General features: G+C 42.4%; 1 protein-coding gene and 2 long non-coding RNA genes across 4 annotated transcripts; all 3 read left to right on the forward strand.

The window, feature by feature from the left end:
• The first annotated feature begins 6,116 nt into the window (after positions 1-6,116).
• On the forward strand, positions 6,117-68,646 carry LOC138624486 (uncharacterized). Of its 2 annotated transcripts, XR_011311157.1 has the most exons (4): positions 6,117-6,548; positions 38,628-38,940; positions 45,206-45,302; positions 68,632-68,646. It is a non-coding gene; the product is annotated as an uncharacterized lncRNA (long non-coding RNA). The 2 variants fall into 2 exon arrangements; XR_011311158.1 differs by lacking the exon at positions 45,206-45,302.
• On the forward strand, positions 42,219-44,074 carry sox2 (SRY-box transcription factor 2). Its single transcript, XM_069704717.1, has one exon. It carries the CDS (start codon positions 43,043-43,045, stop codon positions 44,009-44,011), a length of 969 nt encoding a protein of 322 aa, XP_069560818.1. The 5' UTR covers positions 42,219-43,042; the 3' UTR covers positions 44,012-44,074.
• LOC138624485 (uncharacterized) lies at positions 68,640-86,263 on the forward strand. The gene is made up of 4 exons (XR_011311156.1): positions 68,640-68,684; positions 76,090-76,247; positions 82,143-82,228; positions 85,483-86,263. It is a non-coding gene; the product is annotated as an uncharacterized lncRNA (long non-coding RNA).
• Positions 86,264-144,179: the final 57,916 nt, after the last annotated feature.

The raw sequence follows: 144,179 nt of genomic DNA on the forward strand, positions 1-144,179 counted from the left end.
TCATAAATCTTTACACGAGTCTGTAAGCGCCCTGAGATGACTTATGATATAATTTAGTGCTATTAAATGAAATAGTTTTGAATAAGACACACGTCGGCATGCACAGGCATGGAGTAAGGCCATCTTTACTTCAGAACATGTTCGCCACTACATTCGTTGAGCTCTACAAGCTTCCCTCACTGCTAATCTAACAAACTGCAGGTTGAATTGTGCCGATGCAAACTGAAACGAAGGGAACATTTAATCGTGTACAACTCAAAGTCACAGCAAATATCTGATCATGTATTTAAAAACAACACGAGGCTGAGAGGCTGCGTGCGTTCGTGGGCTGAACCGTCGTATCACTCCTCCGCTGATTAACATCCATCTTTCTCTGGCGAGAAATATTATGGCCGCTGGTCTCCTGGAGTTCACTGCTTTTTACTGACAGAGACACACGCACACGCACACACACACACACACACACACACACACACACACACACACACACACACACACACACACACACACACACACACACACACACACACCTCTCAGTGGGTGCCAGCAGCAGACCAGGTAATGATGGCTATTTCAGTTTCTCTAATCCTGATGTTCACCGGCAACCTCACACTGAGTCAGATTATCTCCTAACATCTCTCCTCTCCTCTCCTCTCCTCTCCTCTCCTCTCCTCTCCTCTCCTCTCCTCTCCTCTCCTCTCCTCTCCTCTCCTCTCCTCTCCTCTCCTCTCCTCTCCTCTCCTCTCCTCTCCTCTCCTCTCCTCTCCTCTCCTCTCCTCTCCTCTGTTCCTCCCGCCGTGTTGCCTTGTTTGGGAGGGAGGCTGATAGGGAGTGTGCCGACCCCCCTCTCCTGTTGGGTATCAGTGGTGTGCCACTCACACTCACCCCTGGGATCATCACGTGCGGATGAGCGAGCGCACACAGTTACACAAACACACCTGCACAGAGTTGCGTGTTGAGCAACAGAAGAGACGACGATGAAGAGGAACAAACGAGAGAGTCTCGGCAAACAGGGCGACAAAGAAATGTACACGGAAACAGACAAAATAGCGCAAAAAGACACGAGTTGTTCAAAAGTTCGCATCATGTACGGGGGGAAAAAAAAAACCCGAAATAAACATCAGTCAGCTGCAACAAATCCCCACAGACACCTTCAGATCTAGTTGCGCTTCTTCAGAACGAAGAAGTAAATCCTCAACGTAGGATCACACACTGTGACAAAGGTTGTCATAGAAACTCTTGGTAAGAAAGAAGCGTCTGAAGGGTCTGTTACAGCAAACAGAGCGAATTTGAAGGTGAAACTGATCTTTATTTAAAGCCACAAATATCTCCTCATCTGACGGGCTGAAAAAAGTCATCTCGCTCCACACGCGTGTGCACGCGGTCGACTTTTTTTTTTATGCTTTTCTAACTAATTGTCATTAATTCTTCGAGACAGCCTGAGCCTGACCCGACTCTGAAGGTGCGCCGCGGCAGGAAACGAAAGAGAGGTTGTCCGCGTTTCCCGCCGAACTGCAAAGCGTCTCGGTGTGTACAAGACCCGAGACTAATCACTCTCATTGTGGCCTATCTCCATGGTAACTCTGCAGCCAGCGGTAATTTAGCCTCGCTAGCTAACGACACAGAGCGAGTCATTATCTTAGCGCCAGGCCAGGGCCCCCGTTTAAAGATTCACACCATGAATGAACAATTAGAGAACAGATTGCCGGCCTAAGTGGGCGGAGAGACAGGAAAAGACAGAGGCAGAGAGCAGACGAGGCCAGTATGTGGTCAGCGTTGTGTTTGCCCGTCCATCCGTCCCAACGGGGATGTATTGCTTTTGATATAACATCATTATTAACCCTTCAAACATTTTAATTCGAAGACGGTTCATCATCTTTGTTTTCAGGATTCTGTCCCGAGATCTTAAAAGACGAGTGCAAAATGCAAGTAAAATATCATCCAACACAATAATAATGACGATAAAGCGGCGACATTCAATGCGGTTTTAATGCAGACTCATTTAGTCGCCTAAATGTAGGATAAAATATAAACGTCTCAAGACGGTTCATGTTCTCCGACTGACCGATGCTATGAACCCAACCCTGCATTTTTGTTTGTTGTTGTTCATGCAATGCCCTCATTGTAATCAATTAAGCAGCGTCGTTGTTTTGTTCAGCGGTTAAGTGGTTGTACTCTTAAAAAAAAAATGCAGTGGATGGCTTCAAAAAAACAACAACAACACGTGACTTAAAAGGAAGACGATGGTTTGCATGTTGTTTCCTTCTTCTCGTGATGAGGAACTTTTCCTCACTTTGACCAAGGCGTTGTTGCGCCTGGAAGTTTGGGGTGTGCTCGAACCGAACGTCTGAGGGGAAACACTTTCTTTCGCTGGAGAGCGTAAACCAAAGTTTCACTGGAGTTTTAAATCGGCTCTCGAAAGGCTTTTACGGTGTTGCAGGTTTCGATCTGACGCGCTGCGCGTTTGAAGCATCTTTCTCGTATCTACACATTTTCATGTGAATATGCGGGCGTTGCATCTGTGGAAAAGTGGGTGTGGCTTATTAACTCCTCCCCCGACTGTGCTGTCAGAAAAGCGAGGCAACATATCGATATTATACTGATATCGAGACAGATGTTGGATTTTGGATATTGTAATATCATGACATGGCGTAAGTGGTTTCTGCTCCTGGTTCAAAAGGCCGCATTCCAGTAAAGTGACGTCATTTTCTGAACTTACCGGCCCGTTGACTAAATGACCTATTTTATTGTACGAAAGGCGCCGTACAAATATAGTTTATTATAATTTACCGAACCTAAACGTGCGGAGGTCGCCGACCTGAGAAAACGCGTTCGAGGGAGGAAAGAAACGAATGAAAGGGGGGGGGATCTATCTCGTCGTGTGATTTCGTTTCGGAGGGTGAGGCGACGGATAAAGAACAAGGATGCGGTCCGGATCCACGCTTCACCGACAATATTCTCTCTGTTTACAGCTCGCGCCCCTGGCGGGTCACACGCAGACGCGTCCCAAACAACAGCCCGGCAACCGTCCCGCTCAAGGTCAGTGTCTTATTCAAATTGTACTGTACGCTGTGCGCGTGTGTGCGTGTGTGCGCGTGTGTGTGTGTGTGTGTGTGTGTGTGTGTGTGTGTGTGTGGTTGTGTTTCCTCTCTCTCTCTCCCTCCCCGTCAGGCCTTTTGTGTGTCTCCCTCTAAAGGAGCTGTCAAGCCGTACGGTTTAAGGGCTCCCAGGAGGGACACAAAAAAAAAAAAAGAAGCATACTTTGTTTTGTTTTGTTTGTCTGCCGTGGTGTCTGGGCTGAATGAGTGGGAGGGAGGGAAAGGTAAAGAGGGGCGAGTGTGGAGCGGAGCGAGGGGGTGGGGTGGGTGGGGGGGGGGGTAACATGTAATTTACTGTTTGCCCCACTCTACTGTACATCCCTTTAGTTATGCTAATGCTGCTCTTTGTGGGGCTGAAGAGATAGCCATCAATCACCTGTCAATTGGTCAATTGGAAGAAAAAGGGAGAGAGAGAGAGAGAGAGAGAGAGAGAGAGAGAGAGAGGGCCTCTGTTCCCTCCCTCCTCTTCCTCCTCTTCTTTTTTTTTTTTTTTTTTCCTCTTCTTCTTCTCCTCCTCCTCTGCTACCTCAGTGGACTTGGGGGTCCCGGGAAAGCCCGGCAGCCGGACTCCGGATCCGGAGTCCAGGTGGGGGAGGGCAGGAGGAGGGCGATCAGGGAGCGAAGCACCGAGAGCCACAATCAGCGCGACAGTCTTGTTTTGTTGACGTCGTCCCGATCGGCTGTCTGCGTGACACACACACAAAAAATAAAATAAATAAATAAAAGTCCTCGGAGGCTTTGTTTTCTTGTTGTCGTCGGTGTCAGGAAGATTTTTTAAAAACAGGCATCTAATTGTTATATGACACTTCCGGGAAAAAAAAAAAACCCCGTCCGCGCCACTCACGGTTGTCGGCCGCCGTCAGCCGAAGGCAAACCCTTTTATTATGCTGGCTAATGTTAGCGCTAAGATAAGCTAACAGGCCCATTAGTGCCAGTTCGTTTAGCTCGTTAGCCGAAGCCTTCGGGGCTGATGACATTCATTACATGTCATTAGTGCACAATTAACACGTCTCGCTCTGACACCGTTGCTCCCAATGTTACGCGACACTTTTAATCATGTTTTGTGAAATGTTTCCGCCGGCGTGACGTGATTTATGAGTTTCACGTGACGCGCCGTTCGTTGCGTCGACCGGCCGTGATCACAAAACGCTGCAGCGGACGGATCCAAAGTCCGAAGTCCAACTCCTGCGCCGTCCTTGGGAAACCGGGCGGTATTCAAAATATTTTCTCCCTCCCGCTGTTTTGGTTCCTTGCTGTTACTTTTCCAGAAATGCAATTTGCATTTTTGCACGACCTTTGTGTCGAGGTAAACTTCCTGAAGCCGATCCACTTCTTATTCTCAGAAGATTACAGAGAAGTCTCTTGTTTGAAAAATCCTCCGGTCGAGACGAGGTGCGCCAGATTTACCTTGTTTTTTTTTTATTTGCTGGACTGAACACTGACTTTTTATTCAGATATGTTATGTCAGAAATTCCTGCAGATGTTTTGATGGCGGGTTTTAATTATCTTGTTATTTAATGGGCTGCTTCACCAATTTTATACGCTTCAGCTTACTTTGCAGTGGAAGCACAACTTTGCCTTGGAAGAGCTGCTTTCAAGTTCAAATATCATCAGGTATGTGCTGTTGCATCATGGGAAATGTAGGATCCAGTCCTGGACTAAAACTTGACATATTATATCTTGAAGTCTTGCATCGGTTTTGATCGTCTTGTTTTCAGTCATTCTCGTGTGATTCCCTCAACTTTATAAAAGTGCAGTATTAAACTGCTGAAGTACAACTTTAATTACGTCAAACTTACCTTTTAGCCTCCTTTTTTTTTTTGGTCGGGTATGATGTGCTTGTTTCCAAAAAGGTTCATGTTACACATACAAGTTCATTTCTTTAATAAACTTTGAAACCTACATTAAAATGAAGGCTGCTTAGTTAAAAAAAAGATCTACATTTGATAGTTAATTCATATTTAATTGAACATAATGATTACATACTGTGGATTTTCAATGAAAATTCAAATGCTCAAAACAATAGGATCCTAATGTCAGACTGAGAGTCAACAGCAGTTCGTTATCAAATGTTCTACAGTCTTAATTTTGATAGTTGCTTAAAGAACATAATCTCTGATCCAGCAGACCTCATTAATGTCTGATTTCACCAGAAGGATCCTCCTCCTCCTCATTTCTTTGAAGTTAAGTCGTCGTCATGTTCCTTCAGTTGGTTCCTGTTCAGGAGAACCTTGAGAAATCCTCTGCACAAAGATCTAACACACACACACACACACACACACACACACACACACACACACACACACACACACACACACACACGCACACACACACGTAGGTACAAACAGTACTATTTTCTTTTTTTCTCCCTATCACACTCATCCACCCACTGATCCACACACAGACAGAGACAGAGCGAGCAGTATTGATTTTGCTGTCTCCAGGCTGTTGAGAGTGTGTATACTTGTGTGTGTGTGTGTGTGTGTGTGTGTGTGTGTGTGTGTGTGTGTGTGTGTGTGTGTGTGTGTGTGTGTGTGTGTGTGTGTGTGTGTGTGTGTATACTTGTGTGTGTGCGTGTATATAAAAGGGATTAAGGCCTCGCTCGGCTGAGATACCATCAGCCATCAACCCTGCGAGTCCGCTTCGGGCTTTCCCGGCTGCCACATTGTCTATTCTGCTCCGCTATGTGAAAAATGTTGAATATCAACAATGGCTTTCAGTGGTGTATTGTTGAGTTTTTGTATGAACTAATCTTGCCTCAGTGAAAGAGACCTAGGGCTTGGACAAAACGTCTAGAGCCACAGCATTCCTAGCTGGCTCTCCCCTTGAACACTGAGCAGAAGGCTGGGGCTGAGGGAGGCAGGAGTGGAGGGGAAGGCAGGCTGGAGGAGAGGCAGGGCGAGGGAGAGCCGAGGCCGGGGTAGGAGCTCCGAGGCTGGGCCGGGTTTGAGGGGATGACGGGCCAGGGGAGGAAGGGGTGGAGGTGTGAGTGAAGGTGGGAGGGCGGGGTGGGAGAAAGGTGAGGGAGAAGGAGGCCGCGATGAAGAAGAGGAATGCTAGGCTAAAGGAAGGATGAAGATGATGGAGGCCAAGTGGGGAAGATAAAGTGATGACAGTCAGCTGATGGCAGACTGAAATATGTTACTTTTCCCGCACAGGAAGTTGGAGAAAAACGTTTAGGCAGAATAAGTCTGTTAGGATGTAGGATCTAGGCTAGGCCAGGACTGGAGAGAGAAGGAGTAACTTAAGGCATCCAAGAAGACCACCAGAGACCCAGAACAGAGGCAGAGAAGACAGACTGCAGTTCAGCATGACAGCTTTATGAGCATGAAGTCCTTTTCCTTCCTTTTCCTGGTTTGGATGTAACTCTGGTTTGGACCGCGGCTGACGTCCAATCAGACAACAGGACCGTGGCCCTTGTCATAATGACAAGCATGACATCATGGCAAGGTAAGCTGACTGACAGATTGGGCGAATGATTGACTGACTACACACAGACAGACTGAGTGAGACAGAACGGTTCGATTAGCTGTCTTCTTCCTTCTCCATTTCCCCCCCTCCCCCTCGCTCTTATTAAAGCGAGCTGTGCTAAAAAAAAATTTTTAAAAAAAGAAAAGAAAAAAGCATCCGGGTGTGGTTGCAGATGTAGAGCGAGTGAGGAGTAACCGTCTCCTCGCAGGCCTTCCTTGCTGTGCCGGTGTTTTCACGCGGGTTTATCTTAAATGCCTGCGGTTCTGCAGCGTGTTGTCTCTGCATGTGTTGCCATCTCTGTCGTCTCTCTCAGCGTGTCTCCTTCCTGTCCTGCTGTGTCTGATGGGTCTCCTGCAGAGAGGGGAGAGACACGGCGATGGAGAGCAGAAGGGGACACATCCTATATGTTCACAGCGTCACGGCAGAGTAACATCGTGCCAAATTAACAGTTTTTGGCAAAAAAAAAAAAAAATTGCTTTTGCAAAATATTTATTGACATTGCATTTTAAACTTGACTCCTCCATTAGAGGAACTCGGCATAGCAGCAGCTTCACACACTATAAGACCCGCAGACATTCACACAAGAAGCTGAACAGTGCCGCCACATTTGTCTGCAGATGCCTTGCTGAAGGGCACAGCAGCGGTGATTGCTGAGTCATTTACTGTGTCTCAGTCCCACACTACATCATTACAGTATTTCTACAGCTACTTCTAATCATTTTATACTAATAGGAGATGATACAATACCTGCCCCCATCATGTGTTAATCAAACCGTGACTTTAGACTCACTCTGCTCATTATACATAATGAATGTTTCTGCATAAAGGTTTTGCAGGATTGTTTTGGTTTCATTTGGTTGATCCTGGTAGGCTATTTTGACATGATGTATGATGAGCTTTTCATTTTCCCTCCATTTTTCCTTTGTATGTTCCAAAATTGCTGAATAGTGTATATCAACAGTATGAGTGCAATAATATCATTATTTTACCGCCTTTCTGGTGTTAACACGTTGCAAATTCAAAACCTTCTCAAATTCGATGCAGTTTGGATTTTAGGACAGTTATGTAGTTTTTATCAGCTGCTCCCAGGTCAAAGTGACCTGGTGTTTGACCTGCAGACTGCAGTTTTATGGGATGTGCATTGAGCTGATGGAAGGTTTGGGAAGTTACACATTCATCAGTCTTTCATATTTCTTTGCAGATTTTAGAAGACGAGATCTTAAATGATCTTTTTTAATTTTAATTTTTAATTATTTTTTTTTGCATTCATGGTTTTCCACATATGTTTTATTTTCCTTCAGAGAGATAAAAGCATTCAGCTGTTACAGTTTTGTCTCTTGTAAGTGAGTGTAACACAAGTGGTTTCTACCGTTGTTCTCGCTTGGCTTGTGTGTGGCACCGTGGGGTCTACAGGGGTCAACGTGGTGACTGTGGCAGTTTGGGGTCAGTGCCACGGAAACCTGGAACTGAGAGATGGTTGGCTTAACCCCTCACCCCCAACACACACACACACACACACACACACACACACACACACACACACACACACACACACACACACACACACACACACACACACACACACACACACACACACACACACACACACACACACACACACACACACACACGTGAACATCAGTGCAGTCTAATCGGCGGCCCTTGGTGATTTGTCCTCTCAGCTTGAAGTCCTGTCATTCCTCCCAGCTCTCCTCACAATTACAGCCCTGAACTGAACTAGAAAATCTGCTCCAATCTAGCAATTAGTCCTGAGGCCACTGGCTGTGTGTGTGTGTGTGTGTGTGTGTGTGTGTGTGTGTGTGTGTGTGTGTGTGTGTGTGTGTGTGTGTGTGTGTGTGTGTGTGTGTGTGTGTGTGTGTGACATGCACTGTGTATTCTTGTGAGGACCAAACAGGAAGACTGAAGTTTATTTTTTTGTTTTTGTTCTTTTGTGTTTCTCAGACATCGATGTGTCATTGGCAAATTAATATTTCTATGTTTTTGTAATTATTGTAAACAGTTGAGTCCAGAATGGTCTTTACCCTCGCAGCAATGATAGTGTTCCTCAAAATGAAGACTGCATTTATCCTCAGCTCATTTAGAGGATGCTGCAAGTTATTGCTCTTTGTTTATGTCTTCAGCTGTTCTGAAATGACTGAAGATGACATTTTGGAAGAGATTTTTTTTTTCCAATCGTCAGAACCTTTAACTTTAGTTCTGTATATACCCAACAAACCACAAACATTTTTATAAGTTGTTCTTTGAGGCAGTCCAGAAGATTTTTGTTGTTGTTGTTGTTTAATTGAGAAAGACCGAGGCTGAGGTTGTGTTCTTTAGTCTTGTCCATCAATATATCTGTTAAGTTACAATTATTAACTTGGTGCAATTATTGCAAACAAATTTGTCCTCGTTAGCAATTACAGTCGAGGATGTTAAAAGATTCGTCTCTCCTGACCTTTTGTATTGTGAAAGAAAAAAAAGAGTTGCAGCTCAACTCAGTTTAAGATTTTGGAAGTTAGTTTTCTACATTTGAGTCTGTTTTATCTTCATTTACACCTGAATAAAAGTGCCCTGATTTCGAGTATTTGCTGCAAAGCAATTGAAATAATGTTTGTTTGCAGTTGCTTTTTTTATGAGGACTCACATTTTGTGTTAATGGTAAGATGTTTATATACAATGTAACATCCTAAAACTAGAAATTTAAATGGGACACTTTCAACCCTCTTGACGCAAACTACCAAAAAAAAAACGTCCATAAATCCGTGATATTTTTTTTAATATAAAAAGTCATTTAACTTTTACATGATATCACCATGAAATGTACCCTAGCACACGTTACCACTAGCATGCCAGGTTATGGCATTCCTAATTGTCCTCTTTATAAGAACATATGACTTTTCTCACTAATAGAAGCTGTGATCATGTAATGAGCCTTTAAATAAAGAGTGCACGGCAGCCTGGGGTTCATGGGTTTATAGTAATCCAATGAAACGTCCTTACAAGAGTAGCAAATCCTAATGAAAAGTGGGAGTGTGTGAGGTGGGATGAGAGGACGAAGTGGACAGGGGAGGAAAAAGGAGAACACTGTGGTCAAAGCGGGATGTAGAGCAGTGGAGGTGGGAGGGGGGAGGTTTTCATGGCCGGGAGGGGAAGGGCGGGGGGCGGCAGGCCTGACTGGGCAGCAACAGAGACGCTTAGTGCCGCCTGGCTTGCTCCTAAAGACTTGGCCTCATCCTCCCCCCCCCCCACCCCCCCACCCCCGTGCATCTCGCTCCTGCGTCTCCCCTATCTCCTCCGCCACCACTCTCTCCATCACTTTCCTCTCTCCTCCTTTTGTCCCTTCCCTCCTTCACCCTCCACTTCCTCCCGCTCCGTCTCTTTTTCTTGCCCCATTCCTCCATTTCTCTCACTTCCTTAGTTTCTTCTCCCCCCCCCCCCCACCCCACTTCTGCACGCCTGGGCCATTACAGACACTCAGCAGCGGGTTGAGAGGCGAGGGGGTGGGTGGGCGGCCGCGCCGGTAGGATGGGGTGGGGGGGTTGAGGAGGCACAAAAGGCCTGAGATGCAGCGCTCCAACAAGAGTGGCTGGCTTTGAAAAGAGGCCTGGACGGCTTCTTAATGCGGCGAGTGGACGGACGGACTCGCGAAGACGGACAGAGCAGACTCGGCCCTTTATCCTCGTCCTTTAGCTGATGCCTGTTTTGGCCCCAGAAAAAAAAAAAAAAGCACATCATCTGCAGTGTGCCCTTCCCGCTACGCCTGAGGTTTTATCAAACACATTAAGATGTGATGGAGGGATAGGTGGAGGAAAAGAAGGGGACTGTAGCTGAAGGCCAGACACTTAGGAGGCGGACAGACAAAACTTTTCTGCTCCCTAAGAGGACGTGGACGGGATGGAAGAGTGTGCGAGTTCATCTCTCTCAGAGGTTGCCTCTCTTTATTTTACATTAAGACATTAGTGTATTACCTTCCCTGCAGTGCATCTGTTTTCAGGGTTAACGCTGGGGGAGAAAATATTGACTGTGAAGTTGGATGCAGCACATTAAGAGAGCTGAAAGCTTACAAAGCTGCTTTTAAAGCTCAGCTAATAAACCCACTACGGTAAAAAAAAAAAAATGCAAACACAAGCAGGCTGCTTTCTTGCTGTAAAAAACTGTGACATTTTTAGTCAGAAACCTGAAGCTTTTTACTTTGTTGACTTTTATTCATGCAGTTAAGGGATCAATAAAAGAATAAAATAATTTTACGAATCCATAACTCTTTGTGGCACACAAACAGCACTTGTCTCCAAAAGCTTCGCTGGTAAACAGATGAGCTGAATGGATTTACTGTCCAGCTCGCATCTTTTATCAACCTAATTCTGACCAATTATGGCAGTTTGTATGCGGCAGTATTATTTCACTCAGATGGGAGGGGCTCTTAAATGATATTTTCTACGTTTATGTGCTTGTGTTGGCTGTCTCTTTGTTGTGGGTGGTGTAGAAGTATTATTACGGATTTGGCTCAGAGAGCTTAGCTGGTGTGCGATTCTGATATCCGCTGGACTTTGATCAAATGCAACAAGCTGTAAATCCACTTTAATCAGCGCTGTGTTAGTTCACCAGCGAGGAGACTTCAGACCAGCCGCTGCTCAGGGGCATCGCGGAGAATCTGGAGAATAAATGCAAACTGACTGACTCTTTTGTTTCTGCAAATAAACTTTAATGAACCTAAAGTTGCACTAAAGACAGCTTGTAATCTGCATGGAAGGATTTCAATGAGAAATTGATTGAACGAGCCGTAATGGTGACTGAATTACTTGTCTTGCCGTTTTGTTTAATGGCATAGTACAGCTCAAACTATGTAAGATGATAAGTATTTTAATTTGATTTTTTTTTTTTAAATTGGTTTATTGCTTTTATTGTCAAATTAAATCTGTTAATTAAATCAAAGTTCCGATACAGTTTGGCTACCATTTCAAATTAATTTACTGCAATATTATTTAATACATATCACAACAGCACTTTTTAAATCTGTCGCAGCCTAATCATGGCATTCAACCAATCATCGATGGAGACGGGTGGGACGGTGGTTAGGACTGTTGCCTCACAAATGGGTTTGGAGGTTATAAATTGGCTGTAGTAGCTGTGAATGGTTGTGTCTTTCTGTGTGCGTGTCCTGTGATGGACTGGCGTCGTGGTCACGGCGTATCTTGCCTTCAACCAAAAGTCAGCTGAGGTGGGCTCCAGCCCCCTGCGACCCTGTTCAGGATAAAGTAGATAATAGATAGAGGGACGGATGGAGACCGGAAGGTTTATATCTTTATGTAAATGTTAATGATTGTGCTCTATCTTTAAAAGGACAGAAAACTCGCATCAAAATGTGGAAGAGCTAAGTTGGTCCACAATGCAAACGGTATTAGTTTAACAATAATGATTCACAAATTCTCCAATGCGTTTGTTTTTCTCGGCCTAATCTTTTCAATAGGCCTGTGTCCACGTCACATGACTGTTCGGGGAAACAACAAGTTTCCAAGGGGAAACAAACAGCGCTTTCCTAATGTTTTTCTGACCCATCCATCCACCCCGACCTCCTCCTTTGCTCCAGATGGTAAAGATTCAATATTCTTACAGCCTGTGAAGGGCTTTTTGGCTTCATGTAAGTGTATCTCATTTTGAAGCACTTGCTCAAAGTCTCCTGTTTGTCTTGGTCATGTACCACATTTTGTTGTTTGTGGTTTAAGATTTTCAGTTTAATGATGACCAACAGTTTAATGTCTCTGTATCTCGAAAACCAAAGTAAAACCGAAATCAAACATAGAAAGATGTAAATTTAGTTTTCTGTTTTAATTTGACTGATTCATGGAGGTATAGCATTGTCCTGCCTGCAGCCGTGTATTATAGAGTATTAGACCTCAGTGTGTGTGCATATTAGCAGAAGCATGGATAGACTCTCGAACAAAGAGGTTATAGAAGATGAGAGAGGATGGGTTTATTGCACAACAATAGGTTTATATGGCTTAAACCGATCTGCTGCATACCTACAACAACGGCCAAGCGCACACACACACACACACACACACACACACACACACACACACACACACACACACACACACACACACACACACACACACACACACACACACACACACACACACACACGGATGCAGGCATGCACATGTATGCATACAGAAACCCCATTCAACCTGAGCAAGTGCCAACAAGTTACACACACACAGTCAGAACGGCCAAATCCGGCTTGGCCTCCCCCAAGTCCGGCCAAGTCCATCTACAGTAGACACACACACACACACACACACACACACACACACACACACACACACACACACACACACACACACACACACACACACACACACACACACACACACACACACACACACACACACACACACACACACACACACACAAAACAGCCAAAATCCAGTGACACCCAAGCCAACTTCCTGTTTAACACAGACACACACACACATGTAAAATGTGACCACACAGTTTAGCCCCCCAGTAAGACCCACAGAGCTGGCCGTGTGTGTGTGTGTGTGTGTGTGTGTGTGTGTGTGTGTGTGTGTGTGTGTGTGTGTGTGTGTGTGTGTGTGTGTGTGTGTGTGTGTGTGTGTGTGTGTGTGTGTGTGTGTGTGTGTGTGTTCACAGCGGTCAGTACTGAGGCCGGTCCCGGTAGTTGGGGAGTGCGGATGGAGAGGCAGAGAGAGAAAGAGGATTAGAGTGATATGGAGACAAAGAACAACAATAGTTTGTCACATTTTGTCAGAGAGGATTTTATGGTAAAGCTGATTTGGAGTCTGCCACCAACAAACAACGATCGGAAATATGGGATTTATTACTAAATCAGTTTGAGAATTTGCATGAAGTTTAACAACGCCGAAGTGTGTGCGATACTTTCCAAATATGTGTGTTCATGCGAACATGACCAACATCTGAACAAGTACATTTCAACACTAAAACATTATTTAAAGGTTATTGTAGTTTGAGTTTAAGTGTTGGTATGAATTCATATTGGATACCTGATGGTTTTCGACTAACATCTGGTGCATCAACATGTGTTGTCCTTCACACTAGTCCTGATTGTCTTCTGTTAAACAGTATACTCTCAATGATTTGATTATGATAAAGCACATTAAAACAGACAGCTTCAAAAATTGAAAGGAAGAAAGGAAGTTTAAGACATGCATCTCATCTGAATTCTCAAAGGCAAAGATTTCCGAAGTGTGACGGCATTTGTTCAGTTGAGTGAGTTTCTTTCTGTGTGTGCGCTTTGGGCTAAATTCTGTAATATTAATTTTACTTAGCAAAACTAGTTCTTAAGATATAACTTTTTTTTTCCGAGGGTGTCATGTGCCTAAGTTGACAACACACAGGTGAAGGGAGGTGCCTAGCTGCTGTATTTAAAATGGGTTTTTGCTACCGAGAGATGTGTTTAAGATTAACTGGTGCTAGATTTAACCTCCACTGCATCCGCCGCCGTCTTTTTGAATTAAGCAAATAAACACCCCGAAAGTTAATCCAATATAGCCGATTAGAAAAAACATTTATTTCGGGATCCTTTGCTCTTTTACCTCTCTGCCTTTTGAATGAGGCGGTATTATAGACTCGGAGGTCCGAGCCACTCTCATCCAATCCACCATCCAGTTTAGTGAAAATGTCACCAGAGCAGCAGGCAGCGGGAGATTTCAGCCACGGGCAGCGAGAGGGGGGAAACAGCAGGATCGGTTTGAAGTGAATGAAATGATTTAATGTTTCGGAGTCGGCCTCGCCCCCGGGGACTGGAACGATATGGGCTCCTAATTGACACCGGGTCAACTGCCTCCCTCTCTCACACTGCTTTCTGTTTCACACTGTTTCTATTTCAGCTGTCTTTCTCTCTCTCTCTCTCTCTCTCTCTCACACACACACACACACACACACACACACACACACACACACACACACACACACACACACACACACACACACACACACACACACACACACACACACACACACACACACACAGTACAGTCTCTCTCCAGTAGCCAGACCAGTCCAGTGCCGGCCGGTGCTGGACAAACAAAGGCCTGTCCTGTCCGACGATGATGATGGATGACCGCCGGTCTCATATTTTATAGGGATTTCACAGGAGTCAGTCCGTTCCCAGGCCGAGCTACAAGTCAATAGTCTTCTATCAGGCTTCCCAAAATCTCCACAACGATGTTTCCAAATTCAAAAAAAAAAAAAAAAAAAAAGTGAAATGTTGTGTGATTTTATTAGGCCTGAATCAGCCATTGACGGAGCAGCAGTTAATAATGGCAGAATGTGATTAGCAGGGAGAGGAATGTTTTATTAGTGTCACTATCAGCTGATTGACAGAACCCCGGTGGTCATTATTGTTCACTTTTGGACAGCGTGGACATATTGTTCACAGCAGTCGTCGAGTGAGAGCACGGGTTGAGTTGCTTTTAGTGCGACTGAATTGCTCCGATACCTTTTTACGGAGTAAATCTGTCTTAAGACGACATTTAGCCTTTTATTAATTCCTGAAGTCTTGTTTTTTTTTTTTTTAAATAAGCTACAAATAAGATGCAAATGAGGTGGAATTACTGCACTTAAAGCATTTTCTAAAGTTAAAAGGAATTTTACTTGATACTAATTGATCACTCTGCCTTCTTTTAATGTCCTAAAAACTACGAGAAAAAAATAAAAACTGTATTTGGAAATGTTTTCTTGTTCTGATAAATATATATCAAGTCTTTCAGGCCAGACAAATTGTACGATGAACCAGACCAAAGATATTAAAACCGTTATTAATTCTATAAAAAAAAAATCTTGCAAAACAGTCAAAGAAAGTTTACGATTGTTAATAAAAACAGCGCTAATTGCACATTTGTAGTAGGATGCAAACGTACTTCACGCTCATCCGACCGCCCCGACCTTCACGTTGCAGAGCAGATTTCCTGCGATGGCACCGAGTTTTGGCTTTCTGACACCACAGATGCTGAAAATCTGGGTGCTGTTTCTGACCGTCATTGGAATTTATAAAGCCGGAGATACAGAACTCGTGTTTGCAGTTGGAATTTTTTTGAAAAGGGATCAAGAGCTGGAGAGTGTGCAGCCCGGTGTTGGCCAACTGTTGCCGTGATAACATTGGCTCGAGGTTCAGACTGCTGGTCCAGCCCGATCTCGAGCCAAAGCGGCTCATAGAGCCGTCATTCCACTGAAAGACACCGTGTCAGTGTCACATTTTTCCTCTCCGAGGCGTGAAAAGCACACGCGTGTACGACCGGGATCGGAGAAGGACATCATGTGACGAAGCGCAAGCAGTGATAAAGTCTGAGTAGAGGAGAGGGTTGGGTTGATTGGATGGAACAAATTGAGGACTTTCACCCAGAGGACAGAAGTTCGAGTCCACGGTGGAAAAAGTCAACATGGATTCTTTTAAGTGCCGTTACTTCCATAAAATGTACTTCTTTTAACCCTAAACATGGTCTTTTTCTAAACCTAACCACGTGGTTTTTGCTGCCAAAACTATTTTCAAAACGTGACACTGACACAGTATCCTCTTGTGAACCGACTCTTACTTTGAAAGTATTATTCTGAACACATGAAGAGAGCATTTAACAGCTGCAGGTCTTCACGGGTCCACTCGGTTCTTGGTATTCGAGGTGCGACCCGAATCTGTCTGAATGACATTTACCTGAATTGGGTCAGACATTGTATTGCTGCAGGTCTCGGGTGTTCATGTCAGTGATAATACCTGAGTGGATCTGTGTGAACCAGCTATCTGCTCTGATCTAGTGGAAAATGATAATGATTAAGGGAGAAAACGGTGTTCTTTGACTTGACATGAAGGAACAAGAAAAATGACATGTAGTGCTGCTTTATTTTGACAGCTGCAGCGTAGTGCTCTCTCTGTCGGGCTCTGTTTGGGTTGGTGTGTGGCTGTAATTATCCTTTTGTCTATTAGGACAGGGTCTGACTGGCCTCAGGGTCCTTTTACAGTATTTAAACTGGGAGCTGACCAGTACAGCCAGCAGCTCCACCTGCAGTTTGAGTGAGTTTTTAATCTATATAACTACATTTCGACCCCATGCATTTAAAACTATAGTTTCAACTCAACACATACAGTAAGTGACCATGTAAACATTTGTAGACACACAAAAAAAAAACATCCTTTGTGTCCTGAAAACAAAATAAAGTCTGCGGAAGTTTAGAGACTCGCCAGATGGAAGAAGAGAAAGGAGCGCAGGTGTCAGAGGCTCCCTCCGTGACATTTTCTAACCTCCGATTTAAAATCGGCAAGAAAACACGTCTCGCAACATCTGAACAGCACCGCGATGACATCTAATCAGATGCCAGAGGAGACTATGGTGTCGGAGCTTGGAGAAAACACACTGATTCCCCACCGGCTGTATTGTCACTAAACGCCGCTTCTCTCTATGGACTGTAAATGATTTAATTTGAGCGCCAGATGTGGCGTTTAGATTCTGTTAGAGGGAGAGAGAGAAAGAGAGAGAGAAAGAGAGGGAGAGGAGAGAGAGAGAGAAAGAGGGAGAGAGAGAGAGAATGAGGAAATGACAGGAAGGAGAGGAACAGCTTGGCAGACCGACAGCCAACAGCAGCCCAGGCACTTGACAGAGCTCTCAAACCCCTGTGTGTGTGTGTGTGTGTGTGTGTGTGTGTGTGTGTGTGTGTGTGTGTGTGTGTGTGTGTGTGTGTGTGTGTGTGTGTGTGTGTGTGTGTGTGTGTGTGTGTGTGTGTGTGTGTGTGTGCGCGTGTGTGTGCGTGCGCTCGCGTGTGTGTTTTTTTTTTTTCCACTTGTGTATCATGACAGCTGAATGAAAATCAATCTGCTTCTACATCTGCCATCTTGAGTGTTGGGGAGCGCAGATGGGCCTTCCCTGTCACACTGAGCTAGCTGGCAGTCGACCAACTCAGGTCTCTCCACCTCTTCTCCTCCTCTCCAATCTCAACCCTCTTCTTCTCTCCTCTCCTCCTTCCTCTCCTCTCCTCCTTCCTCTCCTCCTCTCCTCTCCTCCTTCCTCTTCCTCTCCTCACTAATCAGACGCCAGGCTCTCTGAAGAGGAGTTTTTTTTTTTTTTTTCCTGCGTTGACATCTCCAAGTCACTCTGACAGCAGCTGTTTGGGGCCTTTTTTCGAAGCTGCAATCTGGGGCTCTAATCACCCTCATTGACGGCTCCGAGGGCCCCTGTTGCAACTCTGAATGGCAAATTAAAGCGTTTTTAGATAACGTTGGTAATTGGCTAAATCGTTTATAAGCCCGGAGATCACACTTTTAATCTTCAGCCTAACATGACGGATCACGAAACCGAGACAGATCTCGTCCGTGCGTGTTCTGCGGGCGCGTTTCCTCGCCCCTCCGTCCCAGTTTTTGGTCTCTTTCCTGATGTGCCACAGTATGTTTGATGCTTTAATGATTTGCCCATCAGATTAACAAACACTAATCGTTCTCTCTGCTGCAGTTTGTGTCAGGCTTCCCCGCTATCCTCTCTCCTCTCTCATCTCCCGAGCCCATCTCATCTCTGGCATTAACTCCATTAGCCTGGTAATTGGCTCTTAAAGCAGTGGCCACGGACTCCGAAGGCCACTTAATGTCCATCTCTTTCCCTCCCTTCTCCTCTCTGCTCCCCAGTCGATCATCTACCTTCCTCAGTAAATAGCATTAACTAGTCCTGCATAGAAATCTGAGGCCATATTAGTGTTATCCTCCCCTCTCAGCCTATTGCCAGGCTTATGAGTCCCGATCGCTGGAGATGATACGGCTAAGTGGATATTTTTTTTTTCTCACATCACTCCCAAATGGGGCTCCAAATAACCCCCAACTGTCACAGATGAATATGTAAATTCTGCATATGGAGATCTCCCTTCATTTTCTAACCGAGCCCAAGAAACTAAATCTTATTTAAAAGATGTGGATGTGGAAACTCGACTCATAATCACAGTCTGCCCCACTCCGACCTACCCCCCCCCCTACCCACCCCTCTGCTCCTCAACGTGGGCCTTGCTTTTCATTTCCGCACAGAAGATAAAATAAAATGTGACGGTATTTCTCTCTCGTGTGACGATTCAGACTGTTGAGGCAACAGCAAATCGTTTTTATTGGAGTTTATTCGGTCTTTATTGGTTCAGTGTTCTTTTCTGAGGCTCAAGAGGTTAAATGCAGACACTTGTTTGTTTTTACGTATCTGGCACCGAGGACGGAGGTCAGTCGTTTCTTGGTTACTGTCATTGTGTTGAATTTCACTAAAGCTTTAACTTGCCAACTATTTCTGTTTATCTCCATAGAATAAATAAGTAGACAACAATCGTTCGCAGTCTGACTTTGAAACTATTTCTGAACCGTTTAAGAGGTTGGCAAGAGAGGGATTTTGAAACCTATAGGGTCCAAAAGTTTTGCAGCTCCTGATGTTTGTATTCAATCATATCAACTTTATGGACTTGATCAGCAGCAAACATCGTGCGCAGCAGGATCCTTTCGATTAATTGGATACGAAAGGAGAGGAAAACATCATCAATTTATTCATGTATTTGTCTTTTTTTCTCCGATCTTCGCCTTTGTTTTGAGAAATCCAGTCTAGCTTTTACCTTTCCTAGTCAGTAAAAATTCTCCAGCGAAACATCCAAGAAGGTTAGTGCAGACAACCACGATGTCATACACAGGCAAAACTTTGCGATCGCAAATATCAAAACCTCTATAGGATTCTGAAATAAAAGGAAATGACCAAAGAAACTGCCCCTTGTAGAAGTACATTAACTCAATGTGAAAGTTCGACCTTGAACAGAGTTCAACTTTTCGCCCACTCACTGGCTTTGCAGTTTTCTCAGTTTTTATAGGATATTAAATGACATTTTACAACTAAATAACACAAAGTGTTCTTTATTTTCTCTTTCTCCGATGTAACTTTGTGACGGTCTCTGTTTTTTGTGTTCGTGCATGTGTTCCGCCTGCAGCTCTGCGGCCTGTAAGTTTATCAATTATAATCAAATTCCCGTTGTATTTAGACGTTTATCTGCGACGTGTGGAGACGGAAACTTTGGACTACCACCCTGCAGCTCGGCTGATTATCGTTTGTTTAGGCGAATGACTTTCAGACTGCTTCAGGATTTCTACGACGACGTCGGGCCCGACAACAAACGGCCCTGCAGCTTCCCGCGGGTTGACTACCCGGCAGAAACCGTCCTCTTGTTGTCGACTGTCTCTCTCCGATGATTCTCTTAATCCTTCAGATCTGCCCGTCTCCCTTCGGGTCCCCCGTGTTTGTGTGTGTTGTGTGTTTTTTTTTTTTTTGTGAGGCTCTTCTATCAGTCGTGTGAAACCTCGGTGGCTCTTCGGAGGGATTTAAGAAACGGAGTAATTAGTTGGGCGATAGAGAAGCCGTTGGTGTGAAATGATAGCTGCCACCGCCCTCCACCCCCCAAGAGAGAGACGAATCAATCAATAACCTGCTGATTTATTTCACGTCCTTATCGTCTAATTTAATTGCTAGGTCTTTTGTATCTGTGGATTGGCGGGGGAGGTGGTGGTGGTGGGCGGTGCTGAGGAGGGAGATAAATATAGTGAGGGTGGAGGGATGTTTCAGAGTTGAACAGGAAAAGGAGCGGGCTTTTTTTTTTCCTCCCTGTGTTGTTGTTTTGTGTTCGTGTTGTTTTCTTTGCCCATGCGTGGCAGGTTTTTTTTTTTTTTTGGCCTCTGCTGTATATATTTACTGCTGCAACACACTGCCTCCGTTGGTTCACAACTCCGTAAGAAGCAAACACACACACACACACACAGACGAGAAAAGAGAAGGAGAGGGAAGAGCAATCCTTCCACAAATTATCTGAAAGAAAAAATTTAATTAGCAATATAAATGCCAGGCAGAGTACATTATGTGCAATTGTCTTGCTATCTTTCCAGAAATTAGTCTTTTAAAATGAATTTGCTGTATTAATCATCTCCTGAAATATTTTTGATCACTGAATTAATAGTTTTGCGTTGGGGGGCTGTGTTTTTTTTAGGTATTCATTGACATAGGTGATTGCCTCTTAATTATGACAGCGTCCTCCTCCTATCCGCGCCTATTAATTCCTGTGTTGTGGCGTCGCCGCAGCCGGCTGCCTGGCCCTGTATCTACTAATTACTTCTCTAATTGAATTTGCTCTCTGTTGCCAGGCTGTTTTTTAAGTGGCTGTTTGTTGCCGGGCCTCATTGTGTCTTTGTGTGACAGCTAGCTGCTCGCTGCCTTGCTGACGGGGAACAGGATGCACCCCCCCCCCTACCCCGTCACCCCTCTCTCTGTATTCATGTCTCTCCTTCTGTATCATTACCTATACCTCCCAGACCTATGTAGTGTTTCCAGTATAAATGAAGGAGGGAAATTAATTAATGAGAGCCGGTGAAACAATTACACGCCCCTCCCCACCCGTGTGCCGCCCGCCGCCCTCCTGTCATTGGTTCAAGCCTCCGTAGGATTGTTGTGACTGAGAGCCCGCCGCTCTTCAACCTCCAATTCAAGATGGCACGGTATTTGGCAGGATGATAAATAGCGCACAGGCGAGTTATTCAGCGCCTTCGCCATCAAAACTCGGCTCGTCGGGCCTCAGCTGCTCGTCTGCTTCATTCTCAACTGAAACTGTTTGAATTCAATGCGTTTATTTCATCCAAATGGGAGAAAAAAAATAAAACATTTGAAAGCTTGAATATCACAATAATTTACATACTGTGGCCTTTTTTTTGTTGTTGTTGTTTTTTTGCGGTGTTGTTGTTGTTGAATTACAAAGTGTTTGTTTTCTTCCACTCTGTGTCTTTAGTTTCATAATCCACAGTTACATTTTCAGAAATTAGTGCCAATAAAATACTCAGTTTCTTTTTATGTTGCTCTAAAAACAACCTGCAGTCATGAACTCTCAACGAAACTTAACTTTTTAATCAACTATACAGCACAGAGAGAGAAACCTAACATGCCTAAATGTTTTTCTCGGCGAAGAAACACAAATTTGTGCTTACAGCCTTATTACTATTAACCCTTCAATCCCTTTGGGGCAACACAGATTAATTGTCTGTTGTGTCTGTAAATTCCTTGATTACGTATTCATAATTTCACATTTAAAGGATGACTTTGAAAAGCAGAAGAGACTGCTGTTAAATGGAGGATTTTATAGACCTTGATTTAAACATCCACTTCTTTGATTTTCATGGTGAACACGCATTCACAATGGTGTGTGTGTGTGTGTGTGTGTGTGTGTGTGTGTGTGTGTGTGTGTGTGTGCGCGCGTGCGTGCGTGCGCGCGCCTCCTTTAATATGCGGCACTGAAGGCTGCTTCTCTGTGTTTTTCTTGAAGGAGGTTTGGTGAGTTGATGGAGAGACAATCAGCGTTTTCACTGCACATAAAGTTTTGTTCGTGTGGATGTTTTGTTTTGCTCATTCTGACGTAACACGCGGTGGAGATGAAGAGGTTTATTAGTTTTAGTATCAGGTGTCCTGCGTTGAGTTTATAGAGACATGAGTACTTTTTCTAATCGAAGGCGAACCTGTGTGAAATATGTTCTCCGGATTTGTGTTTGACCAGTGACGGACTGATTCCTCCTTGACCATTGAAAAGTGTCACCTCCGGGACACACTACGACTTATTGTCTAATAAATGACGGGATTATTTTCAGATTAACCGCCAATAAGAAGGAGCGACGTTGGCCAGCAAAACTGAAATAAGTCGTGGAAAAAAATGTATTGACTTGCAATTTTAAGAGTGAAGTTTAATGGGAGTCTATGGAGCCGGAGGCTTTTTGGAGCCAACCTCTAGTGGCCCTCGGTGGTATTGCAGTTTTGCATCGGCCTCATTTTTCAGACCCGGAAGCTGCATCTAAACACTAAACAGCAACTAGTTGCTATTTACGCCGTTATTTTTCTGGAAATGTGTCTCGTCTTTCTCTCGTCAATTAAAATACTCAGAATAGCTTCTGCAGCAGGATGTAACACAACATTACTGCTATCATTATCGACCCATCTCGATCAATCCCTGCTTCTTACCTCCATCCCAACTCTCAGCATCCTGTCCTTCATCCTTCACTCCATTATCTGCCTCCTCGCCCAGCCTCCCCCCTTCCAATGGTCTTTGTGAAAACTTTCTCCTTCCGCCTCTCCTGATATTGATCCTCTCCCTCTCTCTCCCCCCTTCATCCGTCCATCTCCCTCTCACCCCGTTCTCTCTTCCTCTATTGATCCTCCCTCTCTCCCTGCTTGCTGCTATCTGGCTCGGCCTTTGTCTTCTTATCGAGGTTTCAGGGTTTACTCTGACTGCTGTTATTGACAGGCCTCTCGCTCCACGGCCAACTAATGCATCCCTAATCCCACCTTTGTTACTCTGGAATGTTCTCTCTCTACTCGCGCACACACCTCTACGTTACACGTTACGTGCGCGTAAGGTAAAATAAGTAAATAAATAAAGGGGGGTGGTGGGGGGCCGCAAGGATGTTGATCCCAGCTTTCTATTTCTTGGGAAAGCCATCTATCAATCAAAAACAGGGGCTCGGCCGTCTGTGTGGTTTTTTTTTGGGGGGGGGGGGGGTTTGTATACACGTGTGTGCGTGATGGTACGAGCGTGCGCGCGGGTCCTTGAGTGACAGGCCGAATCGTGGCTGAGGACGTTTGATAAGCTTGTATTGTCGGTCGTCGTCGTCCCCTCCACCCCTTCCTCCCCCCTCCCTCCACACCTTCACCTCGATAAGAAATACATTCGACTAGAGCTGATAACGGTGTCAGGAGCAGCAAAGCCCCACTCTAAAGAGACACACACACACACACACACACACACACACACACACACACACACGCGCCACGGGAGAGGTGTCTTTCTTCAAACACCTTGGCTGTAAATGATACTCTCAACAAACAGCGACGACAACACCACTCAGGAAAAAAAAGAAAAAGATTCAGATATCGTTTGTGTGTGTGTGTGTGTGTGTGTGTGTGTGTGTGTGTGTGTGTGTGTGTGTGTGTGAGAGAGACGGGGTGTGTTTGCACGGAGAACGATGTGCGATATGGCTGGAGGATATGCTAGGCTTATTGAATAAGGTCTTAGTGATAGCACCGCCGTGTGTGTATGTTTGTGTATGTGTTGTGAACAGCAGAGAAAGAATACAGTAATAGGCTTAGAGCGGCTGAGGCAGAGTGTCTGACTTAACAAACAACACACTGTTCTCAAAGACTGACTGACAGCTGTCCGTGTGTGTGTGTGTGTGTGTGTGTGTGTGTGTGTGTGTGTGTGTGTGTGTGTGTGTGTGTGTGTGTGTGTGTGTGTGTGTGTGTGTTGTGTTGTGTTGTGTGTTCAACAAGCTCCTTAGATGCAGGTCTAAGTTGAACGTGTGTTGTTGTGTGTCTGTCCCGTGTTTTACAATCAGATCGAGACCTTTCCGACCGTCGGCGCTGCTGTTTAAAATGTCCCTCGCTAAAACTTCCAGACGTCGTCACAAGACGGGCACAAGTCGCCACAAAATGCGTCTTACACCAGCGTCAGGTAGAAACATCAGCAAGTGAAGGAATGTCATGGTGGTGGTCGGTCACATCATCATCATCATCATCATCATCAGGTTTGGAAAAGTCATCACCGGGACCGAAATGTCACCCTGATTGGAAACATCTTGAGACCTGAAGTGTTGCAGGAAGTCGGCAGGTTTCAGCGCGACGCATAAACGACACGAAAGTCCGAAACCCCCGCCTGCGAATGTTTTCCTTCAAAACTATTCAGATGGAAAATGTGCTTGTACTAAATGACAGATTCGACATGATGAGTGATGAAGATCGTGTCCTGCTCCTCGCTTGATAAAATAAGAGGCTTTCGGTGCGTTTACGAAACTCGCAGTTACACTTTTGTCTGCTAGTACATCAAGAAGTGAACTCCATAAACGACATAATATCTTGCAGCCCGGTTACTCAGTGATGCTGCTCCGTACGTTGTCCTCAAGATCGTTGTCTTTGTCACACAACTCTGGGTGGCAGAAGACAAACAGTCGACATAGGATCGGCGATGCGTTGTCGGTTCTACTTCCGCTCAATGTAAAGGTTGATGCTTTTACTCGCAAACATTGATCTCCTTTGCACAGAAAAATGCCCCCGATGTATGAAGACCTTTAGAAAAAAAGCACCGCATCAATAAAAATGACTGAGCAACTATTTTTACAATTGATTAATCAGGTGTGTAGGATTTATGCGGGGAGTGGGGGGTCTAGTGGCAGGGATGGAATATCATATTCACAGTTCTGTTTATTTGTGTACAATCAACTGAAACGAAGTTTTTATTAACTAAGAATAAGCCCGTCATATCTTCATAGGGGGCGGAGCCTCATCACAGAGCGCTTCTGTTGTGCGTTGAAATTAGTACTTCCTAGAAGTTACGCAATCTTAGTTGTCATAGCAATAGAAAATGTGGTTTTAGAAACCGTCCCGACTTGTGATTGGAAACGGGAAGCGAACACCCAAAGCTGCTGTTGATACGAACCGTCAACTAATCCCTTCTCCTGACAAAAAACAACCCCCCTCTCGAATATTATGTAGACGTCATCTCAAATTCATCACTTTTCTGGCTCACATTCGAGTAGCGACCGCAACAAAAGGATCCTAATTGGCTTTTTATTGACATTATTTCTGTTGTACCAGCACGTGATTGATTGCCACCACCACATAACGTGGTGTTAAGAGCTCGTGGTCATTTCACCCAAAGGTCATTTAACGACGAGACGCCAGATTGTTAATCCTCATTTCCACAATTACTAAAAGTCACTCAAATTTAAATGGTGGTTCGTAATAAGCGATGGTGGGGTTGTTTTTTGTAGAAGCAGTCTGGCAATAAACTTGCTGATTGGCTTTATTATTTTAGTGAAATGAGTCCATTTCAAAAGATTGTAGTTGTTGTAATTTTCACATTTTTATAATTTAATTAGTTACAATTTGCCACATTGATTGTGGCATTTGGTTTGTGATCCAACAATGTAATTAATCAGTAAGTATAAAGAGATTACAACATGAGTGCAAATCATCAGTCATAAATAATTTGTTTTCATTATTATTTAACAAACCTAAAGGTTTCCAGATAAAAAAAAAAAAAAAGAATAGTTTGTTTTGTGGTGATTTCAACTCTATGATGAATTCAGATTAAGAGATCTGAGATCAAGATTTAAAATAAATGTAAACATCTATATGTTTTGAACCTTGATAAAAGTTGATGATAAACAACACTGATGAAATATAAATGTGCTCAGAAATGGCTGATGACAAACAATATGAGGGATATTGACAAAAGATGGCCGCAGAAGAGCTGAAAAATAAAAATAGTAAAAATGAAAAATAGGTTGGACACACACACACACACACACACACACACACACACACACACACACACACACACACACACACACACACACACACAACATTTGCACAAGTCGTCCATTACTGCAGTGAAAGAACAGTGACCTGTGAAGAGATTTCAGGAATAGGGCCGGAGCACGGAGTCAGGGGGACGGCCAAGAAGATAAAGGAGGAGAGAGAGAGAAAGTGAAGAAGATAATGAAAGAGTCAAATTACCAGAGGGCAGGAAGAAAAGAGGGTTATTGTGCATGTGCATTAACAGAATGTATGATGAAGTTAGTTTTTGTGTGTGTGTGTGTGTGTGTGTGTGTGTGTGTGTGTGTGTGTGTGTGTGTGTGTGTGTGTGTGTGTGTGTGTGTGTGTGTGTGTTGTGTGCAGTGACTAGGGGCGAAGGAGTCGGGTGGAGTGAAGGGGGGCAGGAGAGGAAGACGGGTGGGGGGGGGGGGAGCGAATCAATGGCAAATTACACGCGCCCTGCTGGCCCATTGTACAGTATGGCTGCTATATTCTAAAGAAGGCACTTCCAAGATGATGCAGCCAAATGGTGGATGGACTCCAAGATCATTTTTATTGATTTTGAGGAGCCATCAATAGAGGAGAGGGAGTGGAGGGGAGGGGGGAGGAGGGTGTGTGTGTGTGTGTGTGTGTGTGTGTGTGTGTGTGTGTGTGTGTGTGTGTGTGTGTGTGTGTGTGTGTTGAGGTTGGCATGTGTGTCACAGGGCCAATACAATACCCTCGGACCCCGTGCTTTTTGTCCCTGTCCACACATTAGCAACACACCCCGTCCCAGTGCTTTTCATTTACATTAGTGCCTGGATGGGCGAGCGAAGGACGCAATCACGGAGGAGGAGAGAGTGAGGCTTTCCATTAAAAGAATTGGTCTGGGAGCAGATGCCGGCATTGTTTGGGTTCGGGAGCCCAGAAATATTTGGGACCGATGATGTGAACATCAGTGGAGTCATCTCGTCTTCCACATCAGAGCTAATAGGTGTAAAGCTATTAAGATGATTGGTTGTCTGCAGAAGAAAGAGAAGAGCAGTGATTTTTAGGTGCTTTTTGAAATTATTGAAGTTTATCCAGCCCAAAAGAGTCCAGCTGTGTTTCAGTCTTTAAAAAAAAACTTTTAAATTGTTCAAAAAAGAAGAAAAAGTCCATTCAAAAAAAGCTGTTTCACAGTTTATGGAGCCTTTTTTTTTTTTTTTTTTTGTATCTGTTTGTGATCAGAGTCAGAATAAATGGATTTGCTGTGTGTTTATAGAGATGTTGGAGAACGAGTTTCAAACACAGACGTACAATGCCCACCCAAAAAAAAAGGGAACAAATTTAAAGCGAAACACGTGCAGCCGGCAGTGGACAATCTCTGGAATTCAACGTCAATATTCTGTCATGTTTTTAAAAGAATTCAAATATGTAAACACTTGATTTTACTGAAGTTTCTAAGCTGATGAATATACATTCCTTAAGTATTAAAAACATGTATTTCATTGTGGACAACAGGTTTCTGTCATGAGAATGAAAATCAGCAACTGGTTGATGCCCTGGCTGACAGAATAATGAGCATATGTGTGTGTGTGTGTGTTACGTGATGAACCATGGCAGTGTTAATGTTAGTGTTATTCTACCCGTGTGTGTGTGTGTGTGTGTGTGTGTGTGTGTGTGTGTGTGTGTGTGTGTGTGTGTGTGTGTGTGTGTGTGTGTGTGTGTGTGTGTGTGTGTGTGTGTGTGTGTGTGTGTGTGTGAGAGACATGGCAGCGCTACATGCAGCAGATGTTAACTGTAGGAAGCCAAAACATGACAGCTTGGAGCTCTTTGGTGGAAAGCAAACACACACACGCACACAAACACTTGACATACATACATGATGATAATTAGTGGCGTGCTCTCACGGATTAATACAAGTAAACATACCAGCGGTGACGTATCTGCTGGTGAACTCGCACGCAGGCGTGCACGCTCAAATACACGGCAGACAGATGTTGCCATCTGTTGCATGTTGCACCGCAGGCTGTTTTCCACCATCGACAATTTAGTCACCTTTAGAAATGTGTGAGGGAGCTGAGGCCAGAATTTCTGAGATTATTGACTGTGCGTACAGAAACTGATTTTATTTTGATGGTTTAATGCAAAATTATAATGTGAAGAGTACTTAAGTAAGTGTGCTAAAGCTCAACTCTCCATCTAAATATGTCACTTTCAATTCCCTGAAAAGTCAAATTAATGAACAATGAGCTCCCCACCGACATCAGGACAGCGGAAACTCTGTACATCTTCCGCCGCAAACTAAAACCACACCTCTTCAGACTTTACCTTGAACAGTAGAACTTTAGTAGCGCTTAAAATGACACTTACTGATGGCACTTTGTAGTTTGGCTTTCTTGAAGAAATTGTATTTTCTTGATTCTTGTTGTTCTGGGTTTTGTACCCTCATGGTTGAAATGCACTTATTGTAAGTCACTTTGGATAAAAGCGTCAGCTAAATGTAATGTAATAATGTAAACTAATAACGTTTAAAAACAAAGAGGAATGTTTTAATTTGATGAATTCAAATTAAAAAAAAAAAAAATCCATAATCAAACCTCTCCATGATAAGGCAATTACAAACAACTTTATTTGAGGAATTTTGGGGATTTCTGTTTGCATATTTTATTTGAATGCACAAATTCTCAAAGCACTTAAAAACAGGTGGTTGGAAACGTTTTTACTTTTGACTCACGGTGCTGGTTTCTTGATATTTAAAGCTAAAAGGCATGTGTGAAGATTCTTGTTATGCAGCCGTGACATGATTAGCGTGAATGCTCTCATGAGGTCTCCGACATATCAACACACTTTACCTCTCACACACACACGTACGCACACACACACGTACACACACACACGCACACACGTACACACACACACGTACGCACACACACACACACACACGTACGCACACACACAGTTAGTCAAACAGTCTTGATTTATTTTCCCATAGACCTCAACACATTTCTGCGTCCTTTATGAGCTGGTTGTGAAATTCAACAGGGACTGTTTAAATAGGATGGACACGTGTGTGTGTGTGTGTGTGTGTGTGTGTGTGTGTGTGTGTGTGTGTGTGTGTGTGTGTGTGTGTGTGTGTGTGTGTGTGTGTGTGTGTGTGTGTGTGTGTGTGTGTGTGTGTGTGTGTTCATGGAGCATTAAGTCATGACTTGGTCTGACCACAGTGTTTGAATCCTTCCTCCGACACACACACAAACACACATTATCAACGAGGTGCGAGGTTTCTCAGCCTGAAGATAAACACTGAACATTTATGACTTTTTCACTTCATGGCTTGTTGACTCTGTGATTGGGACTCAGACTGTCTGCCGGCCCGCCGGAGACCCTGCAGGATGAAATGTCTGTGTGACTGAGCGCATGCAGCCGGCCGGGTGTTGCAAAAAAGGCAAATACTCCCGTTCAATCAGTAACTCTGTGTGTGGTCAAATTTGACTTTATAGAGAAATATTAGCCGTTAAAGTAAAAATGTCTTCTATATTTTATTACTGCCTGGGTGTTAGTGTCTTTGACAGCGAAGCCAAAGATGTAACAAAACATAATTCCCATTAATAAAACACAAAGCTGTGTTTGTTGGACCCAGTTTTAAAACGGTGTCCCTTTGACAGTTTAAGGTTTTTTTTTTTTAGGTTGTTTATTAAAAGCAGGTTTGAAGGCCTGAATGAAGGCGAATGTTTAAAGTTATTTTAAAGGAATAGCTCATTATAACTGCATCAGATTAAACATAACTAAAAAAAAATGTAACATTAAGAAATGAAAATAGTTTCTAGACAAACTAGTACAGTAACTCGGTTGTACGGTTTTGCGTATAATGACATTATTTAGTGAGTAATATCTGTGTTTTTCTGGTTCTATCTAGACAGGCCGCGAAGTCTTTTGGTGAAATCACAGAGGAATTTCCTTTTCTACCCTGTTTAACTTGTTTTGTAACCAGCTGCTAAATAGACGTTGGACAAAAGGTGGAACAGAGCGAACGGCAAATATTGACCTGCTTGTAAGGAGTGTTGGTTTCTCAAGCTGATGTCCTGCAGTAAATATGACACCCTGCTGTGACAGTAAACAGACCTGCAGACCAGATTTTAGATGATGGGCAGAAGATTCTGTCGTTTTTTTTTGTTTTTTTAGCAAACAGTGCAGTAAATTCAATATATCCTTCTTTGCTGACTTTCCTTCTGAATTGAGGACATTATCATTATTTTTTTCACCGTTTCTTTATTTTTTTTTTTACGCATTTTCTCTACTTTTATGATTTGATAAAGAAAAGCAACAGAAAATGAATCCCATATGAGTCACAGTCCCAGTGCAGAATATTACTTCTGTTCAAGGGTGTAATGTGAGGATGAAGAATACCATTGTGATGGTGAGAGTTAGTTTACATTAGAAGCAAGAAAATGCCTGAGCGCGACCACGTAGTGAAATCTTTCCCTCTTGCCTGTGTTACCCTCTGTGTAACCTTGCCGTGTGCACCTGTATGTGTCATCAGTGTGTGTAAAAGCCAGGGGAATGTCCTGGTATGTAACCAACACAGAGCCTTTTTACCTCAATAACCTTCCAAGTCCATCATAGAGGTCTGATCCTGCCATGCTCATCCTCAAACCTGGACAAACATCAAAACTCTTCTTCTTCTACTACCCTCCTCTTCCTCTCCTTGTGTCTTTCTCTCCTCTTCCTCTTCCTCTTCCTCTCCCTTTCCTAATCAGATGCCAGGTTCAGTCACTTTGTCAGAAGACTCGCCAACATACTCTCAATGTGGACCGCTGCTATCTCTGTGTGTTTATGCCAAGCTTAAATATTCCTGCCTCTCCTGTTGCCTTGGCGCCTCTCTACCCTGGTGACCAGGGCTTACCCCCTCCCACCACCACACACACACACACACACACACACACACACACACACACACACACACACACACACACACACACACACACACACACACACAAACCAATAATTATGACCATCAGCATCACACTCTGTATGCTTGAAAGTATGTTTCCAGGAGTGCTGTACTTCCACTCAGGTTTCCAAATGTCTCGGGTTATAAGGTCCCGGGAGGAGGTGAAATGCGATTCGGGAAGTGCAGATTGACTTATACATCCACGAGTTGGAGGGCTTATCGGACACGTGTAGCAGTTTAATGTACGTAGGTGGTCTCGGAGAGACGGATGAAGGGTCGTTTTTGTGAGGCTGCCCGACCTGCAGCGGCCGAAGCGGGCTCCGTCTTGAACTAAGAGCAGCCACTTGTAGAGAACACACAACCTACATATGACCTAATGCGCTGAGTCGAAAGGCAAATACACAGATTTAGAAGCAGAAGTAAAGATGAGTTCAATTTTGCATTTGGACTTTGACTTAAGCTTACTACCAGAGTCAGGTTAAACACTCTGCCCGATGTGCTCTCGTAAAAACATGTTCAAATGTGCAGAACTGTATTTAAAGTGCAGTAACGAGTCTGCAGCTTCAGCACGACTGAACCTACTGACCAGAATGATGCACGAACAATACGTACGTTTCCATCTGAGGGAACGGGCGTCGCCACCTGGGGTTTGAATTTTAATCACTGCACCCGTGACAGTTTCAAGCTTTTACACAAACGTACGATAAGGACTTTGAATGGATTTTCATAAAAGCTGCCGTCTCCAACTTTTTCGAACTTTGAAGCTGCTTCAGAGTAAATTTAAGGTCAACCGCTTCCGATCAAGTGGTTCAGTGTGGAACTGCGAGGGATCAAATGTTTCAGAAATAAATGCCATCAGTCAGTGTCCTCACTTGTATAGGAATACAACATGTGTATGGGTATCTGCGCGTGTGCGTGTGTGCAGGCGTGTGTGAAGGTATCATCCCGGCTCGGTAGCAGCTAGCTAGCGGCTAAATGACTCTCCACACTTCATTAGCGGCGACGAGGTGAGCTGCTCATCTCCTCATTGTCAGCTAGCGCTAAGCTGCAGTAATCCCAAACAAAGGGCCGGGGCCTCGCAGCAGCCGGCGTGGATTAGAGCGCTTTCTAGAAACATCCGAGAGAGATTCATTCTCATTCAAATTGGCCTGTAAACAAAACCAGCGGTGGCTGGGAGAGAGATGAGAGAGGAGAGAGACGAGTGTGCGACGGAGGGAGTGTGGCACATCTTACAGTATATGTGTACATGTGTACATGTGCAATGTCGCTGCAGTTTGCGTGTGCGCGTCTCACATCCGCGTACAGAAGGAGGTGTATATGACCGAGTCTGTGTTTTAACGTCGGGGAATCAAACGGTGCGCGTAAGAGAGGCAGAGGCACCGTTAACGGGTTTGAATTCAAGCCCACGCGCGTTATGAACATGCACACGTTACACGTCACGCATACCGGTGCACTCAGCTCTGATAATCTCACTTTATAGTTCTGGCCCCGCTGCTGCAGGCGGGACCGAAAATATCCTATTTGTGTTATTTGCCTCATTTCTGAGCGGCCGTTTCTTTCCAGCTCAGCGTGAGATTCTCTGCTGCATTTTTACAGGCAAAGGCGCGGGTCGCGTTCCCGTCCTCTGACCTCTGCGCGTCTCGTTCAGGGCGGAGCTCAACCTCTGATGCCCCGGCAACGGTGACAAACACAAGCTGACGATAGCGAGCGGAGATCGTAGAAGTACAAATCTCAGACGTGAATATTTCAAAACTTGAGCAAGTAAAACTAAAGTTAAACGCGCCGATTGTTCGGCAGCAGCTCCTTTCAGCAGACTTTTTTTTTTTGTGCGCGCTGCACCTGGTTCGGTGTGTTTTCGAGCGACTGGCGATGTGTCGTATCATCTGGGTCTTCTGCTCCTGTGACAGATGGGTCTGTACCAGATTCAGATGATTTGGTTTTCTGCTCTTTTCAGCCTGCCGGACGCGGCCGCTTGTAACAGGCTCTGCAGCACACTTCTAACTGTCACTCAAATGACGACAGTCGTCCTTTCAGCCGGCCTGTTAATCTGACTTGATCACTAATAACCATCAATCAGCTCAGTGAATACGTGATTTTAGAGGAGCGGGCTGATCTGATGTTTCGATTTGATTTTTTTTTAAGCTTTATTCTGCACTCAAATGCCTCCAGATGCTGAAATATTAACCATCAGTCACGTTTTCTGATGCGCATCAATTTTTTAAAGTTTCCAATTCTTACTGGGTTTGATCATTATTAGCTGTCAATCAAACAAACTGAGTTAACCATTGTATAAATCATCATTTTAATATGATGTCAGTGCATGTATGTCGCTGATCTGATGATCAGGCTTCAGTATTTTCATCAAGTATTTAATCAATGTAATGATTGTAATGTGCTGGTTTATAATATCAGTCATGTAGTCCTGCAGTACAAAAATACTGACTTGAACATTAGCAACCATCAGTCAGCGATTACGGTTTGTTTGTCATGGAGGAGTCGTTAAATTGTGAAAGTTAGCAATCATGTATTTATATAAATACTACATCAGCTGAAATGACATTTTAATCATCAGCCAGATAATGTAAGTGTGCAGTGGTGACTGCATTCACTTATCCATCCCGCCTAATGTCATATTTAATCTTAAATCTAACCCTGTTCTCTATAAATGTTTTTGGATTTGTGATTCTCTGCAGAATGACATTTAACTGCTTCTTTAATTGGTGTTTTGGTTTGATCTCCGTATGTCTTCTCGTTAGCGCAGAGCAGTGTTTGAACGTACAGATGCGCGTCAGTCCGCACCTCCTCTACACATCTGGGGATGCTTCGCTGTAAAAGACTCCCGCCGACCGTCATTGAGACACATTATTATCAGGGGGCCACGAATGTCTGCGAGGCCGGCTGACAGACAAACAGCAGCCATCTCCATCCCTGGAGTGGAGCCACTGCAGGGGCTAAAAAAAAAAAAAGTCTATACAAAGTTAATGGTAAGATTTAATCCTTTGGTAGAAACCACAATGAAAGAAGCATGGTGGCCTGGAAGAGGTAACCGACGGAAACTCTCCGTGCTGCTCTCTGAACTCTCTTCAAACTGTTTGTGTTGCATTCTTCGTTAATGAGATGCCGGCACAGTGTGTTGTTCAGCAAATACCCGACAGCTGTGTCCGTGTGTCTTCCTGCCTGCCTCCTTGAACAAACAGCTGCAGGACTGACCGGCCACCTCCCCTCCAGCGGCGGTCAGCACTTTAGTATCTTCACAGCTTTAATCCTCAACTTCACCGCTTCTGTCCGGCACTTCTCAAAGTCCAACCATGTCCATATTGTGGCAGATAAATTTGAAAATGATGTTTACATATGGAAATTTATGTCCACACTAGCATTTTTACATTTTTTTATTTTTTATTTTTTTTATTTCTTTTTTAAGTTGTCCGTCTATACTTGAAACTTGAAAGCTGTCATTACCTCATCTGGATAAACAGGCACAGTCACACTCTGTTACTCTGCTGAGCAAGTGCAACTTGCAACTCAAGGCTTCAAAAATAGGAGATAATTAATCAGGCGAGCAGGACGGCGATTCTTGGACTGCTGCTCAAAGAAATAACTTTTTTCTACTGCAGAGTTTTCTGACATCATAAATAAATGTGTAGTTTTTGACTTTGTGTCTGTCGACCTCATCAGTGCAGGAATATGTTAACATTTAACCTTATTGCAATGAAACACGAGACCATCTTTAGCAGATTTCATTTGTCAAAAACCTCTGTTCTTTGTAGAAATATAAGGGCTTAATTTTGTAGATAAAAAGATGAATATTAACATCTCGTTGGTTTAGTTGATGAATAACTTTATTGAGGTTTTAAACAGACTTTAATGAACCGGTCTTGTTAAATATAGCTTAGTACTGTATAGACTTGTGTTCTAAGATCCATTATAAATACATGTGTTAACATAAATCTTTTACATAGTCCTGTTATTTGTTCAGGGAAATTAAATATTAGATTGATGCTGTGGTAATAAAATGTTGTTTTTTGGCATTTTAATATTGTCAAGGCCCACAGCTCTTAGGAGAAGTCAATTAGTCCGTGGTGGAAAATAAATCAAGACAAAGATGATGACGAATGGATGTTATAACTTTTTATTTTTCGCATAAAAAAATGTCTTACCAACTTTTAAAAGTTTTATTCACATCAGACTCGGTGGAAACTACCACAATTACTACACGATATCAATAGAGGGATGATTTGATCACTTTTCAGTGCAATGTAAATTCAAGCTGATTAATGCTCAGTGTCTGCTGACGCCTTGTTTGCGGATACTTCCAGCCATGACAGGAAATGTATCATCTCAAAGGTGGGAGGAAAGCAGACTTGAAAAGCAGACCTGAACTCATCGTATTGGACATGCTTCTTTTAGGTTCAGTCAAGAACCTCACAAATGACCCGGCATGATCCTCCAAACAGCAATGATATGTTTTCTGCTGAAGGATGAGCGTATCAGTGTTAGTGTGTGTGTGTGTGTGTGTGTGTGTGTGTGTGTGTGTGTGTGTGTGTGTGTGTGTGTGTGTGTGTGTGTGTGTGTGTGTGTGTGTGTGTGTGTGTGTGTGTGTGTGTGTGTGTCAATATCTGTGCGCGTGAGATGATTGACAGTTGGCCGGCCACATCTCCTTTTCACTGATTACCGTGTCAATGTGTCTGTATCACACACACACACACACACACACACACACACACACACACACACACACACACACACACACACACACACACACACACACACACACACACACACACACACACACACACACATGCACACAAAGCTATGCAGACACACACAAAAGGAGAGAAGCCCACCGTGGTTCTCACATCAGGCCGAGCTGCAGAGAACACACACAAAACAGACGCAGTAAATGTGTCTGCTCTCATGCATATGGAAACGCTAGCGTGTATGTACGGCATGCGTTTGTGTGACTGTCTTTGAGAGGACGTGTGTGTGTGTGTGTGTGTGTGTGTGTGTGTGTGTGTGTGTGTGTGTGTGTGTGTGTGTGTGTGTGTGTGTGTGTGTGTGTGTGTGTGTGTGTGTGTGTGTGTGTGTGTGTGTGTGTGTGTGTGTGTGTGTGTGGACAGCTTCAATGTAAAACACATTAGCATTCAGTGATGATGCCGGTCTTTCTAAAAGCTCTCATGATGCCAGTGGACTCCCTCCTTCCCTCCTTCCCTCCCTCCCTTCCTCCCTCCCTCCCTCCATCCCTCTCTCCCTCTCTCCCGCTGCAGTTTTTCAAACATGCTATCACATTCGCCGGCCTCTGTGGATGGGTTTATAATTAAAAGGGCTCCCGCTCTCTAATATGAGTGGTGTGACTGTGATTTAGACTATATGGCACAGATTGATCAGATAAAGCCAAAGACTGGTATTTCGTTACAGCTAAGCCTATTCACACTGAGAGCGCTGATCCTCTCTGTCTGTCTGTCTGTCTGTCTCTCTCTCTCTGTCGTCCTCTGCCTCCTTCTCCTCTTTAAATCTTCCTCTCTTTTTTATTACATTTTTTACTCCTCTGACCTTTGCCCCTACTCTGTCATTTGTGTGTTCCTGCAGCCCATAGTTCACCTGTTAACAACACTGTGTTTCTGGATGGTTTATTGTAGTTATAATTCACTTATGAGCTCAGTTAGGATTAACAGTGTGGCGCAGTGTCTTCCTCATTTCCTGTTGTTTAAATTTTTGCAGGTGGCAAACAAAACAACTAAATTCTGTAAATGTTAAATACTTTGATTAGTTCGTGTGCAGGTGGATTTTAGGCGGAAAAATGCTGCTGGGGAAAAAAAAAAAATGTCAAGACCTCATTGAAATTGAGCAACGTAGGCTTTTAATTCCAAAAAGAAATGCACATTATATCTTCAAAAATCTGTTTTAAAACCACCCGTCGCTGTCGATTGTGTCATGAAGCTGAAGAGCTGCATCAACCATGCCGTGTATATTGTATTTCATCTCTGGAGAGGAACCGATTCAGTTCAAACGGCTGTGAAAAGGGTTTGTGCTCCCGAGTCGAGGCGTCTTAAAAGAGGGTGCTTGTATCAAACAGTCACATATCGCAGGAGAAAAACACCTGCAGACTGACAAAAAGTTAAGCTTGTGTTCGTGCTATAACCAAAACCATTCACTTTCGTTTGTCACATTTTGCTCATGGCAGAAAAATCATTCTTTTTTTTCTTTTTTTTTATGCTTTTAAAAAGTGTTGTGTCGTAAACAGTCCTGCTGCATATCTGCGTGCCTCCATACGAGACAGATGCTGTCTTATGCGTGTTGATTAGTACATATGTTTTCTGTGAGGTTGTCACATGAGGTATAATGGTAACTAAGGGAACCGATTCTCCCGTTTGCAGCTCTATGAACTATGAGACGAGTTTGAAATGGGATTCTTCTCTCTCCTCACCTTTTTCTGTCCTCCATTATCCCCCCCCCCCATCCCCTCTCTCCTCCCTCCCCTCTCTCCTCTCTGCCCTTTTTCTCCTTCCTGTCATTCGTCTCTCCCCTCATCTCCTGCCCCTATCTCCTCCTGCTGCCCTACCCCACCCTCTAGCCCCGTGACAGACAGGGTGTCCTCACCTTGTAACGATCACTGACATCCAATATGTTTGGCTTGGGATCATCCCCTGTGTGTCCATTGTGCGTCCTGTTAAATGCTTTATTGATTAGCCATGAGTTAATTACGAATTACATCAACCGTGGGCAGACTGAGGTGGCTCGTACACGGCTGCAGGATCTGTCCTGGAGGAGCTCATACATGTTGACTGCACACACTTTACAGGCATGCATCTCAACCTCAGCAGGTTACATTAGTCATCCTCATCCCCCCCCCCCCCGCCCCCCACCCTCATTTAACACCCGTGCATTTATGACATTTCACAGTGCCTTATCAACGCTTTAAGGGCATGCAATATTTTCCGGGCGATTGTAGTGAGAAGGGTAGAATTAGAAACAGGAGGTTTCTGCAAGACTCCCTGGATATGCACCCTGAATACTTAATTCTATGGGGCACAACTTGACACACCCTATGCAAAATTATGAGACTGTGCTAAATCCACAGCAGACCTTTTGGAGGAGGCTAATGTATTCTGGATTTAAGCTCCATTGTAAAAATCCATAACATGCCTGCACCTGACCTGCTCTGCTGCAGCCCCCCAAAAAAACAACCATCACAGCTGACTTCTGCACAAAGTTAGGAAATGCAAATAACAATAACAATAAAATAACGATAATAGTAATAATCTGTGCAACCTACAACAGCAAGCACTTTTTCCAGCCTGTTTCCTTTTCATCCCGTGTCAGTTTCTCTTTGACATTGCCGTGTACTTTGCAAAAAGAAAAAAGGAGCGAAAAAAAAATCTTTATCAAATCCCCATTCTGAGGCTTTCAATAAGGCAGGCCATTACCTCACTGGCGCTTTTGTTCGGCCTATACAAGAGAGAACAAAATGGTTATTCAGGAGGACGCTTTAGATTTTTATTGTGGGCTCGCTATTCACAAAGAGCACCGTTATTGTATTAAAAAGAACCATCTGTGGCAGAAACAATGGCTTCAAATTATCTGTGAATACCCAGTGAACAAAATATAAAGCTTTTTCCTGCTCATTATGTGGGCTAAGCTAGGGGGTGGAAGATAGGAGAGGAGAGGCATAGACTTTGCTATAACTGACTTTTGTTGTTCTTGCTTGCATTCTTCTCCTTTTTAAATCGGCCCCCTTTTCACATTGTGTGTCGCCATAAACGGCTTTTCTTGTTGCAGGACTGGCGGAGAGAAGACAGCGGAGCTCCAGACAGACAGCGGGGGCTGCGCGGGGCTGCACGCCGACCGAAACGCACCGGCTGCCGGATCCGAAACGCACGGACATACCGGGGTATGGAGGGGGAAGACATGCGGAAAGTGCGTGAGGACGGATGCCGGGGACTGGAGCTCTGTCCCGGACTGACTGAGGCTCCCTCATCGGGGGTGGGGGGGTAGCGCGAGAGGGAAAAAGATATGGAGGAGGTTGAACGAAATGGCATCTTGTTTAATTTCTGCCAATCAAGACGAGAGGAAGACAACTCCCAAACTGGCGGTAAGTTGGAGTGCGGTGGAGAGGAGAAGCCCTGTGTGTGTTGTGTGCGTGTCGGTGTGTATGTTAGTGTGTGTTCGAGGCTGTGTGTGTGTGTGTGTGTGTGTGTGTGTGTGTGTGTGTGTGTGTGTGTGTGTGTGTGTGTGTGTGTGTGTGTGTGTGTGTGTGTGTGTGTAAAAAAACATGCAGTGTTGTGGAATGACACCGCATGGCATCACAAGCTCGGCTGTCTAAGTTGTTGGACGGTTTGCTTTTCTACTAAACACACAGAGCATTTACGGGAACAGAATTTATACAATCATCCAATTTAAGGATTGTTTATTGATGTACTTTAATTCTATTTAGGCCTACTTATTTCCCTCTTCTTCTAGTATTTTATCTTCAATCATCATAAATAACACAAGGTTTGATTTAAGCATTCAAATCCAAAGTCTGAGTTATTATTAATCCACTTATATTTATGCACCTTTATATTTTTATTTTATTGTAATTCATAGCGACTAAATTAATGTTAAAATTGTATTCTCACTTTAGATTTTGACGTCTTTACTCTACATAATCCATTATAGCTTTTTATGCTGAACGATATCAATTCTACTATATTTTACTGTATTACCCCTCGCCCTATAAAATTGTATTAATTTCAGGGTTTTTTCGTACATATTTGGCTAAATCTATTACATAACCAAAATAAAAAAAAATAACACAATAATAAATTATAACTGCAGCATGTATCTTTTTTTCTATATATATATATATATATATGTATATGTACATATATATATATATATATATATATGTATATGTATATATATATATATATATATATATATATATATATATATAGGCTACTAAACAATTATACCGTTATATTAATCTAAAAACAAAATCGCCTTGTGTTTGTTTTCCACATTAATCATCATTAGGTACTTATTTCATGTTTTGATAGGCTGCAGTATTTTTCTTGGCTGCGCCTCCAGCCCTTGGTACGGCCCCTAGTGGCAAGAAAAAACACGTTTATTTCCATTTCACCTGAAATCTGTCTCTTACGCACTGTTTCACTTTAACAGGATTAGTGCCTTTACATATTCTGGCATGTGTATGGGATATTTACATTTTTATCTGGATTAATTGGCACCGATTTCAGCGCAATAGGCTCATATTTTATATTTTAGACACTTTGAGAACTTCACATATCCTTTATGCGCAGCTGCTGTTGGAATCATTTTGAGGTGTTGCATGTTATTGTTTTGCTTGCTTGGTTTGTTTTTAAATTTAATTTTATTGTATTTTATATTTATTTTAGAGATCATATCACCTGAATTTGCGCAACCACAAAAACAGTATTTTGGCATCACAGCGTGCTGCTCGCTGTATTTGCTGTATCCATCCCAACTTGGTGTAGCAGGGGGCTTACAAGTGGTCCGAGGGAGCCGTCCCACTAGTTTCTCCTGTTTTTTGTCAAACAACGTCTTTAATTCAGGATGATTGTGGATGCAGGGCCATTCCCGGCTGGCTGGGGCCTGCTTTCAGAGAGCTGCAGGGCCCCGCTGTTCCTTTATTATCATAAGCAGATTAGAGGTAGCGGGGAACACACTCAGATGCAGATAGCAGCCGAGCGGCCCATTTCAACCTTGCATTATAATGGACCGAGCTGCATGTGTCGCCTCTCGCAGCCTATTAAGCACAAGATGAATCTTATGTAAGGTTGCCGGGGCTGGCATAATGAGAGCGCGGGGGCTCCGCTCCTCCATTTATTATCAAATGACTAAAACAAAATAATAAGGCTTGATCTATTCACTTTCAATTATGATTTAATCTAGAGACACGCATTTATATTAAATTATTTCAGGTGTGTGTACTTGATCTATCTTTAATTATTGGGATTGTCTGGCTCGCAGATCCAGATAGGCACGTGTGTGGCCTCCTTAGGTTTTTTTTTTGGTTTTAAAAAAAAGATCTTTTAGGCTGTGGTGGTGGAGTAAATATGTTTTTTGATTTATTAAAAATTTTTTTTTAGCATTTATTGTGTGTTAAAATGAATGTCTAAAAACAGACACCCTCTATTCCTTTGAGAAAAACACTTTTTTTTTTAATTAATTAATTAATTTTTGGAGTTGATTGTAGTTCCCCTTCTGTCCAGTAGGCGGCACTGGTGTCACGCAGCACGACGCTGAGCCCTCAGATGGAGATTCAGGAATAAACAAGTGGCACCAACAAACCCCAAAGAAACTTTAGTCTTTCTGGACATTAAAATCACATGGGAGAACGATTTGGCTTTTTTTTTTTTTGTTAGTGTGTGTGTGATCCCGGTTTTAACGTCGTAGTAATCTGGTGTGTTTGATCCAGGAGAAAGTGAAGCAGGTGGAGGCCGCTTTTCCTTCCCACTAATTGGCTGACACGCTTGTTCGGGCTTTATATGAATGAGCTGCGTCTTTTGTGCAAACACACTTTATCTTAAAATATTCCTCACCTTTATTTCTCCTCCTTTCGTGTCCCCGGTAGGCCTGTGTGTGTGTGTGTGTGTGTGCGCGCCCCCCCAACCCCCAACCCCCTTTACTACGACCACTACAAAGCCCCTAACAACAACAGCAGCACTGGCAGTGGAAGTGGAGTGGAGTTGGGTCTTTGTCCGGACAGATGTAGCGACAACATCCCAAACAAAACCCGCTTATTTGTGCTGAGATGAGCCCGTCTGCCTTCTGTGTGTTGGCATTCAACTTCACTAAACAAAAGGAACCGGGGGGAAACATCTTGGATTACCTTTCCTCTTTTCAACGCTAAAAACCAGCCGTGCCACCCCCCCACCCCCCACCCCACACACACACACACACCTCCCCATCCACCCCCCCCCTTTCCTCTCGCCCTCACATTCACTCACACCACGGCCATTCAGCGCTTTGAGTTAACTACCAAAGTTTATTTAAGTGTTGTTATGTTATTGGGACTGTGTGTGTGTGTGTGTGTGTGGGGGGGGGGGGGTGGAATTAGTGTCTTTTTGATTTTGAACGGCGGCAGTGTCTCGGCCGGTGACTTATCTCAGAATAATGCTGTTACCACCTTGAGGAGCAGCTGACACTGACACCATTAAAGTCATGATTAGGTCATTTTATTGAACACCTTTTAATCACGCCACCCTTATCTTATGATATTCATGTGATCCTTTTTACTTTTAGAATTGAGGCTACACATTTAATTAAATTTTACAACAACAACAAAAAATGCTCATTTACAGGCAATGATTTGACATTTTTTTTATTTTTTAAGAAACTTTTTTTTTTTCCGTCCTATTTAGGTGTAGAGTTTGCAAGAAAACACTTTCTAATTTCCATAAACTTCCAGGGAGTTTCTGATTCACCTTTTTCCTTCAGTTTAATCATGAGGAATAATCATGGCGCTTCTTTATATCTATATATTCCCAGAGAAAAATCTCCATAGGCCTGGAAATAGTAAATATACTTTGTAGTGGCTCATATGGGCAGCCTGAGTGAGAGTTTATGCCTGTGTGTGTGTGTGTGTGTGTGTGTGTGTGTGTGCCGGGGCAGGCAGACCCCGCCCCTTTATGCTAATTAGGTCCATTGCCGTGTCAGTGGAGAAGGCCGGCTCTGATTGGCCAGGTCGAAGCCATTTATTCGCTGAGCCCCGTCACATGAATGTTTTTCTATTAACTTGTTCAAAAACTATCTGGAGTTGTCAAGGCTCAGGCGGACAGAGGCGAAAAAGTACAGTTTGTTGATGGTTTTTCGGAGAAGCGACGGGAGAAGTTTTGTGGACACAACATAGCAGGGACCTATTGGGAGAAGGCTCTCTGTCACACACACTCACACACACACACACACACAGCGAGAGAGAGAGAGAGAGAGGGAGAGGGAGAGTGTGCGGAGACGCGGCTTGATGCTTGTTATTTTTGTCCAGAGAAAAAAGTTGAAGAGAAAATCGACAGGTAACTTTTAGCAGCAGCTCTGCGCTCCTCACTGTCTGAATCCGGCTTGTGGAGTTTCTCTCTGGTTTTTTTTTTTTTTTTTTTTTTTTTTTTTTTTTTACTACTTCTTCTTCTTCTTCTTCTTCCGTCTGCTCGGGAAGCTCCAACGAAAAGCTGTTCCTGATGTATAACATGATGGAGACTGAACTGAAGCCCCCTGCTCCCCAGACCAACACTGGGGGCTCGGGCAACACCAACACGTCCGGCACCGGCCCCAACCAGAAAAACAGTCCGGAGCGGGTCAAGAGACCCATGAACGCGTTCATGGTGTGGTCCCGGGGCCAGAGGAGGAAGATGGCGCAAGAGAATCCCAAAATGCACAACTCGGAGATAAGCAAGAGGCTGGGTGCTGAGTGGAAACTTCTGTCGGAGACCGAGAAGAGACCTTTCATCGACGAAGCCAAGAGGCTGCGGGCCCTGCACATGAAGGAGCATCCGGATTACAAATACCGGCCCCGGCGGAAAACCAAGACCCTCATGAAGAAGGACAAGTACACCTTGCCCGGCGGGCTGCTGGCTCCGGGCGGAAACGGGATGGGAAGTGGGGTCGGTGTTGGGGTGGGAGCCGGTCTTGGCGGCGGGGTGAACCAGCGGATGGACAGCTACGCGGCGCACATGAACGGCTGGACCAACGGGGGTTACGGCATGATGCAGGACCAGCTGAGCTACCAGCACCCGGGGCTGAACGCGCACAACCCGAGCCAGATGCAGTCCATGCACCGCTACGACATGAGCGCCCTGCAGTATAACTCCATGACCAGCTCCCAGAGCTACATGAACGGCTCCCCGACCTACTCCATGTCCTACTCCCAGCAAACCACGCCGGGTATGACCGCCCTGGGCTCCATGGGGCCCTCCTCGGTGGTGAAGTCCGAGTCCAGCAGCTCCAGCCCGCCCGTCGTCACCTCGTCGTCCCACCGGGGCGCCCCGGGCTGCCAAAGCGGAGATCTGAGGGACATGATCAGCATGTACCTGCCCGGGGCGGAGGTCAGCGAGCAGACCGCCCAGACCAGGCTACACATGTCCGGGCACTACCAGAGCACCGTGCCCGGGACGACGATCAACGGCACGCTGCCGTTAACACACATGTAAGAGACACAGAGCAGAGAGAGAGAGAGAGAGAGAGAGAGAGAGAGAGAGAGAGAGAGAGAGAGAGAGAGAGAAAAAAAGAACTTTTATAAGAGAAACTGTGGACTACTTAACGTTGGACTATTTTTGTACAGAAAAATTTCGGGGTGGGAAAAGTTGTATAGAAGTCTCCAGGAAAAAGAACAACACGACTCTTTTTTTTTCTTTCATTTTATTCTAAGGAAGCTCTAGAGGAACGGTAGGAGATCCCCTCTTCACTGGCGGATGAAGTTTTTGGAAGACTAGAAAGTGGGAGTCGCAATCAAATGTTTTATTATTGCAATCACCTTTTGTACAGTATTTATCAAAGAAACATTACAATCAGATGAAATTGTTTGTTAAACTGCAAGAGGTTGCATTTTTTTCTTTTCTTTTTTTTTTTTTTTTTATATATATATATATATATATATATATATATATATATATATATATATAAAAAGCAGCTCCAGTTCTGCAGAAAATATTAAAAGTGAAAAATGTCAGAACTGGAATTATATGGGGGCGATCAGTTATGCTCCTTAATTACTGCAAACATTGGAAAGAAAAGGGACATGAAACGAAGCAGGTAATACTGTTTGTTTGTTTTTTTCATTTAAGGTCAATATTACTAAACACTTTAATTTCTTGGAAAAAAAAAAAAAGACCTTTTTTTTTCTCATACAGCTTAAAATATAGGTTGTTAATTTATATTTCCGTCTCCCACTTTTCATCTGTTAGAGGTATGACGCTTGTGCTCTTTATTTTCTAATTGATTTGTACAATTTCTGTATATTTACTGTGATATTTTAAGTTTTTATTTCAAAAATTCATTCCCGTAGTTGTATTTTAAAAATTGTGGCCTGTTCGCAGAAGCCAACCACTCCATGTATATATTACCGGAACTAATACCATCCTTATAACAGTTACAATTTCAGCTGAGTATATTTTTTTTTCAATATGCAGTTTGAAATGAATAAATTTTGGAAATTTGGATACTTGAAATTGTATGAGTTTTGATTTTATTTCATGCTGTGTGTGCAGGCAGTCATTGCATGTTGAGTTGTCATCTGTCTGTTGTGTCTCTTTATTCTCATGTTAATTCTTCAAGACTGACTTTTCTTTGTTTTACATATAAAGTATTTTACCTCAGCTTACAAAAATGACTTTTCTATTTTCTAGTGCCTGCGGATACATGGGCCCCATCAAGCCACAGTTTGTTGCCTGTTTCCTAAAAAGGGGGGGAAGATTATTCCACCAAAATACCCAACATCCCCAGGTATAGATCATTTCTCCTCTTCTATAATCAGTCAGTATTGCTGCTGAGCTGAGGCCCACCTTATCTTTTAAATTAATTCAACAGTGCATCTTTATTTGTAGCTTTCTTGAGCCTTTTTCTTTTGACACACGACTGGTGGAGGAACAATCAAAGTGCACAACTCAGATTTATTTTAGATTCGTGTGTGTCATAGGTGGGTTTTTATTTTTCTGACGACACCTTGCAGCAGCCTGCTATTTAGGAGTATTTACAGCAGCCTATTTGAGCTCAGGCCTTGTTTCATGCTGTAACCTTTTCTCTTCACGCTGTTTTAAAAAAAAAAATAATAATTTTTTTTATCTCTTAGTGATCTGTGCTGGTTTTTGGAAGCTTTCTCTGGTCTTCTCTTTTTTTTTGCACCATAAATCACGGAAGTGGCTTATCATCAGGCTAAAAATATCCAATTAGGTGTGAATTGAAGGTGAGGCTGTGTTGAAAGGAGCGAGGCGAGGCGAGGACCAGCCGGGGATGCTTTATTTATCTGTTCCCCCTCTCCTCTGCGCGTTGTAATAGCTCCACACAGATTCTCGAGTGTGGCCATTTTAATTTCATGTTTAATCAAACGGGCCCTGCTGTTTCCCCGTTAACCCCGCTCCTCATGGTTCAAGCTCTCCGGTGACTCTCGCTGCACACCCACACCCACCACTACACCCAACACCTCCTGCCTTACAAAAAAAAAAAAAAATACACAGCAACGCTTCCAAAAAAAACACCAATCTTCCCATGCATCTTTGTGCCAGCCAGCCTGATTTCCCCCTCTCGTAATAATAATCCTTATGATGAGCTAACAGCTCGCCCTGAATTTAACTAACGGTTTTAAATCTGGGGGGGAGTGTGTCTGCCTCTGTGTGTGTGTGTGTGTGTGTGTGTGCGTGCGTGTGTGTGTGCGTGCGCGCAGCGAGGTAGATTAGGGCCGTTGTGTCTTGCAGACTGGGTCCCGGGGGAGCGGCAGATGAATATTTGAAGAGGCCCCTCGGTATTTATCCGTCCACTTCTCCCTCTCTCTCCCTCTCTCTCCCCCCCCCCCCCAGTCGCACCTCCGAGAGGTCAGGGGATCGTTGGTTGCCCCATTAATTATTGATCCGAGCAGCTGAATTGGTTGTAATAGCCGAGAACGCCGGTGATAAACAATTTGTTTTGAAAAGGTCGAACGAGAAGACGCATTAAATTCTCCTTTTTATTTTTTTTATTTATTTTTTTGTGTTACTGCCATGAAACACCCGGGCCCCCTGCAGGCCCGCAGGCCCCGCGAAATTAGTATTTTTTTTTCCCCCGGCTGAGCGCTGCACCTTTGATGTGATGAAAAAGCTTTTTGAACGGAAAGAGCACTTGATGTGTTTGATGATCAATTTATTATTTTCTGTGGCGTATCAGACCTGTGGCTTATTGGTAACGGCTGTAAAGATGGTTCACACAGTCCGGATGCTCCGCTGGAGGCCCAGGCAGCTTTTAAAACGGAAAACAAAAACACGCACACTTTTATTATCAATGCTATCTCAGAATGTCAAATTTCGATTATTTTTTTTTTTTAATTATTTTTTTAAGAGGAGGTTTTTGGCCATTCGAGCCATATGAATACTCGTTCAAGCTTTTATTTAATTCTATATTCGTGTTTATCGTAAAATTTAGAAGAAAAAAAAAAAAAACCCGTTTCTATGTGAGTGAGGCCAAATAGTCAGACGGCAAATGTTCCCACTGGAAACACAGATATCGTGCTATCTCAGTAGAAAAATATTAGCCCGCATTTATCCCCTGTGCTCTCCAAAATCTGATTTAATCAGAGACGCTTGAAGCTCAGTGGCGCTCCTGTTCAAACATTGAATAAAGGCGCTGAGGAGACGGAGGTGATACCGGGAATCAAGTGTCTAACGTGTTACACCTCCCGTGGCGTGAGCGCGACGACGTGGACGGAATCCGCCATTATTCAGTAAACCTCGTCGGGTTTGAATAAAAGTGCTCTAATATTTCCAATTTGTATCAACCTAAAATAAGAAATAAAAAAAAAAGATGGAGGCAGAGCGGGCCTTTCAGGTGTTTGCTGTGTGATAGGAGGCGCGAGGCCTGGTCAAGGTGTCCCCCTTCATCCTTTCATCCATCCATCCATCCTTTCATCCATCCATCCATCCTTTCATCCATCCATCCATCCATCCATCCATCTCTCCTTCTGTTCCTCGCGTGCAGAGTCTGGCTGTCGCAGCTCGAGGATATTTGGCCTGCAACAGGTGGTAAGCGCGCGCCTCATCTTTTTTTTTTTTTTGCCCCCCGGTTAAAAAAAAAAAAAAAAAAAAAAAAACAGAAAAACTCCCAGATGTTATCTACGATAACCTGTAATGTGAGCGTGCCTTTAGCACAACACTGACGTGTTTCATTACAAAGATGTTTATCTTTGTAATCTTAGTAACTCTAGGCAACAAAAAGTGTCTTCAATATAGCTTTTTAATTTAGCATAAAATTCCCGTTTATTTTGGTTCGTCTCGGTCGCAGCAGGTCGTGAAACCGTTTTCTCCAACAGACAAGGCCGTGAAGCCTCCGGGCCTCCCGTGACAACTTTACTCAGCCACGATAAAATGAATATCGTTTTCTAAAATAAGATTATTATGAGGAATCAGACGTGTTCACGCGGTTTATCACTTTCCAAATCCCGCATCTTGTTGTTGAGATTATATCATTTAAAAAAAAAAAAAAAAAAAAAATTAGGTCAAATGACCCTCCTGCACACGCGCGCGCGCACACACGCAAACAAAACGGGCTTAGTGGCCCTGTAATCCCACGAGAGCCACTTTCCTTTTTCACCACGTTGCGGATAATAAGGAGGAGGGTGCATGACGTCACCCACACACACACGAAGCGGTCCACTGGTCCTCAGTTGAATGTGTTTCTTACAACGCCAAATTAAAATCTGGCATTTTATTGAGCCGTTTATCACCATTATCATCACGTTATTTATTATATTTTTACAAACATAAATTGTAGAAGACATAAATGTAACATGCTGCGTGAGGCTGTTAAAGAGTAAATCCTATTTTTCAGACACACTAAGGAGTTTTTTTTTTTTTTTTTTAAAGAATATATAAACACAACACTAAGTCAGACATGTATTTTATTAATAATGAGAAGCTTAAAAAAAAGTATCATGTATATTTCCAGTAATTATTCCTTTATTAAAATAATGCAACTTTGAATTAATATGGTCCAAAAAAAGGGCCGATTGGGCCTTTTAAATATCCAACATTGATTTAAGTTGCTCTCTGATTGATCAACACAGACTCTTGCCTCGTGTCAGGATGCTTCTGCAAGCCAGAGTGAGTGAATTTAGCCTTCCTTCAGGATTAGTTGAGTAAAATAAATCAAAAACTTGATCAAAAGTTGCATCGTTTATATTCTTCTCTTCCTGTCGTGTCATTACTCTGCAACCCTGAGGAGGAGGTTTTTTTTTTTAAATTTTAGGCTGCCCAACATCGCAGCCTTCATCGCAGGGAAAGACAGCAAGAATGGTTGAATAGCAAAACTGTCAGAGCAGAGAGCTGTCGTGTGTTTCAGCTGCGTGTGTGTGTGTGTGTGTGTGTGTGTGTGTGTGTGTGTGTGTGTGTGTGTGTGTGTGTGTGTGTGTGTGTGTGTGTGTATATATATGTGTGTATTTGGAGCATAGAGGGACTGAATGGCAGCCAGTAGCCTGCTGATCTAGCGCAGGTGCAGGGAAGGGAAGCGGGCGGTGTGTGTGTGTGTGTGTGTGTGTGTGTGTGTGTGTGTGTGTGTGTGTGTGTGTGTGTGTGTGTGTGTGTGTGTGTGGAGGGGCTCTCTGTCTCTCTCTCTCTCTCTCTCTCTCTCTCTTTCCTTCCCTCTCTCTCCCTCTCTCTCCCTCCCTCGCTCTCCCCTACGCTCTACACACACACACACACACACACACACACACACACACACACACACACACACACACACACACACACACACACACACACACACATTCACTCCCATTGAATAGGACCACACACTGACACAGACCAGCATGCCATCAGCCTCGCACTGCTCTCGGCCTGCATTCTCAGAGGCTCGAGGCCTCACCACCACCACCACCACCACCACCACCACCACCACCACCTCCTCCTCCCCTTCCTTCTCCCCCCCCCCTTTCCTCCCCCACCACTTCACCAGTGGCTCGAGCTCCGTTTATCATTTCTGCTCATTGATCCTGACAGCTTTATAGAGCGCCATCATTAGAGGAATGCACAGTTTTCAGCGGATCGCGACTCTAGAAGATAAAACAAAACCATTTTTGGACTCCTCTGTTTTTACTGTAACTGGATCTTACTGCCTGACAGAACATATCAAAGTACATGTAGCCTGCTCAGGTGTCGCTCGATTTTTAATTGTAGCCTGCTCCATCAGAACTTCAAGGTGGCTGTCACGTTACAGATCTAAACATTTTTAAGTCAAACTCTGAGATTCAGCACCACCTGCTTTATCTACAACTTTAAAATGATGGCATGATTATCTCAAAATACTTTTTAGCCTCTACACTTTTCATTCAGCTACTTCCAAACTTTTCCTTTGTTGTTTTTTTGAGCATTGATTTTGGTAGCCGTCACTTACTTTCGTTACTAAATCTGTGTCACACCTGACGATTTTGGTGCTTCGCCCCGTTTGTAAAATGCACAAGAAGCTTGTGTTGCACACCCGTGTGGCTGCATGAAACTTCAACTGGTCCTGCACTTTGTCGAACTTGTTTTACTGCCTTGGTTCTCTGTCTCGAAAATGTTCGAGGATTGAGACATAAAGGCCTCTCCTGAAATCAAGTGAAACATGACTTGTCTTCGTCTCATTTAAGTCCTGACGTTCTAATGGAGGCTATTGATGAAGGCTGTTTTTTTTTGTGTGTTTTTTTTCACTCTTCCAAGAACATATTCATATTTTGCTTCATGATGAGATTAGTATATAGGCGAGGAGAAAGGAGAGAGGTGGGGAGATGGAGGGGGGGGGGGGTGGGGTGAGAGGACGAGGGTTTTCCTCCGAGGAGAGCCGACAAACTACAATATGAGGCCTGTTGTACTGTAGCCAGTCGGGGGGGGGGGGAATCCTTTCGCTCTGAGCTCAAACTGACCTGAGGTCGGCTGTTAAAAAGAACACTGTCAATAAATCAGTTCAGCTCATTACAGAAAAACTATCATAACAATTTTCAAGTAACATTATTTCTCTTTTATGCCATTTTAATATTTTTCTGACTGAATTATAAAGTTCATAACTTGTGCTTCATGTATTATAGAAATCAATTTGAATGAGTTGCCCTTTTTCTCCCTTTATTCCTTTAATCTTTTTTTTTTAAATTTAATTTGAAGGTCACTTTTATTGAGTGTATTACTCAGCACTGACTTCCACGTGCTCTTATTTTAATGTACAGACTAATTTTAATGTACAAATTAATTGTCCCTATAGTAAAAAAAAAAACTGCAAAAAATGAAAGTGTCATTATGCACATTGTCTTATAACTAATTCGAGTTAATACAGTCATAATGACAGTATAACGACAAGCTAATTGGCCTTTTTCCTTCACAACAATGCTACCAGATCAGCATCTCTTTATTATTTAATAACGTCAAACGCTTGGCTGGCTGTGCTGGCTGCTGAGCCTGCTGGCTGCTGTTGGGAAGAGGACAATGCAGCTCCAATTCAGGAGTTTCACTCAAGCTATATGGTTGCTGGGAAAAAAAGAAAAAAAAAAAATCCAGAGCGAGGGGAGGACACAGGCTTTTAAGCAGTTGCCAGACATTTGAACAGAGAGAGCGAAGAGACACGGTTCCTACAAAATGAAATCAAAATAATAATAATTTTAAAAAGTATTTATTTTTTTATTATTTCGTTTGCTGCTTTCTTGCAAGATATTTTCGTCTCTTTAGCTCTTTTAGAAAAGCTTGAAGCAACAGGTGACTGTGCAGCAGCGGCCCGGCCGTCTTGCAGCCACACGTGAAAGTGGTGCATGGTCTGCTGGTCTTTTGTTGTCCGGAAATTTGGACACTGTGTTTACTGAAGGGGAAGGGGGAGGGGGGTGGTTTGCACCTTCACTGTTAATCTAACGCCAGCAACCTCTCTATGTAGTTTGTCAGGAAAATATATGCAATTTCTGGATTAAAAAAAAGAAAAGTAAAGCAGAGAATAACTGTAAACTTTGTGGATAGCCAAACAGACCCAGGAAACATTTCTGGTCTTGTTTTGTTTTCTTTCGAGTTTTGAAGCAGAACAACAATTTCCCTGTTGCCGTAGCACGTCGCTCGTCTGGAACAATATCAGCGGGTTTCCAGGAGGCCGGCTCACGCAGCTCATGGAGACCCGGAGGGGAGGGGAGCGGAGCGGGGAGGAAAAGTGGACGGGTCGGGACGTCTCGTGGAGACGCACACAATAAAATAGAGACGATCACTGCTGCAGTGGCTTTTTCTTCACCAAAACACTCCCCGTTGCAGATTTCGATCCAGGTGGCCGAGGTGTTGCAGCTGTGCCATCATCCAGCCCGCTGCTCTGATTTTTTTTTTCTTTCTTTCTTTCTTCCACTTGTTGAATCAGGGGCGATTAGAAAACCGAGCTCTCGATTTCTGTGTTTCTGGATTCAGTCTGTAGATAAATAACGATGATGTTTGTTCGTTACACAACCGAAGACATTTAGACAGCCTGGACTCAGAAACTGTGAGCCTTTATTATATCTGACATGTCTAGAAAATCTGATTTTTGTTCCCTTACTGTGAACTTTGAACCCTCTTCGATACTGATAAAGGAAAAATAATATAGATTTTGTTTTCTAAATTGCTGGAAAACAAACTTTTTATATCTGCATCTCCACCGTAGTTTTACTTCAGTGAGTATTTTGTGTCGACTATAGCTGGCGTTAGAAAAAAAAAACAAAAAAAACATATTTAATGGATCATTTTCCTGCTACAAATCTGTTTTCTGTGCTGACACCGTTGAGCTGGAGGTTTGTTCTGTAGGCATGCGGAGATTCTTTGATAGAGAAGGCTGTTGAGCTGATGGGACTGAATCATCATTAACAAGCCAACAGACACAGGAACCCCCCTCCTCTGGTCTCATTTCCCAGCATAGACACTAACCTCTTTCACTCTGTCATCAGCCCGACTCTCGCTCTCTCTCCCTCTCTCCCTCCACCGACTCTCGCATACAACAGCACAGTCCATTGTTCCCCGTCCCTCCCTCCGCCTGGCCCCCCGACCCAACTGTTGACCAACAACTCCACTGGCACATTAAACGGGGAGAGGGGGGGAGGGAGGGTGTCCTATTTTAGAATATGACACATCCACAAATGCATGCTGAGAAAAAGTGGGTCCGACTGGCTGAGAAAGGTGTGGCTTTCAGTTTGGTTTTTTGTGTTTTTGTCAAACATATACACATTGTCGGAGCATAAAAACGTGTTTAAAGACATTAGAATAAAGTAAATAACTTGAAACCAAATAATACGCCACTTAAAAAGAAAATACACGTCAGCAAAAATGTCCTGAGAGAATATATACTTCCAATTTTAAACCTGTTATTCCAGCAGTCCTGTGTTGTGCAGGATATAGACATTAACCACAGTTTGCTCACCTGCGCTGCTTTACAAAATAAAAGCTTTAGAAATGGTGTAAAGCAGTGATATGGGGGGAGGGGACGGGGTCCTCCCATGGGACATGAGTGAGGCCTCTGAATGGATGCTGGAGACAGTAAATGTGGTTGTTAGTGAGTCTCTGCCTATCTGACAGCGACAATGAATTAACTTGAAACTACTGAATGACATTTAATTTACTGCAAATAGAAACCAAGTGACACCACTAACTGTGGGATTCAGCAAAATCTGTGTGGTGGTAAAACAAAAAAATCAGTTGAAATCAACCTAATATTTGTTAAATGGTTGTTGTTTTGTTCGTTTGACTTTATTAAAACCCCAACATTAATAGTAATGAAGTGCAGCCTCAAACTGAGCTTTCACCGTCAATTCAATGAAGGGGACAAAAATTCATAACCAGACATAGTGATCAAAAATATCACGTGTATGAGCAAATCGCATACATTTATTAAAAAAAAAAAAATAAAAAAAAAAGCCGTGAAGCACCCAGGTGAGAAATAGCGTTGGAAAACAACGTTAAGTCCAATTTTAGAGCTCTTAGAGAGTCTTTGGTTTCCTTGATCCAAACACAACATCAGGGTTAAGTGTTTGGGGTTTTACAAAAAAAAAACAACCTAGTCTGTTTTAGTGCATAACCTGGACAGCATCAAAACGTGCAGCACTCAAGTCACTACTCACAAAATCAACCAAATTAAATTAGTTTTTCAACACGTCAGAGTTTTACTGAGACGCTTCATGTGTTTTTATACTCCCCAGTTTTCAAGATCACTTCATAAACTTAGAAACGACTTTTAGTAATGCATCTACACTTTTAACACGCTTTTTTTCTTCTCTTGTGTGTGTGTATGTGTGTGTGGGTGTGGGTGAGTGTGAGTGTGAGTGTGTGAGACACCCACAGGACAGGTGTTAATGTGTTTTCAAGGCTAGTCTTGCATGACAACATGTCAGACATAGTTGTTCAGACACTCCCCGCTTGTGTTTCCCCTCACTTCACACTCATTTTCTCCTCTCTTCAAGATAAAAGCATCCTCTAAATGTCATTTGCCAAATGTTGTTGTGTCACCAGTAAACAAACACATGCTGATGTATTCAGACTCTTCAGGGCCGTCAGACCGAATCACGTCGACACCTCAGGTTGCGCTCCTCCACGTGGAAATGCCGTGTCTCTTTCAGCCGTGAATTATCCTGCTGACCCCCGACCCCCGGCCGGTTTACAGACATTACAAAACCGCGACTGAGTTTTTGACAGTACGGATCATAAGTCAAACACGATGTATTCTTCATCCAAACAAGACGAGCTACAGCTGGGACTGAATCCTGGTTGTTGTTTTAACCTTTTAGATAAAAAAAGTGACTGAACTCCCGTCATGAAACATGTTTTCCTGCTTACTTGAACACAACACTGATATCAATATCAAAGCATTCCCCTCATTATTACCAACCATTTAACATCTCACAAAAAGCTGTTGCGTGATCCGTTTACGTGCGTCATTAATCTTTAAGATAATAACGCATTTAATGTAATCAGACATGTTGTCGTCCTACAGATTATACGCCACGTAACATCTCTGATCTATGACGGAGCTGCGTATTTAGACAGTGTATGTCTGTGCATCAGTTTGTTTTGACTGCGTCACGCTGGATGTTTGTCAAACTGTTGTGTTATTCATGTGGTGGAGCATTAACAGTGCGCGAACATACAAACCTCTCCCACCGCTGCTTTCCTGTGAAATACCCAAGGAAATACGTTTCTGCGTTTGCTCAGCTCCTACGAAGGGCACATTTATTTTTTATTATGCATAAAATCCGGCTTCCAGTCGACGGCGTTGACCGTACAGTGTAGATTTCGATTGATTGCATCAGTCACTATCGGGCTATTCTGGAGCTGGTGACTCTGAGGTCTCCCTCTCCCTCCATCTCTCTGACAGAAGCTGTTGTTGAATGGAAGAGTGGCCTCTTTCAGTGTGGGTGTCCCCTCGGGGCCAACTGGCAGAGATAATCAGAGAGGACAGTTACAGACAGACAGACAGACAGACAGGCAGGCAGATGCAGCAGACTGAGGTTGTTTCTCTCAGACTCCGAGGCACATTCTTGGTGTTTGTCCTGTTCTACAAGTTGTGAAATCCCCTTTGTACGATAAGGACACTTATATTTTTGATTTTTGTGTTATTTCAAGATTGCCCCCCCTCTCCCCCTCTTTATTTGTTCACCTTAAAATATGCAACTGTGTTTCTAAATCCTTTCTGCAGGAAGTGTAATTGTCTGTAAATACTGCAAGTGTCACAAAATCGTCGGTGTTATCTTAAGAGTGGAAACAAAACACTGATTATATTAGATTGTATTCAATTAGATTAGATTAGATTAGATTATATTATATTAGATTATATTATATTATATTATATTATATTAGATTAAATTAGAATAGATTAGACTCTGTTTTACAGGTCTTTGTAGCACAGTATATAAAAGAAAAGAAAACTAAGATTATTAAACTAGAAATAGTTTAAAAGAAATAAGAAAGATCAGAGAAAAAATAGAATATGAAAATTTTTACAATCATTGAGACTCTCAGACTTTAAATCGCAAGAAATGGCCTTTTTCTAGATGTATACTTTGCACTTTTTTTGTTGTTATTTATTGTGTCAATCACATGAATTTAAAAGATTCCTCTGTTGTAGGTGTGAGACATTAGTTTTTCTTCTATCCCTTGCTGTAAAGAGCCAAAAGGTTGTTACTAAAACACAGCCCTGACTGTTTTTGGTAATTAATCGTCTTTTCTCCTCAGAGAAACCATCAAACGTTTTTAGTTCTCCAGCTGATAGAAGTGTGAACCTTCCTGTAACGCTGCACACCGATACATAAAGCTTCATCTGCTGTTACACATCATTTTATTCTTGTTGTCGTCACGCTCCTCTACTTGTTCTTAATTTATTGTGAACAAAGTTGCTTGTGTTAATGTCATATTCATGATTTCCTGAGAGATTTCTCTGGAGACGCTGCAGCATTGAATCTCTGATTAAGCGTCTGGACAATAAATCAGTGTTATGCATTATAAAATGCTGATAAACAGTTTGATAACATATTTATTCATGTGTGCAACTTGATCTTTACATGAGGCTCATATTTCAAAAGATTGCATGATGGTCACAAGGAGCTGCAACGCTGGACGTTTCCATCGCTTTTCTGACTACACCTGTGTGTGTGTGTGTGTGTGTGTGTGTGTGTGTGTGTGTGTGTGTGTGTGTGTGTGTGTGTGTGTGTGTGTGTGTGTGTGTGTGTGTGTGTGTGTGAGGAAGGTGGAGAAAGAGAGAGAGAGAGAGAGAGAGAGAGAGAGAGAGAGAGGTGGAGAATATAGGGCAGAAAGAGAGAGGGGGGGGGAGGGAGAGAGGGTCTGGCCTGAGTTGGGTTGGGTTGGGCAGGTCAGTGCAGCAGCATTTGATTGTAAATAAGAGAGGAGTCAGTTCACACGCCGATCAAGTGACTGCCGGGAACAAGCGATCCATTTGAATCAGGTGGCTATCTCCCTATCTGAGAGATCAGAGCCCTGTCACCCCCCCACCTGCCTCCTCCCTTTGCTCTCGTCATTGTGTGTCGCGCAGTAAGGGACACACACACACACACACACACACACACACACACACACACACACACACACACACACACACACACACACACACACACACACACACACACACACGAACACACAAGTGAAATGACATGTCCCTCCCTGCTGGCTATAAGGGCAGAGAGAGTGGCTGGATGAGATTTCACTGTCTCACGTTAGAATAGGAGAGGAGAGGAGAGGAGAGGAGAGGAGAGGAGAGGAGAGGAGAGGAGAGGAGAGGAGAGGAGAGGAGAGGAGAGGAGAGGAGAGGAGAGGAGGAGCCCTCCGAGCATAATATCCTGGAACCTTTCCTGTCATTGCTAGAAAATAATGTGTAGAAATCAGTGATTTATAGAAAAATGTTTTTTTTTCTCTGAGCAGAAAAGTCAAAGGTTTATGTTTAAACTGTGCTGTGAATACCATCCGAAGCTATATTGTAGTCTATATTTAATCATTTATAAACTCACAAGCTCTGATTTATCTTAATGTTATCCTCACAAGCAGGTAAAGTGGTCTGAGATCTTATTTTGACCATAAATAAATCTGTAAATAAATTTTCTGTTAATTATTTAGTCTATAAAATGGTAAAAATTGAACATCACAATTTCAAAGAACCCTTCATATTTCTTTTTTTTTTTTCATTCAACAATTGAAAACCCCAAAATATTATATTTCCAGATACAAAATAGAACAAATATTTACATTTGAGAAGGTGAAATCAGCTAATTCAAGATTTCCTTTTCAAAACTAGTGACAATTAGTTTCAGTCAATCAACGAATCGACAAATTATTTCAGGGTTAATTCTATTAAGTGCTCTTTTAAATATGTAAATAATACTCTCCTTTGCTTTGATTATAAGAGACCAAAAAGCTCTTCAATTAGTCTGGTTGTCACAATAAAGACGTGTGAAAAATGGTTCAGATAAAACGTGGTCGGCAACACGCCCACTTTCACACACTCACATATGTTTTTTTTATTATTTTTTTTTATGCTGCATCTTGACAACGACCCCCAGGGGAGACGACGATGTGTGACAGCTGCTGCTTGTTCATATTGATTAAATGACAGCCAGGATCATTTACCGATTTACCGACTGACGGAGCTCAAAGGTGCGACGCTGCCCTGAGGGAGCTTTCAGGCCTGTTAGCCCGGACAGCCCGCAGTTTATGATCTCAGCCGCTGCTTTAATGTGAACATCATCCTCTGTCCCACTGTGATCCCACAAGGCGCTCATTAGATCACACTGTTCATTTCTGATGTTAACACGATCAGTTCAAGAGCTTCCATTCAGGTGCAGATTGAATCACGATGACACCTCTGAGAAATACAAGATTAGTAATAGAAATTGATTTAAAAGAGGTTTAGAAACCAAGTTTGTCTTTTAATAAATGAAAAGTAACATCGACTTTGGGTTTTTGTAGTTTTCCATCCATTTTCCCATCAGTAATAACAACATTTACCACAATAAAACATACAAAATGTTACCACTTTATTTATAAAAATGTATTTTGAATTGATGTAATGTTGACCAATAAGATCCAGTTTATTAAACAGCGTTTACCTTCAAAATATGTTCAAGTAGAAATGGAAACAGCAGGTTTTATTTGTTTTTGGCAGGCTACCAATATAACAGCAAACAAATAGAGATTGTTTGGCTGAACATAAGAGAGGGAAATATCAGGACATGGATAAGATGAGGCAAGAGAGGGACGGTTAGGATGGGAATGAGCTGTAAAAGACGACACACAGAAGGACAGGAAAGGACATGGCAGGAGAATAATAAGTTGAGGTAGGACGTAACTTTTAGGACACTGTATAGTATGATAAGACAAGACTATATGCAGGATAAATCAGGACAGGACAAGACGAGGCAAGAAAGGGACGGTTACGATAATGAGACAAGATAAAACTAGACCTACCTGGACAGAAAGAGACACGGCAAGAACAGAAGCAGCAGGACAAGATAGGACAGGACTGTGTTAAATGTGACTGATTAAGAGAGGACATTAGAGGACGAGAAAAGGGTGGTTATGATTGGACAAGACAGGACATAGTTGGACATGAGAGGGACGTGCAGAACATGGAAGTCCTGAAAGAGTCGGCACAGAAAAGGACAGGGTCGTGCGGCTGTCTCTCTTTTCATTTTTCAGTTTTATGTCTCCCGTGTGTGTGGTAAGTCCACAGCGCTGGCAGTGCCGGGACAGGCGGGACATTTGGCAACATCAGCCGCTGCCAACTGTCCCAGTCCAGCGAGCTTTGGCTCTTTGTGCTGTACGTTTGAGCGTGTGGCCTTGGGAACGAGCCAGGTGAGGCTGCGGAGACTAAAGCAGAGACGGATCAATCACTTGGTTCTCTGGGCCGCTGAGTGACAGTCGGCCCGGGGACACAAACATTGAGGATATTGATTTTGAGTGGCCTTTCCATTAGATCTGTCTGAATCGCTCTTTTTAAGGCGTCCACACGCAGTCAAACATTTACAATTTGCATACACACAGAGACAATCCTGACGATCCTTGATTCTTTAACTCTGTCTTTATTTCTTCCTCTTTGTGTTTTCTGTCGTCTCGTTGACGGGACTCTAGCTGTGTGTGAGTCTCTGGAAGCAGGAATGACCCTCTGGCCATGCTTTCTAACAGGCCTCGAGGATATTTAACAGCATGGAGGGCGGTCTCTATGGCACTTAAAGGAAGCTATTAACCATAAAATGTCATATAGTGAGATGTTTACAGCTTGTGAAGAAGCGCAGCCTTAAAAAGTTCAAACATTTGGGTGGGTATGAAAATAAGAGACTGTAAAAGAGCCGCAAATTATCCCATAAACATGCAAAAGTGGGAGGAGGTGCAGGTAGCATACATATTTTTCACCCCTGTAAAGTCACTCAAATTTTCAGTGTTATTCAACGAAGAAACATGGAAATCTCCTGGATAGTTTAACAGTATTGTTGATTTATGTAACAGCTACCAGATTTAATTTATTCAACTTTCTTCCTGTCATATTGGTAAAGCGCTAAAGATTGCAATATCCATTAGCCTTGGTTGCTATGGAGAAAAAGCAGAGGCCCGATTTTGAGCTGTAGAAAATACAAAAAATTGAAACGATGGCGTTTTATTTTAATTAGTGACAAAAACTGGCATACAAATCACCTAAAAGTCAACAGATGATGGTCGGGTTGGTTGTTTGGATGGACTTTCCTCCTTCTTTTAACCAGAAGTTAATGTTTTAACCATGAAGGTTCCTCTCGTTAAACAAGTGTTACTTTAGCCAACCATATTGTTGACCAAAATCTGACACCAAACTTCATAAACTTCCGCCAGCCGATAGCCGTAACCTGACTGCACCACAGGCCTGTCAATCAAACAGACACGCCCCCAAAGACACGGCTTTTTGAGGCCTTTTTTCCGAATGAATGATGAAATGCCAGAAAACTAATAAGGAGTGACTTTAGCTAACAGACTAAAATAACTTGTGATAATAATTTATTGACTTTGTATTAAATGAGAGAATTTTAATGGAAGTCTATGGAGTCGGAGGCTTTTCGTAGCCAACCTCTAGTGGCGTTCGGTGGTATTGCAGCTTCCACATTGGCCTAATTTTTCAGACCCGGAAGCTACGTCCACTTTTATATACAGTCTATAGTTAAAGCATAAGTTTGTAGTAGTTCCCTGCATTAAGTGATCGACTGTATCGTACCAAGCTGCTTTTTGGAAGTTTCTCCCTCCTTGTGCATCTTTTATACCGATGAGGAAACGTTTGTGTCCATCCGAGCTTTAAAAGGGCTCCAACTGTTAAGTCACCAAACATTATGCATCACAAAAATGACCCGGACTTTTATTTCTGGATCCCTGAACACCCAAAATTAATTTCCTCACTTTACACACCCACACATTGTACAGTTAAAACCAGTTTAATGTGAACTGAGTGAAGATAAGGAAAATGTGAAGAGGAAAATCGACAAACAAGCAAATAAACAGAAAAACGCTTCAATGTGGCCGTGGATGATGGGAGGGGAAGTCTGCGTTGGGAGCAGCGGCCTAATAAGGCTAAATACCAGACTGTGAATAATCTCCCAGTAAACTGTCTACTCATGAAAAACACAGAGATGCAACAGCAGCAACTCTCGCTTTCTGCCTGGCTGCCCTCCCCCTCCCTCCCCCTGCTCTCTCTACCAGCCTCTCTCTCTGTCTCTGTCCACACCGGTTTCTCCCCCCCCCAACCCCCGCCCCCCTCCCTCCCTCCCTCCTTCCCCTCGCTCTTTCTTTACTTTCTCGCTCCTGCTCTCCTTCCTCCCACCTCCTCTTCCTCGCTGCTCGTCTCGTCTCAGTAAGTAGGATAAGGCTTGGAGAGCTCTGTCGTCGTGGTAACTGCCAGAAGTATTCAGTTTGAAGTTTGAGGAGGTCAGTTTGCGGGTCAGAGTAACCCCCCTAACCAACCGTGCACACACACACACACGCACACACACACACACACACACACACACACACACACACACACACACACACACACACACACACACACACACACACTCTCACAGGGCCCAGGACAGGAGTAGGGGTGTTGAGAGGACCCCCATATGGGCCCGGGCCCTTATACATGAGGGGATCAGGAGGGGGAATTGATGTTTTTTGGAGGGGCAAGGGCCACTGAAAAGCTCTGCTTCTAAAACAGTTGTGGTGCCAGAACTTTTTTAATTTCTGGGACTGAAATTAAGCTGATTACGAGCGATATCGCACGATGTTGTAGGTGTATTTTTTTTTTTTTTTTTGCAGTTCAGTAACTCCGAACATTTCCATTCCTTTAGTGTGATGATCAGCAATCTCACACCTCAGTGACTGCTGATTTATGCTAATATGTGTTTCACAGTATCCATCTTTGAGAAATGGAGGAAAATTGTAGCATCCTGAGGAAAGTAAAATACTCAAAGTAAGAGCAGGTTAGTTTTTAATTTGATTTAATTTTCTTTACTTTTTTGAAGATTTTACTTTTCAAAAAAGTACTTTGAGTTGGTTTTACTCTTCCAAGAAAGTAGTATTATCTTTTACTTCCATAAAAGTTGCAATAAAAAAATTTAAAAAAAATCCAAAACATTCATTCTGGCCAAGCCAAGCTCCAACGGTCACCAAACTTTTTGTGCGGTCGTCAATAAAACTTTGTTGTTGCCTTGACTGTAGGCCAACCCCCCCCCCCCCCCCCCTCCACACACAGACACACACACACAGACACACACAGCTCGGGCTGTGTGTAGACACACACCTTAAATACTGTGGGCATCGGGCAGCAGTTTCAGACAACTGGTGCACTCCGAGCGAACACAGAAGACCTCCACTGCCACCACACTGCCGCAGCAGGTGTAGCCCCCTCGGGCAGGTTGTAAAACTGAACTCATGTCTGTGAAACAACTGGAAGCTTCTGCTGTTTTACAAAAAAACAACAAAAAAACAACAAATTAGACCGATTTCTGGCATTTTCCCGAGCGGCGGATGGTTAGTGCAGTAGAGCAGAAGTGAAGTTTCTACTGTGCTGCTACTGCGGTGATTTAGATTCATCAGTGCTGCTTCAAATGAAAGTCAGCTGATCTGAGCTGTTTACAGCAAAAATGTGTCGTACAAACTTCCTGTGTGACAGGTTTTTTTTTCTTTTTTCTTTCCTGGCTCTCGTTTTCTGTCTCTATCCTGGGTGGTTTCTGATGTAAATGTTTTCAGTCAGTTGGCGGCTGAGGCACAGCAGGTGGTCCACCAAATCCACCGTAACCCCCGGCAACCCCTGTCCAGCCAATCCAAACGCTGCCCTGTCCGCTACTGCGCTTAGTTAGCCCTGACAGGAGCCTGTGTGTGTGTGTGTGTGTGTGTGTGTGTGTGTGTGTGTGTGTGTGTGTGTGTGTGTGTGTGTGTGTGTGTGTGTGTGTGAGAGAGAGAGAGAGAGAGAGAGAGAGAGAGAGAGAGAGAGAGAGACAGAGAGGAGCAGGACTTTGAGTGTCATTAAAAGTTTATTAAAAAGTTTTCAACTGTTGGAGACGTGGGTTGAAGTGTCCGTGAGCGCCTGTGCACGTTGTGTGTGTACGTGTGAATAAGCCTCCAGCTGCAGGTGCTTTCTTACCATACAAAGATAATCTGTCTGTCACTTCCATCCATCTGTTCGTGCTGGAACAAAACAAAAAAAACTCACTTTATCACTGTTCCCACATTATTAATGGGACCTGTTGCTGCTGTTTTTGCTGCGTTACACTTTGTGGTCCATACCCTGCAGGTTCTTGTGAAGCATTCTGGGAAATGTAGTCAGTGACTCTCGAGGGTTACAGGAAAGACTTTGACGTAAAGAAGGTTAGCAAAAAAAAAAAAAGAATTAAACTTGATCACAAAACAAATTAATTCTGTTTAGACTAAACAAAATACGACAATTATAACGCAACAAACCAACACTGATAACTGTTCAAAGGGACGGAGATTACTAGACGGAGCTAAAATTAGCAATAATAAATTCAGGGCAGTGACATCCTTATTGAAGATCATGGATTTGAATAATTTTGCATTTTTACCAATGTTTTCTGATTATGAAGAGATATTCAGTCAACTTGTTTTTCTTCCAGTCCAACAAAAATACAAAAAAAAAGGGTTTAGATATAAAAAGTAGACTTTAAAAAGTAAAACTGTCAGCATCACATCCTAACAATGGCCATACAGATGGTTTCCATTTGTTTAAATTTGAATGAGTAACTAAACCAGTAGCTTTTCAGATGGTATCTGGGATCCCACCAAAAAAGTTCTGATTTTAAAATAATAATGTCATAAAACACAAATGTTTTTGCTTTATTCTTTATATAAATAAACTTATTTCAAGATGATTGAAATCAACTCTAATCAGCCATTAAAACTGCCAAAGAAAATCATATCTAAATTTCTATAAATGTACTGCATCTTTTATAAATAGTACTAAATATATATATAAAAAAAATTGAATTAGAGTCACTTTAACTTCACAGAAAGACTGTAGAGACACTAGACTACAGCAGGGTCAAAACCCTGTAAATAATAGTCGAGTTATTTCAAATTTAAATAAATATTTGAGTACATTGTATTTCCCCTGCAAGTCAGCCGAAAGTTTAGTCTGTTAGACTGTTTCCTAAATGCTTTGTGTGTTATTTCACTTCTTTCGTCGTACAAATGTTCCATCAGTGTGTTTAAATCCCTGCAGAGCTCTGCGTTCACATTTCCCTTGTGTCTTTTTATTTCCCTCCTGGTGTGAGTGATATTGTAACGAAGATTGTGATCACCTGAGAGAAATTTCGAGGAAAAAAAAAAATGTTTGCGTGAGTGTGCGAGGGAAAAGAGAGGCGATGGAAGGATGGTGTGAATGTCTGAGCTATCATCAGCTTTGATTGGCTTTGAGTGGCTCTGAGTGCTCGGTCCATCCCAACCGCTCTCCGGGGTCCTCAGGAGCAGCGGGTTTTGTGTGTGTGTGGGTGTGTGTGTGTGTGTGTGTGTGTGCATGCGTGTGTGTGTGTGTGTGCACGTTGCCCATGCTTTTTTGTGTACCTCTATGTTTCTCTGGATTTCCTGTGAACACATATGTGTCTATGTGGCCACACTGAGCCCCTTTATGCCCTCCAAAAGTACAAAAGCGTACAAGGGTATCAAGGAGGATGAGTGTTTTTTGGAGACTGCAGTTCAGCCAGAGGATGTAGGTTGAAACTGCGTCAGCGAGCAGCTGCTCCGCTGAAGTGTCTTTGAGCAAGACACTCTATCGCTATTTCCCAAAATAAAAATAAAAAGATTATTACCGCCAGGGAATGATTGACTTATTATAACACAGATTCACTATCTGCATAAAATGTTATAATGCTGTACATGGTGGCCACGTTTCTCACATTTCTGAGAGGAAAAGTCGAACTCAAGCTGCAGACTGAGCTTTAAGCAAAACCTGAGACATGCCGGTGAGTGTCCTTATTCACCCCTTTGAAAAAGCTCCGGCTGGCAGGCTGAAAGTGCAACAGTTTTTAAGTAGAAAACGATCCAGCCTTCCTTCCTCTCAACGAATAAACCCAACATATCAACATTTTAGATTTGGGTGAGGAAAAAAAAGACGACCCATTTCCTGTAGCGTGAGAGGAAGTGTCGTCGACCGGATTGCCCCGAATCCTCCCGCTCTGAGCCACATACATACCAAAGACAGCACCGAAGGGGCGAGAAAGCCTCTCAGTTAATATTTAACCAGGCTATGTAAAGACTCGGCCAGATAGCTGAGCTTATGAGCAAATACACTCGTATGTGTGGGACAACAGTCCAATCGCCGACACTTGTGGAGATACAGCAGCTCTGAGGAGGCACAGAAATATTCAACATGGACGAAAAAACACCCTGAATATTTAGAAAATCTAATCAGGCCCTTTTTAAGGTATCAATTACATAATATTGTATGAAGTGAATATGGAAAAGTTCAGGAATGATCGCAGTCAGTCTCAAAACTGGAACGTTTTCAGTTGATTTAGTGATTAATTGATGTTCTAGTCATTGAAGTTGATACGATGAAGCGTCATTTGGGTCATAACGTCTATTTCAAAAAGTACATATGACAGCTGAAGTTCCTGCAGGAGGCCACATAAAACGAGAAGCATGACGACCTCGCTGCGGCCCTGTTAGCTGTGTGCACACATGCTTTCATGGATGTCTGCATGTGTGTTAAAAAAGAGAAAGCACTTTTTCTTTTTTTTTTTGGCCAAGTTGGCATTACTTGCACCGTGTGTGTGTGTGTGTGTGTGTGTGTGTGTGTGTGTGTGTGTGTGTGTGTGTGTGTGTTAGTTAGTGTTTTGTATAGAAAGTGCTGTGTGCAGTAGAACAGGGATTTGGTGCCATCAGCACAGTGATGTCAGCACACAGAGACAAACAAAGCCACAATCCAAAACCCTTTCCCAACTACCCACAATCCTGCTGGAAACTGTGGGGGGCCCTGCACCGGGGGCCCGCTGCCATTAACACACACACACACACACACACACACACACACACACACACACACACACACACACACACACACACACACACACACACACACACACACACACACACACACACATTAATGCAAGCTTTCACACACAGATTCACAAAAAATGTAACATGCATGCACTTGTATTGACAGGTCAGTGGAGACACACGCAGTGATCACATGTGCATGTATAAGTGACATGAACTCAAACTCACTTATATGCTCATTTATTCATAAACATCGATATTATCATCATATTCAGATGGCAGAAACACACCGTATGACTGGTCATGATCAATCTTTCTTCCTGTTCATTTACTCGGGATTCATCCAGGATTATTGGGATTATACACGTGCTCCTATTTGGAAAGTAAAACCAACAGACGAGCAAAGAAAGAAATCTTGAACCAGTTTGAAATGCTTTTAGGAAACTAAAACTAATGCAACTTGTATAAAAGACGACTGTTGGCTTGTTTTGAAGCAAAGAAAAGTACAGACCAGTATTTTTTTTTTTTAACAGTAAAACCAGTTGTTGAGTCCTTTAAAGCCAACTGTTAAGTACTTTTTTTTAAGTGAGTGAAAGCTAACAACAACCTTTGTGATAAGTTATCGACACAGTGGACGTGAGTTGTTACACGTTGAAAACCTGCGTGTCCGTATGAACTCTGCAACAGCGGCGAGCGAGCAGTCAAATCAGAAACACACCTCTGTTTGCTCGGGCCCGGCTCTCCGTCACGCAGCGCCGACCGCAGCCCTATGACTTGCAAATGGGGAATGACATTACTGTTTTTGAGGTTTAGCTAGTTCATATGAATATAATGTGACCGCACTGAGGCAGGACGTGGATACCATAACGTGTTTCGGTGACACAACACAGGCCGTTTTGATTGATGTGTTTTTCTGGAGGGCCGAGGGAGGCAGAACTGAGAGAAGCTGAAAAACAACTGTGAAATATTGGCGGCTTCACTTCAGAAATACAAATATTTGATTTATTAGCACATGTGAGACTGTTGTTCCTCAAGGTTGTTTGGGTATAAATGTCTCATACATTTTCAATCTAATGGCTTGAGGAAGAGGTTGTAAATTGGGGAGATTATGGGAGACTGTTTACTAGTCTCTCAGGGTTTTATGATTAGTATGATATTTGTTATTGAACATTAGTCAGATTTCAATCCAAACAACTTTTGGCTGAATTCGTTAGAAAGTCAGCAAAATAAATTCCACGTTGATGCATGTTTTCTACTGTACAGATATTAAGCACAACAGGACGAACACGTTTTGGTGCTGACGCTCCACTGCAGACGAAGAGCTCACAAAGGGATTTAAGCACCAGTCAAACCTCAAATTCCAGAAAACCAGATTGAAAATGTGATGAAAATACAGCTTTTAAAAAAAAATAAAAAATTAATTTGAGGAACATTACAGCCTCAACCGATCTGAAGTCACCTCCTCAGTTTAACAGAAGATGTATTAATTTCATGCGCATCATCATTTCAACACAAAGCATTGACATATTTCGCTCTATTTTGTAGAACTGTTAAATGTCAAGTATCTGTGTGCTTAGATACAAATTTCATGTTAATCATTTTAATTCCATTTGATCGGTGACTTGATTCCTGTGTAACGATTGTTTTAACAAAACAAATAAACGCAGCACAGTGTGTCTCCCGGAGAGGATCACGAGAAATGAAAGTCAAACAACTCTCTTCATACGCTCGTCTGCATTGTCCTCAGAGGTCGAGGTCAAACAGTGTCTCGGGGTCGGATCCCTCCATGTCAGCTGGACGCCGCGGCAAAGTAAAGGAACTGTGAGGCTTTCTGTTTTTAACGCCGCTGTTTCCTCGTCGAACTGTTACACAACAATTAGCAACTGTTGCTGTTTGTCTCTGCTCTTTAAATGCCCCTCTGTCCAAAACAGTAAGAGCCAGATTGGAGCTGGTAGTGTGTGTGTGTGTGTGTGTGTGTGTGTGTGTGTGTGTGTGTGTGTGTGTGTGTGTGTGTGTGTGTGTGTGTGTGTGTGTGTGTGTGTGTGTGTGTGTGTGTGTGTGTGTTTTTTCTTATTTGGGCAGTGGGATCGGGGTAACTGGGCATACTGGACCCAAACAGGACCTCATTGTGTTGGAGTAGGAAGAGGCCGCTCGTACTGCACCCTATTCAGCCAAGTTTGGAATTGAGGAGGGTGGTGGGGGATGAGGGATTGTGGTGGTGGGGGGGGGGGGGGACTGTGTGTGCTTGTATACATGCTTTTGTTTGTGTGTGTGTGTGTGTGTGTGTGTGTGTGTGTGTGTGTGTGTGTGTGTGTGTGTGTGTGTGTGTGTGTGTGTGTGCTGGAGTGACTTCTGGATGCGTATATCAAGATGTGTGTAGTAGAGAGGTAGGTTTTTATCTACCCTCATCCCTCCTCCACATACTCTGAGAGTGTGTGTTTGTGTGTGTTTGTGTGTGTGTGTGTGTGTGTGTGTGTGTGTGTGTGTGCGTGTGTGCGTGCGCGTGCGTATAATGAGCGACTTCTTCATATTCAGACGCCTGCTTGTAGATTTACCGTAACATTGGTTTTGGCCAAAGTCTCCCACAATCACACAACAGCGAAGACTCACCTTTAACTTTCTGCAGCTTAACTTTATGGCGGTGAACGAAGGGTAAAAGAGTCTGAGAGTTACTAGCCCTGAACAGTACTTGTTGCCTGGTAACACAACCTTGTATCAGGAAACAGTGGGAACTATTGTGGGTGTACAAGGATTCACTGTGAACTCTGACCTTTTAGTCTCAGCAGCTTTTCACCAAAGCTGAGTGGGTTTTTTTTTTTTTTTTTTTTTTTTTTTATAAATCTGTCTCCTATGAATTCACTAACATCTGTTCTACTAAACACAACGAGTACATTATTTCATGGTGTTTCTATACTGTGCCAATAACCCATCGAATACGTTTGAGATATCTATAGGTGGCAATCTTCCCTTTCCACTGCTTATTCCCAGATCTGCAGCTGAATAATGCAAATGACCGGCAACACTCAGCGGCTTAGAGAAACAGATTGATGTAAAATCATGTCAATCACAAATAGAATCTCAGATTTGAGTTGAATTATTTTATTTTTGTCTTCTTTTTCCAGGGATGCAACAAGAGACCCGGACAAAGCGTGAACCGGAAGGCAAATGGGAACTGGTAGGTTGAGGGAACCCACCCAAAGACGCACACACACACACACACACACACACACACACACACACACACACACACACACACACACACACACACACACACACACACACACACACACACACACACACACACACACACACACACACACACACACACACACACACACACACACACACACACACACACAGGGAGTCCCATAGAGAAACAGCAATGCCTTGGAGGGTGCCAGTCATGCCCAGCTTCCGCTGCGCTCCAAATTGAGCGTGGCACAGAGTGTATGAAGTCAGCCGTCTGGAAGAGAGCCAAGCATTGTTCCTCCAAGCAGCTGGATGGTAATTACTAGAGAGAGGGAGAGAGAGAGAGAGGAGGAAAGAGATGGAGAGAGAGAGAGAGAGAGGGTGAGCGAGAGAGCGAGGGGCTCTGCCACCTCACTACTGTTGCTTCCTGTGATGCATCATATAGGAAAAGACTTACATGGGAGAATACTAGTGCACATACACTGGACAGTGAGCTACAGTTTCACTGAGTAAATGTCTGACTTTTATGGGAATTTATTTATTAGCATAATCCCATAAGTCCTAACATATAAGATAGTGAGCAGAAAGAGGGGAAATAAAACAAGAATGGTCAGTTGGTGACTTAATAATGAAGCAATATGATAATATTATGAATAATCTTTATTAATGTAGCAGTTTTTCTGAACTTACCTGACAAAGCCATCAAATAAAAACACCTTAAAATGAGCTTTAAAATCCAGCGGCACAGTGATCGCGTAAAACAACCATAAAACATATAAATACAGTTTCGGTGTGAAAGACATAAAAGTGTGTCACTAAAATCAACTCAGTGCAGCGACGGAGATTTGAAAGAGGTCACTAACTCTGCTGATCAGAGACGGATAAAAAACAACTTCCTGGCTTTCAAACACTTCTCCTGATCTTCATCGGTAGACATTCGATCATGCACTCTTCCTCTGGAGATACCACAGTCGTCTTCATGTGACTTAAAGTCATCAAACTTCATCTGTTAATGGGGCGCGGATGAAAGCGACGGATACACCGAGTGGAAATACTTTGAGAGGATTTCTTTTTTTGTTTCGTTATCACTTGTTTTGTTTTTCTTGGTCAAACTGTGTTACCCAGTTCAGGAATGAGTTTAACTTACGAATCAAACATGAAGACCGTTGCTAGATTGCCAGCACCACGGGCCTGTCAATCAAACAGACACCCCCTCCCCTCCCCCAACAACATGTATATTTCAGGCTTATTTTATAATTAATGGCGGGAATATTTTCAGGTGGACCTCCAGAAAACCAATAAGAAGGAGTGACGTTAGCTAACAAAACCGAGATAACTCTTGGTTAATAATTTTATTATTGAGGGGGAGTGTGTGTGTAGGTGGGGGAGGGAGGGGAGGGGGGGGGGGGGAAACGTCCAGCTATGAGGAATGTGTCAACTGGCTGTCAACTATGCGCTGCTTTGTCATGAGACGGAAGAGAGCTGGAAACACGTAAAGTTGCCTTTTTCACACCTTGGACTCCTACCGCCCTCCTTCCTTCTCCTTCCTTCTCCTTCCTCCTCCTCCTCCTCCTCCCTCCCCACACACACAACCACAGTGGCATCAGCAGCATCAGCAGCAGCAGCAGCAGCCAGGCCAGTGCTAGTGCAGCTGTGACCAGAACAATGGCATTCCTCAGGTTTTAAACGCCTGGCACTTAGATTCCTAACAGTCAAAATTCCTGGTGGGGAGAAGCTGGGGGTTGCTATAGGACGCCGAGAGCTGTAAGGAACCTTGTAAGGAGACGTCCAGCTGTAAAGCACTGTGTGATATGGGTTGTTGTTGTTGTTGTTTTTTTATGAGAGGGATGGATGGAGAGGGTGAAGCTCCCTTGTCCCACCTCACCTCACCTCACCTCACCTCACCTCACCTTCTTCTTTTATTTTCTCTCAGATGTGACATTTTCAACCCTCCAGTTTCGTACAGTTTAGGTCGAGAGGCGTCCCGCTGCTCTGCCGGGGGCTTCGTGTGTTCGTAGAGGCACCTGTTAAGTCAACATGTGTGTCTTGTAATGCGCTTTTGGCACATGTGGTGCTGAAAACTGCGCAGACGTGCCGAAAGTCACGCGTTAGTTTAAAGAGTGTTAAATTAGGTGTTAACAAAGGGAGCTAACAAGGGTCGCTTGTGTTTATGCTTTTAGCGGGGAGATGCTACTTAGCCTTTTTTTTAACCCCCCCCCCCCAAAAAAAAAAAAAACTAAAAAAACTAAATCTTTTTCAAATTAGACTTAGAAAAACTTCACATATTTTGTTTTTTTTTCTTTAAGAAAACATTTTAAAGGTCTATATCCCCAAAAATGTTTTTTTTTTTTATCATTCCCACATGTTGTTCAAAAGCAGTGCTTGTGCTGCTCAGATTTGACAATTTAAATTACAATTAATCCTTCCTTTTCATTAAAAACACATCCAAACTGCATAATTTTGAAACCCTATTGATGTGTGTGGTTTTTTTTTTTTTTAATATCAGAGAAAATGAAAAGGCCGAACCCTGCGGTCCCTGCCCATCATGCGTGCCTCCTCTTGGTGGTTTTAGTTTGCGCAGCAGCACTGAGCTGCCCAACTATCAGCCAATCTGAAATAACCCCAAAAATAACGATTCTCTCATTAACCACGCCTGTTTCACAATTTAAATATAAATGAATCTAATTTGGAAAACCTCGGCCGCGATGAAGGAGACTCATTTAGAGGCAATCTAAAATTAATGAGGGCATCTGGAGAGGGAGCGCGAGTGGAGAGGGGCCCTGTGTGGCTGAACAGATACCGGAGTTAACAAGCTACTGTACTTTAAACACTGGAAAATCCCCATTAATTTTAAAGTTAACGCAGTACTGTACTCTGAATGATGGAAAAGAGCTTTAATGTGGAGTTCAAACACATTACGGTGACATCTTCAGTGTGACTCTTGGCCTCTCGCTGTCTAACCTCCTTTATGTCGTCATACGTCAGCATTTATCAGCCTCGTCGTGGTCACAGGGAATTACAATTTTCTAGACATTTTTTGATATATTGGCACGTGAAAATGTTCGTGCGTGTGCGTGCGCGGGATTCAACACTGACACTTTCATCCTGTCGGATCTACATTTAAAAATGAAAGTCCTAAATAAAATTACTTACAGCGGCGTAGAAGTAGAAGATTTTAAATCTCTTCTGCAAAAATTTTCAAACAATTAGCTTCCCATTTGCAATGCAGGCGCCATGAGCGAGCAGATTTTAAACCGTACCGATGCTCAAGCTTTAGGGGAAAATCGATAAATGTCTTGCTCTGTCTGCTGCCTACTTGACATCAGTGCAGGTTTGGATAAAAATCCACCCAGGTCTTTGAATTTTATCGTCTTTGAACAACAGATTTTCACCGACACACCCAGTTGGTACCGTCCTTCCCCTCGGCGGGCCGATCAAGTGGCTCCGGCAGATGCCAGCCAGCTCCCACAGTGACTGTTTGGTTTTGCAGGTTTAATTCCCAATGGGTTCGGGTCTAGAGTGATTAGGCTGAGCCCTAAAGGCCAGCGGGCTTGTCAGGTGTCTCCACACATTAACGTTGTTCTGCTCACACCCTGAGCCGACAGCACAGCGAGGCAGAGGGGGGAAGAGAAACGCTGATCTGGCATGGTGGGAGGCACAGAAGGATGAGGAGAAACTCCACGTTTAATTGTATTGTTCATACATTAAATAAGCTTTGAAAAGAAGTTTTATTTTCATTTCTGTTACGACTGAGGGGATTTTCCTGACATTTAAGAGGGGGTACCCTAAATTTAGGAGATTATCAGTGATGTTGAAAAGTTTAAAATACTGTTGATAGTGTTGCATCTTTTTTGTTGTTGTTTTTGTCCTTGGTACTTATTTTGAGTTATTTTGAATTGTTCATAGTTAAAATAGGATTTACTCGCAACCCAGACTAGTCGCAAAAATAAATTAAACTATGAAGTCTCACTCAGATTAAAAACATTTTTTTTCAAAAGGAAACTTTATTTTCAGTCTTTTCAATTCATAACTTGAGATGTTACTGCATATATATATATATATATAAAAATCTGTCGTGGCATTGTTGCTTTGAATTGTTGTTAACTAATAAAACTTCACCGTCGTCCACAAAGTAAAAAGACTTTTAAATACAAAACACAAGCTTGTGCAAATCCTTATGACCTGATTCTCCTTTGTGATGACTTCTACTTTCTGATCTTTTCTGCCAGTGAACGCAGCACACCGGCGGACGCTCGCATCATCGACATTTTATTTAGCCTTTAACCCCAAAACCAGGCGAATGACAACATGGCCGACTCTTCCCTGCTGGATTCAAATAAACTTGCATTGTGTCTGTACACAAACAACTTCCTGCATGCAGACGTGCTGCTTGTTAATGGAGGGGGGAGAGGGGGTGCAACCCCTACCAAAAAAAAACAAAAAAACTCTTCCTGCTTCTGACCTCCAACCCCAACCTACCCCACCCACACCCACCACAGACACAGCATGGTGCAGCTATAGGAAGGGGAGGGGGGGGGTTGGAGGGCAGGGGAGGGGGTGGGGTGGCATTAGGCTGTAGTGTGTGTGTGTGTGTGTGTGTGTGTGTGTGTGTGTGTGTGTGTGTGTGTGTGTGTGTGTGTGTGTATGATGTTAGGTTATAGAGGGGGGGATAAAAGTGTAGGAGGTGGAGGGAGACTAGGAGACCTGCTGAGAGGGCAGCCTATATACACTCCTCCTCCTTCCTGCTATACCCCCCCCACCCCCTCTCCTCCATCTCCACCATGGGGGTAAAGTACATTACATGCTTGCTAATCAAACCTCCATTACAAGTTTGGAGGGAGTGAAGCAGGAATCTCGAGTCTGTCCACTTCGGTAGGTCTCCTCCACCTCCACTCTCCCAACTCGCCCTTTAACAATCTGCATCAGAGGGTCACAGCATGCAGGAGGTTTACCAGTGATGAGGTAGCACCATGAATATTCTGGATGATTATGAAAGTAGATCACGACTAGTCGAAGTCGAGCTCGATTTGAAGACACGAACAAACGTTGTGCCTTTTTGCAGTGATCCCAGTTTGCAGCAACAAGTTTGCCAGTTGCGTGGCATGACAACTTTTTCTAGCAACGTGAACTTAGATAGTTGAGAACCAGAGATCTCTTCAAAGTGAAATGCTTGTGTCAGCACATTTGAAAATGCTTTTAAAATGTCCGTGACCATCAGGACGTCTAAATCCCTCGGATGGTCACCAGCTCCAGGCCAAACTAGAGAAATCGTCAAAGTCAGGATTCCTCATTTGTTTTGTTTCTCTTCATTGTCTCATCTTCAGGTTTTCCTCACATTCGGTTACATAATGCTAAAATGGACGTGTCAAACATGTAAATGCTGCTTTTAACAAGCTGAGAAACTCCTGAAGGAGACAGTTTAAAGCTCCGCTGGCAGCCTCCTCGTATCCGCAGAGTTTATTACATCCCACAACATGTACAGCAGAGGTCAGAAAATGTACATGAACAGAAAATACACCTCCTCCTCCGCCTCCTCTTCCTCCTCCTCCTCCTCCTCCTCCTCCTCCCTTCAATTGAAAACGTAAACTAATGCATAGAGAAAAAAAAGCATACACATGCTAATTTGAGCTGTTGTTCACATAAAAGAAGCTCATTCAGCTGGTTCGGGTGGAGCTCAGCTGTAAATGTTACCAAACATGAGAAGCCTTAGGACACTTTCATTATGTCAAAGTAACTCTGAGGAAAAACAAAAGGTTGGAGCCCCCTGATGTACAGTCAGTGTCGAACAGAGCACATAACGAACTGGTGGAGTTTAGATGTTATTATGTGTTTAATTTGCCCCAGGATCTCGTTTCGGGAGCAACTCGGCAACATTTCTGTTATTATTAGTCGTCTTGTACTCAAAGTTCGAATGAGGCGAACCCTAGATTATCATTTATCATCTGAAAAGCATCCACGTTCTCTGTCCAAAATGAAAGTCTGGCCAGAGAAAAGATCAGGCAACCGTCTCTGAACCGAAATGACCTTACATCCGTTTGGTTAGAAAGTGATGAGTCATCTGGCTCTGGACCAAAAAGCCTTGGATGAAACCAGGCGGACATCACCATCTTCAGCTGCTGGTGGAGCAAAAATAAACTAAAAAAATGTGGAAATATATGATCTCAGATGAGGCAAAGCAATAGATTTTAAAATCCATTTCATTTTATACTAACTACAAACATGAACCTGGAATGACTCCCTTTGTTTCTGCTCTGGTTTAGTTTCAGTCTGGCTCTTCAGTTATAAGCAACCATAAGCTAAGCTAATAGAAGCTCGCACACAGTAGTGCGCTGATTTGAATAAAGCCTATTCAGAGCTCTGTGGTCTGCTAACCATACAGGAGATCAGAGGAGATGAGGTGACACATACTTGATCTACTGTACACAATAACTGGACTCGCACATTAAAACCGACACGCACAGGAGTACACAAAAGACCGAGCAGGGACGGTCTTACGGGGGCAATTATGCATGCAGCGACTGAACCAAAGCTCCATTAACATTTCTAAGAGCACCAGCTCTCCTGGCATAAACAGGCAGCTTTTGAAATATGATGCCGTGTTGTTGTTGTTGTGCTTCGTAAACACGCAGACAAACATACGAGCCCACCGTATTACCAGTTATTGTTATGGATGAGATACATTTAGGTAGTGCTATTGGCATTATTTAAGTATATATAAACCAGTCGTGTAACACTACAAACTGAAGTCTGACTCTTGTGTAGATGATGCTCATACTTTCATGCAGGCAGCAACTGTGTTATTTACCAACCAGAAAAGAACAAAGAAGAGTATTAACTGTTATTTCATACTAATGATAAGAATAATTGAGTCCTTTCGTCTCGTCTCCTCCTCGGTTGGTAATTGGATTTACTGAACACCTGTATGAGTGTAGATTGTTCTGAGGATTATGGTCAGGGAAGCCTTGAGTCACCACTAATTATCATCTCCTTCTCTCTCTCTCTCACACACACACACACACACACACACACACACACACACACACACACACACACACACACACACACACACACACACACACACACACACACACACACACACACACACACACACACACACACACACACACACACACACACAGTATTTCCCTTTACTTGATATTTAAGGTCGTAGTGGATTCAGTAAATCCTTCATAGCTGCAGTTTTTTTTTTTAGGACATTTATTTATTTTTTTGTGATATTGCTTTCTTCTGACTCATGTTTTGTTTTAGTTTTGAGGAAGTTAAATTTACACCCAGTTGTTGCTGCAGTGTTTTTGTCATCGCACTGTTTTGCCGTGTTAGCAGTCCAACTTAATCAAATTAAATTTCATCTCTGTTTCTCTTTGAAACAGGTGAAGTTCCTGAGGTCATCAGCAGTTCCTGCAGAGATAATGAGCCTACAACCACGTCCCCTGGTGGTGTCCTCTTGAGGACATGGGAATATGGGATGCCAGGACCGCTGTTCTGAGCCATTTAGTCCATGACAGGCAAAAAGTCTAGTATGTTCAAGGTCGGTATTCAGGGAAGGCTTTTACCCGTTTTAATCATGAGGTTTTTATGCGTTTTGCAGATGATGTAGTTCTGTCTGTTTCATTATGTGGTGACAGATTTTACTTTCCAGTAAATCTTTGTTCCAGCGTTTTTACTTATATTTATTAATTATGGGTCATGACGTCATCTGTGAGATCATCGATGCAACCTTTTGCAAGAAGTTTGATTTTAAATATGGTCTGAGCTCAACCTCCAGGAGAGTTTGAGGAAAATATACCTCAGGTCAAACTCTTCATATTCAAACTTGGTTGCCGTGGGCAACTGCAGATTCACTCAAAAGCCCTTCAACAGTAACTACTGATGTTTTGATAAAGTTTTACTCCACTTAAATTACAGTAACTGGTATAATGAGTTAAATTTACACTCTTAAACAACTGAATTTGACTCTACATAATTTCTTATAGAGTGACTGTCTTCCCATTAAAAATGACCCCCTTTGCAAGCGACCCATAGTTACATATTTTTGTTAACTGATCCTTAGCAGCCACGTGACAGACCATCATTTCATAAAATTTCCTAAATGACACAGACTATGAAAACTATGTACATGACGAAGATGAATTTATAAAAGTAATTGCAAAGTTTTGTTTAATGTCACATCACCCTGCTCTAGTTAGTGTGACCTAAATTAACCTCGAAGTAACTCATTTTTGCGCTGAGCAAGTAGATCTCTTCCTTTCACCACAAACGTTGAATCCAAACCAGGATATTTCACCAAACCGAACCAAACCTACCACAAAGTTCAAACAAAAGCAGCTGATTGTGGCATATTTCCTGACGCTTGTACGCTCTTATAAGTGCGACCAGGGGACAGGGACCGAATAACAGCATGCTCGGTGAGGTTGGAAGACATGTTGAGTGACACATGACTGACAGTAGGTGGGCAGAGAAAGTGAAGAAGATAATCTCCCCTCTCGAGTAGTTTCTCAAGCTCTATCGACCTGTCTTTGAAAGAGGAAATGGAAACAAGCGCACGGACTCATTATGTGCTGTAACATGAATATGGGTCAGTAAGTTGGTGACCTAGAGCCAAGCTGCTGGAGAGGAGGGGAAGGGAGAGGGGGAGAGAGGGGAGGACTCGGGATGGGGGAAAAGAGTGTGATAAGTCAGGTGGAGGAAGGAGTGAGCTGAGGGGAGAGAGAGAGATGTTCTCAGTCCCACACTGAAACCTGAGATCGCAGTGTAGCTGTTGACTGAAGAGAGAGACAGAGAGGGTGTGTGTGTGTGTGTGTGTGTGTGTGTGTGTGTGTGTGTGTGTGTGTGTGTGTGTGTGTGTGTGTGTGTGTGTGTGTGTGTGTGTGTGTGTGTGTTTAGATGAGCAGTGAACAGACTATGCTTGTCCTCAAGTCAAAGAGCTCCAGTGGCTTAAACTCCATCGGGCATCAAGACAGACACACACACACACACACACACACACACACACACACACACACACACACACACACACACACACACACACACACACACACACACACACACACACACACACACACACACACACACACACACACACACACGGACAGGTGATACATCATGGCTGTGAGGAGGAGGAGGGAAGAGAGAGAGTGAAAAGAAGGGATGGACAGATGAGAAGGAGGTGAAGCGGAGGAGGAGGGGGTGGGGGGCATTAGGGTAAAGGGGCTCCCAGCGGGTGACAGAGGGGAGTAATAAAGAGCAACGGACAGTTCACTTAGTCCAGATTATTCATGTATTTAACTAACGGTGGAATTGATTAAATTATTCAAGAGATAATCTTTCAGCCTTTTTCTTTACTTTACATTTTCCCATTCATCTTTCATTACTGTTAAATCACCTTTGTGTTGTGTAAAGTAATATTGTTTCCTTGGACTACAGTATGTGCTGATACTGAGCCCAGTATATGACAAGAAACCATTTTCATTTTATATCTAGTGCAAGTTTATTGTCCTCGAGAGGAAATTGGTCTCGCAGCCACTGAAACAGAAAACACACTCACAGACTTGAACATAAAAAAATGAAATAAAATACACTAATCGGACTGTAAAAAATATATAAATTATCCTAAACGAACGACTTTTAGAGGGAGCGCTTGTCATCATCTGTTGACTCGTAAATAAAGTTTGATCGCGAAAAAGATAAACAAAAAAGTTCAATCTTTGGTGCAGCGATTTTCTTCCTGAGGGGTAAAGATCAAACTGACACTCTAAAATGATTTAATTCAATAAAACACTTTGATAAATGAAATTACTTATCAGCCCATCAAATTACTAATTGTTCCTCTCAGTACAATACTTCAGCTATTTATTGCCCTGAGCATACTTGCTCCACCACATCAAATTATTATGTCCCAGCGATAAATGTAACGATTCACAGTTTTGGATGTAATAATGTCACAGTATGTGATTAATTTTTTTTTTTATAACATTAGGTCACCACAATGTTGATGTTAGGGCAGCTATTATTAAAGAGTGATTATTTGAGTTTAAAGGTTCATTTCGCACTTTGGGAATGGTAGCTTTCATTAATGGTTTGTAGCACGAGGTTAACACTAGAAGTTTTCCAGAGTTTTCAGTCACATGCGTCGCCTTCATCAGCTGATCAAATCTGCTTAGTAAACTATATATTCGTGTACAGAGTGTAAGAAGATTCATGTAAAGTTTGCCCTCACGGTCTTTGTCAGAGATACAAGATATAAGAGATACAAGATATATTGTATAAAACATAACTTTAAAACTTGAGTACAGTTTTAAATCATTCAATTTATCCAGTTTACATTAAAACAGGTAATAGTGTATGATAGAAACTGCACCTGAATAACAACTAAATTAGTTATCAGGGTAAAATATATGTAAAAAAAAACAAAAAAATCTGCTGACCACGAACCCATCGGGTGTCCCCGAAAGGCAGTAAGAAGTTTAACTAACACTTTTACTTTCGAGAACTTCATTACCCTTAAATCCTGTGAGGTTGTTGCCTTCTTACTGTGCGTGTTTGGGTGGAGGAGTCCTGCTTTGTTCTCACTAAATTCAGAAATTCTGAAGAGAATCAGTCCCTATGATAAAAATCACACGACTCTTAACACCAAAATAATGACGGCAATAATTTCAGCAAATATCTGTTCCCATTAAAAACTTGAAGGATTTTTTTTCTCCTTTGCAGCATCAGTTTATAATTTCAGCACAAAACAGGTGTAGTTTCACTAAAAAAAACTGTGGCCAGTGCAGCTTTAAGTCTCGGGGTGGTGAGATGAGAGGGGGAGGAAGTGAGTGATGGACAGCTAGAGGGAGGGAAAAAGAGAAGGGGCGGAGGAGATGGGGGAGGGAGAGGGGGGATGGAGGGATGGTTTGATGGAGGGAGGTGTATAGTGCAGCAGAAACTTCCCATGCTGGCCTCCCAGTGTGGCTACGTAATGAGGGCAAGGGACACACACACACACACACACACACACACACACACACACACACACACACACACACACACACACACACACACACACACACACACACACACACACACACACACACACACACACACACTCGCAGACACACACTCGGGGCTGAGCATGGCCCCACGGCTGATTAGCGGCACACAAAGGCCCCAAACAGAAGTAGCAGAGGACACACAATGGGAGCAGGGCCTCAAGGCGTGGTTTACTTCTGCCCCGAGGGAGGGGGCGAGTGAGGTAGAGAGACACAGAGAGACCGAGAGGAGAGAGAGGAGAGAGAGAGAGAGAGAGAGAGAGAGAGAGAGGGTCCCACTGAGCTGGACAGGCAACCGGAGGGGGGGAGGAGGAGGATGAGGAGGGGTTGGGAGGGGGGGGGTTCAGCGGGGTTAGAAAAGTGACAGCAGCAGAGAGGAGTTTTGTTTTTGTCCTGATAAAGACGTGCTGCGTTTCTACTGTGGTTCTATTTGCAGTGATTTCAGCGAAAGGAAACCAGATGAGCCGCTTGGTCATCAGCATCCCAAACTATCCCCCCCTAACTATGTCACTTCACCGTGACATCCACCAAAACAAATCCATAAATAAAAAGCGTCGCAGACATCAATGTAACACGGCTTAAAAATAAAATGTAATGCCAGAGGCGTCAATCAAACGTCACAGTTACGCAACAGTTACTTCTGTTAATTATGTAATCTCGCTAGAAAAACTCCTCCCCTTAAAATATGATGAGTTTTGCAGAATGACTGTGAAAAAAAAAGTATTGGTCCCCCATCAACATTTTAACAAATAAACAGTTAATCATTTTACTGAACGTGTGTGTCGGGAGGGTTCTCGGACTCATTTTGGCGTCTTAAGTTTGAGAACTATTATCATGTATTACAATATGAGAACAACTCTATTGACGGCTTATTTCAAAAGCTTCAAAATCCCGACTGTGTCGAAATGACTGCTGCTATGACTCAAAGTTAAACACCAAAAAAACAGCATGTTGATTTTACAGCAGTTTTAAAACATAAAAGCGGCTCAGATTGATGACACAAGACGATGATGTGTTCCCGCTTCCGTAAAAGTTGTTTCTGAACGCAACCAAGAGCTCCAGCTCAACTGGGATTCATTTACACGCCTCAAAAATGTCAAAACAATATGGCACGTGATGAAATTGTTCTCACTGGCTGTGTAGGTGCCGTTCCTCGTTGAAGCCAGTTGTTTCTGCCACTGAGGATATATTGAAATATTATCTATATTATATTATATTATATATTATATTTATATAAAATAAATTGATTCGTACAATAATAATGACGAGTTTCCTTGGTGTGATTCATACTAGATCTAAATATCTTTTCACACATGGATCCCGTAACATTACTGCGGTTTCTGTCGGAAATATAGTATGTATTTTTTTTTATGTTAAACATTAAATAATGTTATGCAAATAACTAGAAGGGCAGTGTGAGAGCGCAGACCATCACCAAGGTCAATGGTCTGACTATAGATTGTGGTATGGAGCCATCATGTCTTTGAATTGCTATATGTTTTGTCAATAATTAAAATTTTTCTACCATCTGCTGGATCTTATGGATCTAATGTTAATGAACGTGAAGAATAGTTTGTGGAACATCTAATGGGTTCCTTCTTGGAGAATTCTACACCCAAGTTTCCAACTCATGCTAACACGTGTAATACACCCGCCAGTCCACTAGAGGGCAGCGTGCCAGTGTCACGGTATAAAAAAAAACGTGGTTTAAGAAAACAAAAAGCACGTGGAATACACTGTGGTTTAGGAGTAGGGAAAACAAATGATGTGGTTGGGTTTAAGGGAACGAGGATTAGGCTTGGACACCAAAACAACTTAGTTAGGTAAAGATTTGTTAAAATAAATCCACATTATCAGCTCGTTGACTCCTGGCAGAAATTTTGCTTTTTTTTACGCATCCGAACCCGTTGACCTGCCTCCAAAGATCAACTTGAGCATGTTTATACTTCACTGAATGATCTCGCATGTGACGTGCATCTACGTTTCACGCCGAGGCGAGGCCGACCGTCGCTCCGACACGCTGCCCTCTAGAGGACGGGAGGTTCTACTACACGCTGTGGCCAGTTACGGTTTCATGTAAATTGGCCTGTTAGATTTTCCGTATTCCTGCTGACAAATAACAAACAAACCAAATGAAAACATCACCTCCTCGGTGGAGATATACTATCACTATAAGTGACGATGTCACGTAAAGTCAAACATGAGCGCGGGCCTGAACACCGGCAATATTTCAAAGTAGTTTTGAAAGAGTACTGTTTGAGTTATTGCAACCGCGGAACATGTAGAGAGCTTTAAAATCATCCCAGAAGCTCTTTGCATAGATTGCTATCTACATATTTCTGCAGAGAATTAATATTGTATGGAAACGACTAATGAACACGGCCTTCTTTTCACAGAGGAGCGGCGGCTGCTGTAATCTCCGCTGTTCAATTAGCTGCGCTGACCGGGACGCCACCTACACTTCATTAACGGGAAGGAGAAGGTATGGAATTAACCTCCCTCCCTGTCGGACTCCTTCCTCTCTCTATCTCTCTCTCTATCCCCACTCTCCTCTTTCCTCGAGAAAGATTGTCGCGGGAGAAAAATGTAACTTTCAAATTAGTTTTTCTGTATCTGTTCATTTTTTTTTTACCTTTAAAATAAAAGCTTTCGTAATATTTACTAAGAGGCGACAGAGAGAAAGACAAGCGGTGAGGGGGAGGGGACGGGGGACGGGGGACGGGGGGTTGGAGGTACAAATCCACAAAGACAATTTAGCTTTTCCAGCTTCTCTTCCTGTTTTTCCAATTACTTAATGCTATTTAAATACACGAGAGCTGAGACACACACACACATTAATGGTCCTCAGCGATGGAGAGGCTCCTGAAATAAGTCACGCGGTAATTGTATTTGATAAATCATAAAGGGAGCCCATCAGAGGAAAAGCTAGCTGTAATAAAATGATAAACTAGACAATTATGAAAAAAATCCCTGGCCTTTAATTTTCCTAAACACGCTCCGGAGAGAGGCCGTTTAAGCCGGAGCGATTTGACGAGATGCTCCGCGCTTTATTTCTCACTGAATTACAACACGGGTCTCGGAAATGTCTGTAACATTAGCGGGACACCGCCGATCCACTCGCACGTCTCCTCGGTCCAGTGACTTCCAGGTTCGTGGGACATTTGTCCCGCGGGCCGACTCGGTGTTGCAGGAGAGGAAGACAAAATGATACCCGGATGCTACACGCTGTTCACGTGCTTCAAAAGCCTCCGGACTACTTCACAACTTTCAGACCAGATTGAACTGTGTTTAAAGGATGATAATGGTTGTCGGTTCTGTCTCTTTTGGTTGTTTCTCTTCGCCGGCTGTATTTCATTTGTTTTATTTGGAAATCACTTCCCTTCGTGTATGCGTCGAACCCGTTTTGCTTTGTAATAATTCAGCTGTTGCTTCCATGTGCTTTCTTGTATTTCATTTGCTTTCATTTGAAACACCTTTGTGTCCTGTTTTATTTTGTAGTAATTCACCTGCTGCCTTTATCTGCTCCCCGCTTCCTTCAGCTTCTACCTCCTGTGTCGACCATCTGGGTCACTGTTCTTGTGAAAATTTTTTACAAATATTTGAAATATTTGTTATTATTGAGAACAAATCCAATGCAGTGACCAGAACCCACCATTTTTAATCTGCCTCTCAACGGCCGCTTCTCTCTGTATGAGCCACTCAGCCCCAAATCCACCAGTTCTTAGCGAAGGTGTAAAATTTGTTCTCTTTCATTTTGTAAAATGATTAAATTATTTGCTAAAACAGCTGGACGCTGTAGTTTCCAGCAAACGTTACTCAGACAGGAAGTGAGAGCTCGATTTGTTGTGGACTCCTTTCAGATGCGGATTAACACACACTAAGTGTGTTTTTTAGTATTTACAGCAGTAGGACTGTGTAAGTAGGTCTCACTCAAAATAAACTACGGTGCCGATATTATATTTTATCATCTGATGTGATGCTGAAAGTCAATAATGTGTTTTATCTAATTGTTTTGGACAACAATGGGACTCTCTAGCGCAGGAAATAATCTCTACCAGGTCTACTGTCTACTTCTTAATCTGTAATCTTGTAATCTGATTTGTTTTGTGTGTCTTTGGAACGAAGAGATAAATGTGTGACTAGTTTATTAACTGACATAACAAAAGAAAGATAAATAATCAATCAACCATGCATGTATACATTACAATGCAGGAAAGTGTTGATTAACACTTAAAGTAACTGTCTGTCATCGACCCTGAAAAAACACTCAGTCTTTATTTTTCATGATTTAGTTCATTAAGAAATGGCCATAAAGAAGTGAGTATATCTGTAATGCATTTAATTAAAAGTAAAGTGCTCGATACCGTGAAATTAAACTGCCCGTCGCGGCGACTCCAACCCGAAGGTCCACGGGTCCCTAACCAAACTCTAACCCGAACCTTAACCCTCTCAAGGCGTGGCGCTTTACGACGATGGAGCTGGACCGGTGGTCCGTCTTCACCTGCCGGGACTTGAGTATATTTGTCTCACGCAGTGAGCTCCACCTGCAGTCGTACTCACCTTCTCCTCGAGCGTCTTCTCTCTTTCCTGCGTCGCAGTAATTTCAGTAAAAGTAGCCGTTGTTACACATTTATTCACTCCGACTCCACCGTGACCTGCTCAGTTTAAGTCGCCCCTGTCTGAAGCGCATAAAGAAAGCGTTTAGTCGAACGACGCGTCCGCGCCATCTCCCGCCAGTACGGAGGCTTCGTACGACTGTAAATCAGTTGGCGGCCACGTCGGGTTATCGTGTTTACACAAACTCTACTAAGCGTGCTCGCAGCGCCGAGCACCGCCATTGTCACCTGATCACATTAACTCTTTGAGGTTCAGATCTTTTCCTTCACGGCTGCGTAAAAATCTCATTCCTCGCTGACTCTTCTGGCGGAGACAGCCATGACGGTGGGGGATCTGCACCACAAAGAGTTAAAAAAAAATTAAATAAATCAGATCTCTTGGTTCCTCGTGTAAATGCAGTCAGACTGTGTGTGTGTGTGTGTGCATGTGTGTGTGTGTGTGTGTGTGCATGTGTGTGTGTACTGTAGGTGCTGCTGTGTAAAATAACATGGAAAAGGTGATTTTCCACCATAGTGAGGTTTCCACAGTGTGTTCCCCCGGGCAGCAGCAGAGACATGATTGAATTTTGTGAGTGTGTGTGTGTGTGTGTGTGTGAGAGGACACTGGTTTGACTTGACTGAGACACCTCATCCCTCTGCTGCACCTCCACCAGTGTGTAATGGCATTTTATTTTTCCCGTCATTGGTTGAATTACGAATTCATTCATCAAAAATCCGCCCGATATTTCTACTCGTGTTTTGTTGTTCAACAGGAAATTTGGCAGAAATGCAACGTTTGGGTTTTTTTGCCACTCGTTGTTCCTCAAAAGCAGACTTCCTGAAGATGTGAGGTTTTCATATTTCATCAGTCTGATTACACGAGTGGAGAGAGAGAGAGAGAGAGAGAGAGAGAGAGAGAGAGAGGGAGACAGAGTAATTACTTTTTACATAGACCTGAGTCGTATCTGTTTCTGCGTCTCTCTCAAAAACACACACACACACACACACACACACACACACACACACACACACACACACACACACACACACACACACACACACACACACACACACACACACACACACACACACACACACACACACACACACTGACCCTGTTTCTCTCTCTGTCTCCCTGCAGGTGATGCTGCTGCTGATGGTGTAACATCAACCGAGCACAAGAGATGGAGAAGACATTCACATTTCACGCACACGCACACGCACACACACACACACACACACACACGCACACACAGGCACACACAGGCACACACACAGGACAGTAAATGGGAGTCTACTGTCAGGAGTGAGAGCCATTTCCAGGTGAAGAAAACCGAATCAAAGTGAATCAAGCTGAACCGATCTGAACTGGAATGACCTGCACTGAACTGAAAAGGAAGGATTTCAGCCGGACAGCTCTCTGAGGTTTGAGGGGGTGAAGAAATTTTGACAGAGAAACACCTTGAAATAAAGCAGATGAAAACCTGCCGTCTGTGAGGGCGTCCTTGCTGTTTTCTCTTCGCTCCATGTTCAGTTTTTTGTGTTTATTCACATTCGCTTTCAATTTCAGGACATCAATCAACTAAACTCTCATCCTTGAACTTGTATATTGTATAAATTGAGCTTTTCCTTGTGTGCGTATCATCCTATTTTATCATGTATATCATATCCATCGATATAAAGTTTACTTAGAAACATGTTGTGTTGCTGGACACTTCAGTCTGTTTCAGTTATTTCTCTTCTCGAGGGGTCATTGTGGAATAAAACAGGAATACAAAATAAAAGTCTGAAGCTATTTTAAGCTGTTTAATGTTGTCCAGCATAAAAACTATTCCAATTTGACCATATAATTTTTTAATAAAAGTTTATGGAAATCAAACATTGCATATATTCATCTTCTAATAAAGGTACATTTTAATTTCCTCCTCGAGTTCCACATTTTTTGTACATATGAAAATGCATCTATTACTGAGTATCAAGACAACTATATTACACTATATTGTAAGTATCTTGTGGTTTGGTGACTTTTTTCTGTTCAATTTAAGGATTACAAGCAAATATTTATTTTAAGGGAATCTCAAAAATGCTTCACAAGTGAAGACACCAATCTGTTCATCTCTGGTCATAGGAAGGTTTTATTTTGGGGATATTGTGAGAATAATATTCACACATATTTAGGGTGTTTGCAGCAAATGTTTCCAAGTAATTAAATATTAATTGAAGAAAATTAATAAATGACACTTTGGCTTTTGTAACTGTTCTGGTGTTTTCTGTTCATTTATTTCCTATAATGTACTGGACAGTAAGTATGAAGCCCGTTTATCGTACACGTTTAAAACAGACGACGTGCATGAAGTCAAAGCCTCCTCAATTGTCTTTCCTTTCTGTTTATCTGGAGGGTAAAATCTTTCAGAAGTTTTTCTGATACGCTAATAATACACTAAAGTAAGTGCAGTGAATTTGAACATAAAATCTCCCCACAGACGGCGAACCGTCGCCCCCGGCGACCTGCAGCAGTGAGTGAAAATGATCGCATGGCTGTGGTCATAACTCACAGTCATACAGGCCGCTGATGGAAGCTGACACCCACTGTCTGTTTCTCTCTCTCTCTGTGTGTGTGTGTGTGTGTGTGTGTGTGTGTGTGTGTGTGTGTGTGTGTGTGTGTGTGTGTGTGTGTGTGTGTGTGTGTGTGTGTGTGTGTGTGAGAGAGAGAGAGAGAGAGAGAGTGTGAGTCATTTTAGACTCTTCATGTCGCTTCCTTTCCCTTCTGTCTCTTCCCACCTTCCTCCTCATCCTCATCCTCGATGCCTCGGGTGATGAAACTGACTCTGTTACATCAGACCGGCAACCCCTGCCTCCACCCTTCGACACACACACACACACACACACACACACACACACACACACACACACACACACACACACACACACACACACACACACACACACACACACACACACACACACACACACACACACACACTCATACATTTGTTTGCCCACACTCTAAATCCACATCAGTGTGTTTAACCTTATTGATTAGCTGCTGTCTATTGATACTAATCAGGATGATCCATCACTGATGTCTCTGTTTGAGGGGCGGAGATGTGTTGATAGTGACGGACGACAGATTAATCAGTAAACATGGTGAACTGAGGAGCACTGACACACACATACACCCACCCACACACCCACCCACCCACACACGCACACACACACACACACACACACACACACACACACACACACACACACACACACACACACACACACACACACACACACACACACACACACACACACACACACACACACACACACACAGTGACAATGGTTTTAGTTTCAGTGCAAACTAATTAAACAAAAACCTAAAACTTTTCTTTCACAACTTGGTTTCTCTTTATTATTACAATGCATCAAGGTTAAGAAACAACAATTTGACTGTAGAATATTATAAAATAACATGAATTATGCAGATGAATTGTCTTTCAGATAAACAATGTTGATATACAGGCATCGAAAGGAAGGAGCAAAATGGCTGGAAAAAACACAATTACATCCCAATGATAACACTTATTATTTGTATTGTTTTATTATGAATTATTTATAGAGTCTGCATTAGCATTTACTTTGTAAATACACATTATGTGTGACAATATCTCAATATTATCTGTTAGAGATGAGAAAAAAGGAGAATATTAACACAGCACAAATACCGCAATTCAAGTAATAGACAGTCATTTATTCATCAATCATTGGTTCGTTTTTGGTTTCATTAATTTCAATCGTAATATCTTGCAAAAATACATATCAAATATTTAAAAAGAAAATAAATATGCCGTCTAATTTTGTGTGATTTTGACTTGTGAAGAAATAACAGGACCAAATTTAGGCACTGCTCACCTTCAGCACACTAAAAGAGAAGGATTAATCCGTTTACAGAGGACTCTCCTGTAACTACTATATGTTTGTACAGTAAACTGACACTGCAGCCTGACAACCAGGAAAATGAGAGTGAGCCAGGTGGATTTATTGTGCTAATAGTTTGGTCAATAAAACGAGACGCAGCCTAATCTCTTCTAAAAACATATATTATAGTGTCACCATACATTAGTGGACAATCATTACCCCAATGAGAGAACTCTCGTTCACATGATATTTTATGCGACAGCAAATAGCAAATAGTTTGACTTTAATGTGAACGCGCTTGTCATAAGTGTCTACAAACGAAAACCTGAACCGACTCTAAATGGATTTTGGTAAAGTTTGTTGTATTAGTGAGAGGATGAAGTTTAATTCATCTATTTAATTAGTGACTGGAGCGGTGGAAGGATGGGACGATCCTGTGTGTGTGTGCGTGTGTGTGTGTGTGTGTGTGTGTGTGTGTGTGTGTGTGTGTGTGTGTGTGTGTATGCATGCGTGCGTGTTGGAGAGTGTGTATGCTGGCGCCCAGAGCACCCTTTGTGTTGCTGGAATTAACCATGACTTGTCACGTGTAACGGGCTGCTAACCTCCAACCCCATTCAGGAACCATCCCCGGAGTGTGTGTGTGTGTGTGTGTGTGTGTGTGTGTGTGTGTGTGTGTGTGTGTGTGTGTGTGTGTGTGTGTGTGTGTGTGTGTGTGAGAGAGAGAGAGAGAGAGAGAGAGAGAGAGAGAGAGAAGCTGTCACAAACACAAGCAAAATCATTGTTCTCGATGGAAAAACACAAATGCACCCAACCAACACAAACACACGTACCAACTAGAGTTCACTCTGGATCCCACCTGCTGCTTCAGATGGCTGACTCTGATAAACCTGCAATTATTCCCCCCAAAAAACCTGTAAAATAGCAGCTGAATTTCATTTGTGTTTTGATCTGTGCAAAAAAAATAAAAAATCAGGACATTTCGGTGGCAAACAAAATAAAATGTTTTGGATAAACATTGAAATAAAACGTTTGAATGACTTTTGCCCAACAAGCATTCAAATTCAGTAGAAAACAATGAAAATGTCCTTCAACTTCATCTCAGAAGTCAGACAGCATCAAACAAAATGACTATCACCTCAGAGGAACGCTGTTGTGCTGAGTTCAAGAACTTGAACATAACTTTCTGAATTCTTGCATATGAGCTGCATCAGTCTCTTTACTCAATTTACTGAAGTACTGTACTTATGTACAATATTGAGGTCCCTCGATTTGCTTGAGTGTTTCCCTTTGATGCTCCAACCCACTGCATTTGTACAATTATAACCTTTGACCTCCCCCGACCGTAACTTACATATTTCTAGCTTTAGCTTGTTGCTTTATTATTTCTTTTCTTCTTAAAATTCTGACTGTTATTGAATTTATGCTGATTGTTTTTTTTCCACCACATTTGGTGTACGGTCTTCTTCTCAGATTTGTCCTCGATATTTATACTTTATAAAGGTGTTTTTTCTTGTATGTGAAGAGTATTGGGACATGGTGCTACTACACTTTAATTACTTTTCAGATGAAGATTTGACATAATGAATAATATAAGAAGCTTTACAATACCTAAAAAGCTTAGTTGTTTTGTTCTTCCTTCACGACTCAGATTAATCTGCTGTAAATATTACTGGATATAAAATAGCTCAACCAGTACCTTTACTATAATAATTTAACTACATTTGCTGCCAAAACTTCTGTACTTTTACATAAGTAGGATTTTCATGCAGGACTTTTACTTGTACTGGAGTATTTACTGGTACTTTTACTCAAGTAAAGGATCTGAGGAGCACTTCTCTTGTGAAACATTTCAAAATGAATGTGATTTTGTGTCCACAAGTGAATCTTGTACAACACTGGAAGGTAAATTTTATGCGCAACGCCCAGTACACATGACTGCAGCCGCACAAAATCGCGTTGATATAATTTACTGTGGCCGTGTTTGCTTCCTTGAATCTGTCGCTCTTTCCCTGAACCAATTACTGCATTTGGAAAAAAATACGAACGCTAAAACGTTTCCTGTTTACAATCAACAATGGAGGAGAGGAATTTCACCCGCACCCAACGCACAACACAACAATTTCCTTACCGTGTTCTTTTCTTCTGATCTTCCGCGAGGCGTCCGCCAATTTCTCGGGTGAAGATGCCAGTCCCGAGGAATGTGACTTTGCGAGCTTTGTAGTCTCGCTAAAGGAGATGCTGAAGGTTGATGCGTATGAAAGATTTACACCCGTCCAAATTCTTCAACATGCATTTCTCACAATGAACCATTTTCAATTCAGTTCAGTTCATTGAAACTTTCAGGATTTCTGTGGGGACAAGTGTGTGCAGCAGCAGATCAATGACACACACAGCTGACAGTTCAAATAGTGAAGGATGCAGTGAATAAATGCATGAAGCGCTAATAGCTTTTAAAAAGTTACATGTGGAATTTTACAATAAATAAATAAATTTCTAAACAGCCACCTAACAGATGAAATACTCTTATCTTCTCTGAAGTTTGTAAAATCGCTATTGATTAGACTGTAGTTTCCTCAACCGACTCAGATAGCAATGCTTTTGTTGCTAAATAAACACAACAGCTTTAGTAGATAAAAAGCTGTCAGTCACTCTGGAGTCAGCGATTTTCATGTCTCTTTAGCTTCAAGAGAGAAATTTAGCAGCATTTAGCTTGACATGAGTTCCCCTGTGGCTGTTCGGCCCAGATTGCATTGTGAGACCCGACTGAGCAAATAGCGGGTGACACGTGAAGCTCAGTCACAGCCTATGCTGCCGTTAAAACACACGGGGTTTCCCCGATCGCCCCATTGCTACCCTGTCGCCAAGGTTACCCATATACCATAGATTGTCTATGACTCAAGATGCACACTCTTTCTTGCGTACATCCCTATAGGTCAGGGGTTTAACCTCTTGCAGGCCATAGAAATATCCCAAAGGGCCGTATCTGGCCCGCGGGCCGACGGTTGAATAGGCCTGTCCAAAGCTGAACCTTTAAATTGAAAACACCAAATTCAGTTTTATACTATAAAGCTGACCAACCAAACGTCAAAACATCTCGCTTTATTTATCTGAGCTTCTACTGACCCAAAACTCTATTAAACACACGTTTGATTTAATACATGACTGTAACTAAAAGATTGGTATGACAGCTGATTGGTTCGGTTGGTTATGTTTAAACACTCGACTGGTAAATATTGGGGAATGACTGAGTCCACGTTTGCAAGACAAAACAAGTCATGTTGACTGTTAGCAGGAAACCGGATGTGAACTTCAATGTCTCATGTCAAAATCAAACACTTTGAATGCTTTGTGTTGCATCGCCTCCTGTGTGTGAGAGGCTCTGCAGCATTATCACATCCTGACCCTGAATCTGCCTCAGCGACGGACATTTATATACATTCAAAACAACGTTGTCATTTTTCCGAGGAGGACAAAGCGTCGGATTTCTGCCACATCCGACCTGCCAATGTTAACTAGGGAGCAGAAGGTAGCCGCCCGGTGAGCTCCTGTATTTACTGTAATCACTCCGACGTCTCAGACCTCTCACAGCTCCTGTAGCACTTAAAGGAAAAACAAACAGTGCAGCATATTATCCTGTCAGTTGTGGTGTCATAAGTGTGTGTGTGTGTGTGTGTGTGCGTGTGCGTGTGCGTGTGCGTGTGCGTGTGCGTGCGGGCGGGCGGCAGCTACTGGCAGAGAGACGTAGGTGGCTCCGAAGGTTTGTCGTGTGAACACGCACACACAAAAAAACCACACTGTAATTGAAAACCTACCCCTTTAACATTGCGAAATGCCCTTAAGCCCTCTGGAATACACTCCTCATCTCATCCCCCTCACCTCTCACACACACACACACACACACACACACACACACACACACACACACACACACACACACACACACACACACACACACACACACACACACACACACACACACACACACACAGAGAGAGAGAGAGAGAGAGTAGAACGAACAGAGAGAAATGGTTTAACATTATTACAGCTCAGCCATAAGGTCAGTGAGAAGGCATCTGTCTTCCTCACTCCTCACTGCTCTCTCTCTCTCTCTCTCTCTCTCTCTCTCTCTCTCTCTCTCTCTCTCTCTCTCTCTCTCTCGCTGCCGTAAAATCAAAAAAATTGATTTCACCCCTGAAGGAGACTTCTGCTAATTATCTGTTCGGAGGTAGGAGGACGACAGGAAGAGAGACAGGTTGCAGTTATCCAGAGAAACGCCTGCATTGTAATTACAGTCTCACAGTGTCTTCATGTGTCCTTTGTTTCAACTCTGATTTGAAGATGTAACAAAAAGATTATCAATCGAATAATCGCCTCTCGCCGTTGTTTGCGTCCAACATCAAACTCACTTCGTCTGCCCTTTTGATTATTGGTCTGAGGATGGATCTTCTGCTCGGTGCTTCGCTCTGATGTCGCTGCTCTGCTTGTATGGTAGCTTCAGTTTTGGCATCTAATCTCCAAAGCGCCGCGCAGGTTTACCTCCGGAGACTGGGAGCAAACAAATGTGGGTTAAATAGTATGTTTTTCACCTGAGTAACATTACGTACATAAGTTACGTTACCTACGCCATGTACAAATATCTACAGTATAGAGTTAATATTGGCCTTTAGGCTTTGAACTTGTTTCTCATCATCAAGATAAATGAAGCAGGAAGAGATTAGAGAGATGATATAACTTCAAACGTGTTGTTCAATGGTAATGTTTAGTATTTCAGAAACAGACAAACACAGTTGTGCGTCCTCTCACTTGACTGTTAGATGTGCGAGATTGTAAATCGTCAGTTTCTCCTTTGATAAAGAAACTGAATGGTCACATGACTGCATCTACAGACAATGCTGACATGCATCGTTTTAATTTGAACTCTTCTAATATGCAAACAAACTTTTATTTGGTTCAAACATCACCACCGTGCTGTCAAAATGTTAAAACACTACAGGATTTATTATTCTTGGTTTAATATACTGTGGAATGGGAAATCTTTTAAGTAGGATTGAGGTCAAATGAATTGAAGAAATAAAGATAAATTCATCTTGTGAGAAGCAAACTGTCTCATTGAAGCTGAGGTTAGATAAAAAAAATAGTCATTTTCAATGCAGCCACAAACCAGAAATGATTCTTTAAAACAAAACCTAAGATTACGACTGTACTTGTAATATTCCTTATATGTTGTATCATGCTATCCTCTGATTCGTTAACCTCCTTCCACCTCATCTCACTCGGTTTTCATTCCTTTTCATCAGTCGTTCCATCTCATTTTAATCTTTTCATCTCTTCCCATCTCCTCCGTGTAACCTCTTGTTTCATGTTCTTATAATGAAGTGTAAACTTAATGCGGTTCCACATCACATATCCGAATCCTCGCTGGACGAGCGACAGAACGGAGTCCTGATGAAGTGCGGGCGGCGACGGGAGTCGACGCTCTCGATCGCCGCAAACACAAAACACAAAAACACAATTCAGTCTCAGTGTGAGAGACAAACAGCAGACGAGACTCTTTTCTCCACGTCTGACTCTTTCCGCTTCTCCTCCCATCTCCCGCCATCTCCAACCTCTGGCCTTTTTCCTCAGATGTCTTTGGTCACAGTCATCATCTCCTCTTTTGATGCAGGGACATACAGTATGTAGGTTTATTACTTTCAGTCTGTTTTAGATCCACGTGAAAATCAGATCAGAAGGACTGGATTGTTTTTACTATTTTTATTAGTTTTACTTCATTGGCTCTGCTGCATTGTAAACTGACACCTTGCAGCAGAAGAACATGCAACACATGTTTGGGCCTTCATTAGCTTTACCTGAAGCTCTTTGCACTTTTACCGCAGTTTGCATTACTGTCCCTTTAATATGCATTTTGCTTTCTTCCTAATTTTTTACTTTTATTTTATGAATGTTTTGTCCTCAGTTCTTAAGCATTTTATCTGTTTTGCTGCACTTGCAGCACTTCAAGCTGCATTCCATGCGTGGAAGCTGCAAGACAAAACCGTTTATCAATATTATTATTATCATCTGCTGCTTTAAGAAAATCACTATATTTTAAGTCAAATTGTATTAAACTGAAGCTGTATCTACCAAGAAGACGTTTAAGAAGCAGGAGAAACACAGGAAGTTATTTAAATCTAAAACTATTAGACCAGGAAGTAAAGTCAGTTTGGTCTTACAATACAATCATAACACGAGAGGAGGACAGGAGGAAAAAAAGAGGGAAGAAGATAAAATAATAAGATGGTAGAGTGCCACTCATTCAGTGTCCAGCTCTCAAATCATACAGCCCTTGCTTGTCTAACCCGTGCAGCACCAGGACGGCCCACACTGGGAGCACAGCCAAGTGCTCGAGTGCTGCTACACACACACACACAAAAAGGGGAATTTTTCATGAATTGAATTTGTGCCAGCTGAGAGGAATTTATTGTAATTTAAAAGCACATTTGTCCATTAGAAAATATTAAGCTGAAGTGTGAAAACACGGTAATGGGCATAATACCTGTGCTTGAGTGCTGGAATCACATGACTCCCCTCAACAGCAAAGGTGTGTGTGTCGCGGTGTCATCAAAAGCGCTTCGCCGCAAATACTCGTGTGCGCGTTTGCGCTTTATTTTTGTCTAAATGAATGTTAGGTGCCGCCAAAAACATCTAAAAGATCATTTTGATGGGTGCTGTGTCGCCTTGGCAACAGACGCCGCATTAACCAATTAGAAACGGGCCAAAAGGCCTTTCACAGGAGGACGCCGGGCACCTTGGCAGCACTCAGAGCTAAGTGTTGTCGGTCCTGACTGCATCCTCCACATCATCGGTGAGGTGGCACAAACATCAGCCGGCAGTTTGTTTCGGGCTCACGGGGATGAAAAGCCAAACGTTGTTGTTTTATTCGCACGGAAAAACTTCCCGCCTGCTCCGATAAAAACAATGACACGAAAAACGGCAACGGAAGATAAACTTGCAGCGTTTCGAGGCGTTCTCATTTTGTGCAAAGCTCACAAACACTGATAGGAAGATAAATGTTAATAACCCTTCGGTGAAAGCATGGAGGTTAAACAGCGGCCCCGAAGATATTACCGTCGGTGTTCTGGCTTACTTCTTTGTTTCCCCGAAGACAAGGCTTAATCACCTTGAACAGGATCTCCTCTACAGCGTTGACCACTGAGCAGCTCAGGACTGTGGAGGCGGGTGTTTGAGGACATGCGTGTTGCCCAGTCATTTGGAGCATGAAGAACAGAAAGAGTTTGCAGATTAGAGGAAGCTCAGGGGATTAAGGTCATTTCCTGTGTGTAAGCTGTAAATTAGCCCCGAAGTACCACAAGGGAAAAACATAGCCAGCACCAGAGTCCTGCTGAACGCAACTCACAGAACTATCGGGTCAAGTGTCGCTTCAGACCCAAGATGGCTCATCACCTGCAGTCCTAAGTGCACCTACGAGGGCCGGACTTTGTCAGCGGTCACATCTAGAATATAAGGAGCCTGCCCTTAAAAAGTACGTACCGTTGCGTGCAGTGAATGCAGACAATTCGGACCTACTGCTTCATCATAAACACGTGTCTTGACCCTCTCGCTCATCTCAGTTGCGATCCAAAGCGCGACACCCGGAATTAAAAGGAGAAAGTATGAGATTTGGCGTCGTGGGTGTTAGATTTCCGAACCCCAACCGTGTGTTTTTGTTCCACTTTCCCGTAAATCACGCGTCTGTACGCCTGCAGTAGGTTTGGTCTTCGTCCACCGCAGGAAAATGTTGCAACTTCAACGCCCAGAGAGGCCAAAGTGTGGCTAACGCTTATTAGTGGACGGGCGTGTCTATTTCACGCTTTGCCGTGATACCGGGTTGCATGATGCTGCACCATGAAAAGACTACATAGGATTGTATTTTGAATATTTTGAACCAGTCATATTCCAGTTATTTGGTTCCTACAACCACACATGAAAGAAGTCGGGATTCAGTCGCGGTGACATTTATTCTGCCTCGTCATGACTCTCTTCAGCTCCGCGCTCTTATCTGTTCATTTATCTTCCGTCTCCCTTTGCCCTTTCCGTGGAGCATTTTTATCTCCTCTCGTCTTTCTCGCACTTTGTTTTCTCCTCTTCTCCACCAGCTCTTTGTTGCTTGATTAGTGGCCTCTTTCACTTGCGTACACACACACACACACACACACACACACACACACACACACACGCACGCACACATGCACGTACGCACGCACGCACACGCACACACACACTAGACAGACTTTGTTGTTTGCTCTGAGTACTTTTAGTGAAGCACGGACGGGCAACATTGTGCTAAAGAATAGGTTTTGACAACAGTGGTATTATTTAGTGTGTGTAAGTGAGAGTAAAACACAGAGTATCCACTACGTGTGTGTGTGTGTGTGTGTGTGTGTGTGTGTGTGTGTGTGTGTGTGTGTGTGTGTGTGTGTGTGTGTGTGTGTGTGTGTGTGTGTGTGCGTGTGTGTATTATTGTTGAATATGTGTGTTGAGGATTTCCATTCACCACTGTTTGCCAAAACCAGAATAGTGTTCAGTGTATTTCAGAGAGTTCCTTTCTGTGGTCTGTTACTGACTATCTCCACCACTCTGTGACCTCCTCCGACATCAACACACAACCCAGTGTAAAAGAAACAACCCAGCTTCCTGTCCAATTATGAAAACTGAATATTGGAGGAATAAACTCGGATTTATTGGCAGAGTTGGGCCTTCAGTACACCGCACATGCTAGAGACATGATTCTGACACTGCAAAAGGCCGAGACTTCGTTTTCTTTTACCTCCCAGACACCGAAGTCTTCTCTCATATTTGGCCACAGATGCACTGAGGCTGCACGTTTGTGCTGCACCTAAACAAGAGGACTTTTCTTGAGTGAAAAATTCCAAGTGACAGCTCATGTCCCATTGGTTTAAGTTTGACCATCTTTGCTGACCTTCGTGTTCTTTGCTTTTTTTTTAGACCAAGAAACAGACGACTGCAAGAAGTCAACGTCAAGAGGTCGTTCTCCTTTGAGAGGTAATCCTTACGATCACATCCTCCTCAAAAGTTTACCTTTTTTTTTTTTTTAAATTTTTGTATCTCGTCATCCATGAAAATAGATTTTTGTTTTGTGGTTTATTTTGTGCTTGGCAAGTTACTCGTTTTACACACAACTGGGCTGCACATCATTAGCGTGTAGCATCTTAGCTAAATAAAATGTTTGTCTCTGTTGTTTCACTTTAAAAAAGCAACTTGAGCCAGATGGGAAAGTGAAAGTAATCACACTACAGACTGATTTTTCCGCCTTTCCAAATGTTCCTTCGTAGAGTTTGTGGAAGAGAGAGCACCAGCTACTAATGGTCCTCTGATAACAAGAAACACCAGGTTTTAAATCCGGCTCATGTTCGCCACATTTGTTCTATTGATTTACTTTTCATTGATGGACAAGTATTTTTTCAAATGGAGCACATATAATTGGTATTGATTCTCTTTCTGTATTGTTGTGTTTTCAATTGGCAGCAAGTACTGCTGTGTTTCATGCCAATAAAGCTCATTTAATTTGAGAATTGGCAGTTAAGATGTAAAAGCTTTCATCATCAGGAAAGACATTTATTTATATGGAAATGTTGCAGATTATACTTCACAGTGAGCCCCGGTTGAAGCCACCGCCCTGCTGGTGTTTGTAGTATTTCAGTTGTCTGCTATCAGCCACGACGGGGAGACGTAATGTTGGCTTTTACTTATTCTATGTCACTCTGGATAAGAGCCTTGGCTAAATGCCCGAAATGGAAAGTGTGAGTATAAGGGAATTAAGCATGGTGCCGCAATGCTAACAGTAAAGCCAGTGACCTCTCTGTGCCACCCACCCACACACACACACACACACACACACACACACACACACACACACACACACACACACACACACACACACACACACACACACACACACACACACACACACACACACACACACACACACACACACACATACAAAAGTGTTTTCAGTGTCCCTCTCTTCACCACAGTCATCTCTCTGTTCTTCTGGTGATGCTCGGAGCTGGGCTGTTGGTTTAATTAAGACAAAAGTGGCCCTGAAAATCCTCCAAATGTGAGAGCTGCAAACCCCCTGCGGAGCAGAGAGGAAATGGAACGACAGAGATAGAAGAAGAAGAGAGGGAGTGTGATAACGAATCGCCAAATCCTGGATTTAAAAAGCGATGGACCCGTCAAAATGAGAGTAAAAGAGGGTGGGAGTGGATATATTAACCTCCCCATGACTTCAGAGTCTGTGATTATATATACTATATATATGTAGCAGGGATTTAAAAATGTTGTCTGAGTGTTTCAGATGACCTGCAGGTCAAAAATATGTCACAGAGAAAGAAGAAAGTAATCAATACTAAACTTCAGAGGCCCAGTTTATAACTCAGGTTTACTGCTGATAATCTGTAGTGTGTGTGTGTGTGTGTGTGTGTGTGTGTGTGTGTGTGTGTGTGTGTGTGTGTGTGTGTGTGTGTGTGTGTGTGTGTGTGTGTGTGTGTCCCAGTGGCCTTCTTGATAAGATGCACGTCACAATATTTGTGGTTTAAATCAAGCAGGAACTTCCAGGGCTGAAAAATAAAGCCAATGCAGAAGTGCCAAAAAAACTGCAGCTTCCCCGAATGGCCACTAGCAGCTGACTTCCAAAGCGAGTCAATCCCCACAGACCCTCATGTTAAAACTTTACACTAGAAATAAACATGATCACAGCCTGGTGCAGAAAACAGTTTTGGTCTCTATGGCTAATTTATCCGTTCATGACAACCGTACGGGGAGGTACATTTTTAGATAACCAAAGTTTAAAGTTACACGTAATTTGGGGCGGGGCTGCTTTGAGTGACAGCTGTGTGCTGTCGCAGGTAGCTAGCTGCTTTTCTCAGCTCCACCCGCGTACCACCTCTTTACCCATTTTTTGGATTACCTGTAAGTTAGTCTGAATCGGGCACTGCCAAGAGGGCGATGGTTGGCAAAATGCCGAAAATGTTATGAGTATAATAGTAGTCTTCAAGCCTAAACCAAGATTACGTTGATGACACCATTATGCTTATTTTCTCACAGCTTTTCCAAAAACCACAAAAACAGCTTGCAAACGTTTTCACGGCTGTGTTGCCGTCCTCGTGACGAGGAAATGTCGAAAATTGGTCATTAAATCATCCAGTCTTCCAATTAGAGTACAAACACAATACAAGGAGAATATTATACTGCATTACATCAATCATAGGAGATCAAAAAACTTTTCTTTTTTTTTTAAAAACAACCCCAAATCCACATCATTAAGGAGTTTATTCACAGCTACACTGTAAATATATCATGAGAAAATTACAGCAAACTTATGTAAGATGAAAACACAGATGAGGTCATTAAGTGCCTTTGTTGAGCAGCATTCTACACACACACACACACACACACACACACACACACACACACACACACACACACACACACACACACACACACACACACACACACACACACACACACACACACACACACACACACACACACACACACACACACACACAAACAAACATGCACAGACTGAAGGGCAGAGTTTTTGAAGCAGAGCAGGCAGACACACCTGAGAACCTGCATGCTCTGTTTGAGGAGGGAGACCTGTTGTTACCTGCCTCTAGGCTGGGTTCACACACACACACACACACACACACACACACACACACACACACACACACACACACACACACACACACACACACACACACACACACACACACACACACACACACGTAGCTACACACACACCAACTACACAGGTGTGTGTGTGTGTGTGTGTGTGTGTGTGTGTGTGTGTGTGTGTGTGTGTGTGTGTGTGTGTGTGTGGGCAGGCGGACCCTCCATCAGCATCCTGTCACACACAAGATGTTTATCCAATTTGTCAAGATAATCTTTCCTCAAACTGGCTGCCAGGGAGGGAGCCTCAGCTCCGTCTCCCTCACACACACACACACACACACCTGGGGGAAGGTTCACCGATACCCACCTCAAATGGAGGCCTTCTCCTCCATCTTGCTGGCAGGGAGCTTTTGTGTGTTTGTGTGTGCCATCGCAACACACAAAAAAAAAACAACCGGCTTAGTTCTGTTTTGAGTACCACACATTAAATATGTCATTAAAAACATTTACTCCTTATAATTAGAGCAACGTCCTGTTGTGAAGCAGTGGACGCCCTGAAATGTGAAATGTAAAACTTCCTGTTGGACAAGCAAGTGAAAATGAAAACTTCACACCCTTAAATAATTTCTTTCTATACTCAGTTAGGCTAAAATTATATTTTACAGTAATATGCTGCTGCTTTAAATGTAATTACATTACAGTGCAGATTTTAAGGAGCCTTCAAATTTTAGAAAATTCAAATATGTTGTTGCATAATATTTAGTTTAATGAATAAAAGGGCATTATATAAACTTTAACTAGAACCCAGGATATGTAATCACAAAATAATCACAAATAATTAACACTACACAACTTAGAAATTGAAAAAAAAAAGCATTAAGCTTAGTGTTATTCAAAGATAGTATTTCATTTCTTCCTTGAACAGTTTCAGTTCCCTCTCCAAAAACAAAATGGCTGTCCGACGGCCATGTAAAGCTGTGAAAATATTCTAAAAGTAGTTTTTCACTGATGTTGATTGTTTTGTGTGGGCCTTTTCTTGAGGTGGCTAAAACACGTTTTGTTTCTGATTCTGTCCACAGCAGTTCATCGCTCAGCTTCTGTACCGGTTCGGCTGCCTGCTTCTCCAAACTGAGGACGTGACGACCTCCAAATACTGCAGGTAATAAAGTGACTATGAGAACCCCACTTCAAAACATGAGAATTATCCTTTCTGTTCCACCTATGTCTTTACTAAGCCTATAACCACCAGATAAATCTCCTTGTTGTTTTTAAATCTGGTGTCTTGGGAGACGTTGCCGTGCTAGCAGCGGTAGTGATGCACTTTTTGTCCCCCAGTAATGATTGTTTTCTCAACTAAAGAGTCAAGGAGGAAACCGAAAAGTGTCCAAACACGAAATGGTGTTGCTTTTCCTCGCTGCAAAGACAAGAAGGGGCAGAAGGGCAGACACCGATGTTGTTTTTTTCTTTGCTTATTTGTTAAATATCTGAAGCAGATGTTGCTGTTACATGTTTTTGTGACAAAAGCTCCACACTGCAGGTTTAACCCTGAAGTGACTGAAGGATAATAATTATTTTATGTATAAAGCAATTTTCAAAGTGTTGTTACAAAGTGCTTTACATGGGGAAATCCAGATAGGATGATTCAACACGATAAAATAAATAGAAAAGCGATTTAAAAGTTTCAGATCGTTAAGCAGGGAGTTCCAGAAGTCCCCGATTGGAAAAAGTCTGGTGATCTTTAACCTTGATTCAGGTCTTAGGAAAAGTCCTGCCTGAGGATCTGAATCTGCGAGACAACAGCCACGACATGAAGCGCTTTAAATGCGATCAGTAAAACCTTGTGATCGATTTAATCAACTTAAAACAGGTACACAACGAACTGCTGGAATTAGATTTTTTTTTCTTGACCTTGAAGCTCGGCCAGAAAGATAAATGATAACAGAAACTCTGCCAGGTAGAGATTCTTGCTCGTAGATTACCAACCTGCTAAAAGGACCAAGAACAATGTCTGATATTTCCTACTCAGGATTAGACCTCGTGTTGTCAGTTATACCTAAATTAAAATGGCACAGTGATTTGCATAAATAAGCACAGTAAACCGATGCTCACACGCACACACACACACACACACACACACACACACACACACACACACACACACACACACACACACACACACACACACACACACACACACACACACACACACACACACACACACACACACATGCTCCCCTCTGCATGCAGATGCACACACACATGCCTAAAGTCAAGAATCCTGGAATGTTGCAAAGCTGATGATTTTTCTAATGAATGGTTTCATTGGCCATGGTGAGGATTAGTGTAAAGGGATTGGAGGGGAATATTTACATGGTTTTAATGATTCCTCAACTTTATATTTAGAGGTTCGTCTTATCGGCTCCAATCATCTCCCGGCTCGGAAAAACAAACCGCCAAGTCGAAGCGACGGCACAATTACACGCCTCTGCCACGCACGCGTTGGTCTGTCGCCGCCGACAACATCTGCGCCGTTAATGTGTAACATATTAAAATGTCTCCGGGAGGCAAAGATGAAAGACTTAAACACTTTAAAGTCTCGGGCCCGTCCCTCGTCAAACATTTTAACTCTCTCACTTATAAGTTTAGCTTTTCCTAAAAGAGAAGAACAGAAGGCTTCGTGGGGATATAAGAAATCCCGCTCACACTTCACCGAGAGTTATTCCTCAGCTGGAAACGCTCCGCCGACATATGAAAGTGTTGGAGATTTGCTTGTGATTGTTGATGAGCTGCACTTCTTTAAGGCTTGTGATACGTTGGGCAACATTTTGGTGAAATGATGACAGGTAGTGTCGTCCAGCTGGCTTCAAATAAATACAAATAAAAAATGAGCCTGATTACAGGAGCCAAAAAGGAAGATTCAGTTTGGTGAAACCTTATGAAACGCGTTCCAGTAAGAGTGAAATGTGGACCGACCCTGACGGGTGTCACGGGCACATTAATCGGATATTTGTGCACGCAAATTAGGATCCCCTCCACACTGTCAAAACAGCGAGCCTTCAGCGTGAACTTCATTTGCAGGAACAGAAACAGATTTTATTTTCAGCATCTCTGCTGCGGATTTCAAGTTTGACACAAAATGTGACGTGTGATCTCTGCTCATGTCTAAAATCACAGGTGTGCATGTAACAATAAATTTAAAAAAAAACAAAAAAAACGGGTGTAACTCTGCTGCTGCTGTTGATCAGGTGACCTAACTGGGAATACTTTAGTGATGAAAGTTATTGCCTCCAGCTCCTCCATATGCATCAAAGCACTGTACTGCTTTTCAGGATCAGTGTCTTTCTGAAGGCACCTCACACATCCCTTAAATTCAATCCCGACAAAGCTATCCACAATAATAGAATAGAGGTTGTTCTTAGAATTAGCCAAAGTGTGATTGCTTTAATCTAAACCTCATGTGACGGTGCAACTCAGCAGTAAAGGCACAATTTGTCCTATAAGGGAGGTCAGGGTGGATATTTGAATTTACAAATCATGCGACCACAATCTGAGCCAAATATCTTGTTAGTTTGAAATTTTTCCTGAACCTTGACATCCTGAAATTAACCCGACTTCCACCACAGACGTGTCAGATAAAAAAAAAATTGCGCATAATAGTAGCTCTGAAAGGAATAAAAAAAAAAAAAACAGAAAAGAAAGTAATGTGGGTCGTTTCCGACGGCACGGACATTCAAGCTATTTGGACATTTAGTTTCAGGCACTTGTTGTCTTATTTTGATTCTCGTTGCCAGGGTGCTTTGCCCACCTACACCGCTCATAGAGGCCTTTAAAGTCCGTTATCAGACTTCAGGGGAAAACGAGATGCCTTTAAATCTGCAGCTTAGAAGAAAAAAAACCCACACACACACAAACACACAGCGCCGCTGAAGCTTTTCTTATCTTCTCATTCGACTTGGTGGCAGCATGTGGCTTCAAAACTAGTTGTAGCCTGCTCTTTGTCTTGATGTCGTATGCCTCTGTGTCACACTGAGAACCTTCGCTCTCTCCTTTGAGGGGAACACGCTCTCAATAACAGAACTCGTCATACAAAAACAGGACGGCCTTATCGTCATCTGTGTTTTTCTGTTTTGATGAATGTTCGGATGTTTTTCCTACAGCACCTAGTGAGTTAAGTAGCCCACACACACGTACGTAGCAGAGCGCGCTCGGGACAGGTTAGACAGGTTTTTTTCCACTCGACTGCGACCAAACACGAGCTGCTTGCTCAGGAGCAGCTTGCACCATCACCACCCACGGACCCGCTGGAAATCCTCACATCTCGCTGCAGCTCTCGCCGGCTGCCTTTGTGTGTCCTTATCGGCAAGCTCAACAAAAAGTTGCTCAACAGGGTGAAGTTGTTCAAGAGTACGAAAGTATGTTGATGTTGCAAGTAAAGTTAATGGCAAGTGTTCGCTCGGATGATCAGAGTTCAGGAATGACAGTATTTTCGGCTGCAGACAGCAGCGCATTACAATCATAGGAATAGAAATGCAAGGCTTGCAGATGACACAAGATGTCTGAGTGGAATTCTTTTGTAAAGTCTCAGCTCATTCGGGCCAAGTTCAGTCCTATACGGGCAAGTTCAAGTCAATATGAGTCATGGACTGTCGGTTCAGTGGCTGCACAGAGTCAAGAATTAATCCCATTTCAAATAAGATATTCCCTGAAAACAACAAACGAGATATAAAGTGTTCGTCAGTGAGCTTTTGAGGTGATGGTAGGAAGATTTTGCTGCTGTTGGACAGTTACATTTGTTGTTTCAGGATGTTTTTAGCCGTTATGCTAAGCTAATCTGTCTGCCTGCTGTCTGTGGAGAGAAAAGCAGAATTACTGCAGAAATCAGACTTGTTGCAGAGTTTTAAACAAACACATCGACACCAGATTAGCAACCATCTGTCCAGACCACTGTAGTACTATATGAATCTAATTCAGGCCTGAATTTAAAGATCTTATTAGTTTGCCTAATTGTGATGTTACATAAAGTGATGACACATGACTTTATGTTCAAATGTGTCACTCTGTATTATGTCAAAATGTAGTAAAGTAGTGAGGAGAATCAATTTTAGGCTGCAACAGTACTTTTACAACCCCGTGTCCAAAATAAATAAATGGGGGATGCTGTGTAAAATGTAAATAAACACAGAATGAGATGATTTGCAAATCATGTAAACCCATATCGAACTGAAAATAGAACAGACAACATATCAAATGTTGAAAATGAAAATTATTATTATTGTTATTATTATTATTATTGTGATTATGTTGAATTTTACACTACAACATGTTTTAAATTGAAATAAAATGAAACCAGTTTAATCTCCATTTTGCACGGCGTTCCAACTTTTTTTGGAAACAGGGTTGTAGGTTACATCTCTCAACTGTAAAATCCACCTCTTCCAGTTTTTTTCTGATAGTAAATTGAGTCACTCAGCCAATCGATCATATCTTCGCTCGGCCAGACAGGATGAAAGATAAAAGACTGGCTCTCCGTGTCTCTTTGCACACACACACACACACACACACACACACCACACACACACACACACACACACACACACACACACACACACACCTGCTGCCCGGTCCGACCGTGTTTTCCATCATCACATGCGTCTCTCCGCAGAGCTCGCAGACATTAAGTCAACCGGCCTGTTGGAGTGATGAATAGGCTGCGGACAGCTGAGAGCACCTTCTGTCAGGGGAAACAGTCTGAACATAGAAGGTGGAAAGTTGCCTCAGAAAGGAAAAGACAAACCCACCGCAACCTTTACAAATCAACCTTCTTCACTGGTCATCTTTACACGTTATGATGGTGGCAAAGCTGAAAGTTGTCGAAGAAAAAAAACCAAAAAAACAGTCTGAAATTCTTGGTTGTTAGATTATGATGTTGCCTTCGAGTGCTTCAGTGCAAACAAACAGGAGACAAACGTTAGCGGTTCGGGAAGCTGATGTCTTTCTCACAGTGAAACAGTCACAGCGCTCCATCCAGGATCAGAATGATTTTTTTTAGAGGATGGTGTAGTACATAAAACTTTGTTTGCGAGGGGCAATCAAAAAGTTGATGTGTACAGAGCGGGGGGGGGGAACTATAACCTTTAAGACTGACATATTCAAACGTAAGTTGCTTGCTCAATAACCGCACCTGAGTTACACGTGTTTCTGACAGCATGTGAACCTGAAAGTTCAGCAGAGAGCGCGCACCTAATTTTGTGTCAAATTTTGGGGAACAGAAAGACGGACTTGTATTTGTAACATTATTTTTTACTTTGCTGTACTTTTACTTAAGCCATATGAATCTGAATATTTTCATTAATAACAGTTTCTTAATAGTGTTTCCAGGAAGTTTAGTGTGACATGATGATTTAAAATGAGATACAATATGTCAGAAGATTTAATCAACCCCCGTTATTTGTCGCAATTATTAATTATGAACAAAATTATTTTAAAAAGAAAATCCCAAAAAGCACCCCTACATATGTATAACAGTGTAAAATAGTTCTCAGTGTCTGACTACGTCTATGCTCTTAAAAGACCCTTCAAATACAGTACGTGCGAGTGTGTGTGTGTGTGTGTGTGTGTGCGTGTGTGCGCTTGTGTGGTCATGCACAACCTGTAAGTGTCCAGATGAGTGTAAAATGGGACTGTTAAGTGGACAAGAAAAAAAAAAGTTTTCAGTGTGCCTCAATCTGGTTTTAGTTCTGTCCCAGAGCACAATCTAATGGAGCATGACAGCTCCCTGGTTCCCTGATGACCTTTGACCCCAATCACGGTGGTGTGGGACCCTAGCCTACCTTGCATGGCTCACACACACACACACACACACACACACACACACACACACACACACACACACACACACACACACACACACACACACACACACACACACACACACACACACACACACACACACACACACCTCAGCACATTGTTTCAACAGATTAGGGGAGATTGCTGGAAAACTCTGTCAGACGTGCAGCTTGTGTGCACAGCAGAACGAGTCAGAGACGTTCTCACTTCCTGTCTGTCTCTTGTTTTCTCCCCGATGACCTCCCCGTATTTACCAGTACAGTAATTCTAAAGCGATGAGTAAATATTACAATTTCATCGTTATCGACGACCGATATTAGTTTCGTTAGAATCGACAGAAGATGAGAAGAAAAAAAACAAACTACAATGAGGATCAGGAAAATAAATCAGGATCTTTGTTTCCCTTGTAAGCTGATAAATACAGTCAGTCACAGCCAATAACTAGTAACATATAGTATTTAATGAATGACAAGTCATTTTTGAACTTGACTTACTATAATTGTTAATTTTCTTTCCCACCCAGATATTTTTTTTCATGTTTTAAATGCAGCAACCTAAAGTTTGAAATTCGCTGCTTCACAACAGACTGAAAACAACGTGTTGCTCTAATTCTGGCATCTTATTGTATTGTTTTCCCGTCAGGCATACAAGCCACATCATAAACGTTTTAGCCTCGTATATTCAAACTCAATAACCTGCTGATGGGTGATGACGGTCTTTGCCTGTTTCACTTGTTAAATTATTTTCAGTTTGTGTGACTTAAGTCGTCGTGACAGCACTATTCAATGTAAGTCATATGTGGTCATTTACACAAAGGTTTTGTCTTTTGGTAATATTTGTAAATAGTACAGATTTTGGTGATTGTTGTAAACAGCACTAATTACAGATCATAGTTCATTCAGCTCTTAAATAACAAACTTTACGCAAAAATTTCCCACGAATAATAACACATTTGTTTTTTACATCTTAACAATCCCTGACAGATTTGTGTGTGTGAGGTTTGAGACGAAGCATAACTCTACCTTTCCACATCAGCTGATAATACGAGAGAAAAATTCTGTTTTGTAAAGTTTTTTCATTCCTGTGTTTGCACGCATGTGTCTGCTAATACGAGGTCATGGGCCGTGATTTCGGCGGCACTGTAGTAACACAACTCTTTCTCTCATCATTAACATCAGCAACACACACACACACACACACACACACACACACACACACACACACACACACACACACACACACACACACACACACACACACACACACACACACACACACACACTCGTACATCTGTCTGTCCTTCTCCTGTGGTTAGTGTCAGTGGTTGTCAGTGTGTGTGGCTGCGAGACGCTTCAAATACTTGTGACAGAATCCCAACCAAGCAGAAAAGAGGCCACCACACTCGTACGTACATGCGCAGGCACACAAACTTGTGTGTGTGTGTGACGCAAATGTCCAGTGACAGCTCGCTGCTGGGGGTCATCTGGAAGCAGCTGCCTAGGGGACAGAGGGCAACATACAGAGACACACACACACACACACACACACACACACACATGCACTCGTATAGGACGTCATCTGTAGAGTTCGGTGTCTCGTCACCCAAATTTTGTAGCAAACTATGAGTGTAAAAAAAAATACATATTTAGCCACAAGAACAAACAGAAGTTCTCCTCTAAAATATTTGTAATTTACATGAATAAGATGCTGATTTCAACGCGGTGCTGAAAGTATTTTACATGAGTTCCCATTCAAAGCAGAATTGTCTCATTTTTGTTTTCATGGCATAAAACACAGCAGCAGAGTCTGTGCAAACGTGAGACACGAAGCATCACATTCAGCATCAGCACAGGTAGCGTAAATGTCAAACCCTGTGGAGATAGATCGGTTTTTCTGTTGCTCTTTTTTCTGATGCAGACGGTCATATGTTAAACAGCACAAAGTGAGCCGCGGTAATAAATAACAGCAGTCAGTGTAAATGACAAAACAACTCTTTTTAAATATTTGTTCATTAATCCCTCGTTTGCTTCACCTGCTTCACCTTTCCTCCATCCAGACCTCCACTTCTCCGTCACCCTGTCCACTTGTTCTCCCACAGACGTCCCCTCCTCCCTCCCGGCCTGCAGCTGTATCCAAAAGACAGGAGGAGGTAAAAAAAATTTTTTAAAAAAGGGGGATGAGGTAAGTGGAGTGGGGTGTGTGTGTGTGTAGGGTGGGTGGTGGGGGGAGGGGGGGGCAGGAGACCACCAACCCCTGTGGAGAGCATTGCTCCATTCCCACACCGCAGGTGACTGCCCTCCATCCCTCCCTCCTTCCCTCTTTTTTTTTTTTTTTTTTTTTTTTCTTGCAGTCTTCCCTCGTTGGTTTCTCTCACCCCACTGCCTCTCTCGGCTCTTAAGGGGACAGTTTAGACAAAATGAGAGTTTTGTAATTATTCTCCTGCGAGTTAACTGTTTATTTGCACCAAAATTAAAGCAAAGAATAACTATAATAGACTAACTTCTTTGGAAAGTTTAATAAAAGAGGTTTAAAAATGTCAGTTTAGCTCCAGGAAAAACAGTGATGGTGGAAAATTATTTTGACATTGCAATACCATTTTTAAAATATATATGTGTGTGTGTTGTGTGTGTGTGTGTGTGTGTGTGTGTGTGTGTGTGTGTGTGTGTGTGTGTGTGTGTGTGTGTGTGTGTGTGTGTGTGTGTGTGTGTGTGTGTGTGTGTGTGTGTTTTGCATACGCATGCATTAAGTGGGTAAGAAGAGGAAACTTTGTGGTGACAGTATTTAAAAATAGCATAAATTAATAGTCACTTACGAATTCCAATTTTGACCCCTTCACGTCTGAATTCTGAGTAATTTTATGTTTAACTACTCCAAGAAAGAAAAGAAGTTGTGTCTTCTTAAATTATTGATGTGCAGAAAGTGTCCCTCATAGCTTCATGTGTTCATATCAAAGGTTCAGTGAAGCCGTTGGACGTTCATCATCATCATCATCAAATGTAGAAGCTCAATTTAACAAAGCAGTTTCCAAACCATCAGAAATTTTCTTTCCATGTTTTTCAGGAGAAATTAAGTAGGCGTCTGTTTTTTTTTCCGATCGACCACTCTAATTAGAATGAATATTATCTCGTCCTGCGACCGCCACTTCACCGAGCGTCCACTTGTTTACAGCATAAGGTCGGAGGTCAGGGATTAACTGGGGTCACAGGGGCTCAGAAGGGGTCGTGATCCATCTATTTGTGTGTGTGTGTGTGTGTGGGGGGGGGGGGTTGTAAGGGGTCGTCGGTGGCATTACGTAAGAAAACTGTGACTTGGCTTTGGTTCCATCCGCTGTAGCAGCAGATGTTCTTCTTCGAAGGGCTGATCTATTCAGCGAAATTATTACAACATTGATTGTGGAGGGACGCACATGAAAGATGAAGAGGTTATTGCCGGTGTGTCAATAATTAAGACAATAGGATTTATTTTATTCATCACAAAGCTGACAATTCAAAAAAGAAACGATATCCCAATATTTGTATGTGTTCCTTCTTGTATTGTGAGACAGACACTAATTAAGTTTGGTGAGGATACACTCACACGAGAGCAGATATAAGATTACGGTGTCACTGCTCCTGGATTTATTACTGTCTCCTGACTTCCCTCCGTCAACCTGCTTCTCTCTCTGTCTCTCTTATTTGGGCCAAAACATGAGATCACCTGGCAGTGAGACATGAGGGTTCAAGTTCCACAATAGCTCTGCACGTCCTACCGTTGTGTGTGTGTGTGCGTGTGCGTGTGCGTGTGCGTGTGCGTGTATTATCACACTTCATCTCTTGTTTGGGTTTCAGGAGGTTACACACGGCTGCTGAGAGGAGGCTGTATGATTACCATTCATAGTGCTACAATGAGCTCATCTGATCTAATGCACACACACACACACACACACACACACACGCACACACACACACACACACACACACACACGCATGCATACACACAACATCCACCTGCACACATTTCCATGCACTGAAGTGAAGGTAGACACAAGCAATGCATGGACACATACTCAGCCACACTTGAATGATATCAGCTACATAAACACACACACACTGTACACACACACGCACCGACCGCAAACCTGCTGTAATAACACACAGTGTGAGCTCAGTCCTACTTTTGTTGTTGTTTATGTACAAGGTTTTCCATGACCTCAGTTCAGGTTCAACCGAATATTGTTTTGGTGAAGAGTAGAATAATGAATGCAGCCTCTGTTGAAGAAATACATGTGCAGCTGATATGAAGCTGAATGTCCTGTTTGAAGGTTACACTCAATTCCATGCATAATGTGAGGCTTCCTCTCTTTTCCTGACTGATGCCGCGATATTTGTTTTGTCTCTAAAAATTATCTAAACACACACGAACAATTTTGGAAACCCGACAGTGTTTTGTTTTGTATTTGCTGAGCTATTAAGTCTCATGTGTTCATGTTTCCTGCAACAAAACCGCATACATATGTAGTCATGGAGACTCATATTTAATTAGACCACGGATGAAAAGACTTTGTAGTAAATTACAACTTCCTTTTTCTTACTTTCCATTGTGCTATACCACGACTGCTCAATCATAATCATATCTAATCCAAACAGCCATTCGACTCTGCTTTATGTCGGTTACTTGCAGTGAAACTTAACTGCTGCTCTGACAGCTAATCATTCAGGATTAGAGCATTAGCTTAATGCTCTAAAATGTAAAAATATGCATTCAGGAGCCGGGCAAATAATAGCTGCTCTAATTAATTTTCAAATTAATTGCAATTTAATTCATCTTAATTTTACATTTTTCAAATGTAATAACAGCGATTTGCAGGTACGTTTTAGCTGCATAGAAAACCAATACAACATATTTTACAGCCTAACCTTAAAGATCATTTTCGCCGCATTGGCGATGTCCATTTGAGCAATTTTCATATTAACGGTGACTCATCACAGTGGTCAGATTATGGGTCATTTGTACTTCAGTCTGTTGTATGAGGACTTCTGTAGCTACAGAGAAAATCTTCTTGCCTTTGGTCTGAAGACAAATACTTTTTAAAGAAATGCTGTGATAGAAATTAGCAGCACATTAGCAGTTTTAGCATCTGGACTTGGATTTGCCCCAAACTTTATCGAAGTTTATTACACATTTAATATTCTAAAGCTCCAATCAGACACTGTAAAGAAAAAAATAAATATTTGAACATCTGGTTTAATTATTTGTTTACATTTATATCCTGTTCTTTTTATCTGGGACACGCTAATGTTATGTTGTTGGCCTACTACTGATTGATGTAATTAAATGTTGAATCCTCTTTGTGGTTCAACTTAATAATACCCTTGTGGTATATGTTTGACAGTGACAAAAATGTCTAGTATATTATAACAAGGAGCTACGGTTTGTGCTTCAATTAAACTTGAGTGAAGTTGACATTTTTAGACTTCTGGATTATCCACATTTACTCTAGTGATGCAATGTGTGACCTTTACTGCATCAGATAAGGTTTAAGAAAGCCATCAGTCATTCTCTGAAGACTGTCTCAGACGCGTATGTGTGTGTGGTGGATAAACACCAAACCATACAACTCATTAATAACTGTCATGTGAACGTGGGCCAACAGAAATCCACATGCAAACTTTGTCAAAGTATGAAGCCAGGTGAGGTCTGTGAGGAGGGCGGGGCTAAAGGCCTTCAGCATGTTCTACATATTATGTTGCCACAGCAACTGCAGTACACCCAGGTTTTCTAGCAGCCTGGCACTAAACCCTGTGACCTGATAATTACCAGGCCACACGCACACACACACACACACACACACACACACACACACACACACACACACACACACACACACACACACACACACACACACACACACACACACACACACACACACACACACACACACACACACACACGAGAGAGAGGTGATCATGGAGAACTCTATCTCCTGTTTGATAAAAGAGACAGGTAGAGAGACCTCCCAGTGACCAAGCACTCTCAGCTCTTTTTATTTATTTAAAGGAAAAATAGCAGAACGGACATTTTGTAAAGACAGACAGGTTTAGAAGACAGACAGGTATAGACATAGACAGGATGGCTAGTTTGGTCCGGCAGGTAAAGAGAGATGGATCCAGAGCAAAAAAAGGTTAGAGAGAAACACAGGTACAAACACACCACGCAGGTAGATCAGAAACCAGGTTCAGAGACAGACAGGTGTGGGACACAGTGGCAGATCTGACAGTTACAGAAAGACAGGTGAGTCAGGAATAGACAGGGTGGTGAGACAGGTATAAAGTGAGAGAGATTCACAAACAGACAGTTGCAGAGACAGGTATATAGACAGAAAGACAGGTACAGAGACAGACAGGTACCTTGTCTTGTAGGTACGTTGTAACAGGGACAGTTAGGTTCGGCATGTAGGCCAGACAGGTCCAGGAATAGACAACTTGTTAGACGGGTTTTTCAGACAGACAGGTAAAGAGACAGACAGGTATGCCAGACAGACAGACAGGTTGACAGACAGACAGGTATGGTGACAAACAGATAGACAGGTTGACAGACAGACAGGTTGTTAGGTTCATCAGACAGATAGACAGATAGACAGGTTGACAGACAGACAGGTATGGTGACAAACAGATAGACAGGTTGACAGACAGACAGGTTGTTAGGTTCATCAGACAGAGAGACAGGTTGACAGACAAACAGACAGGTTGTGAGGTTCATCAGACAGACAGACAGACAGACAGGCAGGTTGACAGACAGACAGGTATGGTGACAAACAGATAGACAGGTTGACAGACAGACAGGTTGTTAGGTTCATCAGACAGAGAGACAGGTTGACAGACAAACAGACAGGTTGTGAGGTTCATCAGACAGACAGACAGGCAGGTTGACAGACAGACAGGTACAGACACAAACAGACAGGTTGACAGACAGGCAGGCTGACAGACAGGTTGGCAGACAGACAGGCAGACAGACAGGTACAGAGACAGACAGGTTGACTGTCTTTGTGCTCATAACAGCTGTAATTATTGAATTAGTCTGAAAGTTCAGTTCGAGGCCTCCTCGCATTTCACATCGAAGCTAAGCTGCACCAGAGAGAAGTAATCCTTTGCCTGACAGCCCAGAGTGTGTGTGTGTGTGTGTGTGTGTGTGTGTGTGTGTGTGTGTGTGTGTGTGTGTGTGTGTGTGTGTGTGTGCGTGCGTGCGTGCGTGCGTGCGTGCGTGCGTGCGTGCGTGCGTGTGTGTGTGTGCGTGAATATGAGATATGCGATCGAGGTTGTGTATGTTTGTTTTCGTATATAGGAGCAAGTGCTTGTGTGTTCACTTTCCCCTCCCCTCCACACCCCGTCCCCTTCTCTTCCCCCACCATCCCCTGTCTCTCTCTCTCTCTCTCACACACACACACACACACACACACACACACACACACACACACACACACACACACACACACACACACACACACACACACACACACACACACACACACACACACACACCTACCTGTGAGAGTGTTTTCAGGTGTATTTGGTTTGGTTTGGTTGGGAGGGAGGGACGGAGGGAGGGAGTGGAGTTTTCTGTATTATCGCCCTGAGAAACCTCTGATCTCTAAATGTACTCGCTTAAACCCTGCTGCTTGGAGGAGGGTTTACACCGACGCAAACACACACACATGCCAACAGGTGTGTTGTGGCCAGTGAGAGCTCTGATTTGCTCGTACAGAGTGTCAAGCAGCGCAGGAAAGTTGGTTGTGTGTGTGTGTGTGTGTGTGTGTGTGTGTGTGTGTGTGTGTGTGTGTGTGTGTGTGTGTGTGTGTGTGTGTGTGTGTGTGCGCACCTCCGTCGAGGTTCTTTGATAAGAAGCACTGAAAAGGTTCTTCTTGTCGGAGCTGCTCTGGGTCTAATCCTGCCTGCTGACAGAGCCTCATCCCCACCACTTCCTCACACACACACACACACACACACACACACACACACACACACACACACACACACACACACACACACACACACACACACACACACACACACACACACACACACACACACACACACACACACACACACACACACACACACACAGCAGCTGGGCCAGGCTTGACACAAAAGGCTCAATGCTTAATTGGCAGGTTACACTTTTCTGAAGTTGGAAATTTCCTGTGACACCGACATGTTTTGCACTTTGTATGTTTGCTGTAGAAGAAAGTAAAAAACTACTTTGCACTTCGGGAAAACACACTCAAGCTGTTCGTGTGCATCTCGTGTCTGTGCACTCGTAGATACAAATATACTGAGATGTTGTGGTGTGAGGAGCAGCTTCGTATTGGAGCAGCTGGGCGTGCTTGATGCGGTGTCTCAGATTTTATTCCTCATCCTGAAGTTACTTTGTGCTTCGAAAGACTCCTGGATGTAGGAGTGACTAAGTTGTTGAAAGGCCATTTTTCTAAATTTCGACAGATGGAAATGCTGAGAAAAGTTAGCAGATTATTCACACCTGTTAAACTTTAATCTTCACCATGAAATGCAAGTTATTTATCGTTGACAGTAAGACATAAACGTTGAATTACTGAATAAATACAGCAATCAACCCACTACATATTAATAGCATTCATAATATACTTTGTTTGTCTAGCCTCTTTCAGACGACCTACAAATTGCTTCACAAGAGAAAGCAGATTGTAAATTTTTAATATTTTAGCATAATAATTAAATAAAGTTCAAATAAAAGTAAAGAAAAAAAAGTAAAAACTCGCTTTAAAGGAAGATGCCTGAATAAAAACAGCAGGCGGTAACATTGCTGGACACATCCAAAATCCCACGAAGCCGCAAACACTGATCATAAATCACTTTGTCTTGCAGATTTATGCTGCAATTTGCATGGAAATATTATTAAAACTGAGATTAAAAAAATCCAAAACAGAGCGGGAGGAGCGGCGAGGGCAACAATAAACTGGAGTCTAAACTCTACAGAGAAATCGACAGAAAGAGTTTAAAAACAAAACACAAATACAGTGGCGAACGCAAACTGAGTCAAATTTGTACATTTATTGTAAAAAAACAAAAAAAACCAAATAGTATCACACATCATACTGAGAAAAATATTAATATTGTTTTTGGCCAGAATTATTTGAAAACCCCGGCCCTGCATGGGGGAGTTGTGTTACCTTCTCCAGATAACACTACACACTCTCTGACCCGTTCAGTCTGGTCATTATAGTATTATATCAGTCGGAGCCATCAGTGTGTGCAGCCATCTGGAAAACTCTACGACTGTTACCTTCCCTCTCCGTCAACGCCTCAAACTAACGGTATTGTGGGCTCGCACACATGTCCACATGCACACGCGTGAACAGAAAGACCGGGCACAATCGGGGGACACGCATGCTTGCACACGCACACAGGTTGAAGCATCGGGAGGAAGAAGGACGCGTCCGCCTTCACACTGTACGTGAACACACACGAGCACGTTGAGTTGTGGCTGTGTTGTTGTAATAAATGAATGGACTGTGCGTATCCATATAGACTCTAATCCAACTTCAAACTGACGCTTTTAACCAATTATATATGCATGTATATATATAATAGAGGCAGCGTCTACTTTGACATCCGAGATGGAAATACGAGGGTGGATGAAAAAGTCTCGAGACTTCTCCTGCCGCGTGTTTATCAGGTACCATTCGAAGGGTGACGTGCACGGAGCAGGAGGAACGTATAACTTGAGCAGAGCGCACATCAATGCTTGCGTCCATTTTTTGGTGAACGGAAAGTCGAAGCAGGAAGTCACACCAGGTGAGTTTGTGTCGGTGGGGAGCAACGATTGACGTTTTTAACGTGCTGTGAGCAAGCGCGTTGCCATGTTATTTGCACTGAATGTCAGAACGTCACAGCAGAACCTCAAAGAAAACCCACCCGGTTGCACTCCTGACCTGATTCAAGCCTTTTTCTGGTTTTGGACAGTGATGTTCTGCTCGTTTTTTTTTTTGGGGGGGGGGGGGGGTAAGGGGTTGTTGATTTCTCGAGTTTGAAACAAAATTTGACATGCGCTCTCTGCTCATGACCCACGGAGGAATCGCCGTACCGACGCTCACAAAAACGCTTGTAACTCGGGTACCTATTTTGATCCGGCGGCAAAACTTGGAAATGTTTTGCTCCCGCAGTCTCGGGACCTTTTGATCCAGCCTCATAAAGGCATCTCCTTCTGGCTCCTGGAATTAAGCTATCTAACAGTTACCTCCAGCAGTGAGTGTTGAGATTATTTACACATCTGGCAGACATGCAGCAACAGTAGCATTCATTTGGAGTCCTGTTTCAGTAATCCAACTCACCATCTCCAGAGGGAAGTGTCTGGTTCTTTGGCTGCTAAATAGCTCATGATGTTCACAAGCTAACTGTTAACCTTACCTGTCGTTGGATGCTGAGCAGGTACAACACGACGGGTTTATTAGAACTGAAATGCAGCTTAGAAACAAACGAATTGCAAATTGTCAGCATCGACTCGGTGCTAATAAGAGCTACAGAGTTGAGGGCTCCTGCAGTCACTATGTTTGTCATTACAAACAATCTGATTCAGACCTCACATACTCATTTTCTATTTTTAAATTAAAAGTACTGACCTCTGCAGTCGCACATTATTTATTGGTTAATGTCACTTAATTTGAATGGCAGTGGATGTCTCTAAAAGGGTTAAAAGATTAAATAAAACTTGATAAATGATGTATTTTTCAAAAAAAATTGTACCAACAGCTTCCAACCACCTCACCCACATTCCCACAAAGACATTCAAGGCTGCTTTCCATGAACTCTGATGAGATCAGAAATAGTCTGTGGCCACAGGTAATTATTCCTTTTTATCATTCACTCTGTACCACAAAGACTGATATTGCACAGCCAGGATTTAATGTTACGTGGTACGAGGTCAACAAAAGTCGAATCAATTCTCTACATAAATAATTGAGATATATATTGAAGGGGAAGGAGAGCGCGAGGCGAGGAGGAGGATGAGGAGGAGGAGAAATGGGAAAATTCCACAGGTGTGAGGCAAAGTGAAGGCTTAGCTGGCTCACCGGGGCACAGCACGACATGCACACACACAAACCCACATGTACTAAGGCATGCATGCAGACAGCATGAGTGTTGACTAAGTCATTAGGAAATACTGCAGTGAGTGAGCAATTGCAAACTAAAGTTTCCACTTAAGGTGAACAAAGTGTGTGTGAGGCCAGCACAGGCTGAACGTTGGAGCAAAAGGCTGTACTTATAAATAACACAAATATTGGCAGCCATACTGCAATCCCCGGAAATGTACGTACCCTTATATCAAAGGTTCACAAACCTTTCAGAAAAAGTACCGAACTATATTTAGAACCGCTTCCCACTGCAGATACCAAACACTTGTTTTAATCAGAGCCGTCACAACTTGAGAGGAGATACACAGAAAACAGCTGTTTTTCAGACCTTGTAGTCACTTCAAAATTCAAAAACTGCTTAAAATCAACGACTGAGGACTCTGAATCTGCATCCAGCTGACGTCAGCGTTATGTTACGTTGGACTTGGCGTAGCGTTACTCTACGTCGCTAAGCACAGGACAGTTTTATTTCTACGATGTTTAGATGGTGAACAACTCCTTTTTAAATCATTGTAATGTTAATAGTACATGTAAAAACTGTTGTCTGTAATTGCATGAAACTAAATGACAATTTTATGGACTTCTGGCCACATGGAGTAAAAATATTTGCTTTTTTTTTTTTCTTTTTTTATTAAGTTTTTTCCAAAACAAATCAGTAGTGACTAACATATCTCACCTTTTCTAGCTCACACAGAAGCCGCAGCAGCTGGAAAAAAATGTTCAGACATCACTGATTGATGATTGCTGCTTCTGCTAAACAACTTATAGCAACTCACCAATTTTGTCACCTTTCTTCCTATGTTTTGATAACTGAAGTTCGGCGGTTTGCCAGTTATGTAGGAAAATGATTAAGTACCACTTAACTCTGGTTGTTGTTTTTCCTAACTTGGGAAACGTATCTGGGCACATCTGATCCGAAGCATATGAGTCACAGGGCAGAGCGACTCCTATAGGTACTGTGGTGTCAGAATAGGCACGAGCAGCTATTGTATTATGACTTCAAGGATAAACCTCTCTCTCATGCTCTACATTTATTTACTCAGCTTTTCACTCTCCGCCCTCCGCTTTCAGCGTCGGCCCATCTTATGATTCATCACAAAAGCGTGTTTCCAACTAAAGTGACACAGGGTAGATAGAAGAGATGGTGAATGACTTCGAGTCAGAGCCTCTGGGAGCAGAGCAGTGCACTGAGTAAAAGATTTATCATTTAGAAGCACTGGCTTATGTTTTTCCACATTATACTTAAATAAAAGAAGGAAATGAGAAGGAAAGAATAGGAAAAAGTTAAAACTATGCATTTGATATGAGGCGATGGAGCGAAACAGCCCTTTTTGTTTTGCACACATTGCAAGTTCGGAGGTATACGGTTAAAAGAGTTTCTAGATATGGGCACGCTTTCTTTAAAAGGACTGTATATCTATCTGTGGAGGGTTTTTTTTTTAAGTGGTTTAGTTTTACTGTTATTAGTGTCTGACTTTGTAACTGAAAATCTTAGCAATGTCTGTTCATTGATGAAATTAAAGCGAAAATGTTATTATTTGTCTGCTGTGTGTAATCCAAGTGCGTTTTCATGCGTCTCCTTAGCTGCTCTCTTCAGTCTACTTTGTGGCTTATCGGCTTTTAGCTGGCAACTTTCTTTTTAACTTCATATCACAGAGAAAAAGGGCACGAAGGTCAAAGGTCGCACAGCTGGAGAGGAGCATCTTTGCACATGCTCACAAACTATTTAGAGCACAGAGGGTTTCAGTGAATATCCCTTTAATCGATGTAATGAAAACATAAGCAGAACACAACCACAAGCTGTACCATAATAAGCCATTAAATATGGATTATGGAGGAACTACCCCGAGGTTCTCTCTCTCTCCCTCTCTTGTGTTTAATATCGGGTTGTTCTGTCAGTGAGAGTGAGAGTTCACACACACAGCTGTAATTAGCAGCTTAGGCAGCCAGCCAGCTCTGCAAATGCACTGTGATACGTGTGTGTGTGTGTGTGTGTGTGTGTGTGTGTGTGTGTGTGTGTGTGTGTGTGTGTGTGTGTGTGTGTGTGTGTGTGTGTGTGTGTGTGTGTGAGAGGGTGTGTGTGCGCATACACACATGCGCACGCATGCTCACACTGATGATGATGATGCGTGCGTGCATTTCTATCTGAATACATTTTTGCGAGCCCACAGGTGTGCATGTTCGTGCATACCTGAGTGTGTGTGTGTGTGTGTGTGTGTGGTGAGTCACATGGTTGTGCGTGGGTGTTGTGTTTGTCTTATCGGTGTGCTGATGGAGACCGAGGTGCTTGGAGACAGGCTGTGACGTGTTTGTGTGTGTGTGTGTGTGTGTGTGTGTGTGTGTGTGTGTGTGTGTGTGTGTGTGTGTGTGTGTGTGTGTGTGTGTGTGTGTGTGTGTGTGTGTGTGTGTGTGTGTGTGTGTGTGTGTGTGTGTGTGTGTGTGGAGGGTAGAGTGATTGCTCTCTAACACCTGGTATTAGCACCAGTAATCCTCACAACACATCATACTCACGCACCAGTCCCATGCAGATCACATTTTGCTTGTCCTCAGTCCTGTTTCTGAGTGTTTCACAACAATATTTTTTTTTTCCCTTTGGGAGGGCGGAGGGGGGTGGGGGGTGGGTATTCCAGGAGCTTCCAGGTTAAACACGACCCACCCCTTTCCATCAGACAGAGGTGGAAGAAGAAAATAGAAATACCACCATGTAAAAGAAATCCTGCACTACAAGTAGAGGTTCTGCATTCAAATACTCAAAATTCTTTTGCTTTCTGAAAACAGTGGGTTTCTTGACAGAACCACCCCGGGTGCTTCAAGGTTATAGTTCCAGTGAATGACAGGCAGAATAGAGGAGAGGCCATGGCTGGAGGAACTCGTTTCCCAGCAAATAATATCAAACCCTGCTGCATCCTGTGCAGCAGAATGAGAAATTTAATCCAAGCTCAAGTAAGAGAATCTCAAGTCAAAGCATGTGGTAGACTTAACATTTTTTGTTCTTTATTGCTTCAGGAATGCTTGCTGTCTCTAATTAAATAATTGTCTTGCCAGGCCGGGTGAACTTGGCACTTGGATAGAGAGCCAGTTATTTGATGCCTCACCTGATTTTACACGTCAGTCAAAGAGAGATTTCAGTGAACAGCGTGCGGCATCGGTAACGTGCACTGAGCACGAGGAAGCTGTAACCTTCCTGAGAAAGAAATCCAAGTTTTCGTCGCCGAGTGACGCATGGTTTTATGAGCAGTGAAATCGGCAAAGCAGACCCTTGAAACGCTTTAAGCAGCCAACACTGATGAAGAAAGGAGCGTGGTGAGTTGTTTTGATTGGCATTCGTGTGTCCGAGGGATGAAACATTATCGTCCAGGACCGAGGAAGCTGCTTCAGGTCAGGAGTGCAACCAAGTGGGTTTTCTTTGACCGTCAACACCGAGTTCAACTGTGATGTTTTGAGGCGTCTGAGTGAAAACAAACAGCACAAACAACCTGAATTTTGACGTGATGGCTCTCAAACATGACAACGTGCCCGCTCACAGCGTAGCAGAAGTTTCTGACCCACAACAACACAATTTTCTCTCCCCACCTATTATTCGCTGTACTTTGGCTCCCTGCGACTTCTTTCTGTTCCCCAAAACTTTGACACAAACTTTGTTTTGCGCTCTCCGTTCAAGTTGCAGGTGCATTGAGAAATGTCTAACCCAGGTGCTGATGTCGATCATGTGACGAAACTTGGAGTACTTACTCACAAAGGTTGTAGCTTCCCTGCTGCGTTCTGTTCATGCACAACAGGAGCATTTTCAGAACCTGACCAAAGTTTCCTCATTTAGTCTTCAAAGCACAACGGTTAAAAACAGGGGTCAACGTATCTTTCTGTAGATACAACTGTTTTACGAAAACTGTCTGTAATATAACTTTAAACACTTTTCCAGACAGCTGTTAAAGGCGCAGACCGCTTTTGTTCCCTTGATATCACTGGAAAAAAGTACATTATATCCTGAGAACAATCACTCAGTGTGGATGCCACAACTCAAAAAGACAGTTTGTACAGACTGACACTTTTTCCACCTGATTCTTGTTGACCGTTGTTCTCGTTTTCCTAACACCACTAATCTTTACTCGTGTAAGTCAAACAGACATTTACTGTAAATGCCATTTAATTTCCATATTGGAGAAACAGAAACTCAAATTCCCGTCTGTTATCTATCAGTACGAAACAACAACAACAAAAAAACTTCTTCCATTTTGTTTTGGAGAGATCGTATCACATCATGAAGACTCAAAACCATCCAGTCTTACACTCTGTGTTCCCCTTCATCTGCCCGCCTGTGTGCCTCTTTGTGAATCGGTCAGTTTCCACATCAGTCGTCTTTCATTCTGTCTGTCGGTCTGTTGGTGCAGCCGGCCCTCCCATATTGGATTTGCTCTCTCAATAATTGATGGAGGAGGTATTTTGTAAAGCTAAAGGCCAATAATCCTTGGTGTCAAATTCAAAATTAGTTCCTCCTGTATTATTCATGTCCCTGAGGGCAAGAGGTTAATAAGAGGAACTCTGTGACGAAGAAACGATAGATAGATAGATAGATAGATAGATAGATAGATAGATAGATAGATAGATAGATAGATAGATAGATAGATAGATAGATAGATAGATAGATAGATAGATAGATAGATAGATAGATAGATAGATAGATAGATAGATAGATAGATAGATAGATAGATAGATAGATAGATAGATAGATAGATAGATAGATAGATAGATAGATAGATAGATAGATAGATAGATAGATAGATAGATAGATAGATAGATAGATAGATAGATAGATAGATAGATAGATAGATAGATAGATAGATAGATAGATAGATAGATAGATAGATAGATAGATAGATAGATAGATAGATAGATAGATAGATAGATAGATAGATAGATAGATAGATAGATAGATAGATAGATAGATAGATAGATAGATAGATAGATAGATAGATAGATAGATAGATAGATAGATAGATAGATAGATAGATAGATAGATAGATAGATAGATAGATAGATAGATAGATAGATAGATAGATAGATAGATAGATAGATAGATAGATAGATAGATAGATAGATAGATAGATAGATAGATAGATAGATAGATAGATAGATAGATAGATAGATAGATAGATAGATAGATAGATAGATTCATTCTTATGGTTCATACATGCAGCTCGTTATACAGAGATGGAATGGATTACATGTAATGGGATTACATTAATCTGATCACACGGAGACGAAGGCTGTGATAAATTGTTGAAGTCCTGAGGTTCTCAGTGACATTGAAAACAACAGATAATTGCTGATAAGTAGCGTGATTTAGAAAGTATGTGATATCACTGGATGCAAACAGATACAGTATAACTGTGGAGGTGAAAACATGACTGAATGTTTCACTGCTATAAACTGCAGGACACCTTTTTGTTCATGTAAAGGAGCAGGAGCAAAATTTTAGACTTGTAAACTTGTAAAGCACATTGATACTAAACAATATTAATATATCTTTTTTTAACTCTGACATTATGTCAAGACCAAATCAGACTACATTGATGGCAGTTCAGATGTACATTTTCTCGCCACTCCATCAGGAAGCTGTTGACACCTGGAACAAAGCTGGTCATTAGATAAGACAGATAGGAGTGGATGTATCTTACTGTGTCTGGAGGGGAAATGGTGTTCGTCTCCATGTTGCTTTACTGAACTGAACTGTCATATTATTAATATCAATGAGATCTTTGGTGCAAAAGAAACATACTTCTACTCACAAAGTCGGTTTGTAGATTTGATAACTTTCTTTATTTTAGTTGGTATGAATTATAAAGTAAATTAGTCCTGTTAACTGATCATCAAACTGCAAGTTCAATAATTATTTAATTTGGTAAAAATATTTGTATGAGGTGACTTTATTAGAAAGTAAAATAAAATCCTTTATAATCCTGACAGTTCAATACAATGTCTTATCAATGGACTTCTCAGCGTACATGTTCATAAACACTGCTGTGTCATTCATATTGCATCCTCTGTTCAGATTTTTGGGGGAAGGGATTTAAAAAAAATATTATATTCATTTTTTACAGACTGAGTATATTCACCATCTGCCAGGTCATGCAGATATTACACACCAAGAATAGAAACGGTAGATGTAATGTTGTGGTATGAGGGTCTTTGAAGAAAGCCGAAGTGGACGTGGCCCTGTTGGCCCGTCTAATGGAAATCTGGCTCGGGCTCAGTAACCCTAAAGACTTATTGAACCCTTTACTCAAAACAAAACTGAGGATGTGCTTGGAGCTCGGCCTGTGTTTGGCCTTGTGCTAGAAAGTGGGCAATTGTAGGTTAAGTTGTGCAGAGTGCGGTCTGAGTGACCGTTAGACACAACCGAGACACCAGAGACCATGAAGACTCCCTCAGGGATAAAAGAGAGACATGAGAGAGGGAGACAGAGAGAGAGGGAGATTGGAACAAGGTAATGGCGGGAGGCAGAGTGGTGCCGGGAACAAAGGAGTTCATAGCTGTCGTTCCTTTTCTTTTCTTTTTTTATTTCTGTAGTTCCATCCATTCCTTTGTCTTGGGGACAACTGTAAGAGCCAGGAGGCCCTGAGCAGCAGCTGGCAGGTAGGAAGAGAGGGAGGGAGGGAAGGAAAGCAGGGAGGAAGGAGATAAGTGAGAGAGGTGGGACAAAGACTAATGGAGAGAGAGGGAGAGGAGGGAGAGGAGGGAGAGGGATGGATAGATGGTCGAGTGAAGGCAGCGAGTTGAGGGTGAAGGGGACAAAGGACGGGATGTGGAGAGTTAGGCCTGAATCACAGGTCTCTATTACTTCAGTAGATTTGTTAACTGAAAGAAAATGTTTGGATGTAAATTTATAAAATGTAAAAATACAAGTATAGTAAGCAGACTTTATTAACCAAATTGGAGCGACATAAATACTTGAATACATGTAAGTATAGAACCATATATAATACCATACCTAAGGAGGGTTTTAGCATGATAAAAGTGTACATATATACATGTATGCTGTGTTGCAAATGACATGCTTATCTTAGTACGCCAACAAATAGTGCTCTTACATGTTAGGACTCTTACTTGTTCAGTGCAGGAAATTTTGACAGTGTTTCAAATCGCACACTGACGTTCTGCACTGAAAGATAATAACCTCAGCATGTGAACACATCACCCCCCAAAACATCTACAGCTTTAATTGTTTCACCCTGAAATTAACGTGTTTTTTGCGCCCTCTATTTAACACACTCAATAAACACACCGATTCTTCTGTCCAGCAGCAGCAGTGAAAAAGAAACACTTAAGACACCTCAGACGTCTTAATTTAAAACTTCTTTACGTCGGTGGCCCCGTCCCTTTTTGTATGTAGCCAAGATGGCAGCTGGTTTGGGGTGGAAAGTGTCACAGCCTGTCACACTTCTTCTTTTTTTTTGGCCCGTTTTGAGTGCATCATCCGGGTACTTGTAGTAATGTTTTTGTACTCCACAATGTGAACGCACTTATGAACTCAAAATAGTGCGTGTTGGTGCACAAGTACGCCGTTTAAAACACAGCAGTGGTGTACACGATACACGCATTGAAGTAAATATGTAGAATTAAATTATTTATACGTAATGAATATCAGGGAAAAGTGTCCTTTGACGTCCGTTCTTTCTGTTACAGGAGAGTTAAACCTCGGACACACACACACACACACACACACACACACACACACACACACACACACACACACACACACACACACACACACACACACACACACACACACATAGAGTGGGTCTCAGTTAACCAGAGAGTCAATAGCCTGCAGACAGACAAGTGTGATTACAGCAGATACTGTTGCTGCGACTGCTCGGTGGTTTCTCTCTTTCTCAATCGTGGATGGAGGGAGGCAGAAATTAGGGGAGACGGAGGAAAGAGGGAGATGAAACGACACAACAGTCTTGTTGTTTGTGCTATCACAGTGTCTCTGTTAAGTGAGCTGTCAAAGATCAGAGCTGCTGTTTAGTTTCTCTCTCTGATCAATATAGATACCGAATCATTCAAACACAAAACGCAGAGCACTGTAGAAGGTCTTCAAAAGAAAATGTTTAAATTAGTATTACAAGGATTTTCTGTCAAAATGCATTCATTTTTCATTTTGCAGCACAATTATACCTGGAGATTTTACAAGGCGACGTTCGATGTCACTGTTCAATGAGGAATTATTTCTTGAATAATCATTTTTATGTGCAACAGGTGGGGAAATGTTGTAGAAGAGCAAGAGAACATTAAAAGAGAATGCGATGCATCAACAAAATGCCTGTAATGTGAAATTCATAAATCATATTCATACCCTGCAGAGCTGGATGGACATTATTACCTATACGATAACACATTACTGTTATACATGTGAAAGTTTCCTTCAATTATCAAAATAAGCCAAAACATTTCACTTAAAACAAGAAATTGAAAATTGCATCCTTTTTTATATCCTTATACATGTTTGGAAGCAGCTGTTGTCACGTTGATCCACTATTAAACAAGATGTTTCAGCCGGTTGCAGTGATCATTTAAAGAAGCTCAAATCAGTTTAATTTATATAGCATTAAAAATAACTTCAGTCCCACCTTCATAGAGAAAGGTCAAGCCAATACACCATCATAAATAACCCCAATAATTTCCCCTGGTGCACTTGGTAACAGTGGGCGGTAGTTTGGCTTTATCGGCGAAGGGAGAGCGGAGAGAGAAAAGATCAGCATAGAGCAACAATGAATAATAAACATTGGGCAGGTTGGTGGGGCCGGTAACATGCAGCTTTAATGCCAGAGATACCTGCAGAAAAGCAATGAGACGGGACAGAGAGAAAAATGTTCACACCGACGGATAGAAAAGACGCTGAATCCATGTCATGCAATGGTGGCATATAAATCCATGGACAGTGAAAGAGAGAGTAGAGGGAGCGATGCTCAGTGCATCATAGGAGGTTCTAGTAGCCAAGGCCTAAACCAGCATAACTAAAGGATGGTTCAGAGTCACCTGAATCTGCCCTAACTATAAGCTTTATCTAAAAGGAAAGCCTAATCTTATCATATCTTATCAATCTTATCCTAAACACACTCTTAGAAGAGTCTTTATTGGATCCTTTTGTTACAGATGTAGAAAACCTCAACACTCATTTTCCTTAAATCAGGAACAATTTAAGTTAAGAATGTTATAAAAATCTAAACTTTTTAGTTTCAGTCAAGTCATCTTTTCTTTTTTCAAACCAGGAGGAAACAAATCAATTCTCGTACTACAATTCAGAGCTCTTACATGGAAGCTGTTTAACAGAAGCATGGTTTCCTCTGTAAAAACACACCAGGCTGACCAGGAAGTTCAATGTCAAGGCCTCCTGTGGAGAAAATAAAATATTAGTTTGACCACATTGCTTTTGTTTCACTTTATGGATTTGATAAGACTAATGAAGAATTAAGGCACATTCATACACTGACTCGGTCCTGTTGACAATCTACACAAACACTATAAAAAGCCTCTGAAGTACTAATTCTGGCTGCATGTCAGCGGCTGAGACACAGTTTTAGTGTAGAAACAACAGATGTCATGGCAGCTCTGTCTCCCTCATAGAGGGAATATTTATTCACCACAAAAGGCCTTTAAAGAGACAGAGATGGAGTCTAAACGTACCATGCACATACACACGCACACGCACGCACGCACGCGCGCGCACACACACACACACACACACACACACACACACACACACACACACACACACACACACACACACACACACACACACACACACACACACACACACACGCACACACACGTACTGTGAGCTGTAAACAAACATGGTGATCAGTCTGCCTCCAAACAGGTCAACTATATCCTAATGTCTCGTTCGTACAGCTGACTGTGTGTGTGTGTGTGTGTGTGTGTGTGTGTGTGTGTGTGTGTGTGTGTGTGTGTGTGTGTGTGTGTGTGTGTGTGTGTGTGTGTGTGTGTGTGTGTGTGTGTGTGTGTGTGTGTGTGTGTGTGTGTGTGTGTGTGTGTGTGTCTCTATCAGTGCCAGCAGTCCATTCACTTACACCAGGCAGTCTAAAACACTCAATCACCCGTTTATCTCGGCCTGTCTCCCCCCAGACACACACACACACACACACACACACACACACACACACACACACACACACACACACACACACACACACACACACACACACACACACACACACACACACACACACACACACACACACACACACGCCACCCTGACCAGGCAGATGGTTGTGCCACCCCTGCCAAAGCAGTGTAACAACACCCACACTCTCCCACGCACACACACATGCACAAATAAAGGGGAGGGGACCGTCTGTTTCAGCTGCCTCTCCTTGTCAAAGAGAGGTTGGCATCATCCGTGCCCTCCATCAATCCATCATACTGCCCTCACGCTCTCTCTCTCTCTCCCTGTGGGGACCCCCTTTCTTGCCCACCTGTTACAGTTACGTAAGAGTGAATATATCAGGATGTGAAGAGCAGAAGACTCACCTCCAAAAGATAACAAGTACAGTAGAAAAAGTACAGTCTTGGTTTATATTCTGTTGGGGTTTTTGACCACTAGTGGCACTGTAGAGTAACACTTGTGATTAACGAGGCCCTGTGTTGTTGCACACAAGCTGCACATGCAACACCACAATAGGACATAAACAACTTTTCTTCAAGGTTACAATTCTTCTGCTCTGTTGTAAAATGTTTTTTTTATGTCCTGAGTTGGGTTTTTTTCTGTGGGAGTTGTTATTCTGTCAAATCAAATAAAAAGTAAGAGTTCAAATGACAATTTTGTGATTCAAAGGCCAGCACACTGCAGATCACTGCAGACAGTGCTGTCAGGAGCACAGAAAGTGTAATAGAGCTCCACTGGCTCGTTGAAGAGGTAGTGGTAGTTGTTTAGGAAGAAAGTTACCCCACTGAATGAAAAAGAAAATACCATAGAGCAGAAACTTTGCAAATATATATGAAACTTTCCTTAAACCTAAACCAAAAAGCGTGAAATAGACACACCTGTCCACTACAGCAAAACCCGAGATAGCCTCGCTTTGGGCTGTCTAAGCATGAAAGTTACACGTTTTGTAAGCGTATAAGTGACATGCATGTAAATTTCATGTGACAGGGATCGTGTGACCAAGGTCTGGCAACAGAGGTTTTAAGAAAAAGAACAAATTGCATATTCTGGCACCAATAGGAGGCAGGAGAGGTAGCTTGGTGGTATTAATCACACACTGCCATGCAGGGTGATGAAGTTTTAATTCATTAGGGGTCACTGTTTTTCTGCAGTTGTTTTTTTGTTTCCTCATCCCAACCATGTTTTTTGTCAGAAATCCCAACGATGTGCTTATTTAGTAACCAAAACCATTTTTTTTTGCAAAAAGTTTCATTTTCCTGAAAATCAAATGGCTCAAAGCATGCAGTCGGTTTCATTTTTGCCCACTGCAGGAAAACGTGTAACTTTCACGCCTAGATCATCCAAAGGGGCTGTCTTACATTTTGCTGTAGTGGATGGGCGTATATATTTCAGACTTTGCCGTGATACTGGGTTGCAGCCGCACATAATCAGTTGTGCACAAACTGCATTGTTTCTTATGTTTTCTTGCAGTTAAACTTGTAAATCAAACTCCAGTGGTCTTAAAAGTGAAAAAGAAATACAGAAATTCACCCGATAAAATTATTGATACTGAATGATTGTGCAGATGGATGTGAATGTTCAGTTTCAAACCTTTTTAATTCCCACTGTAATTAATTGTGATTAGCGGCAGGCCTGAACTCCCAATGAAAGACTTTCCACCTGGCTGTATAAAGATCTTATCACTTCTACATTGGCACTAAACGTTGGCACTGGATGTAAAAATGTGTGTACGCACATCAATGCAATTTCTACGAGGCCTGGGATGAATGGTTTTGTTCTGAGGGTTGTTAATTTGATGTTAGAAAGGAAAACATAAAACAAACCACTACAAGGTGTGAAAAAAGTGTAAAAGGTGGTGGAGGAAGTTGGTGCGAAGGGGGGGGGTGAATGGATAGATACACAAAAAGAATAAAGGATTGAGCAAAAGATGGAGCCTGAGAGGAAGGAATTAATGAACAGCAGGAGTGGACAAAAAGAGGAAATGCAGAGATGAGAGTAGGAACAAAGTTCAGTGGAGTTTGAGCCCAGACCAGTTATATAGTGTCGCCGCTCTCAGCTGTGTGTGACCAATCAGAGGACTGAATGTGTGCCAGCTCGGGTCTGTACACATCTGCCAGATCTGGCAAGGTTTTTGGATATTAACAGGAGCCATGTGCAGCGAATACGTCACAAATGTAATTGTATCTTTAGTCTTCAAAACTTCCTCCTTTAACCCTTTAAAAACACCTATTTTTTTTAGGCTTTGCTCGAAAATTGCAAAAAGAGTATATCTCTGCAACCACAATAAAAAAATTTTTTTTTTTTTTTTTTTTTTTTTTAATAATAAAGGGGACACTTGTGAGATTTGTTCAGATGTGTAAATATCAGTATATATGTCCATATTTTAATAATAGTTTAGTCCTTGGCCCCCAATTGGGGGCCTTTAGGGCTTAAAGGGTTAAAGAAAAAAAAAATACTTATATTTTCCACAGAATATTGGTGTTTTTTTCTACCTTTTTAAGTTTTAAGTGAAATAGAAAGTGACATTAAGATTTACAATGTTTGGTATTAAGTTTACTTCATATAAAAAAATACATATAATTTGCCGAAAGGTGCCCAAAGTTTGGCATACAACTGTATCTTGGACAGCTCCAGAATCAGCACCCTGGACAGTGATTACAACAAAAACATTTCCATGGTTACTGACCAGTTTTAGAAATATAGTAAGATGGAGGACTCCTTGTCTGACTGTATAACACTCAGAGAAGTGACGTAAAAATATCCTGTTGACTTCTTAGTTGCAGTAAAAAAAAAATGGTGTTCAGATACGACATCTGCTATCTATTGCCGTCAGTTCTGCTTGTCACTTTGTAGGTTTGATGTCTACGAGAGTCAGAGACACTTGAGAGGGGCCTCCATCACATGCTGAACAGGGAGGATGGGAGAGGATGGAGAGAGAGAGAGAGAGAGAGAGAGAAAAGCGGGAAAGGGTGGTTCGTTTTGAGGCCTCTTGCAGCTGTCGCGCTGCTTCACCCTGAGGCTGCACACACGCCCAATCACAAGCACACAGGAGCCAAACCGGCCTAACAAATAACACATACATCACCTTCCTAACAAAGAGAATGACAACTAATCTTAACGGACAAGACTGATCACTGTGTGAATGAATGGCAGCGTACAAGACGGCATCTGGGAACATCTTACTATGCATGTATATGGAAGTACAGTGTGTGTGTGTGTGTGTGTGTGTGTGTCTGTGTGTGTGTCTGTGTGTGTTTGTGTGTGTGTCTGTGTGTGTTTGTGTCCGAGTATCAGCAAGAAACTTGAAACACATCTCTTCCCAAGAGTCAAACTCTTACTTATGTAACCCTAAAAATCCACAAACACACACACAAAGTCGTACTTATCCCTGTTTTCACCTTACAAATCAACAACTCCTTATAGATTACCACACACACCTTAATCTCCTCCTTAATTCCTCAATGTCTCAGGCAAAGGTACAAGCCAGCAGAACCCAGATTAGATTAGGCTGCGCTGGTACGACGTGGCGGTGCAAAAAAAAATACCAACGCGCAGCAAAAAAAATTAAAATCAAAATACCGAGTCAAGCGTTTGCATCAGATTTGTGAGTAAATCCAGCGTGATTACACAGTGTCAGGAATGTAATGTGATATTTTCTGCAGGCGACACAAAATACCAGGCTGCACAAATATACTGTAAGTTGTTGGATTTAAATACAAATCTACACTAGCTCACCAGTCTGATGTTTAACGGAGAGATTTTATTTTGCACTGTGCGGTCAACCTGTGTGTGTGTGTGTGTGTGTGTGTGTGTGTGTGTGTGTGTGTGTGTGTGTGTGTGTGTGTGTGTGTGTGTGTGTGTGTGTGTGTGTGTGTGTGTGTGTGTGTGTGTAGTGTGTTAACCGTGAGTTTATTTTCAAACATAGAACATTGTACAATTTAAATTGTTGTTTAAGGGTCATTATTGATTTATTAATACAATATTTGAAGCCATCATCTTGTGTTTAGATCAATGGAATGATTTTTATGTTTTCCTATTTTGTCAGGATAATAGATTCCAAAACATAACTTGATAAAGGCATCACAATGTCACTCTAGTGAGTTATGTTTCTTTAGGCAATTATAACTTTCTCAAATTGATCTCAATTATGAGATGAATAGAAAACAAAAGTGGCCTCTGAGGGGAGAAAAAACCCCAGATTATAATTACATCAGCAATGATTTAAAATATAAATGAGCTCGAGATACTAAAATGAATTAATTATAGAACACAATATTTAACTAATTAATATCTAAATCCATATGTTACTCTGTTGATTTTGAAAGGTGGCCACTGTTCATTTGATGCTGCTTTTAAATTCAGTGAACCAACGTTTGATCTTGAAAAAATAGAAACAATGAGGTTAAATTGGGAGCAACTTGTTCTTTTTTTTTTAATTAGCATATTGATTCACCCATACTGTTTGTGCCAGTGCATTAAATCACAATATTTTTGTTTTTCAGTAACTTTTCTGCAAGGCTTCCTCAGCGTATCCATATCCTGACAATGATAAGCTTGATAATTGGGATGAATGATTATCAGTGATTACCGATATCAGAAAAAAATGGAAATCCTTAATGCTTCAACTAATTAAAATCTATGCTTGTCGATATTCATCCATGCTCCAAATCCAAAAGGTACTCAGCTGGTAGGTCGTTCGAACATATTGAAGAACTTGCTTGAAGTCTTTCTTTCTGTGGATTTACAATGTCTCTGTACGGTGTGGAGATTTGTGGGGGACATGTCTGTCGCAGGACATATGATGCTCTACAAGAATGAATCACACAATGCAGACACATGTTTTAATGTGAAAAAAAAAAAAGGCTGATGTGTTCTTTAAAAAGTAACATGTTCATGTAGCTATTTCTATTTTCATTGAAATCATAACGCCACGAGGGTGGTAACACTTTAAACCTGCATTACCATTAATAAGCATTTGTTAAATAAATGGTTCACGCTGTCATGTAGCTGCACGCAAATGTAAAGATATCTTTAAGTGTCTTAGGTGTGATATTACAATATTATATTCAGTTTATAAAAACTATTTAAAATATGGTTTACTGTATTGTCATCTATTATTTGTTTATAAACAAGCTTCAACTTATGAATTTTCACAGAAGAAGGAAGTTGTAGACGAATACATCATCTGCTTATAGTTCAATTCTACGGTGTTATAAAGCCTAAACGTTTTTAAACTCGCTTGTGAATGTTAAATAGATGGAAATTAAAGAGTTCCCATATGGGTGAAGTTGGTGCTTTTAACATTATTGACCTCTTTCAAAATATTTGGCCTCATTTTCAAACATATGTTGGTCATTTTATTAATACGTCTTGAAAAACTATGAACTGCAAACGTGTGAAATTGCTTCTTTGTCCATGTGGCAGCATTTGCATGCAGATCCAATACTTTCATGTTCATATGTATCTGGGCATTTGCCTTTGTGTTTATGTGGGTATATCAGTGTGTGTTCATGTGATGTGTGTGTGTGTGTGTGTGTGTGTGTGTGTGTGTGTGTGTGTGTGTGTGTGTGTGTGTGTGTGTGTGTGTGTGTGTGTGTGTGTGTGTGTGTGTGTGTGTGTGTGTGTGTGTGTGTGTGTGTGTGTGTCTGTCTGTGTGAGACAGGATCACTAAGCCAGTCAACAAAGGGGTCCGGTGCTGATGGCGTGGTCTCCTCTCTGTCTATCTCAGGTAGAGTATGTTACTGCTAATGCCTTCTAAGATCCCTGCGACGCTATCCCAGAAGCCCCCTCTCTCTCCCACAATCCTCTTTGCTCCCTGGGTCCCTAAGCACCTTGGCGTAGGGAAGGTGGCTCGCTGCGGATTGTCTTAATCTCTCCTTTTCCTTGAGAAAAGGGCTAAGCCAACCCGATGTCACTCTCCCTATCACTCCAAAACACCAATTGGTTACAAGGATATATATTTTTTCCTCTTCTCTCTCGTCCGTATCTGTTTCCCTCACCTCTCACCTCTCGCTCAACTTCCTCTCTCTTTCCCTCTGTGGTTTTTTTTTTTTTTTTTTTGACAGGAAGTTAAGTCAACTTCTTGATGAAGTGAAATTTTTAAAGAGGCAGAAACAACAGATTTAGGATGTGCAAGTGACTTTAATGTTTTCTGTATGTGGGATTATGACTGTAAGGGACATACGTTTTGTATTTTTCAACAAGAAACTGTGACAGATTTTAAGAAAAAAAAACAGTTGCTAGGCAACGTGGACGGCGTCCAGAAGCCACAGAGGCTAACAATTTAGCAAGCTGACAGGGGGGGGGGGGTAACAAAATGCAGGAAATGCAAAGGCACAGAGGGAAAAGATTAGGCCGTTGGGAAGATCAACATTTTCCTCAGACGTAGGCTCTCATCTAAGTTATGAAGACAAACTCTACACCACTAAAATGACAAAATATGAGCTGCCTACTGCCATTTCTGTAAACGTCAGCAAGCACATTACAACTCGAAACTCAAGGTTTATAGAATATTTCAAGTTACGATGAATACCACAAGAGGGCGCCAGTCATACGGCCTCTTCTCGGTGAATACGACTCCATTTGAACGCAGCGTATGACAGGGTTGTTTGTCACATTAGACACGAAACTAAATGTCATTTTCTTCCTTATCATAAACTCCCAGTTTCAGAAAGACAGTAAAACTGTAGATAAACGTGACTTTTAGCGGTTTATACCCTCGTCTTCATCTCTGCTTTAATGCTGCAGCAAAGTTTGAAGATAAAGTTCGTGCTTGTGTCGAGGTCGTTCCAAGGTTGAGTCGACGGGAAACGAGCAGAATAAACTCTAAAAACAACAACAACAACAAACTAATGTTTTTCCTCTCTTGGACCAGTAAATCCTGCGCCTGTCTTTTTGTCTCCTGTGTTTTGGGTTTTTTGGGATGTTTTTAGCACAGCTGCTATTAGCCTTCATGTTAATCCCCTTGGAGAATAAACTCATTAGAACATTAATCACTGGATTCTAATTACCTCTCTCTCTCTCTCTCTCTCTATCTCTCTCTCTCTCTCTCTCTCACTCGCTCTCTCTCTCTAATTCAGGTACTTAGACAAACCACCCCTCCCTGAATTCACAGGGGAAGAGTTACAGTAAAATGAATAAATAACTCAGTCGACCTCGCTGCTACAGTATGTACGCCGCGTTTTTAGCATCACAGTTTGAATTTATCACCAGCGGTTGATGGGATGTTTAAATGGTTTTATGTGAAGCACTTTGAATTGCCTTGTTGTTGAAATGTGCCGTACAAATAAACTTGGCTCGCCTTGCCTTGCCTAAAGGTATTTGGGTTGAGCACTTTAGTTTTTTTTTCCTGTCTTAACATCATTCTTCACTAAATTATTACTATCTACAAAAGCTTAAAACTCACAAATAGGCACACTTGAATGCTGTATTAAGCAAATTTTGACCATGAAGAGGTAACAGGACAAAACAAACTCACATTCTTGTACACAATTTTTTTTGAATTCCTCATTTAGTACTTGTCTTATCACTTTGTTGTTGTTGGGTTTTTTTTTTTTTTTTTAAAAAGAAACCCGTCAATGTGTCAGTCAGGCTTTGTCATGGCTTGACTTGCTTGCTTAATTTCCCCTCGGGGATTAATAAAGTATATACCTACCTACCTACCTACCTGCTTGCTGCTGTTCGGCAGGTGGACTAAATTTGACCACATCTACTGAGAATTAGACAAAAAGCAGCAACAGCAGGGACAAACTAAACATGCAGTCCAACACACCCACGTTTACAGGAAGCATCATCACCGAGTGCCGTAATGTCAACATTACTTTCAGCAATTTTCATGTTGATATCAGAAGGAATGAGAAATTTCCAGGATCAATGCCAGCTATGAATTTCTCCCTGGATGTTTGCTAATGAAATATCACTGTAGATTTTTTAATACTAAAACCAAGAAAAATCTCATTTGAGCTCAAAATAAACTATGTGCCACAATTAACATGGAAATCAAAATTCTCCCTTTGTCTCAAGCCAGCGTACATATTACAAACTCACCTCATCCTGTGTAAAATTCATGGCTGGAAAACTGCTCTGATGCTTGAAGGTCTTTAAATTAAGAGAATGATTCAGCATCTTTTAAATTTCAGACTGAACTTTGAGCAGCTTTTTTTTTTTTTTTTTTTTCTGTTCGACATCTGTTGCAGACAAATACCTACTGATCCTTGCAAGATCACTGATTCGAAAAATTTAAGCTGGCGGGCAAACTTTGCTCAACAGACAAAAGAGCACCACCTGCTGAAAGTCACTTTACTCACTTTGTTTAAGTCTTGCACTAGTTTAAATTTCATGTGTTGCTCATCTAGGCACTCGTCCCAAATTGAATTGAGATGCACTGGGACATCTTTAATTCAGAAGTTTGTGTGAAATGTTTGCATTTTGTGGTCTCATGGGGGGCATTTTGCCAACATTATAAAGTGGTGTGTGTGTGTGTGTGTGTGTGTGTGTGTGTGTGTGTGTGTGTGTGTGTGTGTGTGTGTGTGTGTGTGCGTGTGTCAGCTGGGAGGACACTTCCTGCTAACAGGCCAGAGCAGGCTCTGGGAGCTGGGGGGAGGAGGAGGAGGAAAGAGGAAGGAGGACGGCAGTGAGCCGTGGAGGTGCAGCTCCCTCACAGTCACACGGGACCACACAACAAGACAACAAACTCTCTCTCTCTCCTTTTTTTCTCTCTCCATCTTCAAGTCTCTCTATCTTTTCCTCTCAGCTGCTGAAAGTGGAAACAGAAACTTAAAAGCCACGTCGGGTTTTCATATTCTGAGTGCATTGCTGCTGATAGCACTTGATACCCCGAAGCATTTACTTGGCTTAACTGTCTAAAAGCGTCACTTTAAGTGTGTGTGTGTGTGTGTGTGTGTGTGTGTGTGTGTGTGTGTGTGTGTGTGTGTGTGTGTGTGTGTGTGTGTGTGTGTGTGTGTGTGTGTGTGTGTGATTGTGAGTGTGTGTGTGTGTGTGTTCTGGGTGGGACTGTTTAGCTGTCACCTACACAGAACCTATGATGCAGGGTCTTAGTGGTAGCTTCTCATGGCTGAATGCACAGGACACACACACACACACACACACACACACACACACACACACACGCACGCACGCACACACACGCACACACACAGCGTTGACAGGTGGAGGTAAACGGAGCAGAACTCTGCTAATCCACCTCTGCCTGGGAGAGAGGGAGCAAGAGGTGAAGTAAGAAAAGAGTGATGTGAGATGCAGTGGTGTTTTCTTAAGCACTAAAATCTCACTAAATGACACATCATTACAAATGTATTTTGTGCACTCAAGTGCTGTTTGCACCTGCAGAAGTTTACTGTGAGATACTAAATATATTGGGATTAATTTTTTTTTAGGGGAATGTGCTGTCTAAATATCCGAAACTTGGATAGGTACACTTACGGGTTCGTGTCGTCTCAAATTGCACGCTGCTGTTCTACACTTGCCGGAAATGAACGCAACATTTGAACGCATCATGTCCTCTATTTCACGCTCACAAGAAGCACACTGATGCAAAATAAATGCTTTTGTGTGGACGTGTGCGGCTCGTATTTCTGCAGCGCGACGTTACGCGACAGTTGCAGCTTCCTCTGCAGCCACAGTTTTAAAATAATGCAGGTTGGTGGTCCCTCCTTTTCCACTACGTAGTCCTGATGGTGACAGCTAAGGGTTAAAAGTGTCCATCGTTCCATACTCAATTTGTTGACCGGTGCGAGTAGGCCGACACCATCCGAGTACTCATAGTGCACTGCATGTAAAGGTATGCACTAAAAAAACAGCAAGTGCAAGCACATTATTTTCGACACGGCCTATACCTATATATTTTTCTACTGTCTGCTTCTTGGGAGGAAAATATATCAGAGCTGTTGGATATTAAAGACAACAAGTGTAAAAACTTAATCTGGACACAATCTAGCCTCCGGAGAGTCGCTCTGTCACATGTTATGATGTCATCATTCTCCCTGTCTCATTCAGTCATCAGGACTAAAAAATGATGTCATCCAAGTGCATACAAATGTTTCCCTGTTCAAACAGTCGCATGCTGGAAAAACAAATATGCACATTAATAGATATGAATAAATACAATGCAGCTCATTCACACAGCTGGATGCAGTCCATAGTGAATTCAAATGTATTTAAAGCTACAAGCTGATAAATGGTTGCTCTGTTAATAAAACTCATGAAGATATTTTGTTTTTGGTACAAACAGACAGACATTAATGTGGGTAAACACGCGAGAGAATGAACTTTAACTGTCCGTCTGATCAATGCTTTATTTACGTCAGTCGTCGCTAATTGATCAGCCAATCACAAAGGTAGAGGGGCGTGTCCATGTGACGCGCCATCCATGCAGAGCGTAGCGACCCCTGAGCAGACACGTCGCAAACCCGCAGATGGTGAATATATACGTGTTTACATGTTTACATGTTTACACGTGGTGTCACGCAGCTGCAGTTTGTCAACATGTGAATGCTAATCGAGGCTAGCTCATTAGCATGCTATCAATATACCTTTTCTATGCTGTTGTCATGAGTTGGCAAAGTCGTTTTTTTTGTGAATGAGTGTAGAGACGGATAAAAACTTCTGTGTGTACCTGACAGACAGTAAACCGGACCAGGAGGCAGATTTCTTTTATTTTTTATTTATTTTTTATTTTTTTACCTAATGGAGGGCTGCATGTCACCTGCTTGACTGTGCTTGCAACTTAAAGTGCCAGCAGCCTCCTGGGAATCCACTCTCCATCTCCGCCTGTGTTTCAGATGACCACTCAGGGATTTGGTGAGTAAAAAGAAACCTTTGCAAAACACTGTTTTTTTTTTATTTTTGATAAGTTGCACTGGGAAGTTCAGCAGCCTTTGGTTTTTAGGCCACCGCGCTCTTTGGGCTCTTTCACAGTCTGCTTCATGAGCTTTTTGTGCTGGTAGTTCCTGCATAGTGAAGCTGGATTCATGGTTGTATTTCATATCTCACTGGACATACTTTTACAGACTGGAGGTGCAGGCGAGATAGAGGCGAGTACTGTTTGCATATTCGGAGATTCACACATACTGAATGAAGGTGTTGAGTCACATCTAAAGTATTTTTAAGGCATTAGGGGAGTTTTTTTTTTTTTATGAAAAGCATTTATATTTATATATATATAGTATATAAAATGCGGTGTTCATTTTCTTAACTATAAAGTTATTGAAAGACAATAGAGACAGAGAGAAACTCTGGGTTCAAGATGTTGTGCATAGTGCAGGATATGATGAAACTCCAGCATCCAACTTCTACTCACACGCACGCGCGCAGTTTGACGGGCAGTCAGGGTAGATGTTATCGTGCCAGTCTTGTGTTGTTTCTTCAGGTGCTTTCACAGCAAGTTAGACCATGCAGCCTGCCTGCCCTGTCTGCCCCCTACACACACACACACACACACACACACACACACACACACACACACACACACACACACACACACACACACACACAGAGAGACTCTCTCTCTCTCTAAAATTGTTCTCCCCGTCTTTGATGTTTTGTACATTTAGCTTTGCTATCTTGAAGGCGTCTGATGAATATAATCCTTCAACTTCTCCCCTATCACCACTTTTCCCTCTTCCCTCCCTCCTTCCTCTCAGTTTCTTATATATTTTGCTGTTTTTTTTTTTTTTCTTTCTCCTCCTGTCTTCATCATTCTCTTTGCTCCCCCTTCGCTGCACCCTCATCTTCCCCTTCCTCCCACCTTTCTTCCTTCAATCATACCCCCTTCTTCCCCCACACCCACCCGCCCTCCCTCCCGTTGTTTTAAGTGAGTGTCATCAAGCTCACAGATGTTTAGCACCATTTTACCACTAAACTCTGTTTCCCTCGCACATTTTTTTTTCTCTCTCTCTCAGTCTCCTTCACACACACTCATTCACAACACACACACACACACACACACACACACACACACACACACACACACACACACACACACACACACACACACACACACACACACACACACACACAGAAAGGGCTGCTGGAGTAATCATGTCATGTAAATTACCCAGCATACCAAGAGGCCTCTTCACCTGCAATCAGCCTCACGGTGCTTCAGTCCAACCTGCTTTCAACAAGAAACTTCTCGCCCCAAAATGAAGGTGGGGGCACGTTTTCTGCACATCCAGGGAGGTGGTTTAAGAGAAGACACGTTTCTTGTCGGTATCTTTGTTATTATTGTGTCTTCATTTGAATTTGTATATGGTAGTGTCTCTTAAAGGGAAATGCAGTCAGGGGGAGACCAGCCTGTTGATTAACTTCAGATCACAATTCAACTTGTAAAAAAAAAAAAAATGTTTTTGTAGCTTCAGCACATTTATATTATGATGTGTTTATTGAGACAATGCTTAGTCTTCAAAATAATAACAGATTTTTCAGTTTTTTGTCGTGTTGTCAAGAATATAATTATAGCAGAAATAACATTAGTTTAGTCCCTGCCCCTTTTTCATACTGCTTTTCACTTTTGTTGATTGTCTAAAAGTTTCCTTGCTTTGTTTGTTCTGATATCGGCTTGTGGCCTTCACGGTGGGCTTTCCGTGTTGCTGCCTTATCGCCAACCGATTTGTGTCGCCGCTCTCTGTAGTCCGCAGAAAGTGTCATTTTTTTGTTTTGTTTTAGCATAAGATACAACAAACAGTCTCCCTGAGAGAAGCTCAAAGGCGTCATGCTGCAGCTCAATGCAGCAAAAAGGACATGATGAATGATTGATAGACTTTTATCCAAGAGGAGAACTTGTTGTTTTAAGTTAGTTTAATTCCCAAGGAAAATTAAGACTTGTTTTGATATGATGATCTTGTTTTGAAACTGTCTTGGCTTTTTGTGCGGTGAGTAACTCTTAACATGGACGTACCGGGTTGTTAAAGTGGCAAGAGGATAGATGAGTCAGTCTTTGTTCAGTGATATTTATAGTGAGGTAGGCAGACCCAGGCCGTGCCAGACTGTACTAACCCTCCTGTAAAAGCAATCGGAGCTCTACAGTGTGTCTGCATCCAAGGCTGAAGTCTGTCTTTGTGTCTGTAGTTATCAATGTCCTGAATATAAAACAGCTGGTATATTTTAAAAGATGCCCACTTTGCCTTCTTTTTCCTGTATGAGATAACACTTTATTATGATCTCGGGTATTTTCAGATTTTTGTTTGTAATTTAGTAGACTTTTTTTTTTTTTTAATGTTCTAGTTTTGTGATTATAGCACATCGCACCACGCGATATGTACCAAATTTCCCCATTCATGGTAAAATATGTTTCATCCCGACTTGATAAATTTTATAACACATTATCACTTCATCATCAGCACTGCTGCTGATGTGAGCTAAGGTCTCAAGATAACTTGCGACTTTCCGCCGCTATGTAATGAGTTTTACTTTCATGCCAACAATCGTTGTGCAGGAGAAGGTGTCAGTTTTCGAACGGGGGATATCTTTCGTTTTGGAAGGAAACTCTTTCCCGTCTGTGTCTCGGGCTGCTGCCAAATCCAGTCAGGCTTACTGTGCTTTACCTGCCACTGGCCATAATGCAACTGCAGCTTAAAATGTGACAGACTTGGCAAGGCATAAATAAGGATTAGCTGTTTGTCATGTGTGGTATATAGAATAGCTGCAGCATGTCTTAGTTGAATATAAAATGCAACTCAGCTTTTAATGTCAGCTGGGAATGGCTAAAACATGGATTAAATATAAATAAAATAAAATAAATCTTCAAAGTTACACTTTACAGTGTTGATGGAATATAATTTTTTTTAGGAAGTGGGGGCTAAAGCAACAGATAACCATATGACACTGTGTAATTATGAATATATTTACATGTCCGACATACAGAACATTTAAGTTTCATATTGCTGCTGGAGCATCTAGTAATTCAGTGACTGACTGCTGCAGGGAATCACACCTAAAATATATTGGTACAACAACAGGTCCATAATCATCTAATCACTCTGTTTCAACTAACTTCAGTAAATCTTACATTAGGGTGCCTTTATTCACTCTTTTCAAGCATATTTTTGGTCACGTACATGTCTGAATAGCACACCCAGCCAGCTAGCAATGACTGGTAGTTGATTGTGAGGCATTTTAGAAACATGGTAAATTGTAGTGTCCACAGCATGAGGCGTTTAGGGGACATTTGTAAATTGTAGTTAAAAAAAAAGAATAACCTCTGTAATGCTCTCCCCCTCTAATATGCATAAATACCAAAGTTTTTGACAAAAATGTGGAATTTTCTTTTTCCTAAATTTGATTTTTGTTTTTTCAAATTATCAAAAAATATTTTTTAGGGACCCGTAGCAAAGTGAAGGTATCGGTACGTGTATGGAAATCCTTTGAGCAATACTCAGCCCTGTAGCTGTTGTTATGTATCTTTAAATAACTTTCTGTATTCCTGTACACAGAAATTTTTTTTTTTTGCAGATTGGACTTTTATTGGCAAGGTCCTAAGTACATAAAATCCACCTGGACCACCTAGCTGCATTCATATTTATCAGTGTCAGGTCTGGTCACAAAAAAATGAATTAATCCTTGTGTCTTTGTGAAGCGCTTGATCCTTGAAGCCCGGTGATGTAGTGAGTAACCGCTGACACGCTATCCACCCACGAACATGCTAGTGCTAGTCAGTCAGAAGAGAGTTTTGAGTTGCTCCTCCTGGCATTTGTTCATCTTCGTACACAGTTGTACACAAGGAAAACAAAAGTGTCCTTAAAAGCTTAGCTTGCTAAGAGGAAAATAAGATTATTTAAAATATGTCCTGCCTTAATAGCAGGACGTAGCTTGGAGAGCACTTGTATTGGTGGAGCATTTTAAACCTCAGCGGAGGAGGTTAAATACAATGTAAGCTCCATTAGCCTTCTCCAATCCTCACTGTGATTCCCTCAAAGGCAAATGATGGATCGCTCGCTCGTGGTTAAGAGCGCACATTTACCCATCAAAGTTGACCGAAGTTGACTCCACCAATAGTGGTGATTTCGCAAGAATTAATTCAAATAAACAGGATATTTTGTGACTTTCCATGGTAGTCAGGAGGGCGAGCTTTTGCTCAAAAGTTTTTGATACCTGTACTGGTACCGATTCCTCAACAATACTTCTTTTTTTTTTTTTGGCAAGAATTTTATGAAATGCATTTTAAAGAAAAGACAAGTATTTGAAGTTATTGCTAGATGCCACAATATACAGATTTTCCCTAAATGCCTCACATGCTATCAGTAGAGACTAGCCAGCCAGCTGCAGACAGAGAAACCCCAAGTTATAGCAGCTCGCGCATTATTTACACAAATGTGGCCAAAAGGTTGTATGAAAAGAGTGAAGCGTGTAATGTGTACTTACTTAAGTTAAAACAGGGATTTTCTTATCTACCTGGACGGGCCGCCCAAGCAGAGGCTACGTATGGTAAATTGGTAAATGCTGTAATTGCTCACTGATGCTGATGAGATTTACCTGCGTGAACAGGGAAAAAGTTTGACATTTTAAAACGATGGTATTGAAATGTAGGAGCTAATGACCGATCACTATTGATACTAGACCATATCAAAGCAACGCAGTCGGCTGTTAAAGTTTGGTACCCAGCCCCACTGGTGAGACCGTTACACACACACACACACACACACACACACACACACACACACACACACACACACACACACACACACACACACACACACACACACACACACACACACACACACACACACACACACACACACACACTTAAGTTCAGGCTCATTCACCTGGGTGGGCCTGTCTGTCTGGCAGTAGTGTGAGGATTAGTCCAGAGATTAGACTGACAAAACACACACAACAACAGGAGGAAGTCAGGGGTGTGTGTGTGTGTGTGTGTGTGTGTGTGTGTGTGTGTGTGTGTGTGTGTGTGTGTGTGTGTGCGTGCGTGCGCGCTCGTGTGCGTGCATTTTGTGTGCGAGCACTGCTTAGCCTTGGAAGAATCTCCCAGACGAGTTGCTCTCTTCCTCTCTTCTAAATCATCCAACCATTCAAGACAAATCTTTTATTAATCCTTTCAGTT

Source organism: Brachyistius frenatus, unplaced genomic scaffold (genome assembly GCF_029030835.1).
Source record: "Brachyistius frenatus isolate BFR_SWC_R1_liver_20210118 unplaced genomic scaffold, ASM2903083v1 Contig_52, whole genome shotgun sequence".
Classification (NCBI taxonomy): Eukaryota; Metazoa; Chordata; class Actinopteri; family Embiotocidae; genus Brachyistius; species Brachyistius frenatus.

Excerpts from the sequence above, each read along its gene's own strand:
- sox2 (XM_069704717.1), top strand. The coding sequence starts at position 43,043 with ATGTATAACATGATGGAGACTGAACTGAAGCCCCCTGCTCCCCAGACC.